The 144,179-nt window shown below is 36.9% G+C and overlaps 10 protein-coding genes across 17 annotated transcripts; 7 read left to right on the forward strand and 3 right to left on the reverse strand.

The window, feature by feature from the left end:
- The first annotated feature begins 14,230 nt into the window (after window positions 1–14,230).
- Window positions 14,231–43,722, forward strand: sgsm3 (small G protein signaling modulator 3). 2 transcript variants are annotated; one of them, XM_079388092.1, is made up of 22 exons: window positions 14,234–14,406; window positions 26,489–26,578; window positions 26,686–26,774; window positions 26,920–26,983; window positions 29,013–29,224; window positions 29,572–29,679; window positions 31,658–31,801; window positions 31,901–32,096; window positions 32,219–32,364; window positions 32,494–32,727; window positions 32,847–33,029; window positions 36,774–36,929; window positions 37,016–37,070; window positions 37,203–37,252; window positions 37,343–37,495; window positions 37,791–37,861; window positions 37,948–37,996; window positions 38,104–38,189; window positions 38,287–38,409; window positions 40,141–40,201; window positions 40,330–40,401; window positions 42,545–43,143. In XM_079388092.1, the coding sequence occupies exons 2-21, from the start codon at window positions 26,572–26,574 to the stop codon at window positions 40,399–40,401; spliced, it is 2,259 nt and encodes a 752-aa protein (XP_079244218.1). In that variant the 5' UTR covers window positions 14,234–14,406; window positions 26,489–26,571; the 3' UTR covers window positions 42,545–43,143. The 2 variants fall into 2 exon arrangements, with proteins under 2 accessions (XP_079244217.1, XP_079244218.1); XM_079388091.1 differs by lacking the exon at window positions 40,330–40,401 and having other exon boundaries at window positions 14,231–14,406; window positions 42,545–43,722.
- A 1,398-nt stretch (window positions 43,723–45,120) lies between these two features.
- gtpbp1 (GTP binding protein 1) lies at window positions 45,121–69,000 on the reverse strand. Of its 4 annotated transcripts, none has more exons than XM_079388110.1 (13): window positions 68,514–69,000; window positions 53,724–53,835; window positions 53,465–53,645; window positions 50,260–50,608; window positions 49,730–49,853; window positions 49,515–49,629; window positions 49,283–49,427; window positions 49,024–49,206; window positions 48,336–48,471; window positions 48,067–48,245; window positions 47,805–47,969; window positions 47,463–47,501; window positions 45,121–46,302 (listed from the first exon to the last, which is right to left on the reverse strand). In XM_079388110.1, exons 1-13 carry the CDS (start codon window positions 68,700–68,702, stop codon window positions 46,204–46,206), a joined length of 2,016 nt encoding a protein of 671 aa, XP_079244236.1. In that variant the 5' UTR covers window positions 68,703–69,000; the 3' UTR covers window positions 45,121–46,203. The 4 variants fall into 4 exon arrangements, with proteins under 4 accessions (XP_079244236.1, XP_079244239.1, XP_079244237.1 ...); XM_079388112.1 differs by having other exon boundaries at window positions 45,127–46,302; window positions 47,805–47,915; window positions 68,514–68,956; XM_079388113.1 differs by lacking the exon at window positions 47,463–47,501 and having other exon boundaries at window positions 47,805–47,915; window positions 68,514–68,973.
- Window positions 69,001–70,825: 1,825 nt separating this feature from the next.
- LOC306845208 (von Willebrand factor C domain-containing protein 2-like) lies at window positions 70,826–74,361 on the forward strand. Its single transcript, XM_079377868.1, has 3 exons — window positions 70,826–71,295; window positions 72,058–72,187; window positions 73,039–74,361. The coding sequence occupies exons 1-3, from the start codon at window positions 70,942–70,944 to the stop codon at window positions 73,287–73,289; spliced, it is 735 nt and encodes a 244-aa protein (XP_079233994.1). The 5' UTR covers window positions 70,826–70,941; the 3' UTR covers window positions 73,290–74,361.
- An 884-nt stretch (window positions 74,362–75,245) lies between these two features.
- On the forward strand, window positions 75,246–77,413 carry rpl23 (ribosomal protein L23). The gene is made up of 5 exons (XM_079381021.1): window positions 75,246–75,317; window positions 76,284–76,367; window positions 76,663–76,791; window positions 76,926–77,039; window positions 77,287–77,413. Exons 1-5 carry the CDS (start codon window positions 75,305–75,307, stop codon window positions 77,367–77,369), a joined length of 423 nt encoding a protein of 140 aa, XP_079237147.1. The 5' UTR covers window positions 75,246–75,304; the 3' UTR covers window positions 77,370–77,413.
- A 2,463-nt stretch (window positions 77,414–79,876) lies between these two features.
- dnaaf19 (dynein axonemal assembly factor 19) lies at window positions 79,877–82,753 on the forward strand. The gene is made up of 3 exons (XM_079378337.1): window positions 79,877–80,172; window positions 80,593–80,722; window positions 80,839–82,753. The coding sequence occupies exons 1-3, from the start codon at window positions 80,030–80,032 to the stop codon at window positions 81,259–81,261; spliced, it is 696 nt and encodes a 231-aa protein (XP_079234463.1). The 5' UTR covers window positions 79,877–80,029; the 3' UTR covers window positions 81,262–82,753.
- LOC306845483 (Ig-like V-type domain-containing protein FAM187A) lies at window positions 81,337–82,670 on the forward strand (the record flags this gene model as incomplete). The annotated part of the gene is made up of 1 exon (XM_079378325.1): window positions 81,337–82,670. One exon carries the CDS (start codon window positions 81,337–81,339, stop codon window positions 82,612–82,614), a length of 1,278 nt encoding a protein of 425 aa, XP_079234451.1. The 3' UTR covers window positions 82,615–82,670.
- A 2,785-nt stretch (window positions 82,754–85,538) lies between the features above and the next one.
- Window positions 85,539–98,799, forward strand: LOC306850334 (abl interactor 1-like). 4 transcript variants are annotated; one of them, XM_079385906.1, is made up of 11 exons: window positions 85,539–85,995; window positions 86,886–87,059; window positions 89,086–89,265; window positions 90,898–90,956; window positions 91,934–92,032; window positions 92,126–92,430; window positions 95,933–96,052; window positions 96,284–96,415; window positions 96,627–96,722; window positions 97,865–97,990; window positions 98,137–98,799. In XM_079385906.1, the coding sequence occupies exons 1-11, from the start codon at window positions 85,864–85,866 to the stop codon at window positions 98,298–98,300; spliced, it is 1,587 nt and encodes a 528-aa protein (XP_079242032.1). In that variant the 5' UTR covers window positions 85,539–85,863; the 3' UTR covers window positions 98,301–98,799. The 4 variants fall into 4 exon arrangements, with proteins under 4 accessions (XP_079242032.1, XP_079242034.1, XP_079242033.1 ...); XM_079385907.1 differs by having other exon boundaries at window positions 85,759–85,995; window positions 86,889–87,059; XM_079385908.1 differs by lacking the exons at window positions 96,284–96,415; window positions 96,627–96,722.
- A 1,638-nt stretch (window positions 98,800–100,437) lies between these two features.
- On the forward strand, window positions 100,438–103,709 carry LOC306847307 (uncharacterized protein). The gene is made up of 3 exons (XM_079381184.1): window positions 100,438–101,216; window positions 101,618–101,840; window positions 103,229–103,709. Exons 1-3 carry the CDS (start codon window positions 101,182–101,184, stop codon window positions 103,310–103,312), a joined length of 342 nt encoding a protein of 113 aa, XP_079237310.1. The 5' UTR covers window positions 100,438–101,181; the 3' UTR covers window positions 103,313–103,709.
- A 4,186-nt stretch (window positions 103,710–107,895) lies between these two features.
- LOC306858724 (MAGUK p55 subfamily member 2-like) lies at window positions 107,896–117,226 on the reverse strand (the record flags this gene model as incomplete). The annotated part of the gene is made up of 12 exons (XM_079399405.1): window positions 107,896–109,982; window positions 111,192–111,317; window positions 111,439–111,641; window positions 111,813–111,974; window positions 112,070–112,138; window positions 112,633–112,735; window positions 112,930–113,061; window positions 113,896–114,123; window positions 115,049–115,204; window positions 115,297–115,449; window positions 116,001–116,101; window positions 117,196–117,226. The coding sequence occupies 12 exons, from the start codon at window positions 117,224–117,226 to the stop codon at window positions 109,806–109,808; spliced, it is 1,641 nt and encodes a 546-aa protein (XP_079255531.1). The 3' UTR covers window positions 107,896–109,805.
- A 10,023-nt stretch (window positions 117,227–127,249) lies between these two features.
- Window positions 127,250–129,351, reverse strand: pyya (peptide YYa; the record flags this gene model as incomplete). Its single annotated transcript, XM_079386178.1, has 3 exons — window positions 127,250–127,274; window positions 127,785–127,865; window positions 129,164–129,351. 3 exons carry the CDS (start codon window positions 129,349–129,351, stop codon window positions 127,250–127,252), a joined length of 294 nt encoding a protein of 97 aa, XP_079242304.1.
- Window positions 129,352–144,179: the final 14,828 nt, after the last annotated feature.

Below are 144,179 nucleotides of genomic sequence, written 5' to 3' on the forward strand. Positions count from 1 at the left end.
GCCCTACCTGACCTATCGTAGTCTCAGTGTGCTCAGATGTGTCACTTCAAAGAGTTTCTATGACTTCCTGTGACATCTGGTCTCAGCAGTCCTCCAGTCAGCTTTACTGAGCTTTTTCTGTGAAAGTTACAATAAATAAAATATATTATTTTTGTCTATCTATAGTTCTGTCTGTACTTCTTTTAAGGTGACTTTTAGTAGGTAGTCTTGTGCCTTCATATCCTGTTTCCCTCTTGTTTAGTCTTATTGCTTTCAGCCATGTCATTGTCAATAAAATGAATGTTCTATATAGTATAAATGTGTATAGTATGAATGTAATCCGGACACACATTAGTTATGTTGTCATGTGACCTACCACAAATCCACTCCCGTCATCTCATGGCATATAGTAAACTGTCCATCAGATGCTTTCACCACTGTTTTATGTATACGGTGAATTTGGACATACTATACTGATCACATCCTGTTTTTTTGCCTATTGTGTCATTCCTTTATGGATGGTTCACAGTTATGTTCCCTATTCCTTGTTTTCTAGTTTTTAAATTATTTTGAATCTAAGATTAGTGTAAATGTTATTGTCATATTTCTAGAAAAGAACATTAATTCACATAAACAGTGAATACGAACATCAAATAAAATTATCCATAATGCTTTCATTTACCTTTGTTTGAACAATTTGGCAACATTGTATAAATTTCAGCAATGTTATCTCCCCAAATCATCTCTTCCAAAGTCTATTACCTTTTCTGAAGGTCATTAGTGTAACAGCATCATGATTAGATATCAGGTGCATAATTGGAGTCGTCTCTCTAATAACTATGAAATTCTATTAATATCTATCTTCTCAATCATAATGTCTTATATGGTGTACAGGTTTTTATTATGCTGACCCTCTTTCTCTCTTTTTTATTATTTAGTGCTGAGATTTTTACTTCAGTCTGGACAAGGCATACATAGGCCACTGTGCAGGCAAGTTTAGGAAATATTGAGAGAGATCAGATAAATATTTTAATAAACAAGTTAATCTAGCACCTTTCATTCAATTCACAAATGTGACACTGGACAACAAAAAATAAGGTTAATTTTTTTAAAATTGAGATTTATACATAATCTAAAAGCTTAATAAATAAGCTTTCCATTGAGGTATGGTTTGTTATGATAGGACAATATTTGGCTGAGATACAACTACACTGTTAGACATTTTAAAGGGTTTTTACAGTAACACTGCTGTAATTAAGATTTACAGCAGCAAACTGTATTTGATTTACAGCTGTAATTGTGCTGTTTTACAGTAAATTACTGTAAAAATCCAATTCATCGGTGTAATTCATTCGTTTTAATCATAGACTGTAAAAAAATATGGACGTAGTGTCCGTGACGTCACCCGTAGAGTTCTGAAGACCGTTTTTGAAGCCTAAAGTGGGCGTAGCCGACCGTCGCCATCTTGGCAGCGCGTCACTCCCGGATAAACGAAAATGGGCAAAGAAGCCGTACCTGGGTGGAGCTGAGGTGCCTGGTGCTGAAACCACGCCCACCTACCTCGATGTGAATCATGTCCCTGGAGTCAGTAGTGAAGTGATGACTCTCGAAATGTTCACTGCACAGACGAGAATTATTGTTAGGAGTCCAATTCTGTCGTTTCACGTTGAGCATCCACTGGTCCACTGGTCCAGCCTGAGATGTTCTTGATCACCTAGAGGAAAACTTTACACAATGAAATAGATATTTACCTCCATCACAGACTACTGTCAAGTAATATAACTTAAATTACTACCGTGTCCAAAAGTTTGTAACATTAATAAATGTATTTCAGCTTAAGAATTTGTGGCGGACATCACAGCTAGTCCTCATTCTGTTTCGTTGTACTGTCTATTGAGTAATTACAGGTTAATTTCCTACACGTATCTTTGAGGACATGTCAAAAAAATACTTCCAATATAGTCAAACGTTTCAGACGTTTTATACGTTACAGTCCATGGATTCAGCCTAACGTTACAGCTAATCACAGTCTGTTGGATCTTGGAGTGTAATAAAGTTTTAAATGCAATTATAAATAATAAATAAATTATTCGAAATAATGAATAAATGAAATTATATTAGAATTTCACTCACCGGAAAAAAATGTAGTCCAGGCTTCTTCTGGGACGATCTGTTAATACAATTAACCCCACAGCAAGTCATTATGACAGTGAAATAATCCCGACACGGCAAACACGGCAGAAATGCTAAGATTAGTGGCTGGAATTTATTTATTTTTACGATAAATTAGCTGAGGTAACGTGACGGCTAACAGACAGCAGACACACGGCTAATGACCACAGCAGCGGGAATCCACCTGTCACTCAAACGTGGACACACCCTTAATTATGCAGAACTTTAAGGACTAATCAACTAAACGGATGAGTTATAAAAAAAATTCACCCCCCTCATAGTTGTCATGAAGGGCAAAATTAGCTGTATAGACCAAAACACATTCAGACACCAGGCTGTAAACACGTTTTTTTCTGCTGTAAAAGTTGGCATTTTAACATGGCGGAGATACAGATTTGACTCACTTCTGACACCAGCCTCAAGCGGCCAGTCAACGAATTGCAGTTTAACTCACTTCCGTGTTGGTTTCAAGAGAGAGACGGGGAGGTTGCCGCTTGGTTTTAATATGGAGTTCGTTAGATTTTATAATTTTTTATATAGAACTAATTTTATTTTTACTCTACATAGGTACTACTGGCATTCAGTTAAAAGACAATAATTACAAAATATCAAATTCTTTATTTAAAACATTGCATATATAACACTTAAAAATACAGTCTTCCAATGCTGGAACAGTGCATCTTAACCATTTCTCCTGTCTTAGGGCGTTTTGCAGTGTATTCTGTTGTATCCTCTGGATTTATCCTCACAAAGAATCTTTAGGCAACAGAAACATAATGGGGAAAAAAGATAAGCAGCCAAAGAATACATAGCCATCTGAAAAACCCAGGCGCTGCTCCAAAACGTGGCCACCACCTTTGCTAACCATCTACTTTGTTAGTGACAGAAATGTGTTCCCTAAAAAAAACCTCATACAGAATACACAAACCTCTCAAAACCATAGTTGTTGTCTTACCACAAATTATCAGTCTCAGGGTGGCTGGTATGCTCATGTCTTTCTTGATGCGTCATTGCAGTTGCCTTTAAAACACAAATCTTAAATTACATTAAAAACTATAACAAACTAATTCTAAAACCAGAAAGGCAGCTAGCCATAAAACTTGTTTAACCTTATTAATATTTGTCTTTATTTTCTCAATAGGCTACTGGCCAACATTACTAACACCTTTAACTGAGCATTGCTCCTTAAAATAATTTTTAATTCAGTAACTTAATTCAATAAGCTGACAAAAGTCGTTGAAACAGATTATTACTGCCATGTTGACGGGTAAACAGATTTTTGAATCATTACAAGCGATGTAACACATCTAGTGTAGTCAGTCCCAAGCTGTTGCGGTGTTGTAGACATGGTGCAGGGCAAATCATGTCAATCCAAATGTAAGAAATTAGGAAAATAAATCAATCTCAATTGAATGGTGCCAAAGAGGCCATTACAGCAAATACAGTAGTATACAGCAATGTTTTAAAAATACAGTAAGTCTCTGTATGTAGTGTCTGACATCACAAAAAATTCCCATGATGCAAAGGGTATTACAGTTATGTACTGTAAAGGGAATTTGCAGTATTGTACTGGGTGATATACAGTAAATAACTGTAGAAATTACAGAAATGTCTAACAGTATATTTGAAAATATGAAATCTGAGGGTGCAAAAAAATCTAAATATTGACAAAAGTTGTCCAAATGAAGTCCTTAGCAATGCATATTACTAATCAAAAATTAAGTTTTGATATATTTACGGTAGGAAATTTACAAAATATCTTTTTGAAAAATCGATAATGCTGTCCCATACAATGTATTGTTGGCTATTGCTACAAATACACCTGTGCTACTTATGGCTGGTTTTGTGGTCCAGGGTCACAAATATCCCTTAAAATGTATGTCTTCAATTGATAAGAAAAAGAAGAGGGTCAGAAAAGTATCGAGAGAGGTTTAGGTTTGCGAATCAGAAATGACACAGACCAGACTCAAACCTTCTCCAGAGCACCCAGTTTCAAATCATGGAGCCATGTGTGCCAATGCTGCCACTGATCCAATATAAATATAAAATAAAATAAAAAACCCAACCGATGTGGTGATGTGGCCACAAATCAAAGCGTCATTAATACTTTAGGATAGGAATCACTCTATCAGGAAATGGTCCAGAACTAATGTTGTATAAACAATTTCAAAGATCAGAGAAATTTCGTAGTTGATCACTGCAATTTTTTTTTTATTGTGGTGAATATATCTTTTTATTGTTTTGTTATTTGTTTCAGTTTAATACTTGTATTACATGGTAATTTCATTAAAGGGATGGTTCACCCAAAAAATGAAAATTCTGTCATTAATTACTCATCCTCATGTGGTTCCAAACCTGTAAGACTTTGCTTTCATCTTCGTTCATCTTCAGAATTTGGGGGAACAAGCCCTTTAAAGACCCTAATCATTCACTGTCCTGTAACAAGTTACTTGTATTGCCATTGAATTACAGTGTGAGATCATGAAGTGCATTGGATTTTATGAAGCATTGTGCATATAAATCCTTATTGAAGGTGACAAAGTCTTAGTGGACTGTGCTGTGCGAGTGGCGCTGTAACAATGTCACATGTTCAACACTGAATAGTCTCCCTCAAGTGTTTACTGACAGATTTTTCGCTTTCTTTTTCATCCTATTAGACTACTACTGTAAGTGGATTTATCTATGCACTCAAGGTCTGTCTTTTCCCAGATAACTATAGCTACCCAGCGATCCATTCATTCAATTACTTTATATCCATATCAGTCAGTCTCTACTGAGTTGGCATGAGCCCAGCGGTAACTGCCTTGCAGCAGAGCAGCAAATGTCTATCTCTTTCCTTATTATGAAGCTATTTACAACATAATATTTCAATACCTTTCATTAACAGAAAATACTCTACCTAGAGACATTCATATATACTTCATTTGTCACTAGCTATTGATTTGCTGTTCTGACACATCCTGCTTGCTTGTTACATCACTCACTTGTCTCAAACGGGTCCTGTATTAGAATTGCGTACTAGCGATCCGGATGATATAATTCAAGTCTCTGAAGGTCTTTGCATGTCACCATTGAGGTTGATGTATCAGTGATATGATTTGATTTGAGAGTGAATAGTGCTTTAGAAAACTTGATTCAAGTTGTTTGTATATCTATGCTACCTTTTTATGTCCTCTTTGGATTTTGAAACCAACCCATGGACTTTCATTGTATGGACAGCTGAAACATTCTTCAAATATTATATTTTATGTTCCACAGAAGAGAGAAAGTCATAGGTTTGGAATGACATGAGGGTAAGTAAAAAATGACATTTCCCTTTTTTTGGTGAAATAATCCTTCAAGAGCTGCTGACTTTTAAATCATTGTCTCTTTCTTCCATGCAGCAACAGAGCTTCAGTTAACACATTATTCATGCTTTCTGGAATTTAAAACTCAAGGGTACATTTGTAAGCGCCGTGCTTCTTTCTCATTGTCAAATCTCTACCTAAGAATAACCAGTATTGTCATTCCAAGGCTGATTCATAGAGTATGAAATGGTGACATCAGCCTCTGTGTTATTTAGATAGTATGAAGGCGGCACAGACACTGAACTCTTGACCTGCTCCTTAAGGACTAGAAATCCAGCTTTGCCTGCCACGACCGAAAAAAAAATGTTATTTGAATTCTTTTCATGTCACAATCAAACAGATGGAGTAGGGACGAACATAATCTGTTGAAGGATGACGGATTAAGGCTTGTCAAAGCCTGTCATATTTCTTCATGTGATGGTCAAGTACAAAGAACACCCACAGCCTCTGGGATTTTATATACTGTGATGTAATCACCCACACTGTATACCTAGAGTGCGACCAGTGCCTAGTTCTCACATCTTTAAACACGCAAATAAACATGCACGCAAAGGCAGCAGGGGCAGATTTGTGAAGTCTGTAATGTAATGCAATCAACATGTTTCAGAGTATTAATCGCTCACTCAAGCCTTTATATGCATAGACACAAACATGGTTATTTGCATAGGTATAATAAAGGAGTTCATGGCATGAGCTGTGGGTGCTGTAGAATCTATGGCATTTTTTTCTTTCAAGCCTTTTAAATGTCTGAGCCTGACTGTCAGGGTGAATAGCAATGATTAGCATATGTGCAGAGACGTACACACAGATCACTGAGCACACCAGCGCAGCTCTTTTACTAGCATCCATGCGATCTGACCCGTGCAACAATTAGGAATATTTGAAGAGACAGCGACAGCCTCAAAATCTACAAAATGGAATACTAGCATGCTTTGTTGCTCATATAGTGACAAATACATATACTAAAATGTATTTGAAATGCAGTTATTTCATGCCAAGTGTACTACAAATACATTTACATATTTATGAACTTAATAAAAGTACCCTACAGTTGTACTTTTGTTATACTGAATTTGTATACTAAAAGTCTGCTAAATTGGAACAACTAATTTTCTGCTTGTGCGTAAGTAGTGCTGAATGTTTCTTGAGCAGCAAATTAGCATTTTAGAATGGTTTTAAAATTGATTTTAATAAGATTTCACAATATTAATTTATGTTTGATTAAATGTTTACTGGATTTTTGATTAAATAAATGCAGTCTTGGTAAGTATAAGAGACTTAGATACAGTTCAAGCTGACCACTAAAGCCACTAGGCCCGGAAGCATATACACCAGGATCACTAGCGCAGGCACACACAGCGCAGGCTTAACACCAGGGTCACTTGCCCCATCAGCATATACAGCTGAGCCCCTATAGTTTGGAAGTTACAACAATGATTCTGCACATCCCCTCACCTTAGCCTCCGGAGTAATCCAATCTTACTTGTATACAATGTTTCTGGAACAATGGATTTTCAAATATTATCGTGCAAAAAGATCAATGTACACTTTAGCCAGCGGTGGTTCTTTTTTTTTTTGTTTTCCTTCAAAAACACTTTGAAGCATGTATGGCATCTAAAGTCTGTTTCTGGTACTGTTTGCAGCACATTAGTTTGTTTGCATACTGCGTAACTGCATAACTTTAGTCATGACATTGCACAACCTTCAGAATATAATTTATTAGGCCAAAAAATATGATTGCATCAAGATTCAAATTAAAAAAAAAAAAAAAATGAAATCATGAATTATAGAATACATTTACATTTACGTTTATGCATTTAGCAGATGCTTTTATCCAAAGCGACTTACACTGCATTCAAGTTACAGTTTTAACATTTTATCAACTCTTTTTTACAGAATACAGCTTCAGCAGATTTTTGAGTTTTCTCAACTTGTTGTTTTAAGTTTATACAACAAAAAGTTGAGAATCTCCTACAAAAATAAGTTGAGAGAACTCAAAAATCTCCTCAAGCTGGTTGCCTTAAAATTCTAAGTTGGCTCAACTTTTCTTTTTTTTCTTTTTTTACAGTGTAGTTCACAGTAAGACCAGTAGGGTCAGTTTTGATTTCATGTTCCCTTTAATATACACTTGATAGAGCATAATAAAAACAAGGAGCACAATATTGAACAAATAGACCAATCATAATGCGATCATCCTATCCAATTGATACAGGTACCTTTATTCAAAAAGTCAAATGGCTAAAATGTACCATTCAAAGGTTTATCACCAAGGTTGCATTTATTTGATGAAAAATACCATAAAAACAGTAGCATTGTGAAATATAACAGTTTCAAATAACTGTTATATTTGACTATATTTTTAAATATAATTTATTTCTGTGATGTGAAGCTGAATTTTCAGCATCATTACTCCAGTCTTCAGTGCCACAAGATCCTTCAGAAATCACTCTAATATGATGGTTTACTGCTCAGGAAACATTATTTTTTATATATACTTATTATCAATGTTGAAAACAGTTGGGCTGCTTAATACTGTTGTAGAACCATGACAGGATTCGTTAGGATGATTTGATGAATATAAAGTTCAAAATAACAGCATTTATTTGAAATATAAACCTTTGACTCTCAACTCTTGAGTTCATGCATTTCTACCGTATAAAGTATCAATTTAAAAGAAAAAAAAATCTTACTGACCTGGTTTGGTTGTTATTTAGTATTTATTGTTTACTCCATATATGGAATAATGGCGCATCTAATTAAGACTGTACATCCTTAAATTAGATCTTGATGAATTAGTGGATTTTTGAAGGAAAGCACGCAATTAAAAAACAAAAACTGGGGCAGATCAATTTTCAGCTTTTACTGGTTTAATGAGACTTTACTGTTCCCGTCAAAACACTGCTTTTAAAGATGTGTTCCCAAAGAGGCTCAGGAGACTTTAATCTGGCCCTGGTACTCCATTTATTTAGTAGAGTATACTCACTGCATAATGTAGACATTAAAACACGTGTGTAGTATGGTTTGCCACTCTGAAAATACCCATAGACAAGAGAGAATCACACATGTGAGCCAATCAACGTGACAGAACCCCATGTGAGAGCCTAGCAGTGCATCTGTGAATCTGCTGAAAGACTCACACTCAGTCCAAGAGACTACAAACTCACAAGCCAGATGATGCAATATAGCAGCAAGGTTATTTTTGTAAATGAAAACGAAAACTAAGATGAAAACGATTGATGAAAAAGCAATTTTGACTGAAATAAGTAAACTGAAATAAAATAAAAATGACAAAATATTTGAAAAACTAAAACGAAACGAAACTAACAACAGTTATTGAAAAACTAGCTGAAATAAAATAGTAGCCTAATGAACAAAAATAAATAATTGTTTTCGTAATTATTACGTTCTCTCCCCTTGGTGGAAAAATATACGGAGCTGTGTGGCGGTTTAGGGAAACACCTGTAAATGGCGCATCACGCAGATAGATAGATAAATAGACAGACAGACAGACAGATAGACAGATAGACAGATAGATAGATAGATAGATAGATAGATAGATAGATAGATAGATAGATAGATAGATAGATAGATAGATAGATAGATAGATAGATAGATAGATAGATAGATAGATAGATAGATTAGAAATATTAGATGAGTTTGAATAGAGTTTGAATAGTCTTGGCTCATCTGAACATTCCGTCAATGTAAGTCTATGGGATGTTTATGATTTTTAATCTTCATTTTTATGAAAACCGTAAGTCCGATCAGTTAGAAAAGATATAGCAACTCGAGTCAGAACAGTCTGAAGATTGAGTTCAGACTGTTTGGAGAGGCTGAGTTTGGAGGCTGTAGGAGGTGTAGCATTTAGAAATTTTAGTCTCAGAAAAAGAATAATAATACGTTTAAATAGGATTTCTTTCTCAAGCCAATTTAATAATAACTTAGCTCAGGTTGACTAGTTTAGGATGCTAAAGAGTCCCAAGAAATAAATCCTCAGCCCAAAATAGAAGCTATTGACAGGCCTGTGTCTAGAGTGAACATCTGCTCACACTTCCACACATCAGTGAAACTTGCACACAAAAGTGCTTGTCTTCAAAACATATATATCCTTCAAGTACATTATAGTGACATACATATGAAATGTAATTCACAGTATGCCTGCGCACAGAATACTCAAATGTATGAATTATGAATCGACGAGTTGGCAAGTACACGCACTATACATTAAATTTGCATACTGCTAGTGTAGACATACATGAAATATGCACTCATTGAGAAATGCAACAGCGCCATCTGTTGATCAGCATGCGTAGCTACAGTACTGCAGTGCACAGGGTGGGCAAATGAGGACCAGGATTTATTGAGGATCAAAAAATCCCTCTCTTTCTCCTTCAGCCTTTTCTTCCTCTCCTCCTCTCCCTGTACGAGACCTGCTGAATCACTCCCCATAAATATTAACACCGCCGGCTGGGTCAATATCGCATGCTGATCCTGTAGCCACCTCACGTCCACATGGCCTAATACCATCGATTCAACAGGCACATGGAAGAAAGAAAAATGTGCAGAGTTTCTCTTTAAATCACCTGCCATCCATCTCTCTATAACTCTTCCACTGACGTCACAGGGACTGCAGCTGTCTCAGCCACTAGTGCATATCCCACACACTGATGAGCCAGGAGCAGTGGGGATCAGGCAGAGATAAGAGACAAAGAATTTAAGACTGACGGAGAGAATGAAAAGAGAAGGACCGAGACAGATTGAGAAAGAGTGGGGCAGAAGGATAAGCTTACAACAAAACTGTTGAAGCAACAGGGCAAATGGGGGAACATGAGAAGGATAAGACTGAAAGGGGTACAAAGGGCACACAGATGGAGAAGAGAGAGAGAGAGAGAGAGAGAGACAAGAGAGGGAGATGGATTGGGCTTTGTCCATCAAACACAGCAACAGAAAAATACCCAATTACACAGAATAAAACACAAGACTAAATAATGAATAAACTATCCATAATCCTATAGTTTCAGTCCTTGAATATGATTTGCCGAGCGGTGTTCCAAGAGAGCTTATATAACAACCAAACAGCACTGGGACTTTTCGCTTGCTAAATTCAGAACCTTGTACTACTCTTACTACCACTAGTATAAACAGTAAGAGTAGTATGCTAGGCTATGCTCCAAAGCCAGCAGCTGTTTCAGTGACAGTGTCTGCAGGTTACATAATTTCACCAGTAGGCGACAAGTGAGTGTCTTAATGAATGTATCACTGAATCATTCACTCAACCGATACATACAGAAAACACTATTTTATTAAGGAGCTAGCAAGTAAATACAAAGTCCTGTCATGAAACTTTAGATGGCACAGGCTCTAACTTAATCTGACAAAATCACATCATTCACATCAGCAGCCAATAAGGTTGCTGCTCAACATTCAAATACTCAGCTAGTTCTTGCTGTAGCAGTTGCAGTGCACTTCAGAAACCCTCCACCTTCCCCAGCTCCACCTGTATAGATCTGCTACAGGGTGATTTCATGCATGCTTATGGGCGTTATTTTATTTGTTATATGTGCAGCAGCAGTATTTCTACTATGCTCACAGCAGCATGTTGTGAATGTATAGCAGTAGCAAGTCTCGATACTTGCTCTGCTGCAGCAGCAGCGTAGCAGATCTATTCCACCAAGACCAAACACATTAACATTGTCATGTACATTACCATGCAACTCAAGAGAGTTGTCATGACAGAACTGTTTATGAGGGAATCATTGAGGCTTTGCTCTATAGTTTCCTCAAACACTACAGTACTTCATTCAGGAAAATGTTTCTGTATTTATGAATAAACCCTTAAATCATTAACCTAATTGATTTGTTCAAAAACACTGATTCATTCAGGAAGTAAACAACACTTTTGTGTGTTGCTCTGCAATGCAACAGATCATTTGGCAGAGCCAAAATAGACAAAGTAAAGATGTGGTCACATTTACCTTTGTACACGTTAAAAAAATTATAGTGTGAGGGACTATGGCATGAAAATTTACAGCACACTTTTTATAGAATCCTGATCAACATATTTGTGTGCATTGTTTGTGTGTCTGTATTATACATCATACCGATAGGCTATCAGTATAAAATCAATATCACACACGCTGTGCTGTTGGTCTGAATGTCAGCTGATAATCAAAACAACAGCACTCTTGCTTGTGTGACATTGCTTAATACAGATATTGGATTGATGTATAGTACAGACACAAACAGTGCAGACAAATGGTAAGTTGATCAGGATTCTGTGAAGTCTGCTACTGCTGCTGACTCAGGGGTCTTAGTAATACAACTGCTCTCTTGATGAATAGCTACATCTGAAAGGATTTTATCTTGGGAATACATAGAGGAACAATATACACATACAAGCATGCACATTACACTAAAATAGACTTGTTACCATGCCTACCAGTCTCTGACCTGCAACTCAGACACACTATAAACTCAAAATGAATGCTGAGAAACGTCATAGAAGTCTTTTCACACAGCACATTGTACACAAGAACACAATGTTGACCAGACAGAACAGTGTTCTAGAAGTAATAACATCTGGAAATTATATTTAATAGAACTTTAAAGAAAAAAAAATATTAGTGAACAGTAATTTTCTTAATTTTAGGGTCTGACCTTCTTCCATGTAGCCCAGTTCATCGTTTTTTTCTTTTCTATGTTGCCCTGACCATATGGCTGTCATCTTGGACTTTCAGTAAAAGCAGATTGAAGCATTGTGTAAAACTTGTCAATTATTAATAATTAATCATCGTAGAAAAACTAAGCCATGATAATTTATCTCATGAGTGAAAGTATCTAATAACAAAGTAGGATGTTGTGAGTGTTGAGCTGGCCATGTGATCCTAACATGTAGCATCTTAACAATAAATCTGTAAAATTTTACAATAAGGTTCCTTTTGTTGACTTTATTTATATATAGTTAACACAAACTAACAATGAAAAATACTTCTAAAGTATTTATTAATCTTAATGTTAATTTTAGCATTAACTAACAATAATATTATAATAGCTTTAGTAACTAATGTTAACAAAGATTAATAAATACTGTAACGAATGCAATGCATTGCTTGCTGTTAGTTTATGAATTAATGTTAAATAATGGGACCTTATTGTAAAGTGTTACCAATAAAGCTTTTATTATTTTATTTTTTATTTATGTGCATTTTTTATAAACAATAAACTAATAAGCCTAAAATACCTTTAGTAAAAAAAAACTTTAAAATTCATCCAGCACCTTGATTGATGATGGTGTTACCTGAGCTAGATTTGGCTTCACTTTCAGAAAAAAAAAAAAAAAAAAGCTCAACTTTCACCTCATCAGACTTCAATTTTCCTCCACTACTTTTCAGGTCATCACATGGCTTCTAGCAAACTCCAGGAATGACTTATGTTGGCTCATCTCATAAGTGGTTTCCTTCTAGCCACTCTCCCAAAGAGGCTGAATCTATGCAGTGCTAAACAGATTGGTTAGGCCTTTTTTTCTCTCACTTTTAAAATCTGAACGCTTTGTGGGAAAGACAGCTCATTTTCTCTAAGAAATGTAGTTAAGCAACATTGTGTGCAAAAAAAAAAAACAGTACAGATTACATTGCATGACCAGTTTCTCAGCATGTAGGCTACACCTAACTTTACTCCTAGCTTCAGTCTTTTGCTCCTATGCGCCCTATTTCTTCTGTGTTTGGTAAGCCATAAATAAAATAGGTCTTCTGTTTCCCCTCCTCAAATAATTTGCAATGTCCTGACATCATGTGGTGAAGATTGGTATTGGCTCTTTTCACATTATTTTTATTCCAGTTTAAGTGAAATGACGACCAATATTTGTAGCTTTATATATATATATATATATATATATATATAAACAATATTATTTTATTTTTAATATTACGATTTATACTTACAATTAATACTTGTATTTACTGCTTTGTAAAACGGTCCATATATTTGTTATTCAAAATATAAATAACAATATAGGCTACATCAAGTAGGATACAAACTACAAATCTTTATTTTTAGTAAAAACGTATTTTCTCGTATTTCTCTTTATGGCGTTTATAAACATTGGAACATAAAATACGCGAATATTCCTCAAAGATAAGCAACTCTGTACCAAAACTAAATGAATGTTTTATGTTTGTCAGCCCCCTGTAAGCAGATGGAAACGGTAGAACGCTTGCATGAGCAGCAAAGAATGAGCTTTAAACCTTTTAAACCTAAAAGCCTGGGAGGTAAGAGAGACCTTAGAAATGAATGAACTGATTAATCAACGCTATAAGGCTACGTCATGAAGTCTGATCACGCTGGCGGATGGATATGATGTTGTGTTGGCAGGCAGTCTGCTCTAGTTCCTGCTCTGCCTCATGATTTCTGAGCATTGAGAGGCACGCCACTGTTACAGAATTTATTTTATTGTAATGGGCCATACAGCGCGGCTAATGTGAGCAGTTTGTTGCAAAAAAAAAGAGACTCTCTTTCAATTAATAACACGTTATGCTTCACGCAAAAGCTAATATGAAGCGCAGTTAGGTGAACATATGGGGAAAATATGCAGAGATTGTCCGAATACGATTGACTTGCTTCAAAAATATATAATAGTTAAAAACTGCTAAAAATATATTTTGCTTCCAAGCGACAAAATCTGTTAGCAGGATGGGAACTATTTCTTCAGGAAATCTCTGTACGCGGAGGGATACAATCCTTCAGTTCGAAACACGAACAGGTGTATGACTCAAAACAGTCAGTCAATGCAACCGTTCACTATCATCACAAATCAAGTACACATCTCGTACTTAAACCGTTTTTGTCAAATATATGTGTAATTGTACCACGAATCACAGCTGTACAGACAGGAGATTCAACATGGCATAAGGTAAGAAGACATAAGATTTGTTGGTTCGCTAGCTCGGTGGCTAATCGTAGCTGTTAACGTTACTGATGCTTGGGTGGCTTTAACCAATAATACCTGTTAGCATCTCTGAGCGCTTTTATATGTTTTAGTGTATTGTTTATGTCAGATGTATTTTACTCAGTGACGGAATTGACTATGAAAGTGGCACACAGATTTGAATGTCCTCTCAACGGTAATTTTGAGAGTGTCGTTATATTATTGAGAGCAATATGTTCATATTTAAAGAGCTGCGTTGCCATAATTTGCCATTTAAGTGTAATAATACAGTTTACGCACCAAATAAGGAACAGACGTGGACATTTCGTCTTGTTCTGAGGTGTTTTACTCAATAGTGCATCGAAGTTTGCTTGACTGACAGCAGCAGTATTTATTTTTATTTTTGAAACGCAGTAATGTTAGTCTCGTCAGTCTAGAGATGAATGTCACGTGTTTTTATTAGGTTTGGTACCGCTCCGTTATTCTGATTCATTATTGTGAACTCATTTCAGGTGCCATATGGTAAATGACTCGCCCTGCCATTGATTATTTGCATATTTAAGGTCTCTGTCGACTGTAAATTATGAATGCTGTAATGTTCATTTTTCCTGTAAGACACAAAATATGATGTTAGACCGAATATAATGGGCTTTTCTCCATACAATGAAAGTGAATGGTAACCAAGTTTGCATTCTGCTTAGCATCTATTTTTGTGTTCCACAGAAGTCAGTCAGTCATACAGGTGATAGAATGATGAGTTAGTTTTCCCCTTTGGTAAAGATTAAAGGTGGTATTTGACATTTTAGCTTGTACACTTTTAATTATTAGAATAATAGGTCTTCATCGTGACTACTTAATTTTATTTAAATAATTAGATGTAAGCATTTATTGGCTCAAACGGCATTTGAACAGCACTGAATAGGTTTAAGTGATTTTTTTTTTTCCTGCTGTCCTAGGAATGGAGTGCAACAATTGGGTCCTCGAAATAAATTTCACGTGTATTTTGATTTTTTTTTTTTTTTCCATAGAGGTATCGATATTTTTACACTAACTTGTAAGCCTTGAAAAACAAACCTACTGCTAGATGTGAGGTTGTTAAGAGCAACGTTGAAGCCATCAGACTGCATTATTTCAACTTATTTAAATTGTTTATCAGCAGAATTCCTGGTGAAAATCTACATTGCCCATGGCTCTGCAAAAAAATCTTCACTAAAAGAGTGCAAACAGACAAGTTCAAAAGGAAATTGATTTTCAACATGACTGATTAACCTTTAAAGACAGACCTGTTGTCAGTGCTGAAGTTGTTCATTGATTTTATATACCCATCTTTTTACATTATTTTATGACAATTCTTATTTTCAAAATAATCGTGTTTCATGGCGGAATTCATGGTGAAAAACCACATTACCCATGATGCTTTAGCCCTGCTCACTCCCTTGAAGCACTGCGAAAAACTTTCAAAATACTTCAATGTATATTCGTACTTGGCAATGAATTTAAAATGCTTCTGTAGATACAACCTCAAACTTTAAATAAATAGTTTTATATTTCCTCATTGTTTTAAATTAAATTCATGTCACTCGCAATGCTTCATGGGATTGTAGTTCTTTCTTTCTTTCTTCTTTCCCTCACTGAAGCTTATAATTAGTATTGTAGCTTTGCCAGATTTTTATTTACCGTTTTTCTTCAAATAAAAGTTAGTTATGTGGTTCTCCTCGTAACTAGTTGGTTTGGTTAATAACTAAAAACGTTTTAACAAATACTTTTTAAAAATCTCTACAAGAAAAATGAATGAGAAAAATGCTTCCGGAACCAGCGCTTCTGATAAAGTGGGCGGGTACTGATGCACTCTATTAGAGTCGCAACAAGCAAATCCCGCCGACAGAACCGCTGCGAATGACGTAACAGTGACGTAACTATCTCCCCAAAATATTTGTGTGTGTGTATACAGTGGTGGCCAAATTTGTTAGAAGACTTGACATATTTAAGATATTTCAGTTGTTTTTGTTTATTTGGCCATTACAATACCCAATAAACAAACTATTGCTGGAACTACCTGCGACGAAGGAATCTGCTGGAACATTGAAAATGATAGACTGGCCCCCTCAAAGCTCAGACCTCAACCCCATTGAGCAAATTTGGGGCGAGTTGGAAAATAAATTGGACAGATTTGTACATTCAAAGGAAAGCCTTTGGCTTGAGTTGCCGAAGCCATGGGATTACATTAGTGTTGAAGTTCTCAGGAAATATATTGACACTATGCCAGAGAGATGTGCTGCTGTTATTGCTGCAAAAAATGGACATACCAAATATTAAAGTTCAAAGTGGATAAAAACAGTAACACTATCTGCATGCTTCATGGACATTATGAAATCATGTTTTGGAGGCAAAAGATTTTAAATGACAACTTTATTGACAACAGTTTAATAGCATGTTCAAATAAATAATGCAAATTTTCAAATATAGCTTTGAAAAAGTTTCATAAAAAGGTAAACCTCAGATTTCAGCCTTTAAATAAAGAAAAGGGTTAAGTTAAAATTATAATTTATTTATTAAATTATTATATATATTTCATCTGCTTCATAAATAATTCTAGATAACTTATCTGAATTGTTTAAATGTGTAGAATCCACATAAGCTTGTTTTTCATCAACTGGTCAAAATTTACAGCAGGGCATGCAAATTCGGTCCGTTTTTGGCCAGACAGAAACTGCAGACAGACTGAATGTGAATGTAAGTCTCTGTAAATCCACTCACTGACATTAGGTGGCGCTCATGGAAAAGCTGAATAACAGCTGTTTCCCGTAAACTCCTTGGACAAAGCAGTATTGCAATTAAAAACACTTCCTTTAGGTATTACATGGACCAAATATGAAAACAAAATGCCATCGAATCGTTTCTTAAGACAGTCAGAACCTTCAGAGGTACATTCATATGATTGATTTGTTCATATATTAATTTGTGTAATTCCCTCAGGACTCTCTTAAAACCTCCCAGCTTTTCCGCCCTGTTTTCACTCAAAACTAAACTACTCTGCGTGCTGTGCTCACGTGAGTCTGTTACTGAAAACTCTGCTTTATGCCGGACAGTATTTATTTATCGTGATTTGTTCCAATCGCAGTAATCAAATACGGTTTTAATAATTAAAATATGAAATGGTAATTTTATCATGATTTATCGTCAAACCGGTAACCGTTACATCCCTAATTATAGTTCTTTTTCTCATGAATGACTTGTCTTTTTGTCCAATTTTTTTAATACGTTTTTGCTTCAAATCATATTTTGTGTTGTGATTCAACTTGTAGCTGGTTGGTTTGGATCATGGCTTGTAACTCTTAAACTAAAACTTTTTTAAACTCTTTATTGGGAAAATGAATGGGAAAATACTTTCAGAACCGGCACCGCTGACGAAGTGGGCAGGCGCTGTTGTATAAGGTTTGAAAGATTGAATGTGCTTCCAATGTAATCAATAACTTTGCTCCTAAAAATTCCTATATCTGTTTAAAGTTTTGGATTCGTCTTTAAATCAGCCACTCCCTTGACGTGTGTAGTGTGGCTGTAAGGTTTGGCTCTGTTTATCTAGTGAGGTTCACACCCTCCTTAAGCACAGGGCAGGTCAGGAGATCCTGCAGAGAGCACCAGCTTATGACACCCAGTTCTTCAGATTGGCCTCTGAGTGCATTATGTGTCCAGCTGTGATGAAAAACAAAAGTACCCCAAAATGAGCACTGCCAACCTCAAAGAGAAAGCTCCCCCTGTCTTTCATCAGCCCCACCTCCATTTTTCCTTCCTCCAGCTGCTTCTAGTCACAACACACAGTGACTCATGAAGCACGCTGCCCACATCCCTCCCTCTGTTCTCCCTATCCCACTGTCGTCAGAGAGCTGCCACGTGCCTCCTCACTCTGCTCATGGCATGAATGGCCTTCGGTTGGCCTCTCTCAACCACAGTTTCACACACACCAATGTTGTTTTAGTATTGTTGAGTTGCAACTAGTTTAGAATAAGTGATTTGTTTTTCATATTATGTTGTACATTGGTTTTTATTTCAGTTAGGCGTTTTTTGTTGTTACTGTTGTTGGTATTAATGTAAAGCTGCAGTCCGTAACTTTTTTTTTTAGGCATGCACCGAATGTTCGGCAACCGAAATTATTAGGCCGAAAATAGCCAAAAAAAGCACTTTCGGTGTTCGGCCGAATAAGTAAAAAGGCAGAATAAATTTTGCCGAACAATGACGTTTTTAATGACGCGATCAAATAGTAACCCGCGTAGAGTGAGAGGCGCGCGCTTTATGCAGCAAACATGTCAGCAGTGTGGAAGCACTTTAAAGTGTCAGAGAAAGAGGCAAAAACGGCCGTTTGCATACACTGTTCTGCTGAATTGTCCAGAGGGGGTGCATCTGCAAAAACGTACAGCACTTCAAATTTAATTTATCACTTAAAATCAAGACACCCCGAACATCATGCAGAGTACGAGAAAGACACGGCGGCGGCTACGGCAACAGCAGCAGCGAAAAGGAAAGTAGCTCCTCCCAGTCCTAGGACACCCACTCCATCTGTGGCTGACTTCTTAGAAAAGTCAAAAAAGTTTGCCAATGACAGTGCCAAAGCTAAAGGTATTACTAAAAGGATAATGGAATTCATCGCATTGGATGATCAACCATTCTCTGTTGTAGAGGATGTTGGATTTCGCAGGCTTATAGACCATATTGAGCCCCGTTACACCATGCCTAGTAGACGGCATTTCTCAGACGTGTGCTTACTTGAGATGTATAACGTCGTTTCAACTCACGTCCATGAGCTCTTGGCTACAGATATTGCAGCCCTCAGCTTCACGACTGATATTTGGAGCTCGGATGTGAGCCCCACCAGTATGCTGAGTTTAACTGCGCAGTGGATCGACACAGATTTCAAGCTACAAAAGATTGTGCTTCACTCACAAGAGTTTAGAGGGTCCCATACAGCTGTAGCCATATCCAAGGCGTTCGCCAACATGTTTGACACTTGGCGTATCGACCGATCTAAAGTGCATGCGGTAGTCAGTGACAACGCAAGAAATATGGCTAAAGCCATGGAAGATAGTGATCTGAAAGGCATACGGTGTATGGCACACACAATTCAACTGGCGGTCAACGAGGGATTGTTGAGTCAGCGCAGTATAGCAGATGTGATGTGTGTAAATTGTTGGCCATTTTAAACATTCACCGCTTGCCTATGCGCGCCTACAATCTATCCAAGAACAGTTCGGAACGCCACAAAAACGTTTCCAACAAGATGTGAGCACAAGGTGGAACAGCACATATTATATGCTGGAAAGCCTTTTTGCGCAAAAGCGAGTCTTGGCTACATACATAGCAGATCATGACCTGCCCGCGACATTCACCGCATACCAGTGGGTGTTAATCGAGAACGTTCTCTCTCTTCTCGCCCCCTTTGAGCAGATAACAAAAGAGATAAGCTCATCTGATGCATCTGTGGCAGACGTCATACCTTTACTTGCAGCACTAAAGCGTCTTTTAAACAAAGAGGCTGAAACAGACCACGGAGTTAAAACAACTAAAAGTGCGCTCTTAGAAGCTGTCAGCACACGATTTAGTCAGGCGGACTCAGAACCCCTGTACTGCATCGCGACTGTGCTTGATCCACGATATAAAGATCATTACTTGGATGTGGGGAAAAAGCTGCGCACACGAGAAATGATCCAGGCCGAGTTGGAATTGGGAAAGCCGCTAGGTGATGGAGACGGTCAGGTGATGCACAGCGCAGGAGATGAAAACAGCGCAGAGAGTAAACGGGCTCGTACTACAGATGAGCCGCGCACAGTCTCGCTGTCTGACATGTTCGATGAGATCCTCCAAGAGAATAACCCATTTGCAAGACAGAGGACAAGCTCAACCGCTCAACAGTTAGATGGTTATCTCTCAGAAGTCCCCATCCCCAGGAGCAATAACCCACTCGAATTTTGGAGGACCAATCAAGGCCGCTTTCCCGACCTGGCGCAGATGGCACGCAGGTAGGCTACTTCTATGTGAAATTAATTTAAGATTTTATTTATATTTTGGATTATGGTAACACTTTATAAGTAGTTTCTATTTTTAACATTAACTAACAATGAAAAACCCTTATTAAAAGCATTTATTAATCTTAATGTTATCACATTTTTAATTTTTGAATTAAAAAGTATCAAAAGTGGTAGGCCTATTTGTTAAAATTGTTAATGTACTTATACTAACATGAACTAAATATTTTTTATTATCTTACATTAACGAAGATTAATAAATACCATAACAAATGTATTGCTCATTGTTAGTTAATGCAATAATGTTAACAAAAGGAAACATTGTAAAGTGTTACTACCTATATTTTTTATTATGTATTTTGTGAAAATTTAACTATTTTCAGAGTAGTAAAATAGTAGGCCTACACTGGGTTTCAACCATTTCATTATCTTGAAGACATTGTTCGTTTTGAAATGAGCAACTGTCAGAAAACTGCAATAAAAATTTCAACTATTCTGCAGGTACTTGTCTGCTCCATGCACAAGCACCGACAGCGAGAGACTTTTTAGTGCTGCATCTCATGTCATCGATGAGAAGAGGAACTGACTTTCATGTGAGAAAGCAGAGAAGCTACGTTTCATAAAGAAGAACCTGCCACTTTTCCTGAAGAAGTAGGCTAAGTAGGCTTATGTCTAGGACAGTTATTCATTTGTTGTGGGTTCATCCACATTTTTTGCACTATTCAATGCACATTTGTTGTTGTAGACATACAGAGTTACATTCTTTCAGCAGTCAGTTATAGGCCTAACATAGGCTATTCAAGAAGGGGGGCTTCAAAGATGGCCAAATAAAAATATTTTTTTATTTTACTAATTTATTTATTTTAAGTTATATTGTGCTTTGTTTGTATAATATCTGCTGGAATGTTAAAAAAAATGTTCAGTGTTAAATAAATATTTTGAAATTGTATTTTTGTTATTTGATTTATTTCTCTGAAAAGCAACACAAAATAGTAAAAAGCACATTTTTACTATTTAATTATTGTAATGGTGAAAAAATTGGCAAAGTAAATGGAAAAAAATGCAAAACACCGCGTTCGGTATTCGGCCTTCGGCTTTCGGCCAAGCATTTCATTATTATTCGGCTTCGGCCAAGAATTTCATTTCGGTGCATCCCTATTTTTTTTGGTTAAAAATGATCCAAATTCAATATTTGAGCAAGTACATAACCAGCCAGTGTTCAAAATTATCGCCCTACTTTAGCCCGATTCACAACAGTAAGCTTATAATAATGTCTTTTAATTTGAGTGGTACGGGTAAGTTTTGCAGGAAAATCGAGCATGGCATTGCGTCATTACATCACGTCAGTAAACAAAGAAGTTGTCCTGGCTAGTAGGCTATTGCATGTGAGGATCCTGCAGGTGGCGGATTGTTTACAGCCTTTTCTCCCAGCAGCTAGAATAATTAAATGTATCATTTTGATGGCGGATTGTAATCCAGAATAGATTGTGTTTATGAAACACGTGTGAATGAAATTAAATTATATTCCAGTTTTAAATGCCCTTCTGATAACAGAAAGCCTAGGATTACACAAGATTTGTATTTAAGACAACCAGTTTGAAGGGAGCATAGTTAATAATAATAATAATAATTAATTACATTTATATAGCGCTTTTCTAAGCGCTCTACATTGTGAGGGGTGGTGTCTCCTTATCCACCACCAGTGTGCAGCATCCACCTGGATGATGCGACGGCAGCCATAGTGCGCCAGAACGCCCACCACACACCAGCTTACTGGTGGAGAGGAGACAGAGTGATGAAGCCAATCAGTGTAAGGGGATGATTAGGAGGCCATGATGGTCAGAGACCAATGGGAAATTTGGCCAGGATGCCGAGGCCACACATCTACTCTTTTCGAAAGACATCCTGGGATTTTTAATGACCACAGAGTATTGGGTTTAACGTCTCATCCGAAAGACAGTGCTTTTTGACAGTATAGTGTCCCCGTCACTATACCGGGGCGTTAGGACCCACACAGACCGCAGGGTGAGCACCCCCTGCTGGCCTCACTAACACCTCTTCCAACAGCAACCTAGTTTTCCCAGGAGGTCTCCCATCCAGGTACTGACCAGGCTCAACCCTGCTTAGCTTCAGTGGGCAACCGGTCTTGGGCTGCAGGGTGATATGGCTGTGGTGATATGGCTTTTAGTTTGCTTTTTGGGTTAAAAGATTAGACTGTACAGTAATTGAAATCTACACGTTAATACACTATACTCCTAGTCACGCAATGCTAATGTTGTTAACAGTAGTAAATTGAGAATAAAGCATAATAATAATTTGCACTGTTTGATGTGAAATGAGCTAACCGATGAGCTAATGCTTTTTTCCTCAGTTGGTCAGAACAAACGTGGCAGACTTGTTACTTGTTCAGATGACAATGTACAGTGAAAATTCTGATTTGGGTCATGTATTCCAAGATGTAGGCTAGAATCTGTGATTACTAGGTACAGGATTCACACGGTGTGGTGACTTACAGCTACATATACACCTCAAAACATTAGATTCATCCGTGCTGGAGCCATGCCGGAGTACAGCCCACACAATGAAGATAATTCAGCTAGTAACTGAGGCAAAACTTACGGACTGCAGCTTTAACCTAACTAATAAGCTGAATAATTATTCTGCCTACTTTGACGTGATCCGGTCAACTTTCATTAGCAGCTAGCAGTCCAGACTCTATTTCCTGAGAGTATTGGGATTTGTAATCTACTGTTAGGATATTATAGGATTTCAGTGTTTCTTAGTGTCTCCGGGGAGCATTGACTCCTCTCACTCACTGATTGCTAATGTGGTGCCTTCGACTGCTCGCCTCTATCTTTTTGGTTGCTGTGGGGTCTGTTGCCATAGGGATGATGCTATCAGTGGCATTTGCAGCTTGATGAGGAGTGTCATTGTTAGTAAGTATTTGTTTATGATGGAGACTCCTACAGAGAGCCAGCAGTTGATGGATGGCAGTCTGCAGTGTTGTCATGACTGTCTTCTAATGAGGCCCAAACACACTGAAAGGTCTGTTGTGCATGGATCTGAATTCATTTGAGTTTGTAATTGGATGAAGTAGGGGTGTGCGATATGACGATTTTTGATCGTGGACGATAAAAATGTCTCCACGATCTGCTTTTTAAGAAATATCGTAGTATCGCGCTACAGCGCACATTGTCAAATACAGTTCTGGCGCCTCAGTCTCTATATACTGTACAACACGACATACAGCAGTAGAGTTACTCTGATAGGACACTGCACTTATTCGCGATCGCAAAAGTACATTATTTGCACACAAGCCTTGCTGGTTAAATGTTTAATTTGCGCGCTGGTCTGACGTGCGCTTTTTCTGAGCGGATACACCTGAAGCACGCGCACTAAAAAGCCTGTCTAACAGCGCATGATTACTCAACTAACTTATCTTTTACGCTAATACTGTCAAAACACACAAGGTTTACATACAGACTGAGTTGGTTATCTCTAAAATGAAAGTAAATAGTTAAGAGAGAAACGGATGCGTGTCTGTATATTAGATGCATGCAGGTCTTAAAGAGACGGGACACTAAACATGCTGTCGACTGTCATTAAAGGGATAGTTCACCCTAAAATTTAATTTCTGTCATTATTTACTCACTCACATGTTGTCCCAAACCTCTATTAATTTCTTGTGCTGAACCCAAAAGAAGATATTTTGAAGAATGAGGGTAACCAAACAGTTGCTGGTCCACACTGAATTTGACAGTAAGAAAGAAAAATCCTATGGAAGTCACTGAGGACCAGCAACTGTTTGGTTTTCCACCTTCTTCAAAATAGCATTTATGTTCAGCAGAAGAAAGAAACGCATTCAGGTTTAAAACAACTTTTGAGTAAATGATGGTATAAAAATAAAACATCATGACAGAATTGACAGACAGATGACAGAATATTTATTTTTGGGGGAACTATTCATTTAACGTTAACAAAACAACAAAACGCAAAGAGAAAAATCACTCACTATTCTTGACTGAAAAACTTTAATACAGTTGCTTTAGGAATCAGTCTATCTAGTTTTATTTTTATATTTGTTCATTCAATGTCATTGAATGCTCTGCTAAATACACCTATTGTACCTGAAAATAAAGCACTGTTTGTTTTATTTGTATATTATGTGTATTTGTAATGTGTATCTTTGTTCTTATTTTTTAATAAGAAAGATAAAATAATGACAAAGATTTTTTTATCTTCGCCCACTTTGGCCTAAATATCTGCCATGCATCTTTGTCTTTCTAGTTTGGCTGTAATGCTCAGACAACTTGTAAAACCAAAATAGTAAAACTAACATGACACAGAACCGTGATAAAATCGTGAATCGTGATATTTCTAAAACAAATCGTGATATGATATGATTTCAAGATTGTCAAGTCATTTTTGTCATAAATTGACAAATGTATGTTAGCCAGTTAGATAACATTATCTTGTTCTCAACCAGGGGAAAAGCTCATTTTTAGATGACTTACAATTATTTGAAATAAACTAAAACAACTAAAAATCAAGTTACCTATTCGTATTTTAATTCACCCCCTCAACCACCTTTTTTTTTTTTTTTTTTTTTTTTGAAGAAGAAGAAGAACCTGGATTCCCACAGTTTTGGAAAACTAGGATATACTAAATAATTTCATATCTCAATTATAAAATTCTATCATTTTCATTTAAAGACCTGGAAAGTCAAGTATTCTAATACAAGTATGTAACTCCATTGCCATTTGTATAAGAAATATACAGTTTCTAGTAATTCCAAGCTCCCAATATTTTATTGGGTAGAAATTGAGAGTAAAAAATGGGCCTACTTGTGAAAATCCTTATCCTTAATTCTAAATTACATTTTAAACGAACTGGAAATGAAATGGGGCCTTTGAATATTGTTGTAGGCAGAATCACAGAAAACCAAGTTTGCAGGGCATAAAAATGGATAAACAAGGATGACGTTTCTTCTTATTGCTGATCTGTTAAAGGCTAGATTTTGCACCATTCATCCAGGCCCACATAAATCAATACACAACCACAGGATGTTGGTGTCTAGCTCTTTTTACTTTACAGTGACTATAAGGCTCTGTTATTGTCCTTTATGCAAAGTAACAATACCTGGCAGAGAAACCAGTGAAATGCTGCTTCCAGGAGGTCCTGTGCTTGCATTATGCATGTCCAGATAACATCTACATTTTTCCATTGCTCTCTTTCTTACATGATGTTGAACACACACACATAGGCAGAGCAGGAAGATAAGCTCTGGTGCATTTATAGAGCAGTCCTACACTCCATTCCCAAAGAGACGTTGGCTTCCATTCAACAAGGAAGTAATTTATTTTAAACAAATGAGGAAATTGAATGGTGCATTAGCATACCCTCTAAAAGCCTCTGGCTGGTTCAGCAGTCATAAACTGTTGAGTTTCTTGAAACACTGGAGCAGAGACCAAACGATCTGTAGAAGAGCTTATAGGTGCGAATCCTGGTATCAGTTTTGCAATCCTTCCTTCTGATGTGGGTGGGTCTATAATCACATATCCCCCTCTCTCACGCATCCCTAATGGGTTTGTCATGAGTTTAGTGGAGAAACAAAGGCTGCCTTATGCAGGGTTGTAAACGTAGCTGATGTCAGTGTCATGGAGAGAGAAGTCGAGTAAGGTACTGTGTCGTCTATGGGCCCACTGGCATGATTAATTTATCCGAACATGCTGTGCTACTGAAGATTAAGCTTGCCGTCCTGTGTGTCTGCGTTGATTTGGAGAACTGGAGCATGAAGGAGGACAGTATTAAGGTGCCTGCAGCTCAAGTTCAGCTTTAAAAAGCTTTCAGACTCTTCACTTCCTCATAGCAGACTTCTTTTCTTTTTTTTTTCTTTTTTAATTGCACTAAAGTGATGTTGTTATATGATATATTCTGCCTAGTTCAGTCCTTTAAACGCCTGATTATTTCCAGAGGCTGTGAATTTCATTGATTACTTGAGTAATTACGCACTTTGTATGGCTTTGTATTGTTTTGGTCTCCTTATCTAGGGCCTGTGAACTTTGACCTGACCTGCTCCAGCCGGACTCCTCTCTTTTAGACGCTAAAGAAACCCACTTCAAACTCCAGGACCATGTCAAGTAAGCTTACTGCTGCATGAATACACAAAATAAAAATGGAAGCATAGTTGTATTTGTGTACTGTTAAACAGTTAATCCCATTTAATTTGGTTTTCTGTTCTCTTTAGCAGGTAATTATACTCCAGCCCCAGGGGGCCCTTTTTCGGCCCTCACACCCAGCATGTGGCCCCAGGACATTTTGGCAAAGTACTGTCAGGTAGTTTACTAATATATATATTTTTTCATTTTGTTCTTTGTTTATAATGTTCTAAGTGGCAGATAAATGTTATTCTATTATTGTAACATGTTCATTGTTATGGGAAGTGGTTCATTTCTCAGAGATGTTGTTCTGACTGTTGCAGAAAGACCCCAATATGGAAGCAGAACTGCAGTATGATGAATTTGGGTTCCGGATCGATAGTGAAGGTTAGTGTGGGAAGCACTCATAAAAAATTGAACAGGGCTCAACCTTAACACATATCTAGGACGACCACAGAGAAAAAAAAAAAAACACTAAAGAAATCTAAATTTGTCTTTACATTGCAATGAATTTATGCACTAGGCTGAACTTTGCATAATATATTATTTTGCATAATATATTATCTCAGGTAGTTTTTAATAATAACATGTGACATTGATCAAAAGTGACATTGAAGACATTTATATTGTTACAAAATATTTCTGTCCTGGAAAAATGTATCATGGTTTCCACAACTGATTTCAGCAGACAATAATAAGAAATGTTTCCTCATCACTAAGTCAGCATATTAAAATGATTTCAGAAGGATCATGTGACACTGAAGACTGAAGTAATGACTGCTATAGGCTCGAATATATATATATATATATATATATATTTATATTACACAGAGAGAGAGAGGATAATTATTTTAAATAATAATAATATTTCAGTATTAATGTTTTTGCTGTATTTTGATCAAATAAATCCAGCCTTGGTGAGAAAAAGAAAGTTCTTTCAGAAACCTTAAAGGGATAATTCTGTCATTAATTACTCATCCTCATGTCGTTCCAAGGATCGACAGCAAGGATTCTAACACGATCAAGGCTCAGAAACATAGCAAGGACATCTTTAAAATAATTCTTGTGACATCAGTGGTTCAACCGTAATTATACGAAGCTACCGGAATACTTTTTGTGTGCAAAGAAAACAAAAAATAATGACTTTATTCAACAATTCGTCTCCTCCACATCACCCTGTAGCAGCATTTTGGAGAGTATCATATACGTAAACAACATATGCAACGTATGTACACAGGTATGTTATTTATGCTTTGATCTGAACGTAAACAACGTATCCGCGTACATACATTGTTTACGTATGTGATACTCTCCAAAATGGCGCTACAGGGTGACGTGGAAGAGACGAATTGTTGAATAAAATCGTGATTTTTGGGTGAACTATCCCTTTTAAAAAATCAGTAGCACTTTAGTATAGGGACCAATTCTCACTGTTAACTAGTTGCTTATTAGCATAACTATTATTCACATTGGCTATTTATTAGTACTTATATAGCGCACATTCTGCATGACCATATTATAAGTTACTAACTATTAATAAGCAGCAAATTAGGAGTTTATTGAGGTGAAAGTCGTAGTTAAAGGTGGGGTATTTTTTCAGAAACTCTTTAGAAAACTGAGTCGGACTGAGTACCAAAACAAACTTGTAGCCAATTAGCAGTAATGGGCATCTCTACTCATGATACAGAGGAGAGGGCGCTCATTGCACATGATGGACATTAGCCGAGCGAGGACAGAATGATAGAGATGGCAGATAAAAAACAAGAGAGGAAAACGTCTGCGGAACAAACACTGTGTCATTTGAAATTTGCGTCAATACGTCATAAATAGAACGCATTAGCAGTTTACTGTCGGGGATTTGTGGTGTCCCATCCAGTGTAGACAGCATCACTGGTTATAATGAATTCTCACCGTGCCACTCCTGTCCGGTGTAGATACGATGTCCGGTATTATGATTAGGCAAGAAGTAGGACCCGTGTAAATTATCAGATCAGCTTTCCAGCACTGGAGTGGGCTCAAGGAGCGGGAAGGCCTGCGATCGGATGCCAAGGTTGCTTTGTTTCTTCTCGATAGGTGAGTAATATTGGTTTTGCTTTGTTTCACAGAACTAACCGTTGCCTGGGTTGCGTATGTATGTGTGGGGCGGAGCTGTAAAAATAGGGGCGAGACCCTTTTGGGGTAGGGGCGTGTTTGTTTTGGCGACTTGAAATATCAACATTGGCTACCAGAAATCACTTACCCCACCTTTAATGGTTTATTAATAGTGAGAATTGGACCCTAAAATAAAGTGTGACCAAAAATTCTTACTGATCCCAAACTCAAATGGTATTACGTTGAAGCTTTTTTTTTATAGATATTTGTTTGTCACAGGTGACTTTTGGAAAAGCAAGTGATCAGGTTTTTTTTTCTGTTTCAGACGGGGTTGAGACAAGTAAATGGCAGCGTGGTGAGGGAGCTCCTCAGAGAGAGGACCCTCAGCAAAGACTTCGCTGGCAAGCCCATCTGGAGTTCACACACAATCACACTGTAGGAGACCTGACATGGGACAAGATCTCCCCCACCCTGGCTCGCTCTGACCGCCTTCGGACCCTAGTGCTGGGGGGCATACCGCACAGCATGAGACCACAGGTTAGCACTAAGAACCTGTTTATCAATCCTCTAAATGTGCTTTTGTTTGTGTTTTTACGTCACCGCATATTAAAGGATGTCTTTGTATCGTTACACACCATCAGGCAGCTAATCTGCTGATGTAATGTTCCTATGGCAGCCATGTTAAAGCTTGAGGGATTCTTAGTGTCGCTGAAATAGGACATGATGTCTTGGTAATATCTTGTTTATGCTCTATTGCTATTTTCAGAGATTCCCATGAGAACAGCGGTGCGTTTCAAATCTCAGATCTTCTAACCGCATCTCTGCTGGATCTTTGTGTTTATCTGTCTTGTTCCTCATTGTCTCTTTCATATGCATTCCCTCAGTTGTGGATGCGTTTGTCAGGGGCCCTGCAGAAAAAGAGAACATCAGAAATTGCCTACAGGGAAATTGTCAAAAACAGCTCTAATGATGACACTACAGCAGCCAAACAGGTACATGTCATCTCTGCCACAGATATTATGTAATCAGAGATTTATTTGAAATGGAGACGTACATTTCAAATAAATGCTGTTCTGTTGAGCTTTGAGAATCCTGGAAAAAAAAAATGTAATCCAGTTTCTACAAAAAAAATTAGGCAGCACAACTGTTTTTAACATTGATAGCAATAAGAAATGTTTCTTGAACGCCAAATCAGCATATTAAAATTATGAAACAGTGACTGGCTATTGAAAATTCAGCTTTGCCATTACAGGAATAAATTACGTTTTAAAATGTATTAAGAAAGAAAATGGCGATTTTAAATTGTAATAATATTTCAAATTTTTTTCGGTTTGCCGACATATAATGCTGTTGCACTTCGGGCGTCCCGAGTCCAAATCCTGGTTTGTGGACCTTTCCCGATCCTGTCCCTCTCTCTCTCTCTTACATCACTTCCTGTCTACTCACTATACTATCATAATAAAGACAAAAATGCCAAAATAAACAAATGAATAAAAGCGTATTGAAAAATTTCTGTGAAAAGTAAAAACTTTCTTTTTTTCAGTTTGATGAATAATGAAAATGTTTCATTTTAAAAAAATACATCCTTAGGTTTACATTCAGTGTCACAAACATACGATTTGACACATCTGAGGGCTGTTTCATAAAAGATGCTAAGAAAAGCGGGGATTAAAGTCCAAAACCTGACTTGAAATAACCTAACAAATTTATCAGGACTGAAGTGGTTTCATAAACGACAATTCAAGTTCACGCAATCTGACTAATTTGATCCAGGTTCAATGAGACAGGATAATGTGACGTACACGCTTATTCTTAAATAGCCCTTAATGTCGACCATGGATCAAATCGATCCACCATGGCAAACCGCGAATATTTGTGCTGTTTAATGCATTTGATACGTTGTGTTTTCCTCAGTGCATAACTGACACGTCACATGTATATTTTTCATCTGTAAATGTTAGAAAGTCATTCAAATATCCATTTTGCTGCCAGGAGTGGGCGAGGCTTACGCGAGCGAACGAGCGCTGCTGTGCGAACACACAGACGGAGCAGAATAGAATACTAGTGCAAGAATTCTGAATAAAATATACATTCTGCTAAAATTTGTTGTTGGACATAAAAATGCACTTATGTAGGTTTAAAATTCTATGCGTCACATTTAATGATAGCAGTAACTGTAAATCAAATGTAAGCTGGCTAATACAGCCATACTAGCTCAAATGAGTTAAATGTGTGTTCCTCTTATCAGTTCAAATGTAGTCTGTAATACTTTAAAGAGCAGCTTTAGATTGTAATGTTTTAATGTTCTAATAACCATAAAAGGTACAGCTGTCATAAAATCAGAGAGAAAGGCTGCATGGCTAGAAACTTCTGATCAACTGAATGCACAAGTAGCAACTATGTTAAAATGTTTTCATATATCTTAAAGGTCATTAGCCTACATTTTGGGCACAATACATTAAATACAGTTGGTTGTAGCCTATTTTTATTTGATTATTTAAGGTGTATTTTCTGTATACTTTTATTTATGGACTAATAATAAAGTCAACTAATTGCATGTGAGAGAGTCAACGGTAATATTGATGCGTTCCTATTGGTCAGAGTTAGAGGAGCTCAGCTTAGCCTGGTTGTTAGCTGCAAAGAATAAATCTCCATAGTAACTTAATTTAGCTTAATTTAGCCTGCTTTCATGCAACTGAGTCAGGGCTAAATTCAACCAGGATAACTGGAAAATCCCAGCTTAATCCCTTATCTTTTTTTTTGTGCTTCAATAATCAATTTTGATTTATTTTAATTTGGGGATTGTTGCAGGTAGCATTGATAAGCATTTTTTTGTGATTTGTGATTACTTCATTCGGAATTTTTCTTTTCAATTGAAAGCTCGAATTCATTCATGCATACACCTCTGATTTTACTTAGCCGTCTTCCAGTATTGTTTTTATTATGCTTGTCTCTCTGTCTGTGCTGCAGATAGAAAAGGATCTTTTGCGGACCATGCCCACTAATGCGTGCTTCAACACCTTTTCGAGTGTGGGGGTCCCCAAGCTCAGGCGGGTCCTGAGAGGGCTGGCGTGGCTGTATCCAGACATCGGCTACTGTCAGGGCACTGGCATGGTGGGAAGCGACCTAATAACAGACTCTTTGTCTCTCTGTTGTCTAACATTTGGTTCATCGGGTGTCAGACTCTGAGGTGTCTGTTTGTCTTTGATACAGGTGGTGTCCTGTCTGCTGCTCTTTCTGGAGGAGGAAGACGCTCTGTGGATGATGTGTGCTCTGATAGAGGACCTGCTGCCTCCCTCATACTTCTCCTCCACGCTGTTAGGAGTTCAAACCGACCAGCGTGTGCTCCGACAGCTCATAGTGCAGTATCTGCCGAGTCTAGACCAGCTGCTACAGGAGCATGACATTGGTGAGATGCAAACAGCCTCAAAAATATCTACCGCGGGATACTTTTTTTAATCAGTTTTGCTCCAAAGAGTTATTCTCCAAAACATGTACAGTAAAAAATCATTCAAATGTTTTCCCTCTCAGAGCTTTCTTTAATCACGCTGCACTGGTTCCTCACTGCCTTTGCCAGTGTGGTGGACATCCGCATCCTGCTGCGAATCTGGGACCTGCTCTTCTACGAGGCCTCAGTGGTGCTCTTCCAGGTTACGCTGGGCATGCTGAAGATCAAGGTTGTTTAACTTTTTATTCAAAGAGTTCTATCTTTCTATTACCTAAGCCTTCATTGGTTAAACAAGGCAGTGATGAATGTTTGATTTGACAAACAGTCAATTATAATGGTTTCTTTTTGTGTTGTAAAGGAGGAAGAACTGGTATCATCTGAGAACTCTGCATCCATCTTTAATACACTCTCAGATCTACCCAGTCAATTAGAGGATGGGGCGGCAGTGCTGGGCGAGGCTGTTCGTCTGGCAGGATCTCTGTCTCAGGAAAGCCTGGATGCACACAGACACAAGCATCTTGCCTACATCCTGGCAGAGCAGGCCCAGCTCAACTCTAGCAACTCCCATTCCCTCCACACCAACCTGAACAAGGTTGAGAACATGAACAGCATCTTGGATCATTATCTGTGATGCCCACATTTTGACACACTTTATTTGCAATATACAAAATGTGAATTCAGTCTCACTTGTAGGTTTGTGTGATTGTTCAGGTGGTCCGCAGACAGAGCCTGCGTAGGAAATCCACCCTGAGCTCGCTTCTCTGGGGGGAGGACGAGGTGGAGGCACTGAAGGCCAAAAACATTAAACAGACAGAGCTGGTGGCAGCACTGAGAGAAGCCATCAGTCAGACTGCAGAGCACTTTCACTGCCTGGACCCCCGCAACTGCAGCACTGTAAGAGCCACTCGATCACATGAATCACATTTTAGAATCTGTCAGGAATAATTCAATTAGAAACAGAACTTTGCACTGAAACAGCAACACTGACTCATGTACCTGATGACTCACTGAGTTGTTTTTTGTTGAATTGCATAAATTAGGCCTATGCATCAAGAAATTAGCTGCACACTCGCATTCCCAGTAAACAGACCACCATGAGTCATGGAGAGTCTGGAGTTATTAATCAATTATAATAAAGTAGTCAGATGTCAAACCAGATATGTCATTTGATAATGCGGAATTTCTCTCTGTAGTTGCCATATTAAAATTAAGATGGAAAAAAAACTCTTGTCCAGCTTACTTTTTTCCAGTAATAATAATAATCATGATTATTGTTTGTTTAATAATAATAATAATAATAATTGTGATTATTGCAATATTTGAATAAATAATAACAACATATTTTCATTATTGGAATAATAATAGTCATTAATGTGGTTGTTGTTGTTTTTTTTTTTATTATTATTATTATTACCACCAAATTATCTGTGTAGCTTATTTTGCCATTATTATTTATTAATAACTACTATTTTATAATAACAATTTTTATTTATTTATCTTATTGTGGTTGTGTATTCTAATAATAATAAAACAATAATAATTATAGTAAATGTTTATTAATAATAATAATTACAAACATATGTTGTAAATAATTTAATAATAATAATTAGTAGTTGTAGTAGTAGAGGGCTCAAAATTAACTTTTTTACTTGATGGCACTGGTGCTCCCAACTTCAAGAAGTTAGGAGCACCAACACAAATTTAGGAGCACCCACTGAATATTAAGGAGCATCACAACTGCCCATTGAGCGGTGCTTTGTTTGTTGTACGTGCAATATATAGAGGCAAGATGAGAAGAAAATGTCATTTAAACTTTTCTCAAGACAGTCAGTTCCCCCTCACACAGTGCTTTATTTTCAGATACAATAGGTGTATTTAGCAGGAGCTAGGGATGGGTACCGAAACTCGGTATTAAATCGGTCTCGGGGCTAAATTATGAAAGACCGGAGTATCGATAAGCTCTGACGTTATCGGTACTTCTGTCGGTATTGGAGAAGTTAAGAAAACACACATACATTTATTGTTGCTCTCTCTCTCCCTCTCTCTCGCTCTCTCTCTCTCTCTCTCTCTCTCTCTCTCATATATATATATATATATATATATATATATATATATATAATATATATATATATATATATATATATATATATATATATATATATATATATATATATATATATAATATATCGCCAGCTGTTTTTATGTGCAATAATATTCAAACATTTGTCTATGATGCATTTTTGCTATGCGCAATTCAGAAGCCAGATCGCGCTCACGCGGGGAACTTCAGCACACGCAACATGAAAGTCCTGTTTAATTATGATAGAGGAGAGAACCAACTATTCAAACATCTGCTCACACTTTAGGCCTGTGGCTGTTATATTAAGCTAAGTATTTTTTTTTTTTTTCGATTTTGGCTTCCAAGGATTATAGCCGCATTTCTTAGCACAACTCCCTCATAGCGGCGCGGATTCGTTCCTCCGAACCAAAACTTAACATCTGAATCAGCTCAATCAGTGATTGTTATAAAATGCCTTTACTGTTGCTACATTGCAGGACATATTTGACAGTAAAACGTTGAAAGTACAATCTGCTGTTCCCCAGGCTGAAATGTGTGTGCGCGCGTGTGCCTGCGCGGTCGCGTGCTCCAAAACGGACAAGCAAAGTACACTTTGAGCTTCGGGCGCGTCGAAATAACACACAAAAATATGCCAAAAAATACACACAATGTGTCAAAATGGCCGGTTATGAGAGTCTTCACTTTTATGTTTTAAGTGGACGAGAACAGTTGGGAGAAAATCCGATGCGTGTCAGTATATTGTCTTAAAGTGTCAGACTGGAGCTTGAGCCATCAATGTTAATCAAAGAACAAAATGCAAAGAGAAAATCACCCACAGCTCTTAATCTGAACAACGTTATAGCTTTAATAAACATAAATCTATCAGTACATACAGTGAAAACTATGCAGTGCTCATTTACATTTGATTACTTTTGTAACTATTACTTACCTGAACATTAATATTAGTAGACCATGGAAAAATGAAAGCACTGTTTATTTCATTTCGTTTGTGTGTTTGTTTTATTGTATTTGTCAGTTTGTTTTACTTAGTTTCTTTGTTCATGTTGTTACTGTATCTTATCTTATGTATATAAAACACTAAAAATACCTGCACACTGGTGCATTTACAAATTGATGAAGTGCAGGCATTTTTAGTGTTTTATATACATAAGATAAGATACTGTAAGAATATGAACAAAGAAACAAAGTAAAACAAAAAGTACCGATAAGAATACCGTTAAAGTACCGGATCGATAAGCAGTATCGATAAGAGTAGTAATACCGTTAAAACCTTAACGATACACATCCCTAGCAGGAGCATTCAAGAAATTGAATGAACAAATATAAAAATAAAAAAGACTATATAGATTGATTCCTATTAAAGCAACTGTATTATTGCTTTATTTTTTTCAGTATGAGTTTTTTTTTCTCTTTGTGTTTTGTTGTTTTAACATTAAAGAATAAACCTTCTGACATCTGTCTGTCGATTCTGTCATAGTGTTTTATATTTATACCATCATTTACTCAGAAGTTGTTTCAAACCTGAGTGAGTTTCTTTCTTCTGCTGAACACAAATGCTATTTTGAAGAACGTGGAAAGGCAAACAGTTGCTGGTCCACAGTGACTTCCATAGTATTTTTTTCCTACTGTCAAATTCAATGTGGACCAGCAACTGTTTAGTTACCCACGTTCTTCAAAATATCTTTTTGTCTTCAGCACATGAAATAAATTAATACAGGTTTGGGACAACGTGTGAGTGAGTAAATAATGACAGAAATTAAATTTTGGGGTGAACTATCCCTTTTATGACAGTCGGCTGTATGTTTAGTTCAGTATCGTTTCAACTGTTTACTTTCATTTTAGACATAACCAACTGAGTCTATATGTAAACATTGTGTGTTTTGGCAGTATAGGCTCAAAGGATAACTTAGTTGAGTAATCAGGCGCTGTTAAACAGGCGTTTTAGTTTGCATGCTTCAGGTGTATGCGCTGAGAAAAAGTGCACGTCTGACCAGAGCGTGAATGAAACGTTTAACCGGCAAGGCTTTAAACCACACGCAAATAATGTACTTTTGTGGTTGCGAATAAGTGCAGTGTCCCGTGAGAGTAACTCTACCGCTGAGTTAACACTGACATGAATGTATGTAGTGTTGTACAATATATTGATATGGCAGCGCCAGAACTGCAGCTGATAGAATGTGTGCTGTAGCACGATACTACTATATTTCTTCAAAAGCTAATCGTGGAGACATTTTTATCCTCCATGATAAAAAATCGTCATATCGCACACCCCTAGTTCCAAGTTAGCTCCCTGTCACGTGGCACATACTGTGCAGTAATTCACGAACGTTTGGCAGGGAACTGTAGAGGTCACACCACAACCATTATTTGCACTCGCACAAATGCTCCCAAATATATATTTGGAGTCGCACAGATTACATTTAGGGTGCATATGCGACCAAAATGGTCGCAATTTCGAGACTTGTAGTAGCAATAATTTTATTTCAGCCCATAAAATATTTATATTTTTGTTAACATTTGTTTATACAGTTCTTGTCTCTCTCTCTCTCTCTCTCTAGGATTTGACTACAGACTATTCTATGGAGAGTCATCAAAGAGATCACGAGAACTTCCTGGTTGTGTCTCGGAATCGTCGGAGACGAGCCAAAGCCTTGCTGGACTTTGAGCGGCACGACGATGATGAACTGGGCTTTCGGAAGAATGACATCATCACTGTGAGCACCTGCTGTTTCTGTCATCTAAACATGTTAAATGATGCCTTGTCTTTGTTTTTTTACTGTATTTCTGTGTTTATTCTCAGATCATCTCACAGAAAGATGAGCACTGCTGGGTTGGAGAGCTGAACGGCCTGAGAGGTGAGCTGAGATGCCATTATAATAAGCATTGAACATTTCTTTGATTTTCAGAAATGGTTCTAACTACACTTATAACCTACATACAACTCATTACACCAACCAATGTTTCCCACAAACCTTTTGTCCCATTAGGCTGGTTTCCTGCTAAATTTGTGGAAGTCTTGGATGAACGAAGTAAAGAGGTAATAGCTTTGTTTTTGGATTGTGTCTGAATTCCTGTTAATAGGGGATAAGTGATTTAACTGTCTCATGTATACGTTGTTGTCGTTCAGTACTCTCTGGCTGGTGATGACACTGTAACTGCGGCAGTGAATGACTTGGTCAGAGGCACATTGTGTCCTGCTCTCAAGGCCATCTTTCAGCACGGCCTGAAGAAGCCCTCCATACTGGGAGGGCCCTGTCACCCCTGGCTCTTCATCGAGGAGGTAGGAGCAGGTTGTGTTTCCTATAGAAATTAATATACATTTAGATACATGTCATCACTTGACTTCAACTTAAAAAAAAAAAAAAACTTAGCTTTCTTTCCTTAACCTTTCCCTGTCTAGCTAGTACTTACTCTGAACAATGACTGAAACTTTATATTACAAGCACTTCCTGTGTCTATTTGCCTCTTTACAATGAATCACTTATTGTATTCCTCAATTTGTAAGTTGCTTTGGATAAAAGTGTCTGCTAAATGAATAAACAAATGTCAAGTGTGTGTGTGTGTGTTGATCACAGGCAGCCAGCAGAGAAGTGGAGAGAGACTTCAACTCTGTCTACTCCAGACTGGTGCTCTGCAAGACCTACAGGTGAGACATGTAGTTACATGAGATCTCACCTTTTCTAATTTTCAGAATAGTGCTTTGCTGATATGATAGCCGCTTCATCTCTTTAGGTTAGATGAAGATGGGAAGGTGCTCACACCTGAAGAGCTTCTTTACAGGGTGAGTTTTACAGAAGAATGAACTTGAAAAATGTTTTATCAGCGATTAGGCTGGTTGAGCACTGGTTTTACGTTTGTACACCGAGCGCTCTCCGTCTGTCATCTTAGGCAGTGCAGTCTGTCAACATGAGTCACGACTCTGCACACGTTCAGATGGACGTCAAGTTTCGCTCGCTCATCTGTGTGGGCTTAAAGTAAGTCAACCAGCTGTTAAACCATCTTTGTTTTGTTTTCTTTTCCCATAATGCAAGTGTGCAGCATTACTCTCTTCATCTGCGTGTGTTGTGTTAGTGAGCAGGTGCTGCACCTGTGGCTGGAGGTGTTGTGTTCCAGTATGAGTGCCGTGGAGAAATGGTACCATCCCTGGTCCTTCCTGCGCAGTCCTGGCTGGGTTCAGATAAAGTGTGAACTCAGGTAAGACTGAGCCTCTGTTGATGGGCTGAAACTGAGCTCATAATTTGTTCAAAAAGAAGTGGAAACTGCAACAGAATTATACAGTTTAAATAAAGACATTTTCTAATTTGTTAATGGGTCATTCCCTGTAAAATCAACCAAAATTTCCCAGCTCAAATTTTTTTTATTTTGTCAATATTGTTCTCAAGAAAGATAAACATATATAGTGATGAAAGCCAAAATATTAAATATCATTGATCTGTATTTATCGTACTATTTACTTTTATAAAGGAGGGGTCAAAATTACAATTTTCATCTGAGATTCAGAGACAAATTACAGTTGGGTAAAAATGAAAAAAAGATGACAGCATCATTGTTATTTTTACACAGAGATTGGTAGCTCTATTAGTGAAATCCGATGGGTTTAGCAGTCTTTGTTGCATTACATGCCAGTGGTGACCATACGAAAATGGGGAAATTAATATATTAAATTAATATTTTCTCCAAAGTTGGCTTGCCTGTAACTCAAGAAGTGTTAAAGATATCTTAATGCCCTTTTAGATATTGGGTCTCAACAAAGTGTCCTTTTGGTGTTTTCATTTTTAAGGCCCTGTATGATTCAGTTCCAGAGATATTGGAAATTCAATATGGCTCCAGAAGTAAACTGTGGTCAAATGGTCAAAAACCAAACGTGGGTCACTTTGCATAAATATGATACTACTTTTCTTTTAAAGAGGAATGTCTGAAGAACAAATAATGTTGAAACTACAAATTGTTTCCTTCTTTCAAAACAACTGCATTGAACATGCCTGTCTTGAGTGCCATAAATATTATTTTTCCGAAGTTTGCGTGCCCGTAACTCAAGAAATATTTAAGTATGATATTTGATTCTGGTTTCTAAATTCTAAGAAAATTTTATTTTTAAGCCCTGTATTTAATCCCGGGCATATTATCATCTCAGTGCAGCTCCATGTCCAAATTGTTGAAACCTACCCATTTTCAATGGTAGAAAACCAAATGTGATTTTGTGTTTATCTAGTCATCACAGTTGGCACTGCAAATATTCAAATAATAACAGTAACCCAGGGTTTAGGAATGTACAGTGTATCATTTTGACCCCTTCTACAAAATAGTGAATGTATTTCTTTCACCAGAAAAATTTTATCAAAATCAAAAATTTGAACCAAGGACCTCTGGTCTAGTCCAGACTAGTCACAGAAATAAAGTTGCAAAATTCATATATTCTGTTGATCTACATTTTTATTTTATTATTGTTAAAAGAATACAAACATTATATGTTCTCATAAGCCATAGTGATAATTTTTGGAGCAAATTTCTTCACAAATTGGTCTAAATGATTTCTTCAGTTTAATCAATTTTTACCAGTGCTCCATTTCAATCACCTGAATAAAAGATCAATTCAATAATTTGTAATGTTTTTGAAAGAAATCTCTTACCAAGGCTGCATTTATTTGATGAAAAATACAGTAAAACCTTACGATTGTGAAATATTACAATTTAAAATGACCTCTCTGTTTTAATATATTTCAAAAATCATGTAAACATTACATGCTCTCATAAGCCATAGAGATTGCTTTATTTTTTTTGCAGATTCAGTCCACAGATTGATCTGACTGATTCATTACTAAATGATCTGAATTAATTGGTCAATCCTGTATGTTGAAATGACATAGGTTTATTTGGTTTATTTGGAGTGTATTACTGACATGGGTTTGTATGTGCTACTTTCAGAGTTCTCTCAAAGTTTGCCTTCAGTCTCTCCCAAGACTGTGAGCTGCCTACCAAAAAAGAGGTGAGAGACTGGCACTTCCTCCTCACATTCACTCGGTGTCTCAAATGTCCTCCCACACACATATACACACACACACACACACACACACACAGGCTAACATGCGTCTGCGTGGTTGTCTCCCATTCCAGAAGTCTCCTGTTCTCAAATCAGAAGTGGTGGATGTCTTGGTGCAACATCACCTCTTTAGTTGGGACCTCTAGGTAATGCTGGCAACTAGTTACTAGCCTGCTGCTTGATAATTAGCTGTGGAAGCAGTCAGTGGTGGTAGTTGTAGTGCTTGGTGTGTCCCACTCTCCTGTTCACTGCTGTTTACATAGTGGCTTCACATAATATGAACTAAACCTTTAAAAACCAGTTCAGCAGCTTTTGTGCAGGATGCTAATGAAACTCTAAAGCAAATACTGCTCTCCATTACGTTTAGTTCAGACAGATGCTTGTATCCCAGTGTGCTTGGAAAGATAAAGGCCTGCTCACACCAAGTCCAATGTAACTAAATGGCAAAAACTAATTTTGCTCCAGAACTATTCACAATTTAACTAATACGGTTTGTTTGTTTGTTTTTCAGATTGCTTAATCACTTTTTTTTACAAGTGCTCCATTTGAATCATCTGAATAAAATAATCAAATTAGTTTTTTAAAGAAGTCTTTTAGCAAGGTTGCATTTATTTGATTAAGATGCAGTAAAATCTATTGTTAAGGATTATTAAAATGTTTTGGATTATTAAAATTAAAACGGCTGATTTTTCAGCATTGTTACTCCAGTCTTCAGTGTCACATGATTCTTCAGAAAACACTCTATGATGATGATTTGATGCTCAGGAAACAATTATTGTTATTATCAGTGCTGTGCTGTTGTTGTGCTGCTTAATAAATATATGTTTCTTTGTTTTTTTTTTTACGCCAATTAATCGTTTGATAAGGTTTGACCCCAACTTCTTGCCGGTGTTGCGGTTTTCCCGGACAATTGGGCTATTTTGAAAATACAGTCGGGGGAAAAATTACAGAGCCGTGGTGGGTTTGTTTTTTTGGGGGTTTTTTGGCTACTCTTATAATGTACCGTGGCTGCCCAAAGTATATACACATGTGATCGCAAAAGGAAGTTATTACAAACACTCGGTGGTGGTTTAAAGTGAGTTCTGAGTAAAAGTGCACTATTAATCTCATAAATTCTTATGTAGCATGATGCTAATGTTAGCTCTAATGCACCTGCAGAACCGGTCCAATTATTCATAATGCATTTTATCATAATACTTCATGTAAGGTGGCAAAAAAAAAAATGTTTTGTTGAAATTATTTAGAAATATTTTTGATAATAGTTGGGTAAATGTATACTGGGATTGAAGCGATGTGTGGCTTGGTAAACGTTTTATTGCCAGTATAAAGTGTGTATATGTATGTGTGTGTGTGTGTGTGTGTGTGTGTGTATATATCTTTTTTTTTTTTATATATATATATATACATACATACATACTCATTTTATTTTTTTCAGGATTCTTTGAATAGAAACTTAAGAACAACATTTATTTTTTATTATCTTTTGTTACTTTTGATCAGTTTAATGCGTCCTTGCACAAAGTATTTGTTTCTTTTAAAAAATCTTTCTGACTACAAACTTTTGAATGGTAGTGTTAGACCTAAATATTATAATATGTTGATAAACTCATTGGAAGATGCCACTCTCAATTTTTTTTTTTTTTTTTGTTTATTTATTGGCACCTTAACATTTGAAAAGTCCTTTTGGGATAGGAATTTATAGTTTAATTCAAAATCTTGTCATGCATAAATTCAAACTTTGTGTGAAAAGGTTTTAGGGGTGAATATTCTGGGTGCCTGACAGACTTCCTGTGATAAGTTGCGGTCACATTCAGAGTGGGAATTGCCAGGTGTTGAACAAAATAAAATTGCGATTATGAATTATACATCCTCTCTTCAGTCTGGATTTAGACTTGATGCTGATGGAAGTCATCACTGTTGTCTGGAAGTAGCACTGGGAGGCATTACTTGGTGTTGGGACTCCTCAGTGAGTCCACATTCACCTGAAACATGAGACCATTAGCGCTAATGTTAGCTTGTAGAGGAATTTCCGCCCTGACCTTTAGGTGTGTTGTCAGTGCACTGTGCTTCTAATGTCCCGTGACCTTCTTGTCTTGAGCTCTCGAGCACTGATAGAGTGCCATGTTTAATTACAGCAGGATTGTCGTGAAAATCAGCAGGAATGCTGAGCACAGTCATTTGTTTTTAATTAGTTCAACCATTCGAGGCAACGGAGCATTGTTTAATCAGCGCAGTGCAAATGTGAAGACACATGATCTAATTGTTCACTTTACCCCACTCTTTTTCCAGGAGAAGGAGCAGAGGCCTCTGAAGGAGGGAGTTCAGGACATGTTGGTGAAACATCACCTCTTCAGCTGGGATATTGATGGCTAAACCATCGCACACTTCCTGTGAGCTGCAAACACACAGACCAAATCACTCTCCATCTGCAGAAAAACAGGGATCACACATGAAATTCATGTTCATTTGTTGTACAGCTTTGTCACATGGCTGAAATGTGTGTCTTGGCACAATAGTTTCACTTTTTGTGACTCTCGTAAGAGTCTGTCTGTACAAAGGAGTTCTTTGCCAAGATTTCACACAGAATCAGACTAAGGACTGCCTGCAAACACTTCCTCTCTTCCAAAGCTAAATAAATGTTGCACCATTTGTGACACGACTAGAGTGGTCATGATTGAATGTAGGATTTGCACCCTTTTGTCCATTTACTCTTAAGTAGTCTTGACTGCCAGTGATCTCTGGATAGTGGGAAAGATGTGAGTCCAGCTCTTATGCTCCTGAAGGATTGTCTTGAACTAATTCAGTGTCTGAATGATCACGTTTGTGTATATCAGACATGTGCAATCAGAGATTAAACGCATCTTCAGAGGACTTTCCAAATATAGCTGAATAATTAAAAAAATATATATATATATCCTGTGGGTACCACCCCACATCCGTAACATCCCATTGCATCCACAGCAAACTAATGATGGCAGGTGACAGGAAACTCATTCACTACAGTCAGGTCTCTTTCTGTCATGTGTAGCTCAGACTGTAGCATTAAAACACTTGATTGAATCTGCCTCAACACGAAGGACATCACTGATTCAGTGTTGTTGGTGTGGCAATGAATCAGCTTTGTGTTATATATTTTGCTATTTCTGATAAACCATGTAAAGTATAAAGAGAGAACTAGTATTTGGCAATATTTTTTTGCTGCATTACAGTCTACATGGAGTCATGATGGGCCGCTCTGAATGAGTGGCGCAGAAGAGCTTTGTGTGTCTTCTCTGTAAGAGCCTGCAGTGCCAGTTAGATGCTAGAGTAAATGAAAGAAAAAGGGTCCATTTTATAGTTCTTGTAATTGGTAGACATGGTTGTTTTGAACCAAAAACTAGTCTGTAATGGTTGAGCATAACTTGCGGGGCTTTAGATCATATCCACGATCACTGATAATGTGTACGTAAATAAAAATCTATATCTGTAAGAATTTGTGTGCTTTTGTCTTTTGTGTGTGACTTGACTTCTATAATATGACAGTTAACAGAGAAGAAATGAGGAAACATTCCCACAAGTGGCACTAGGCTATATTGTGAAAAATATGTATTGAAGTCACAATAAAACAGAAGACCGATCTTCTGTATTGTGACATACAGTACATTCAAGTCAAACTTATATTTGGAAAAATACCAAAAACGATCAAAGGCATCTTTTAAAAAGTATTCAAAGCCTTTATTCAACTGGCTATTTCATCATTAAAAAATTAATCATGTTCATGATCAATGTGTTTCAGACATAAATGCCTTCCTGCTACCTACAAACTCAAGAAAAAAGTTTAACTAGACGCCTGCATGTATGAACTGACAAAAATGATTATTGTCAATAAAAACCATTCCTGGCCTACAATAAAGAAAGACACTACTAGATGGCACAACCTTGAAAAGGGATTATTTATATATATTAAAAAAAAATGTTGGGCATAGGCTTGGTTCTACCCACTGTGGTTGGCTGAATGGGTTAAGGTTAGAAGGGATACATGTGGCGCTACTGGGCATGCGCACATCAATACAGCGTAATTTTTGTCACACTACAAGTACTTTTTTTTTTATTCTTGTAAGGGGTAGGTTTAGGGTTGGAGTAGGTGTAAACGTTAATAAAACACAATCTAATAGGTAGAAAATTATTAAAATAATTTCATTGTTCATTTCCTGTCGGAGCTGTATCCCTTCTAGTCACAACCGTCTGAATGATAGCATGCAGTCTATTGGAAGAAAGGACTGATTTTAAAGGGATAGTTCTGTCATTTACTCACCTTCAGGTTATTCCAGTTTAAGTTTCTTTTTTCTATTGAACACAAAAGACGATATTTAAAAATATATATATGGGTAATCAAACAGTTCTCAGTCACTCACAGTACGAAAAAAAATACTATGGAAGTCAATGGGGTCCCCAGCGTTTTTTTCAAAATATATTTTGTGTTCAAATGAAGAAATACACATATAGGGTTGAAACAACTTGAGTAAATGATTACAGGATTTTCATTTTTGGGTGGACTATTCCTTTAGCAGACTGCTTTTCAAACCCTGGCTATGGCCATTCTCATGAGAAAAAAGACTGAAGGACTGAGATACAGTTTTTAAATGAAACGAAGTATTCACAGTAACATTCATAAAACTGATTTTATAAAATAGGGTGAATTTTCAGTTCATGTCAACTAAACTAAACGATTCATTGTCTCGGAATGTAAATTTAAAATGCTAGACATCAGTCATGATATACAACAGAGGTCCCTGCTCCAGCTTTAATTCAACAATGGGGTATTTGGTCTAACAAAGGTTGAAGACCCCTGGACTAGATAGCCAAACAAGAAATCACACACTGCTGATATTGTGAACACCAGTTTATTTGAATATTGGTAGAGGAAATTGAGTTTCACAGGTAAACGCAGAGAATGGTCCGGGTATCATAATACTAAAGCTTAATAAACAGTAAAACCATCAGAAAGAAATTACAGCAAGTGTTCTGAAGGCCTATTGATCAAAGCTGGAAAAAAAGATTACAACTTTTTTTTTTTTTTTCTTAAGAACACCTGGCACCGGTTTGTACGATTTCCCGATCATGAACTATTATACACATTTTATAACCTTAAGATCTACATACTGTTCTTCGCCCCTTACTCTGTGTATATTTCACTGGGTAGTCTGAAGTATCTTATTTGATAATTGAGTATGTTCCCTGAACCTGAGCCAAATCTGTCAGGCCTGAAAACACTCAAGTGTTTTGCTCAGCTTGACCAAGGATTTGAGGAAGTGTAAATAAACTGTAATATGAGGTAATTAGCAATGAGTGCGATTAGATTTCAAAGCGTGTTTAATTGCCAATTCGCATTTCACACTAAACTAGCTGCCAGCAAACTCTGCAGTCAGTGTCTTCAGACCCCAATTAATTCAGGTCATAACACCCACCGAAAACATCTGGAATCCATCCAGTTCTCATCGTTATGGTCCACAATAACAATGCTAATTCAAATTAAACAATTGTGACAAGTCTTGTTAATATTCCCTTAAAAACAGTTAGCTACATAATGAACAGTTCAGCCTCCAGAGCTTTACATCATTTCCAATGGGATTATTCTAAAAATGTGATAAGAATGACAGTCATAGAGCAAGTACATGATGTCATGTTCAGCAAGAAGGAACAGACTTCAAACCTGAAGTCCTCCTTAATTTGACATTTACAGCCAAAACAGAACCACTATGCAGTATGTGTCCTATAGTCTCAAAATCTACGGTATATACAGTCTACGAACACACGCACGTCTTATAATAAATTAAAATTCACAAAACAATGTGCATGTTGGTTCTGTGAACTCTTAAGCCTGGTCATCAAAGTGGTCTGGTCCGTGTGGGCAGGTGAAAGGCGAGAGTAAAACATGGAGGGTGAACTGGACTCTTGAAAGGGGGAGTTTAGCAGCCCCCGACCGCACCAGCGAGGGTCACTGTGGAGTTGCTTTGAGGTTTGCCTTTGTGCCGCTGACCTCCTCGTCTTCTGCCTCCAGACTTTGGCTTCAAGAAGTAAGGAGAAAGGAAGTTATAAGATGATTGTTGACTTCGAAAACTTTACACTTGATCCTGCTATGGCAACATCTACCACTTCTACTGCAGCAGTATAAAATACATAATACTATAAATATATAATAAGCAGCAAGAGATAATTACACTAAGTGCATGTAGTTTACAGGAGTTAATACCGTTAATGAAACCTAAAACCATGAACTGAAATTAAATAAATAAATATATATATATATTTTATTACAGCTAGTTGGTAAGGCAACATTTCTCTTTTTCATTTCAGTTTAAATTGAAGTACTAAAAAGAACTAAAAAGTTAAAAACTATAGTACTAACTACTTTTTTTAAAAATCATAAAAAAAAATTAATGTAAAAAACTGAAGATAAAAAGTAAAATTCAAAAAAAAAAAAAAAAAAAAAAAAAAAAAAAAAAAACTTTCATACTAAAGTAATGGTAGTTCTTTATTAATAAATATTTATTTGATTGTTGATTGACAAAGATTTGTTTTTCAAATATAACCATGCATTTAAATTTATGCAGCTATAAAAAAAAAAAAAAAAAAAAAAAATTACAAAGATTTGAATTTTGTTCATTTGAATTCTAGATGGATCAATTTAAAATAATTTAAATGTTTCAACTTTTGAGATGGTATTCAGAAATTGATTCAAAATTATGTCAGCCAAATTTCTCTTAAATTTAAAAATATAACTTCACCTCAAAAAAAAAAAAAAAAAAAAAAAAAGTAAAAAAAAAATATTGCAATTATTTTTGTAATGCAAATCTTTAAAATACCACACACAAACTTTAATATGTCACATGCAGAATTCAAAAACTAAAAAATATATATATATTTTGGTAAATATCTAAAATTAAAATCCAAATATTCATCCATGTCACCATCAACCAAACAGATCACTGTAACATTGCCCAAGAGAATTAGAACCATCACACAAAATACTACAGTGTTCATTATCTTGTGTACTGAGACAACTCCCAAAGCCTCACTCATTTCCATGCCACAGTATAATTTGGGTAAAAGATGCATCATGCATTGTGCTTTCAGGATGTTGAGACTCTATAAACAGCACAGGTCCTGTGAGGGGGTAATTAGCAGTCTTGGGAATGAGTGAGTCACTTGCGGTCCCTTGTTTTACCTTGTTCTCTTTGTTTTGAGGATCTTCCTCCATTTCTGTCTGAAGCAGTAAGAAGTGTGAAACAAAAAGGTAAACGAAAGCAAAAAGAGCAATTTATGAGAAATAAAGAGGGATGAAATGAAAGCACAACAGAAGAGCACGATGTAGGTGAAGCAAAGTAAATATTTCATGTGAGAATCGAAAGGAAGATTAAAACGTGGATTTAAGGGAAAAAAGTGATAGAAAGCTATTAGACCAGACAGATCTGACAAAACACAGCAGGAAGACAAATTGCCAATACTCATAAATCTGAACATAACACATCTTATATTTAGTATTCTTCCCCTCGTCTGTTGTTATTACCTGTTGTGGTAGATTTTGCTGAGCGGCTGGCGATCCTGTGCTAGCGCTCTCCTCATTGGACGGGGCCACTCCATCCTCTCTTCTAGCCGGGGCTTTCTTTGTTGACTGCATCTTGATTTGTGGAGGTTTAGAGTTTGATGGTTGGTTATTAGTTGACAGAAGCAACTACAAGTCAAAAGAATAAAAACGATCAACTGCTAGCTGGAAAATACTGAAACACTTGCATGCATTCAGTTGTAAGCTACACCCCCATAAAGCTGACCTTCGTGATGGTGCCCACAGCTTTAGTTCTTCCCTCTCTGAACACGAGCCTCTGGTCTATGTGCAGGTACTCTGGAGTTTTAATGAAGCGAAAGTGTACGGTAGCTTTGTCTCCTGTGCGTAAGCAGTCGCTGGTCATAGAGAGGATTGTGGCGGTTTGCCTGATGCTACCGCAGTGCACTGTGGGAAGGAAGAGACAAGTGAGAGAAATGGTTCGAAACAAATCTCACATATTTGCATTTAAGAGCGTGCAAGTGCATGTTATCTCACCCATTGCTTGATATCTAGGCGAGATGGTCGTCGGGTGATGTAAAACTAGTATCTCAGCCTCAAACTCCCAGTATGCCTGCGGGTTTAATCGTGGTGACACCATGACCATGCCCTTCCTTATTGAGGAGCGCTTGATCTGAAGGAGAGAGAAATGAGGAGGAATGTTGTAATGAACAGTAAAAATGTTTCCCACAGACTTGCACTCTATTTGTGGCGGCATATATATGCAAATTCATTATCTGCCAGCAGGAGGCGCATTTAGAAATAGAGGTTTCCCCAGTAGTGGCTGTACACAAAGCAGCGCTCCGCTCACAAACGCTGCTTTATCAGACATTACATGCAAGATTAAATAAAAATGACATCTAAAATTTTCTGAAGACAGTCAGAAATACAGCGATATAAAAACACCCGCACCGGGTTTCGATTTTGAAACTTGCAGTGCTCATGTTTATTCAACAAAGTCAAAGCCTTTTGGAAAATCCATTTGTGACTGTCAGTTTTGATATTGTGGCAGGCCACCACAAATAAATAAATTTATGGGAAACAAGATATGAGATCCTATTGAATTGAGGTGCTGTCAAACGATTATTTGCATACAGAAGTTTTTATTTGCATAATATATATGCATGTTCAGTGTGTGTATAATATAAAAAAAAATTCCATTTAGTTTAGAACCCACACCACATACCTTTTTCAGCGCAAAAGAGGCCGTCTGTCCACCACGGACCTCTTTCACAGGCATCCTCTTGCGGTGAATGGATTTGACAGTGATGGGGAGGAAAGCTCCCAAAGGGTCTGGTCCAAGAAGTAAAATGTCATTGAGTCGAATCAGCCCTCGTAACGTGGTCCCAGACACTACTGTTCCTACACCCTGGCCAAAAAAAAATTGGACTGTTGACAGAGGGGACACATATAAATACGTAAACTGAGACAGAGAGCGTGCTTACCGGTACTGAATAGGTGTCGTCTATCTGGAACTCGGCAGGCTCGTGGTCTTTGAATGAGCTTCTGGAGGAGAGCAGGTTCAGGAACATCTTCAGCAGGTCCATGTTTTCTCCTGTGACGTTAGAGATCTGGAAGATGGGACATATTCTACAAAACAAACAAATATACGTGAGTCTGGAGAATAATTGGGTTAAAAGTCAGCGATAAACAAAAACGTGTATTGTGGGGCATCACCTCTCAGAACTGAAATTGGATGCTGTGACAATGACATCATCTTTGTTCTGGACTAGGACAGGGATCTTTCTGCATCCTGGAGACTTTAATATCTTCTGCAGGAGCTTCAAGGTCTCTGAAAAGACAGTGTTACATATTAGTGTTCATTAGTATGGAGGTACCTACAGCTTTCCATAGTTTACAGTCAATGAAGCAATGGTGTTATTATGGTTCACCTTGAAGAATATTAGCTGGACACATGTCAATCTTGGTAACCACCACAAAGACAGGAACATTGAGAGCCAATGCCAAACCCAGGTGCTCTTTGGTCATGCCAACAATTCCTGCATTACTTCCAATCTGTGCAAGACAGAGAAATGGAGTACATTTAAAGATTTCAACCATCATTAGAGCACTCTGTTCCACTTTGGCAGCACTTTTGTCTCTCATAAATGTGCTCCCAACATGAAGTTAGGTCCACAATTATGCCACATTTTATCCCAAATTCACATGTGAAGGAAATGTCTATATAAATGTATTTTAATCAGAACTAAAAATGTTTTGTTTTTAAAGGTAATGAAACAAATTAAAATGGACTGTTTTAACCAGGATTTGTTGTGCTTGTTAGAGTATTTATAGTCATTTCTCATGTGGCTCATTCATACTCGTATTTGATTAGGATGCTGCCATTGAAGGAGACAAAGCTGCCTATGAAGTATCAAGGCAGCTCACTAGATTTTGAAACTGAACTTTTCCCCTTCCTTACCATCAGCATGCAGAAATCAGGCAGATGGCCGGTCATTCCAAACACAGTAGTCTTCAAATACTTCTCATGGCCAGCAAGGTCAATAAAGGTAATGACTTTAGAAGACTTCTCGCAGATCTTGGTCCAATCTAGGCTGCCTCCGTGACTGTCAGGTTTGTTGACTACCTGGCCTTCTTGATCAAATCCCAGGATGTCATTGCCCACGCTGCTGGTGCGGCCACTCTCCATTTCATGCTTGTGCCTGAAGAGCTTCTGTCGTGCAAAGCCACGTCCATTATCCAGCTCTCCATGAGTCAGCACACCCAGCAGAGTGCTCTTACCGGCGTCCACATTCCCCACTACAGCCACCCTGAGGAAAACACCATCATGACTTTGAGTTAGTAATGCAAAATGGCTATAGTCAAAAAGGTAAAAGATTCTTAGAACTTGGAAGACATATTAAAGATGCCCCTTTAATATAATAGAGCATGAATCATCGATATGCTACACTACTGTTCAAAAGTTTGGGGTTGCTAAGTTTTTAACATGTTTTTGAAAGACGTGTCTTATAGGGTTGTGACACTGAGGAAATTTTCCCACCAGTTAATCATTGTGTGACAACACCAGTAATACCGGTATCACTGGGGCCGTGTGTTCGTTGGAGTTTTCCCTCTTTTCCTCCCTTTCCTTCGCTTTTAAATATCTTATAAATCCCTCTGCGCATTTTACATTCACTTTCAAATTAGCCGCAATTTCGCATTAAATGCTTGGACAACAACAAAACAGTACAATGACAAACTCACCATGAATGAAACAGAACTTTTAACAACAAAACAAATAAAAAAAAAAAAAAAAAAAAATGATTTCCAAACAGGCGCTTTAGAATTTCGTTTTGAAACCAAATCTTCTTCCATCATCTTGTCTGCCTCTCCTCGCTTATTGTCAGTCAGCTTGACTCACTTTCTTCATGTGATAAATGAAATCCTGCTGCTGATCGGTGATGTGACTGTCGTTTGCCATGCTGCATTGAGCGGCCACGTTCAGTTTTTAACTGTAGTGTCTGTTCTCTGCGGCGGCACGTAAGAGACGTAACCTGTGATGCGGCTTAACACCAGTAACACCATCAACTCAGTCTATCACAGAAAGCCTAGTCTTTTATGATCAACAAGGCTGCGTTTATTTGATCAAAACAATTATTTACAACTTATTTGAATATATCTTTAAATTTAATTTATTATTGTCATGGCAAAGCAGTCATTACTCCAGTCTTCAGTGTCACAATCCTTCAGAAATCATTCGAATATGCTGATTTGCTGCTCAAGAATCATTTCTTATTATCATCAATGCTGAAAACACTTATGCTGCTTAAAGGTCCCATGACATGCTGTTTTTTGGATGCTTTTATATAGGCCTAAGTGGTCCCTAGTACTGTATCTGGAGTCTCGTTCCCGAAATTCAGCCTTGGTGCAGAATTTCAGCCACTATGAGCCAGTCCCACAATGATCTTTCCTTAGGACGCGCCATTTCTGTGTCTGTAGCTTTAAATGCTAATGAGGAGGAGAGAGGCGGGGCAAGGTGGAGGGTGGGTGTGTGGCCTGCAGCTTGCGGCCACGGTACCATGCGCTAATGTTGACAGTGGATGTATCGCAATGGCTCGTAGACACGCAGTCCTTCAAGCTTTTCAGTTTGACCCAGAATCTGATGCGGATGGAGAAGCACCGGATGAAGAAGTTGCAACTCAGCGGCTACAGCAGGACGTCTCCGAATGGTTAGTTTAAAATATTGTGTCTGGATCCGGTCAGTGTTTCCCACACATAGACTTTACCTGGGCGGGCCGCAACAATATCCTCCGCCCGCTGCCATTAGCTCCCGCGTCTCACACACCCACGAGCGCGACTTTAGAACAATATTTAGAAACTTTCAGACCCTTTAGGCAGCCTTTTTCCCATAACGGGTACATACTAACAAACCTAGCGACTTTTAAAAAAAAATAAATAAATAAAAAAAACAAAAAAAAACAACCTTAGCTATGATTCAGTTGGAAGATGTCTCCAGTACTGCCCCGCGAGCGTGAGGTCTGACTCTCCCGGCGCAGTGTCGCCTCTCGGCGTCTGTTCTGAGCAGCAAGCGGCAGAGAAGCAGCGCTTTCAGTTTGCCTTAAAGCAGCAGACTCATCAATAAATCATTTACAAAACAGCGTTTACAAGCACTTGTCGCTTACTGACAGTTTGAACTTTTAAATATGAACATAATTTGTCTGTTAATATGCGCAGTTTATTACTCAGACGCAAAACAGTAATATAGCCAAAACCACTGCATATAGTCGCTTTTTAGTGTAAGTTAGATGTATATTGATTTTATCAGACGATGTTGCGATAATATATCAGGATTTAAGGAGTAAAGTGAGAATGATTCAGGGTTAACATGTATTTATGGGTCGTGTTTACTATTTATACTTGTTTTATGTATGAGAACAGAAAATATGTAAATGTGAACAGCTTTATTGGGCATTCAGTTGTATTACAGTATGTGACAGTTCATAGAGTAGAACAGATCAGAAGTGCCAAAAAACAATGCTTTGCTCGTTTGCAAGCCGTGATGTCTCTTACTCTCCTCGCACGGTCATAGCTCATTTTCTCATGGACGGGCAAAGCAGAGAAAGGGGAGGTAAGGTTTCCCCGTATGACGACATAAAGGGAAGATTCCAGATCGGGCCATCTGAGCTTTCATTTTCTCAAAGGCGAAGCAGGATACTCAGGGCTCGGTTTACACCTATCGCCATTTCTAGCCACTGGGGGACCATAGACAGGCTAAGGGAACTAATATTAATGTTAAAAAACCTCAAAGTGAAATTTTCAACCTTTAATATTGTGAAAACTGTGATAAAATTCCTTAATGAATAGAAAGTTCAAAAGAACTACATTTATTTGAAATGGAAATCTTCAGTAACATTATAAATGTGTTTGCGGTCCCGTTATATCAATTTAATGTCTCCTTCCTAAATACAAGTTATCATTAATTTTTGAAAGGTTGTGTATATTCTTGTTCTTTTGGATTAACTTTTCTTGATCTTTTGCATTGTCAGCATTCATTGTATGGAAAATAGAAGCCTGGACATTCGCCTAAACACCTCATTTTATGTTCCACAAAAAAAAGAAAAAGTATATGATGTTTGACCAAGTGTGTATTTTGGTTAAACTGAACTGTCACTTTTCTCATCACTCACCTAACCTCCAGGAAGTCAGCTTCTCCCACTCGACGGCGAATAAGGCAATCTCTGACCTGGCCACCAGCTTCGGCACGCTCTCTCAACAGGATGAGGTCTGCCTCGATCTGCTCACACATGGACCTTACTGTGGCCACAGACGCCTGCATATCACTCTCATTCAAACCATAGTCTCCTCCATCTGAAAGAGTGTGAGAGACAAGCAGGTGGGTATTCTTAAAAAATAAAAAGAGTCAAGTCTCTCATCTCAGTTTCTCACCTGAGCCCACCCCCAAAACATAGATGGTCTCCCCACAGCCCTCGTCCATTCTCTCACGCAGCTGCCGTAGTAGTGAGTCATACTGTTCCCCATTGGGACTGACCAGGGCTAGCTATGATACACAACAGAAAAGAATCTTATTAAACACAGAACGACTGTGGAACAACATTCCATCTGTTTGTTTTATTACAGTCATAAATGCAGTACAAAGGCTCAGTCTAACTCAACACCAGTGTAAATAGAACAAAGTCATCAATGGACTTGAATAACAGAGCTGCCTGGCTTTACTGCGCGTTTCATCAGTTGTTATGAGGAGTAATGTTACACAAGCCAAAGTAACGAAGATTCATGCAAAACATAGTACTCAGCTCCAGCCATACAAAAACAGATCCTCCCCTCAGTCTGAAACTGTCTGATGAATGATAAGGCAGCAGCTGCCACAGCAGAAAACATGAAGAGTTATCTGCCCTGGTTCCCACATTCATCAAAGTTGAGCACTGGTGGATATGTAGACCTAAACTAGTTTATGAATAGCTGACGTGTCAAACTGGGTCGTGTGGCGACATGCTATACATCTTCTAAAACTATTTAAGACAACATTTTTCTAATTCTTGTTTATATATAATGCATGTACTTATAGTACCTCATAATAACTGAAAGACTACATGGAATATTTGTAATTATGTACTATTAGGAAGTAGGTACTAGTACTTATTTCCTAGCTATTAGTAACCATGCCAATAATTATTAATACACACAAACGCATACAAAGATATTATATGGTAATATTTTTCATCTCACTAATCATTTATCATGCATCATGATTAGAGTTCAGAAGAGATTGTGACAGAGTTCAATTAAAAATCTAAAACAAGGAAAACTGTAATATATACTTCTAACTATTTTAATAGCTGCTAGTAACTAAGAAATAAGCACCAGAACTAATAAATAGTAATTATTAAAACTGGAACAGGTGCCAAAAACAATCAAATTCATACTATTTTTAATAAATGGTGGATGTGTGAAATACAGAACCTAAATTTGTTGTTCAAAATCTATAATTACATACACTGAAAAAAAAAAAGAGATTCATTGAATTTACTCGTTTTTTTTAAGGTAAGTGAAGTGAAGGTAAGTGAAGTGAAGTGAAAATTCGTGTTCTGCCCGAGACTCAAACCCACAATCTTTGGATTACGAGTCCGACTCTCTAACCATTAGGCCACGACTTCCCCAAGGACGTTCCCTGACCGGTAAGTGGTTGCAATCCATTTATTTTAGCTACACACGACTAACCTTCAACAAAATTTGTTTATTTAAATGTAGCTAAAATAAATTGACTGCAACCACTTACCTTAAATTTACCGCGGTCAAGCCAGCCTCCACTTTCAAAAACACGGTCATTCTAGCCGCCACGTTATTTTGTGGTGCGCGCATATACTAGGCGTTGCGGTAATACCGAGTAAAACTCAGATCAGAGGAAAAGCATATCTCCTTGTTTCCACACACCACTCCAAATATCATATTCTATAACTCTAAAAAGGAAACTCCCTGTTTCCACAGACCAGTTTCAATTCAGATCAATAGTCCACTACCCCAGGGGGGCACTCAACCAGTTTCAAGACGATCTGATTTTGCATTACAAAATAAAAGCCCTCCAAAAACTCATATGACCAATTTTGTCTTTGATTTTAGATGGCTCTAAAAAGGAAACTCCCTGTTTCCACAGACCAGTTTCAATTCAGATTAATAGCCCACTACCCCAGGGTATCACTCAACCAGTTTCAAAAAGATCTGATGTTGCATTACATAATAAGAGCCCTCCAAAAACTCATATTCTACCTGTTCTGCCTGTGATTTTGGATAACTCTAAAAAGGAAACTCCCTGTTTCCACAGACCAGTTTCAATTCAGATTAATAGTCCACTACCCCAGGGTGGCACTCAACCAATTTCAAGACGATCTGATGTTGCATTACATAATAAGAGCCCTCCAAAACTCATATTCTACCTGTTCTGCCTGTGATTTTGGATAACTCTAAAAAGGAAACTCCCTGTTTCCACAGACCAGTTCCAATTCAGATTAATAGTCCACTACCCCAGGGTGGCACTCAACCAGTTTCAAGACGATCTGATGTTGCATTACATAATAAGAGCCCTCCAAAACTCATATTCTACCTGTTCTTCCTGTGATTTTGGATAACTCTAAAAAGGAAACTCCCTGTTTGCACAGACCAGTTCCAATTCAGATTAATAGTCCACTACCCCAGGGTGGCACTCAACCAGTTTCAAGACGATCTGATGTTGTATTACATAATAAGAGCCCTCCAAAACTCATATTCTACCTGTTCTGCCTGTGATTTTGGATAACTCTAAAAAGGAAACTCCCTGTTTGCACAGACCAGTTCCAATTCAGATTAATAGTTCACTACCCCAGGATGGCACTCAACCAGTTTCAAGACGATCTGATGTTGTATTACATAATAAGAGCCCTCCAAAACTCATATTCTACCTGTTCTGCCTGTGATTTTGGATAACTCTAAAAAGGAAACTCCCTGTTTCCACAGACCAGTTTCAATTCAGATAAATAGTCCACTACCCCAGGGTGGCACTCAACCAGTTTCAAGACGATCTGATGTTGCATTACATAATAAGAGCCCTCCAAAACTCATATTCTACCTGTTCTGCCTGTGATTTTGTATAACTCTAAAAAGGAAACTCCCTGTTTCCACAGACCAGTTCCAATTCAGATTAATAGTCCACTACCCCAGGATGGCACTCAACCAGTTTCAAGACGATCTGATGTTGCATTACATAATAAGAGCCCTCAAAAAACTCATATTCTACCTGTTCTGCCTGTGATTTTGGATAACTCTAAAAAGGAAACTCCCTGTTTCCACAGACCAGTTTTAATTCAGATGAATAGTCCACTACCCCAGGGTGGCACTCAACCAGTTTCAAGACGATCTGATCTTGCATTACTAAATAAAAGCCCTCCAAAATCTCATATATGACCAATTTTGTCTTCGATTTTAGATGGCTCTAAAAAGGAAATTCCCTGTTTACACAGACCAGTTTCAATTCAGATTAATAGTCCACTACCCCAGGATGGCACTCAACCAGTTTCAAGACGATCTGATGTTGCATTACATAATAAGAGCCCTCCAAAAACTCATATTCTACCTGTTCTGCCTGTGATTTTGGATAACTCTAAAAAGGAAACTCCCTGTTTCCACAGACCAGTTCCAATTCAGATTAATAGTCCACTACCCCAGGATGGCACTCAACCAGTTTCAAGACGATCTGATGTTGCATTACATAATAAGAGCCCTCAAAAAACTCATATTCTACCTGTTCTGCCTGTGATTTTGGATAACTCTAAAAAGGAAACTCCCTGTTTCCACAGACCAGTTTTAATTCAGATTAATAGTCCACTACCCCAGGGTGGCACTCAACCAGTTTCAAGACGATCTGATCTTGCATTACTAAATAAAAGCCCTCCAAAATCTCATATATGACCAATTTTGTCTTCGATTTTAGATGGCTCTAAAAAGGAAATTCCCTGTTTACACAGACCAGTTTCAATTCAGATTAATAGTCCACTACCCCAGGGTGGCACTCAACCAATTTCAAGACGATCTGATGTTGCATTACATAATAAGAGCCCTCCAAAAACTCATATTCTACCTGTTCTGCCTATGATTTTGGATAACTCTGAAAAGGAAACTCCCTGTTTCCACAGACCAGTTCCAATTCAGATTAATTGTCCACTACCCCAGGATGGCACTCAACCAGTTTCAAGACGATCTGATGTTGCATTACATAATAAGAGCCCTCCAAAAACTCATATTCTACCTGTTCTGCCTGTGATTTTGTATAACTCTAAAAAGGAAACTCCCTGTTTCCACAAACCAGTTTCAATTCAGATAAATAGTCCACTACCCCAGGGTGGCACTCAACCAGTTTCAAGACGATCTGATCTTGCATTACAAAATAAAAGCCCTCCAAAAACTCATATATGACCAATCTTGTCTTTGATTTTAGATGGCTCTAAAAAGGAAATTCCCTGTTTCCACAGACCAGTTTCAATTCAGATTAATAGTCCACTACCCCAGGATGGCACTCAACCAGTTTCAAGACGATCTGATGTTGTATTACAAAATAAAAGCCCTCCAAAAACTCCTATATGACCAATTTTGTCTTTGATTTTGGATAACTCTATAAAGGAAACTCCCTGTTTCCACACACTAGTTTCAATTCAGATTAATAGTCCACTACCCCAGGGTATCACTCAACCAGTTTCAAAACGATCTGATGTTGCATTACAAAACAAAAGCCCTCCAAAACTCATATTCTACCTGTTCTGCCTGTGATTTTGGATAACTCTGAAAAGGAAACTCCCTGTTTCCACAGACCAGTTTCAATTCAGATTAATAGTCCACTACCCCAGGGTGGCACTCAACCAGTTTCAAGACGATCTGATGTTGCATTACAAAATAAAAGCCCTCGAAAAACTCATATATGACCAATCTTGTCTTTGATTTTAGATGGCTCTAAAAAGGAAACTCCCTGTTTCCACAGACCAGTTTCAATTCAGGTTAATAGTCCACTACCCCAGGGTGGTAGTCAACCAGTTTCAAGATGATCTGATGTTGCATTACATAATAAGAGCCCTACAAAAACTCATATTCTACCTGTTCAATACTTGGTCGGGGCTCCTTCAGCATCAGTGAGGTGTGGCATGGAAGTGATCAGTCTGTTCCTGCTGAGGCACTATTGAACCTTCAGCTCAGATTGACAGTTTCTCATCTTTCTCTTGAAAATATCCCGTAGATTCCATATGGGTTTCAGGTCAGGCATGTTGGCTGGCCAATCAAGCACAGTAATATCATGGTCAGCAAAGCATGTTTAATTTTTTAAACATTATGAAATATTACTAGAAATATATTTTTGATCTAGTTATTATTTAGATTATACGTTGCAAACTTTATCTGCATTGTTCCTAATGTAAGTTACTCCCACAATTAATCACATACAGTGACTACCTAAAAATAAGAAAGCCAGGCGATGAAAAAGGGGACTGGGTGGACATTGAATGGACAGGTGGAGTCCTGACCCATCCAATACAGCAAGATAGCTGTAGCTGTGGGGTAATTGTCGTCATGTTATTGCTCATACTTGTATCATGTCATTTAAATCCATGTCTTCTAACTCTTTTTAACTGACTTGTACAGCCCTAAATGAGTAAATAATTATTATTTTGTTAATGTAGTTGTGGTTAATGCATTGGTACTGCTGCCCTATGCATGAGTCTGGTACAGATATAGATGGTAGTATGATGATAAATGTCTGTTTGTTTAGATGGCAAGAGCAGTGATGAAGACCTTTCCAGCTGTTCCAGAAATAAGTTTTGGTACAGCGAAAAAAGAAATGGCAAATGAGCGGAGAACAATGGCTCTGCAGATACTTAAAGCATCAGGTTTGTAAGGAAAGTGTTTGTGTGTAGTGTGTAGTAATACGAACCAAAAAATATATACCAAATTTAATATTGGTAACAGTTTAGTTTTGGGATAAATTCTCCCTACTAACTAGTTGTTTATAGCATACATATTACTAGCATATAGCTGTTTATTATTACTTATAGAGCACACGGTAATGTTTATTATGCATATGATCCATTAATCCTACACCATACCTAAAATTAACAACTATTAGAAAAAGTGATGAAGACGTCGAAGGTCTTGATGAAAAAAATAATTTTATTACAGCGTAGCAGTGACAAAGTACAAATAACAGCGTAGTCTAAATGAACCCCGAACATCCTATATTAAAACATTGTAAACTGTATTACGTTCATCTTCCTGCTCAACATGTAAATTAAGTTTACTTTTAAATGTAAATTGCGGATAACAATGCAAGTTATAGCCTTCTGTTCCCTCAACTTTGGTAGACTTTCAAGTTTGGATGATAAGCTTAAACAGAATCCCTATCAGTTGTTTCATGTACCATTTTTGGTCAGCAGATGGTTCTTGATGGCCTACTGTTGCTCCCACGCTATAAGTGAAGAATTATCACTCCGGAGATACTATTTACATATTATTTGGATCGGGAATAACTATCTCTAGGATAATTAAGCTCTTTGTAGGTGTTACGATGCTGTGCGGAACAAAGAGCGCACGACGAGCATAGACAATAGTCCTTCTTTTAATCAGGATTCCAGGAGCAGATACAAACAGGGGAGTGCACACACATCAATAATAGCAACAATAACCGACGGTCAGACTAACAAACACAGGAACTTATAAAGGGGCAGATAATTGGGGAGGACAGGTGAACACAATGACTAATCAAACTGAACTAGGTCAAAGGGGAAAACAGAAAACCCGACACGGAACAGTCACAGGGGAAAACAGAAAACCCGACATGTAACAGTAGGGACAGGAGAATAGTTTAATATAAAATTTGGAGTGGAAGCTGGGTTGAGGCAGACTATAATGTCTTACATCTATTAATAGTGAGAATTGTTTCACAAACTACAATGTGACTGAAATAACTTACTGATAAAGTAATAATTCATCCGAGCAGTGGCATTCTTCAGCAGTGTTTTTCTCAATGATTGCCATGCAACAGTGGTGCAGTATTACTGATGTAACCTGTAAGTGTGAGATCTGCAAAAACATAAAAGTAACAACCACACAGAAACACAGAGTGGTGTTTCAATGAAGAAGGGGATGCTTATGGACTGATTGAAGTCTTAAAAGTGTTACCCACATTGTACCACATGCATTGTCTTAAGGTCTAATTTAAATGCTGCTTTTAGTCACTACTTAAATATATAGATGTTTGCTGTTAATTGTTTGTTATAAAAAACAAAAAAAGGAATCAATGTCATTTTGGCTGTATTCTGAAATTATTGTAAGTTTGTTAAGTGAAAGTCGAAGTGGGAGTTTCCCCAACATAGCATTTAACAATATACAGCCTCTCTTGGTGTTATTAATTTATTGATATGTATGCTTATATTTTAGTGTTCAATTAAGCCACTAACTGTGCCATGTGCTCCATGGCAAAGCCAATTGGACCTGGGCCTCCTCTGACAAAATGGGTAAGGTTTTTGACTTAGTAACATCAGTAGTAGTGTTGAAAGCTGATTTGAAGATCAAAGCCATAAGTAACTAATAAACTGTGATGCGCAGTGTAAGAATTACAGAAACTCAGACACTTTGAACTCCTGAGATGGACAACACACACACACAGTGCATTAACATACAGACATCTGTCTCCACATCCCACTGAGAGAGAATACAAGAAAATGCCTCTCTCACATATGCATCAGTTCCTTTTCATCCCCTTCCTTCCCCCATCCTTCACTCACTCAGCTCACTCAGAATGATCAATAGAAGAATGTAATATTCTACATTAATGCAAGTGTTATTTACAGTCATGTTTGGTATCATTTGAATTGTCTCAGGGCGACTGGTACAATGGTCTCATTCTTGTAAGAAGTAAACTAAAAGGGAATACAGATCCTGAGAGTTCAGAGATATTTTGCATACTATAGAGGGTGGGTCAGTTCCCAGTGGTTTTCATGCAAATTACCTTCTGTCCCAAAAAGGTGCTAACTCGGCTTGATCAAAGCAAATCCAAATTGTTAGTTCCTGTCTCCAGTTTGGGGGATGTTTATTCTGGTCTGAAGTACTTAAGGAAATTTGGCAAAAGGATCAGGGCGATTCTGTAACCAGAAAGCCCGTAGTGTGGGTCTCAATGCTCACACTATGTATTTCTATAAAGTCAGGTATGCATCCTTTACTCGTAGAATTATCTTTGAGAATTCGATGTTTTGTATTGATATGATTTGATCTCTTTGAATTGCTGTGGAATTGACATAATACATACAATATTTACCTGACTGATAATAAATTGTTACATTTGACCTTATTCTGTTTTACTCTGTAATTATTGACTCTAGTAGATTACGTTGCATCCTTGTTAAAGACATGAGCAACCGAATGAACGAGTAAATATGAAGTCAAGAGTTAACTAGAATAATCAAATATCAGAATAATAAATTAGAAATGGACAAACAATCAATTTGTATTTCAAGTTAAATACGAGGTCAAGCTAAAATGGAGTCAGATTAAATGATAAAATGGAGTCAGATTAGAGTTTAATTTAAATTGAAGAACTTTGCACACTGGAAAGACCGAACACGCAGGAACCCTTCATCCACCACCGGAAACCTTCTTTGGGCCGGATGGGTGGAGCCTTACAGCAGTATTTATCACCACTCTGAAATTTTCACCTTCTCATTTTCCAGATCCAGTGTGAGAGCTGTGATGTGTGGTTCCATGAAGAATAAGCATGGCAGAAGAAGACCTGGAACAGGCCAGGGCAGCCGAGTGGAACTGCAGCTTGTGCTGTTAAATCCCTTTTTGAAGAAAAGCTTAAAAAATAATGTGCCTTTGTTATGTTTATTTATTTATTTAACATATAATCTGTAAATCAATCTGAAAATAATCTGTAAACAATAATTTCATTAAACATTTTTTCAATGTAAAAAACATCAAACTCTACCGAAATTGTGTATGTTAAAATCTGTGGCGATGTACTGTCAATCATAAGTGACACTGGCCTGTGGAAACGGAGTTTCCTTTTAAAGCTATCTAAATCTATAAACTAAACAGGTAATATATGAGCTTTTTATTTTGTCATTCAACATCAGATAGTCCTGAAATTGTGTGAGTAACACTCTTAAGAGTTGTACTGTCCACCTGAAATGAAAGTGGTCTGTAAAAACAAGAAGTCCACTTTTTAAACCAATCTGAACGAATAGTCAAAACAACATATATGTGAGTTTTAGAGGGCTTTTATTTTAAAATTGTACATCAGATAGTCCTGACATCAGCAACAGTCTGAGGTGCTGTACTGTCAATCTGAAGTGAAATTGTTATGTGAAAAGCTGAGTTTCCTTTTTATACCAATCTGAATTGATATTCAAAATATTTTATTAGTTTTTATTTTGAAATTTTGCAGCAAACAGTCCTGCCATTGTGTGTGTGGCAGTCAAATCACATACATGTACTATCAATATGAAGTAAAAGTGGTCACTGGAAACGCTGAAAAGCCAATTTGAATAGATAGCTTAAGCTGCATATATGTGAGTTTCTGTATTGCTTTTATTTAGAAATTATACAATAGACAATCCTGACATTCTGGGTGTGACACTCTGATGATGTAGGCTGTCCATCTAAAGTGAAAGTGGTCTGTCTAAACTAGGCATGTGACTTTTCAAATTTTCATGTTACGATAATTGCTAAATCTTTTACCACATTATAGGGTATTATCACAATAGTTATATTTAGTAGCAAAAAACTGTTACATAACTATTTTCTGATAGCAAAAAACCCTGAACATTTAAATACAATAAAGCAATACACAAATGTATAAAGTAAAAAATATTAAAGTGCAAAAGAATTATAAAGAACAATAGGTAACACTTTACAATATGGTCTTATTAGTTAACTTGAGTTATTGCATTAACATTAATAATGAGCAACAGATACATTTGTTACAGAAATTATTATTCTTTGTTTAAATTCAGAACATTTCATAGTACTATCAGCTTTATTAAAGGTGTTAAATGATATCTATATGGTAACTGACCAGGGTGATAGAATTGTATCAGTGCTTTTAGATCTTACTGCTGCATTTGATATGATCGATCATAATATTGTCATTGCCCGACTCAATTCCTATGTGGGCTTGACAGGAACTGTTTAAGGTTGGTTTAGTTCCTATTTAAAAGACTGGAGGATCTCAGTTCGACTACACACATGTCATCAGCTGCTAACCTCCCTGAGTCCCTTGGGGGGTCCCACAGGGATCAATACGTGCTCCAACACTTTTCTCTCTGTATATGCTCGCTATGGGCTCCATCTTTTGGAAGCACTGTGTCTCATTTCACTGTTACACTGATGCTACCCAGATTTATTTGCCACTTAAACGCTCTGATAACAACAACTTTGATACTTTGTTGGCTTGTATGAAGGATGTCAAAATCTGGATGTCATCAAATTTTCTCAACCTTCATGAAAAGAAAACAGAAATTATCATTCTGTGGTCTCCCTAGTAGCATTGCATTAAAATATCTCAGTAATCAATCTGTTACATCCCAAGCCAAAACCCTTGTTAAAAACTTTGGTGTTTTGCTTGACAGTAAGTTGAAATTTGATATTCATTGTCTCCTTCATCTCCATCTTCTGTCTAAAATCAAGCCTTACTTCTCATTTCAAGACTTTGAAAGAGTAATTCATGTTTTTATATCATCACGTTTAGATTTCTGTAATTCACTGTATTGTGTAATTGAGTCTCCAGTTGATCCAAAATACTTCAGCAATACTCTTAATGGGCCTACGTAAATTCACCCATATCACCCCTGTCCTAGCTTAGAACTGCTCCTAATTTACAGGTTTTTAAATCTCTACTCATTACGCATTACTTGTGCATTGCTTTCAACGTCGCTTTATGTTTCATGTCTGTTTTCGACTTGATGGCAATTATCGACTCTATTTCTTATATTTTGTAATATATATATATATATATATATATATATATATATATATATATATATATATATATATATATATATATATATATATATATATATATATATATATATATATATATATACACTGTATATATATAACTTTAATTAATATATAATATTATATATAATTTTTTTTTTCCCCATTTAACTAATTTCACAAAGCATGTTTTTTCATTGTGCATTCCAATTAATCTCAAACAAACTACAGTTGGGTTATTTTGATTAGGCAAAAAATTATATAACTAATAAATACAGCTAACTGCCACAATCAAACTTGATAACATAATAAAAAAAAAGTATCAAATGAATTTAATCCAAAAATATGAATAATTTGTAAGAACTAATTTTCACAGTATTTTTAAGTGCCTACGATAACAATATTGTGAATGTTCCTTCTTGTTATATATTACGTTAGTGAATACTGGCACATGTTGAGTGGAAACAGGGAGTTTACTATTTAATCTGAATTGTCAGACAAAAACGTTTTTGGAAGGATTACGGGTACAATCCATCTGATATGAAAGTGGTCTGTGGAAACAGGGAGTTTAATTTCTGTTGCAACCTGAACCAATAGACAAAACAGCATATTTTGATATGAAATGACATATCAGTTAAAACTGTTGGAGTCCACCCTGGGGTGGTGGACTATTAATCTGAATTAAAACTGGTCTGTGGAAACAGGGAGTTTCCTTTTTAGAGTTATCCAAAATCACAGGCAGAACAGGTAGAATATGAGTTTTGGAGGGCTCTTATTATGTAATGCAACATCAGATCGTCTTGAAATTGGTTGAGTGCCACCCTGGGGTAGTGGACTATTAATCTGAATTGGAACTGGTCTGTGGAAACAGGGAGTTTCCTTTTTAGAGTTATCCAAAATCACAGGCAGAACAGGTAGAATATGAGTTTTAGAGGGCTCTTATTATGTAATGCAACATCAGATCGTCTTGAAACTGGTTGAGTACCACCCTGGGGTAGTGGACTATTAATCTGAATTGAAACTGGTTTGTGGAAACAGGGAGTTTCCTTTTTAGAGTTATACAAAATCACAGGCAGAACAGGTAGAATATGAGTTTTGGAGGGCTCTTATTATGTAATGCAACATCAGATCGTCTTGAAATTGGTTGAGTGCCACCCTGGGGTAGTGGACTATTAATCTGAATTGAAACTGGTCTGTGGAAACAGGGAGTTTCCTTTTTAGAGTTATCCAAAATCACAGGCAGAACAGGTAGAATATGAGTTTTTTGAGGGCTCTTATTATGTAATGCAACATCAGATCTTCTTGAAACTGGTTGAGTGCCACCCTGGGGTAGTGGATTATTAATCTGAATTGAAACTGGTTTGTGGAAACAGGGAGTTTCCTTTTTAGAGCCATCTAAAATCAAAGACAAAATTGATCATATATGAGTTTTTGGAGGGCTCTTATTATGTAATGCAACATCAGATCGTCTTGAAACTGGTTGAGTGCCACCCTGGGGTAGTGGACTATTAATCTGAATTGAAACTGGTTTGTGGAAACAGGGAGTTTCCTTTTTAGAGTTATACAAAATCACAGGCAGAACAGGTAGAATATGAGTTTTTGGAGGGCTCTTATTATGTAATGCAACATCAGCTCGTCTTGAAACTGGTTGAGTGCCACCCTGGGGTAGTGGAGTATTGATCTGAATTGAAACTGGTCTGTGGAAACAGGGAGTTTCCTTTTTAGAGTTATCCAAAATCACAGGCAGAACAGGTAGAATATGAGTTTTGGAGGGCTCTTATTATGTAATACAACATCAGATCGTCTTGAAACTGGTTGAGTGCCATCCTGGGGTAGTGGACTATTAATCTGAATTGGAACTGGTCTGTGGAAACAGGGAGTTTCCTTTTTAGAGTTATCCAAAATCACAGGCAGAACAGGTAGAATATGAGTTTTAGAGGGCTCTTATTATGTAATGCAACATCAGATCGTCTTGAAACTGGTTGAGTGCCACCCTGGGGTAGTGGACTATTGATCAGAATTGAAACTGGTCTGTGGAAACAGGGAGTTTCCTTTTCAGAGTTATCCAAAATCATAGGCAGAACAGGTAGAATATGAGTTTTTTGAGGGCTCTTATTATGTAATGCAACATCAGATCTTCTTGAAACTGGTTGAGTGCCACCCTGGGGTAGTGGATTATTAATCTGAATTGAAACTGGTTTGTGGAAACAGGGAGTTTCCTTTTTAGAGCCATCTAAAATCAAAGACAAAATTGGTAATATATGAGTTTTTGGATGGGCTTTTATTTTGTAATGCAACATCAGATCGTCTTGAAACTGGTTGAGTACCACCCTGGGGTAGTGGACTATTAATCTGAATTGAAACTGGTTTGTGGAAACAGGAAGTTTCCTTTTTAGAGCCATCTAAAATCAAAGACAAAATTGATCATATATGAGTTTTTGGAGGGCTCTTATTATGTAATGCAACATCAGATCGTCTTGAAACTGGTTGAGTGCCACCCTGGGGTAGTGGACTATTAATCTGAATTGAAACTGGTTTGTGGAAACAGGGAGTTTCCTTTTTAGAGTTATCCAAAATCACAGGCAGAACAGGTAGAATATGAGTTTTAGAGGGCTCTTATTATGTAATGCAACATCAGATCGTCTTGAAACTGGTTGAGTGCCACCCTGGGGTAGTGGACTATTGATCAGAATTGAAACTGGTCTGTGGAAACAGGGAGTTTCCTTTTCAGAGTTATCCAAAATCATAGGCAGAACAGGTAGAATATGAGTTTTTGGAGGGCTCTTATTATGTAATGCAACATCAGATCGTCTTGAAATTGGTTGAGTGCCACCCTGGGGTAGTGGGCTATTAATCTGAATTGAAACTGGTCTGTGGAAACAGGGAGTTTCCTTTTTAGAGCCATCTAATTCAAAGACAAAATTGGTCATATGAGTTTTTAGAGGGCTTTTATTTTGTAATGCAAAATCAGATCGTCTTGAAACTGGTTGAGTGATACCCTGGGGTAGTGGACTATTGATCTGAATTGAAACTGGTCTGTGGAAACAGGGAGTTTCCTTTTTAGAGTTATAGAATATGATATTTGGAGTGGTGTGTGGAAACAAGGAGATATGCTTTTCCTCTGATCTGAGTTTTACTCGGTATTACCGCAACGCCTAGTATATGCGCGCAGCACAAAATAACGTGGCGGCTAGAATGACCGTGTTTTTGAAAGTGGAGGCTGGCTTGACCGCGGTTTAAATTTAGTAGCATTTTTTTCAGTGTAGTAGTTACTTGTATATAATAAATAGCAACCAATGATACTGAAATGAAGGCTAGTTCCTCACTTGTAAAAGAACCATTAAGACAGATACTAGCTTATTATTATGCTCACAGTGTTCAATATTCAGAGGTAATCTTGCCAGGTTGATTATTTTAGTAACAAAGCGATACTATTATAATTATTATTTGTATTTTCTCAATTGTTTGTCATTTTATTGTACGTTTTTGTCATTTGTATTAGTCTTAAATAATGTCTATTTATTTACCTTCGGCTTTAGATATTTTAGTACATCAAGTTAAACCAAATTATAAAAGAGAGATTATGCCTTGGCAACTAGTTTAAATATATATGATATTTTATTTCAGTTCACTTATTTCAAGGAAGAAAAATGTTGTCCATTGTTTACATGGTGTTAAAACTTTGGGACCATAAACAACAACAAAAAAAAGTTATCACTTTATAAAATGGACTTCCTCATTCTCTGCTCTATTTATCTCCTCCGTGTCTTCCTCCTTCTAAAGGGAAATCCCTCTGTGTTGCTCTGATATTTCATCAGGTATTGTGTTGTAAGGTTGTCATTCCTTCACAACTGAAAACTGTCCGTATTTCATTCATTGGAACGAATGCAGATTTGCAGTATATAATCTGCTTGCTTTGCAGCTAAACCCCCACACAGATGGATAAATCAGAAAGCCATATTTTAATACTGCACTACGACAGGTGCATATGATACAGACGATAAGACATTTGTTAAAAATATCGCTAAAGATAGCCGTGTTAGCTTAGGTTAGGTTTACAGATGCAAACACTCAATCTCAAAAAGAAAAGAAAATCAAGTAACATGATTAAAACTGCCAGTTCAAAATTCCAACGTGAAGTCACTTTACTAATAATATATATTTTTGTAAACGCATTAATTTACTACGACCAGGCTGACTCTGTTTGAGGCCTACCTTGCTGGAGAAGTCAATGCCGAGATCCACGGCCTCGCCGTTGAACATCTCCCCGTCCTCGAAGCACTCCGCCCCGTCATCCTCGCCGCATCCCCGCGCTGGAGCAAACATGCTAGCGGGGACTACAGACTCTGGTAACCCTATGGCTCCGGGATTAAAAACCGGATCTGTCGTCGTTGCTGATGCCATCTCTGGGGCAGCGGTTTTTAAAATCAAGCTAAAACAACTTTAAAACGATGCGGATTTTGGGGGGACAAGCTGATTCAGCACAAACACATTCAGACTGTAACGCCGCTCGCCACTAGACTAACCTGCCTCGTCGAGATAAACAAGTATCGCTACATATTACTGCTATCACAATAACATGCTAAACTGATAATAGAGCACACCAAAGTCTGACAATCTGTCAACGTGCACGTTTAAATGTGAAGTTTAAAAAATGTTAAGAAAATGAGTCCTCATGAATTATTGATCAGCGGTCCTGGCCAATCATCTTCTCCAGAATTATAATCACGTGTGTTATTATCCAATGAAAGTTCGTGGGCGGTGCATGTCACTACTAATAAAATATAATTACAATGCAAATGATGCAACATTTAGTTGTAAAGTCGCAAGGTTTGTTTTGGTACATACTTAGGTTGACAGAACAAAATTAAAAATAATAATAAACAATTAATTGAAAAAATAAATGTCAGACTAATAAATAAAGGATATGCTATTTACATAGACATTTTAGTTGACCGGCGTCTTCATCACACAGTTGTGTAGTAACTCTGAATCCACGTGCTAGAACAAAACCTGTAACGAGAATATTATTCATAAAAGAGTCACCAGATTGTCTTGCTTGTGTATCTAATTGAACTAAATTACTAAACGTGTCAATAATCTGAGTGATGTGAAGTCAGGCTAACACGTCATGTGTTGTTTCACCCCTTTCAGATGGTATTTTAATCTGATATAATAATGTAAGTGTTGTGCTGCATAAAGTTTAAGTATTGTATTTGTGATAAAATACTGGCTGGATCATTGAAATCACTTTAAGTTTCTGGACCTCAACGTGTTAAATGACTGGATCTTGGTTGATTTGGCTGCATTGTAGGGCAGACATGTGACACAAGTCAATGGAACAAAAGCAAAAATGTAAAATCAATTCTTGAGCCTGAATTTAAAGTCAAGGAAGAGTAGTAACTGGACTGTAATTGAGAGGGTTCAGCTGAACCCCTTTAACCTAAGATATGTAGCATATCTGAAGTACTCCCTACTTAATATTTCAAAAATGTTACATCATATTCACATGGTTCTCTTATATCAATTAGTGGTCACATGACATGCAGATATAAACTTAATAAGTGTTTTTAGTTTAATACGTTGTTTATTGTAATTTTGTAAATATAATTTCATTAGCTTTTCATCAACAAACCCCCCACAGCAGATGTAGGAAGTCCAGTTTGAATCTGGAAGGGGGAAAAAAAAAAGGTAGTAGTAGTACTTTAGTAGTTATCCAGGTCTCAGTGAGCCAAGAAGCAAAGTGACACACTTTAGCAGAGGCAGAATTTAAGGGCTGGTGAGGTGCTCTATTGGACGTGGTCCTCCAAAAAACAAAAAGCAAGCAACCCAACCAGAATATCATGTCTGACACAGAGTAAAAAGTGCTCTGTTAGCATAGTTGTTAGCCATTAGAGTGCAACTTTTTTATGGAGCCCTGGCTGAATTTATAATTCTTTTCCCTACAATCCAAGCAAGAAATGTTTGTTAGTTCTTAAACAAACAAAAAAAATATGAATTTTAGAAGTCAATAGCTCTCATAATCAATGTAAGGTACAGATTGCTTTGTTACTGTTTGGTTCCAAGTCTGGGACAGTTTGTTTATTTCACATGTCTTAAAAGACAACGCATGCCAACGTTACATGAAATGTACAAATAACGAGATTGAATTCTTCAACTGTGGTGCATTTCAGTCATTTGACCAGCAGATGGCGAAAAATGAATAAAAGTAGTGTAATTTGATCACGAAAAAAATCTTCACTGTAGACTTGAACGTAACACCACCGTTTCTGTGAAGCTCTTCACGTGAGATACATGTACCCCAGGCCAGGTGTGCATCCATGCACCACTTCCATATTCCATATTTTAAGGGAAAATTCTTTAGGAATAGTTTTGAAAACGTTATAAACATTATTAAATATTTGTAATTATTCTAAAGGTGTAGGCTAACACAAGCACGTGCTATTCCTAATGTAAAAAGTATGTAAAGAAAAAGTTTTCTTATTGAAGCCATACACAGTTGCCTGCATAAGATTGTTTGCTCAGTGTTGATGGTGACCATCAGAGGAGGGTCATTTTCTCTTGTGTATGTCATTGGGCATATGTTTATGCACTGCCCCACGCGCATGATGATAATCCAGACCACAACATACTACCGGTAAGGATGCGATCTCTCGCCCTTTGCATCTCGTTTGCACTCCAGTGCTTCGTTCTCCAAAGCGCATCAGAGTATTCTTCAAAATCCGAGCTGGAATACGAATTCGGCGACTATCGCGGCAAGTTCTGTATCGACGATCAAGGTTTTGTTTATAGCATCGGAGAGGTTTATTATCCGAGCTCCACAGCGTGTCCCTGCACCTGCACAGAGGATGGACCCGTGTGTGTCAGACCCAAGTGCCCGCGTATCCACCCGAGATGCACTCGCATCGCATACAAGTCCTGCTGCCCCGTGTGTGAAGCTGTCAGTAAAGTTTGTGTGTACGGGGGCAAAACTTACAGAATGCTGGAGGAATTTAGGGTGAGTCAATACATTTATAAAATATATTGCACTATATTGCTCTGCATGGACATTCTTATGATGAGTATAATGTTTCGTTTTGATTTGTTTTTCATTAACGTTCTTAGGTTTATTAAAACAATGCAGAAATTGCAATAGCCTATGTATTGATGACCTTTTGCATTGTTTGGTTTTGTTTTATCACAACACTGCATGCTCACTTTATAGGGAATGAAACATTTCAAATTGGAACATCATAAAAAATTGCATGATAATTATCTAATATCTTTTTTTTAAGTCTAGTCAATGAACTAATGTTTGTAGGATAAAAACTTACATTTGTCAGACATTTTTATATTCAAAACAAACAAAACATATAGAGTATGGAACAAAACAGGCTACACTCTCAGAAAAAAATGCTACAAAGCAGTCACTGGTGCAATAAGTTACAAAAAATCTAAAAGCTACATCTTCTTTACCCCTAAATTGTTTATGTTAGTACTGTAAAAGTACATATTAGTACCTTTTAAAGTATACTGCTCCAGTAAATGTTTTGTACCCAGTAAAAGTTTTTTTTCTGAGTGTACACAACTGATTTTTTTTTTTTTAAGTATAAAGAAATTATTTTAGATTAATGCATTCAGAGCCGTTGGTCTAAGTTTGGTTGCAATCACCTGTTTCTGTTATCTGATCATATGTGAGATTTCCTTGCATCAATCACAATGTCCTCAGTGAATTTAAATGGTATAATCCAGGGTGATTGTTTATTCCTGTTTTAAACAGTTGTCACCCTGTGAGCGCTGCCGGTGTGAAGTCAACAGAGAAGTTTACTGCACCATATCCGGCTGCCCTGCTTTACATTGTGTGAATCCTGTATACGAGCCCAACCATTGCTGTCCTGTGTGCAAAAATGGTGAGAGTTTTTACACATGCAACACTTCATGTCTATGTCTGTTCCGTCCAATGCCATTAACACTATAACAAACACTGCATCTGCATCACATGCATCTGTCAAGACCTGTTTGTGTTCTGAGAGTCCTGTAAGGTTGTGTTTTGAGGATCAATAATGAAGTTTCATTGATGATGTGTGGAGCCCTCACCTCTCGTTTTTGATTGATTTCTTCTTGATTACTGCAGTCATGGTGATGTCATGGAAAAATAATGATGCAATGGAATTGTTCGATGGATTGCTTACTACCATGCAATATATAAATAGGAACTAGTTCACGGCATGCTGGGATGGCACAGGCACCATGGGGCATTGGGCCATCCCTGACAACAGAAGGCATGAGGTGGACAGATTGTGTGTGATAGTTTGAGTATGTAATGTTTATATAGAATCTGGTAAGTATGTGTACAGATTTCAAAACAAAAGATGCTTTATATACGAAATACGTAATGCATTTGTGTGTATATGCTCTGCAATTTCTATATGAGATCAATCATTCAATAGACAATATTGGTTAAAGGGATAGTTCACCCAACAATGAAAATTCTGTCATAATTTAGTCACCCTCATGTTGTTCCAAACCTGCATGACTTTAATAATTCTGGAGAATACAATAGAAAATATTTCTTTTGGACTCCACTGACTTGTCTTATTTTGGGTTCCACTGAACATATAAAAGTCATACAGGTTTGGAATGACATTAGGGTGAGTAAATGATGACAGAATTTTCATTTTTGGGTGAACTATTCCTATAAGAGAAGTTCTAATTCTAACCAAATCCTGAGCTTCATGCTCTTCATGTCTCTTTTTCATAGGGCCAAACTGCTTTGCTGGAAATCGCGTGATCTCGGCTGGAGAACGTGTTGAGATTGATGAGCAGACGGTGTGTTTCTGCACCTACCGGGACGGAACGTGGCAGATGCACCCTCACGCTACCTGTGAGGAGCGCCAACGAGCAGATAATGAAGCCACTGACTCCGACGACACATCTAAACTGATAGAGGAGCAGAACACGGAGAAAGAGAAAGAGAGAGTGTTCTTGCCCAGGCTGGAAGCCATCCCATGAAGCGAAGTGTGCCTGGCACCGGCTCTCCTGACAGGCAGGAGGGGATGCAGAGCACCATGCAGGTGTCTGTGCCCAGGGTAAACACAACCTGCGCTGGGATAACTGCCAATGCTGACCTCTTTAGCCAACTTCACCACCCCCTGCCATCCTGGCCCAGATCGCAACCCACTGACAAGCAGCATGCACTAATAAAATGTTCCATTATTATACATGGTACACTTGTTGTTCAGAAATTAGGGGTCAGTAAGTTTTAAAATAAATACGTTTATGCAGCAAGGTCACATTAAATTGATCCAAAGTGGTATTAAATACATTGACAATGTTACAAAAAAAAATTCCATTTCAAATAAATGCTGTCCTTTTGAACTTTTTATTCATCTAGGAATCCTGAAAATGTATCAGGGTTTCTTGAGCACCAAATCAACACATTAGAATGATTTCTGAAGTCACACTGAAGACTGGAGTAACGGCTGCTGAAAATTCAGCTTTGCTATTACAGGAATAAATTACATTTTAAAATAGACAGCGGTTATTTTAAACTGCAATAATATTTCACAATATGACTGTATTTGTGATCAAATAAATGCAGCCTTGGTGAGACTTACTTAAAACATTTTTTAAATCTTACCGACTCCAAACTTTTGAATGGTAGTGTAAATATGTGTATATTACTGTATATCATGTTGTCTACTTCTTACTAAGAAGCAGTTATGCAGCGTTACATTTAAATATAGAGCATTGTATTTAAAAAATGATTTCCCATTTTTCCATCTCTTTTTTGTTGCATGTTGTGTTTATGGGCGCATTACATACTTTTGAAGTCTTGAATATTGTTTGATGTTTAAATGATTTTTTCCATGTCCAATATGATGCAATGTTCAATGTTCATTCCAAACTGATACATTTACAATATATCATATTGTATAGATATAACCAGTTAAATGATGTTCTCCTTAAAGAAGATTAACATTCTTGTTTAGATAGGAAGTGGAGCATGCAATAAGAAACATATTTTCAAAGGGCTGGTCAAATGGAAACATATAATTGAAGTATTAAAATCATCTCAGGTTTGAGTATTTTCTCCTTGTCTCATTATTTAAAAATCTGAATCATTGCATATTTTATGCTCTGCTGATTTTAACGATTTCAATGAACACTTCAGCACAGATCATTGACTAAATGCATGTAAATATAATGGCAACACTGTCTTTATGAATTACGAACATGAAAAAAACTGTTACTGTGAGTCAAGATTCTAAACCATTAATTTCAATCAAAAATATTTAACGTATAGCTAAAATATAGTGGGGTTTCATCATAATTTAATTTCATTTTTTCTAGTTGAATAAACTTAGTATTTGGTCTAATGCGAGCTACACTTGAGCCTCATGAACTCCACAAGTTTCAAAACCCGATGATCATTTTCAGTGTGTCAGACGTGCAATGTATTTGCTTTATTTGGATATATTTGGAACTATTATTAGTTTTATTATTATTATTATCAACAATATCAGAAAGAAACAGATAAACATTAGAACAAGAACATATGGGGGATACAGTAAAATTAAAAGGTAATTAAATAAGTAAAAATGTATGTATATATATATATATATATATATATATATATATATATATATATATATATATATATATGTGTATATATATATATATATATATATATATATATATATATATATATATATATATATATATATATATATATATATGTGTATATGTATATATATATATATATATATATATATATATATATATATATATAACTTTTAGCCACTATTAATAGAATTATAAATATAGGCTACCGTGTTTATAATTCTATTATTAGTGACTAAAAGTCACAACGAAAATGCATTAGCTAGATATACATACGGCTCCCTAGGTGGCGATGTAGGGATGATGGCGTTGAAGCGCGCGCCGGATGCTGTGAGAGCTGTGTCACGCGCACGAATATATCCCAGCATTCCTTTCTGTCTCTTCCTCTTTCCCTTTCGGCGACAATGTCTAAGAGAGGTAAGAAACACATGTGAAAATCCATAATCATCCTTAAATTGAGACCCGCTGAAGCCCCCTAAAGGAGTAAATGGGTTTAATTGATCACAGGGAACTTATATTTTCGATATATTGACGCCGGTTGTAAAGTGTATCTTAGATAAAACTAGTTTAGTACATTTGCAGTTAGCGGAAGGAGCCATGTTTGCTAAGTACGCAGACTCGGTCTCGTGGAGCCAGTAGCGTGATATTTAAACACTTGAGACACACTTTGCTGTGCAAAAGCGAGTTTTGAAACACGGTTTCACGTTAACTTTGATGTGAAATAAGCAGTGTGACTTTTGAAAGAGCTAGAGAGCGGTGGACTGACAACATGCAGCGGAGCAGGTAACGTTAGACACGGCTGTCGAGGCGCACATTGACTTATTTGAGATTGTCTGCGATTATAGACCGGGCAAACACTGCTGGGTTAATAGATCCTGAAGTATTATTGTCCTCAAATAATGTAATAACTGTAGAGTGGAGTCAGTCAGGTAGCAAATGTCAGTTCACAACCGTATCGATAGCAATTAAGTTAGACATAGCTCGCTCTAAAATGAACACGTTGTTATAAACCTGTAACACTTTATTTATTTTTATGGAAAACAATTGCTTTATGCAGAATGACAAACTTAGCCACCATTCAGCTTAGTTGGATTTTTTTTGATGGCTGTGAAAGCGAATAGTGACTGATGCCTCTATCACTGCAAAGAATATTGCACCAGATATTTCCTTCATGAGATGAAAATACTTTTAAAGAAACTGACTTGAGGCTTTGCAGTGTTACTGGCAAAACGGCTGTTTGCATGAGTACATGTAGACAACTACATTTTGGCAATTATATATGAATGAAGACTCTTAGTGGCTAGCTAAGCAAAAGTGACTGGCATCCTCTGGTTGTTTTATCCTACTGTTGTAAACTCTCAATGTGTCTATCCTCTTGTTTAGGACGTGGTGGGTCATCGGGAGCCAAGTTCCGTATTTCACTGGGTCTCCCAGTGGGAGCGGTCATCAACTGCGCTGACAACACAGGTATGAGATCTGCCAGCATTTGTTCTTGTTATCCTTCTTAAAGCACTTGCTTTGTCTGCTCTGTGGCTGGGTGAGTCGTCAATGAAGGAATAGTAAATCCCATTGCTTTTGGGTGAGATGGCAGTCGCCATGTGCTGTTAAATCTCAATCCGTGATGGAACAAATGTTAGCTTGTTTTTGATGGCTCAGCTGAGTGTTAGCAGACCTGTATGTCTAACTAACTTTAAGCATAGAAATATTATAGAATATGCTAATGAGTTGACCTCCACTGATCTGTGGCTTTTCTCTCGCTTAGGTGCCAAGAACCTGTACATCATATCCGTCAAAGGCATCAAGGGTCGTCTGAACAGGCTCCCCGCTGCTGGTGTGGGCGACATGGTCATGGCCACAGTGAAGAAAGGCAAGCCAGAGCTCAGGAAAAAGGGTGAGTGTTTGCTGAAGCTGATTTATCACATTTCTGGAGCCTGAGCTTTATGCTGGTTTTGAATGCAAATAACAGGATTTGGCTTAGATGTTTTTGAGTAGTGCTGCTTATACAACTTTCCCCTTTTAATCTAGTGCATCCTGCGGTGGTGATACGACAGCGGAAGTCGTATCGGCGAAAAGATGGCGTCTTTCTATACTTTGAAGACAATGCAGGGGTCATAGTGAATAACAAAGGAGAAATGAAAGGTGAGTTATGAATATAAGATCTTGTTTTGTACCCTTCTTAAAGCACTTGCTTTGTCTGCTCTGTGGCTGGGTGAGTCGTCAATGAAGGAATAGTAAATCCCATTGCTGTTGGGTGAGATGGCAGTCGCCATGTGCTGTTAAATCTCAATCCGTGATGGAACATGTTCTTCTTGAGACCGGTCATTTTTAACTATGTTCTGGGTTTTGCTCAGGTGCAGTGCTAAATTGTTTTTGTTGTCTTTTGTAGGCTCAGCTATCACAGGACCCGTAGCCAAGGAATGCGCAGACCTGTGGCCCAGGATTGCTTCCAATGCTGGTAGCATCGCCTGAGTACAAATGTGGCTTGTCGTTTTCAATAAAATCCTCAAAGTTTACATGTGTCACTGTCTGTTGATTCCAGGGAGTTTGGTCTTGACGCTGTAAAGTTAAACCTGCAATATTTTGAATTTGTGTAAACATTTTATGATATTGATTATAACATGATCATAGATATTTAATGCAAAAAAAAGCTTTACAGACTGCGCATATTAAGTTTGTTTTTTTTGCTTCAGTACATGTGGTAAATCCATTTGTGTGATAAATATTGTCTTGAGTACTGACATTTTTGGCAAATGAGTTTATGAAAACTAAATTTCAGTAATGCGTTAACTTGAGAACATGAATGAAATGTTAGTCCTTAAGAAAATTATAATTACAGTTCTTAACAGATAATAAAATATTGTCTTATAGTTACCATGAAATTAATATTTCATCTTAATAGACTCCCTGGTTTAAAAACAAATATGTGCATTTAAGAATTTGATCGGTAAACTCTAGAGCATTGGTCTCAAACTCACTTCCTGGAGGGCCACAGTTTAGCTCCAACCCTAATCAAACACAGCTAATCAAGCTCTTTATTATTAGAGAATTCACGGTGAGAATCATGTTCTTTGACTTTTCCAGTGCTTTCAACATTATTCAACCAACATTACTTGCGGATAAAATGGAGGGAATGCAAGTGGATGCTGCAATGATCTCCTGGGTCACTGATTACCTCACAGGCAGACCACAGTTCGTGAGGCTGGGGAACTGTGTCACAGGAGGTGGTTAGCTACACAGGTGCTCCCCAAGGAACTGTCCTGTCTCCCTTTCTTTTCACCCTTTACACAGCTGGTTTCCAGTACAACACGGCATTGTCACCTGCAAAAGTTTTCTGATGACTGCTGTGGTTGGGTGTGTTAGGGATGGGCAGGATTTGGAGTACAGGGCACTCATCAACAGCTTTGTGGAGTGGTGTGGAACTAATCACCTACAGCTAAATGTTACAAAAACAAAAGAACTGGCAATTGACTTCAGGAGAAAAAAGACACAACTCACCCCTGTCAGTATAAGTGGCGGTAATGTGGAGATTGTGGACTCCTACAAATACCTGGGGGTCTACATTGACAATAAGCTTAACTGGACTAAAAACATGGAGGCAATATACAGGAAGGGACAAAGTCAACTTTATTTTCTGCGGCGACTTAAGTCCTTCAATGTATGTAGTAAAATGCTTAATATATTTTATCAGTCTGTGGTTGCTAGTAATTTGTTTTATGCTGTGGTGTGCTGGGGTACTGGTATGAAAGGGGGTGATGCTCAACGGCTGAATAAACTCATTAAAAAAGCTAGTTCTGTCATTGGACAGGATCTGGTTCCTCTGGAGGTGGTTGCGGAGAAGAGAATGATGCATAAATTGCTAGCCATCATGGAAAACACCACCCACCCTCTAAATGAATTGCTTCTGACATTGCGTAGTAATTTTAGTTGGAGACTGATTTTGCCTCGGTGCAATACTGAACGGCATAGAAGGTCTTTTGTACCCACTGCGGTTAGACTGTATAATACATCTCACAGGGCAAAGGCACCTTTCACCTTCTAGTGACTTAGATAGTTAAACTTATCCCAGTACAAAACTGAGGGGAATTACCTGATTACATATTGTGTATATTTTGTATAGTGTTTTTTATTATTTATTTTTATCTGTTGTATTTATTGTGTGTTGTATGGTGTATGTTTTGGCTGCTTATGCAAATCAATTTCCCTGTGGGGATTATTAAAGTACCTATCATCATCATTATCATCATCATTACTAGAAGCTTCCAAGCTGGTGTGATTTGGAGCTAAACTCTGCAGAGCTGTGGCCTTCCAGGAATTGAGTTTGAGACCACTGCCCTAGATGATTATGCATAAATCATCTAAATAAATCCAGAATATACTAAATATATTGTTCAACTGTTTTTGAGATGTTGCTAAATACAATCCGAGCTGCACGTCTATATGGTGATAATTCAGTCTTTTTAAAGTAAACTACAAAGTACTTTTGTACTTTTTTGTTCTCTCTCTCTCTCTCTCTCTCTCTCAATTCAATTCAATATTGCTTTATTGGCATGACTGTAAATACAATATTGCCAAAGCTTGAAATATATATAGAGAAATATAATAACAATGAAAATATCAAAATAATAGAATAAAAACATTATAACAATATAAACTTAAATAAACCGTGTAAAAAAATAAGAACTTGTGTGAACATTTCATACCACAGTGTTTTACATATAAACACACACAGGCTGAGGGTCACTGTGGTGGACAGTAGGGAAACATACTGAGGTCAGACATAATACACACATTACACACATTATGTATTATCTCTCTCTCTCTCTCTATTTATATATATATATTTATATATGTGTGTGTGTGTTTGTTTTTGTAATGCTATACAGTATGTCCTGCAAAATAAATACATATATAATATGTTTTAAATAAGCTGCGCTATCTGCGAGCCCCAAAGCGTGAATAGGTTGCTTGGTTGTTATGGAGACCAGTTTGTTATGGAGGCTTGAGCTAGCAAGTTAACCTTAGCTGTTGGTATTCAGTTGCTGAATTTCTGTCTTTTGAGGTAAATAACATTATCAGTTCTCCTCATAAAAGTAAATTGTGTGACTTTTCACGTAACAGTAAGAGCAGGTATGGAGAAATCTGATATGATAAATTTCAGTTCTCTTGAAAAAGAGCTACAAGCGGCGCTGGAAGCGGACAGGAAATATCAGAGGGAAAATGATGCCAAATTTCGTGCTTTAAACCAAAATGTCGCTAGCTATGAAGAATTCAGGTACGTTTTTAATTTATTGTACTGTATAATTTACATTTAATAGCTGTTAAACCGTAGCTCTCCATTTTACCGAGTAACTTAGCAACTCCATGTGTCTATATTAAACTAAAGCTAAAATCACACAAAATGATAACGTTACTTGAAATAAAATGAACGTTAACTGAAAAAATGCCAATGCAGAATTTATCATTATTATTATTATTAACCAAAACTAAAATAATCATTAATTTAAAAAAACTATATAAGTTAGACATTCACAAAATATTAATAATTTGACTAAAAACAACAAATGTACTAAAATTATAATGAAAACAGAAAATATCAACATTCAAAATATTAATAAAAAATATTTTTTGTATCTCAGTAATACTAAAATAAAACTGGTGCCTCTTGTAACCGTTTTATATGTTATGATTTTAGGGACATAGTACTTGCATCTCACTTAAAGCCCCTTGACAGAAAGGACATCTCCAGTGCACCTCGAAAACAGCCATGGAATCCTATTGCTTTTGGCTCAAAGCATGAAAGTGCTTTATCTGAGGAGGTCCAGGTGAGACATTTTATGATACAAATCATCTATATGTTGTCCCAATGCTAGATCTCTCAATACGTAATCTCACCTGAGAATGAAGTGTAAAACTAACTAAATTCTGAATTTACTTTCAGCCAAAGTTATCTGAGATCCAGCCAAGAAGTGCATCAGAATTCATCCGTGACTGGCGCAGGTTTGCAGGAAGCTCATTGGAAAAGTACAGACTCCTCGTGAGTCTGGGAGGCAGGGCTCTGCAGGAAATCTTCAGAACGGAGGTTGGCCTTGGTCTTCTCGGCGAGTTCCTTCTGATTCTGTCACAGTGTCTTAAGTCAGGGGATGAGGAAATAGTGATCGGAGTGCTGGACGGACTTTCCAGAACTGGCCGTTTTGGCCTTAACCTGTCTCTTCTTAGTCAGGCAGAACAAAAAGCCTGTGAGGAGCTTTTCCACAAGCTACAAATTGCAGCAGGTGATTCTTCTGACACTTCAGTGGTTTGTGAGGCCAGTCTTACAGCAAAACTGAAAGCATTAATGGAAAAATATGGCATTCAAAAATAGTTCATATTGAAATTCCATTGTACCTTAAACAGTTTTTATTGTATTATTTTTTTGTTTTTTTGTGCTGTCAGAAATATGTTAAGAAAAGTGCTGGCCATTTGTTTTTGGGCCATTTGCCCATTGTTAGTTTCAGCCTACGAGGCTCCTGAAGATAAGGAGGACATCTTTGCCAGCAGGGCTTGTCCTGCATTTCTTGTCTTTGACTCTGCTGCCTTCCTAGCTGATATGACCATTGAACTTCCTTGTCACTGTAAACCAGAGGAGACTCATTCAGTGGTATGGTACTATCAAAAACAAGTTGGCTCCATGAACACCAAAGTCCTCACAGACTTCGAGGGCACTACGGTGGTGGAATCATCCAAAGTTGGCAGAGGGTCCGATCTGCGTAGTCGCTTTTCCATCCGTTTATTTAGTCTTCTCATCTTCAGGGTGCAGAAGGCTGACTCAGGGCACTATATTTGTGGCACGTCCTCTGGTGAATTCTTCTATGGCTACGATGTTGATGTCCAGGAGGTCCGTCAAGTTTTATTTCCCTGGAACGTCAAACAGAGGACTCAAGTACAAGAAGCAGAGCCCATCAGCATAAAAACTGAAAAGTTTCAGGTGTTCACCAGGTACGGGCCGTGGTCTAAATGTGACCGCTGTGACGTCCGGGGGGAGAAGATGCGTGTAGGACTTTGTTACATCAAAAGCATTTACCTCCATGTACGTTATCAGCGTGAATCGGACACAGAGGCTCCCTGTGGTTCCTCAGCCGTTCCTCAACAGTTTGGCCTTTCAGGTAGTAGTTATGGAGCTGAGCTTGAGGTGAGGAACTGTCACACCCCCTGTCCTCCAAAACCTACGACATCTCCAGAGAGACAAGCTCTGATGAAGTTCCTTGAGTTTGACGATCGATCTTCTTCAGGTGTCACCATCCACTATCAAAACCACCCCACAGACTCTGATCTGGTCTTGACCTGTCCTGGCGCCAAACCGCAGTACGCTGTGGCCTGGGATAAAGGTCCAGCACCGCTTTACCGTTCTCAGTATATGGAGGGACTTAATAAGACGTCTCGTGTCTTCATTGACACCGGTCACCACCTACACTTCAGACCCGTGCGGCTGGAAGACAAAGGCTCCTATTTCTGTTGGCTCCAAGGAGAGCTGGCTGCAGAGATCAGATTGGGGGTGTATTTGCGATTGGGACGTTTGCGTCAAATCTCGGACCCAGAGTCTGTCTATGCGCTACAAGTTATACTTGCTTGCTACGCTGGCATTTCTGCTATGTTTCTCCTCACTGTGACAGTCAGATTTATTTGGCAGATAAGCAAGGAAGAAACATCTGTAGACATTAACTTGAATTTGCTGTAGTTATACTGATGCACATTTAATGTGAAGTGCAAGGTGAAATTTAATAAATATGCTGGTTGATGAATTTTCTGAATTTAAATGTTTTTGTTTTTTAACAGACTGAGAGTGACGATGGTAATAAATCTATGTATTTTTCTTTTATTGTGAAAACATTTAAATAATCTAGGGCTGCTACTAACGACAATTTTTATTTCGATTAATCTATCGACTAATTTATCGATTAATCTAAACGATTAATTTCCCGCAGAAAATGTACAATTTTACTTAATAATATTTTATTAAACCAAATGCAGAACAAATTTCTATGAAATGTCCTTTTTTAAAGCAAAAGTAAAGTGCAAAAGAGTGCAAGAAGCAAGTGTCCATCTCAGTCCAAATCACTGAAATCAAAGTTCAGTATTATAGTGTAAGAATAACAACATATCCACATGTTCTAGTCTAATAATAATAAAATGATAATCAAAAAACACGTTTTAAAGGAGCATTTACAAGAAATATTATTTACCAGAATTTATTAAGGTGAAAAATGTAAATGTGCAGTATTTCTGAAAGTTTCTGACTTTTTAAATATAAAATCAATTAATTGGAGATGTTTTTTATTATTAAAATGTTATGGAACAATTCAAATGGAATCTAGAAAATAATGGAAAACAGAATGTGGTACAGATACAACTGTAAAACACAATTAATTAGAACAAATAAAAATTTAATCTAACAATTAAAACAGAGTATAGAAAAATGTAAATGGAAAAACTGAATTTGAAAATAAAACGGATTTCATAGGGCCCTATAATTATAATAAATCGTTTTGTGGTAATAAACAGATGTAAGTGAACAATAGCTTTTAAAATGACTTAAAATACACATATAATAGCAATTATGCAATAATAATTGGTTCAAATAAAGTATCAAAAGCAAGAAATCATATGGTTTTATTGAACAAAACTGTTAAAATACATAAATGTATTATAAAGAATAGAGCTACTGTACATGATACATTACAACAAAGGCCTGCAGGAGGCGGCGACGGCCTGATGATTATTTTTACCCATTACTGTGCCATCTAATCCTTGTATAATATTGACCAAGCACCATTTAATTCAAACGTACAAACTTAATCTTTAATATTTATCCATTTCTTTTTTTTTTTGAGCTTTTATTTTGAAATCACGATGCATTCTCCTGTGTTTGTGTAGATTTATAAATGATTTACCTCACAAATCTGATGAAATGGCGCGCGTTGCGTTCCCAGATGAACGTTATAATAAACACAAACTCACAACAACATACAGAGATGTAGTTTGAGTCGCTCCACATGTAAATGATAACAGTTTCTGTGGAGTTACTGTGAACTGAGCGGCTGTGAGACGCACGTGCTTAACCTACACGCATATAAATAATTAAAGCGCTTATACTGTGTGAACTGCATCGCATATAATTATTTAATTAAATCATAGCGCATTTATTGCTTGAATTTCCTGATAAAGTTGACAGAATTTGAAATCTGAGACTTTGTTTCATATCAAAAGTAACAACGCGATTTATTGGAGTGAAGGTGCACTCTCTGTACTGTTCATTCATCAACTGAAAACAGAATCGATTGGGATTTAATAATAGATATTGGTTCATAAAAATTAAAATTTAAAATTGAGAAATATTTTTGGCCTCCTCTGCCACTGTCGTGTCTGACATGAAAAATGACGTTCATCTTTTCTCATCATAAATAAATCCATAAACCTATATGCTCCTCCTGAATGGTCAATATTAAAAATGAAAATGAGAACAAAAATAGAAGCAATTAAATGTGTCATTATAACGAAAATATGAAAATTAAAATGACGGGTACCTATAATAGATTATGACGGAATTTTTACGACCCTGTCCGTCAAAATGACGGAAAATGTTAAAGTCTAACGCAACCTCTGATATGTGACCCTGGACCACAAAACCAGTCATAAGTGTCAATTTTTCGAAATTGAGATTTATACATCATCTGAAAGCTGAATAAATAAGTTTTCCATTGATGTATGGTTTAGGATAGGACATATTTGCCTGAGATACAACTATCTGAAAATCTGGAATCTGAGGGTGCAAAAAAATCTAAATACTGAGAAAATGGCCTTTAAAGTTTTCAAATTGAGTTCTTAGCAATGCATATTACTAATCAAAAATGAAGTTTTAATATATTTACAGTAGGAAATTTACAAAATTGCTTCATGGAACATGATCTTTACTTAATGTCCTAATGATTTTTGGCATAAAAGAAAAATAGATCATTTTGACCCATGTATTTTTGGCTATTGCTACAAGTATACCCCAGCGACTTAAGACTGGTTTTGTGGTCCAGGGTCACACACACACACATGTATATATATATATGTGTGTGTGTGTGTGTGTGTGTGTGTGTGTGTGTGCGTGTGCGTGTGTGCGCATGTGTAAATAGTTTCAACAACAATGCTCTCTTAATTTTAATCTGTGAACACTCATCACTCATAGTTTCTGTAAAATGCTGTATAATCGATAATAGCTTATTGTAATTTTTTTAACCAGTGAATTTATGTGAAATTTCCATTCAGAGGATTAATATAAATATTTTTATATATAAAATATTTTTACAAAATATTTTATAGAGCTTGGCATAAGTTTTTTTTTAAGATTAAAAGTTTATTATTATTATTATTATTACTCTTTATTAATTTACATTACTTTTTCAAATCTATAAGTCACACTTACTTTTAAAATCTAATTTATTCAGGTTTTACAAGACTGGGGGAATCCTGGTTCTTCAAAGAAAAAAGGCGTTGTAATTAAAATAATAAACATTTCGATCTTTAGTTGTTTTAGCTCATTTTATTGTGAGCTTTTCCATCGCTGTTCAAATATTTCACATTTACACAAACTTGGTCACAATCGAAACAATCGCTAGAGGGCGTGATTTCACCGCTGAGGGGGACCACATGTTTTTGAAACAGCTACTATCAATATAATTATTTTATGTTTCTAGAACTAGTCTCTCCGGCTGCTAATTTATTGCAGGTTTAAATATAAATGGCTGGACGTTCTCGTTTCCGCGTGCTCGCAGAGCCCTTGTGCAGATATGTTCTTGCAGCATCAAAGCAGAACTAGTGTGTGCTGACAGAGGAAGGCAGTGGCGGATGGGGTCGGATTCTGACTGACAGATATCAGTAGGCTGCTGTCGCACGGAGGTTTCCGGAGTTGTTCCTGAACGGTCTGTCATTCCGTCGCGCAATGAAGGATCAAAACTACTCCGAAGAAGTTACAAAAATACTGGAGGAGGCCCCCTCCGCTCGCAAAGCACTTTTAGACAACTACGACAATTTATACAAAGTAGCGGAGTACTGCGAGAGCAACTACCTGCAGGTAAGACACTCGCACGCTCGAGCAGCTTCACATCCCACACAGATTCATTCTGACACCGGTAGAGAAACGATGAGACGTGTTATTTACAAAGCAACACTTTAATTATTTTACAGCATACTTGAGTGATACGTCTGTGCATTGGACACAGAATGCGTTTTTGCATATCCACTGCACTGCTTTTCTATTATTTTTCCATGTAAACGCGCTAGACAGATGTGTTGGCCCGTTGCGCTCGCGTTTATCGCAGCGTCTCTCTCAAGACATTGCGTCCTAAAAACGTGACACTGAATGTAAATGATATACAGATTGGCGTATCTGTTCTCCTCAGTAGTGTTTGGAGTCCCTCAGTAGCTACACTCTTATTGACCACTTTGTAAAACTACAGATTAAAACGGTTTGATCTCCTGCTCACACTCATGTTGCTATTTATTAGACTGGTGTTCAATGTAAATGTGCTGCTGTACAGCATTCAACAAGTGAGAAGATGAAGCAAGCCTATCTTTCTTAGAGTAGAGACAGTATCTGACTCGAACCTTGTGTGCGGTCAAGGATTTTTTCACATTACGTTTGCTCCCCACAAAGACAGCAAAACCAGCAAAACGACAGAAATTGCTTAGTAAATATATGAAATGATGAAAATGTAACAATGCTAAAAGTTTTGCGTTGAAGAGTAGGCTTTAGCCAGTTAATAATACCATTGGCACAGCATAAAAACAATAGAAGTAAATGGAAAGAAGAACAACAAATGAAAATGACTGTACTTGTGTACACAAAAAAGTTTGTTCCTTTTTCTTTAATTGCTTCAGGATGTTAAGTTCACGCATTACATGCAAAACCATGACAGCTATTCTACATTAAGATGAAGTTGGTTTAATTAACGGATGTTTCAGCAGGCTGGAAATGACACCATCAAAGCCCTGGAGGAGACCAAGGCCTTCACTACTCAGTCCTTGGCTAGTGTGGCCTATCAGATCAGCTCTATGGCCACCAATGTGCTCAAGCTTCTGGATGCACAGACCCTGCAGCTCCGCAAGATAGAGTCCTCTGTCAACCAGATCGGACAGGTATCAGGCCCATTCCTCTTTGTCTTTTAGGGAGACTGGAATATGCATTCAGACTGTAACTCATTTTTATCAGTGTAAAGTAGTTCAGTACAATCACGCTGACTCTGAAACTTTGCCGGCTCCACAATGTCGTCTTTCATTTCTTGAAAAATGGAAGTTGTCCTTCAGATACACTGAATTTAGCTGTTTTTTCATGTGCTGGTTCCTTGTTTCCCTTAATAATAAATACTGGTACAATTCATTTAAATTGTGCCATACGTCATACGTCACAATGACAGCTGGCTTTATAGAAATAAAAATTGACTTCAACATTTTCATTTATTCCACCATAAATTAAAATGTATTATTAAATATAATAAAAATATTGAAAATTTAAATACAAATGTTCTTTTTTTGGCAAATACTTGGTTTCTGAAAATTAAAAAAAAAAAAAAAAAAAAAACTGTGTTGTAGCCTATGATAACACTTAAAAACTATATTTGCAGCATTTATATAAATTTCTTTTCATTTTCCATTTTTATTCTATTTTTTAATTTTAGTTTCAAAGTACAATTCTGCATCTTAGGTATATAAGACTATATAATAGATATATAAGTGAAGGTCATAAGACTTCTAAATTATTATGATGACCATCAGTTTTGTGAGACATTTTACGTGAGCATGCATCTGAAGGGTTTCTAAAAAGACTCAATTATTCCTGCTTGCTAAAAACTTGTAAAAAAAAAAAATAGCTTGACTTAAAAATTACTCCTGGTCTCTTGGTAAAAGCTTTCCTATTGTCAAGTGGTTAAGGACAGAGTACTGCTGTAGAAATGTCCCAAAGCTCAGTGTAGGTAGTCACTGTTTGGGGCCCCTGTCACCCGGGTGATAAGACTTTGTGCCACCACGGCCCCCTCCTTCCCCCTCGATTCCTTTGGCTCCTCTCACTGCGGCTGGGACTCCAGCACAGCATTCCAGCGTGCTCCGTGCCCAGCCTGCCTAACCAGGTCACCTGAGGCAGGGCTAAAGCGGGGGTAAGCCAGATCCCAGACTTGGAATGAAAGGGCTACTGTTCCCTCGCTCAGAAACAAAGTTTGAACCCTGATTGATGTTCTCCATTGTCTGCCCTGTGCCCAGGATGAGCTGTAACAAGCAGGCCTAGAATAATGGCAGTCCTTCTCACCCTGTTTCAGGGCTCACAGAGGAAGGCCAGATTTGTGTTTTAGGAAGTATCTATGTCTTAGCAAGGCCGATCAACATCAGTTCCTCCTACATGACAAACTAAACTTTTACAAAGGGAGTTGAGTAGACCGGAACAGCAAAAATGGCTATGAGCTTTATTTTGTGGTGGGTGTAAATACTGGATTATGCTCAAGGTTATGTAAAAGCATGCTCTCTTGTATTTAAAAAGCATATTTTTAATATTACACTCCAGTAGATCGTTTTTTTTGGTATTATTTATATACCATTATAGTATTTATTAATATTTTGAATAAGCATTTATTTCTATTTATTTATTTTTAACTATTTATTAAATTAACTATTTATTTTTTGTTTTAAAACTCAAAGTTTTAAGGTTTTCATCTAATATTTCTATTTTAATATTTGTAATGATTTATAGTTTTAGTTAACAGCAGGTGTGCCATTGTTGAATTGTGAATACATTGTAATACATGGTTAGTAAAATAAATGTAAAAATATTACATTTAATATTAGCTAATAAATTAATCAATATGAATGTGAATACATAGCATTTTAAATATTTTATGTGTTATCTGCAACAATAATTTATCAGTCTATGCCTGGAACGTCTGCTGTGTTTGCTGAAATATAATTGTACACCTTTCCTCAACAGCTCCATAGTATAATAAAACAATATATATTTTACCGCAGAATGCTACAAAGCTCAGAATCAGATTTTCCAGAGAACCATTTAATGAGTGATGACAGTGTGGCCTGTAGATTGGGAATATTTATTCATTTTTCAAAAACTGTTTTAGAGATTTCTAGGAGTAATTTTTCCCCCAATATCTGTACTTGTATACAGACAGTGGACATGCACAGGGAGAAGGTGGCCCGCAGAGAGATCGGCGCTTTCACGGTTGCCAAGAGGGTTCCACGCAGTCATAAGGTTGTCCCCCCAGCAAAAAATAAAGAAGCCAAGATCAAGTACTCCCGCACACCCATCTCTTTCTCTAGCCTGGACTCAGTCGGCCATGGCGTGAAGGTGAGCACACATATAATTTCATGAAGTGGGTACAGAGCATAGTTTGCCCTTCCAATTGTGCTGCCAAAGATATGCACTGGGGTGCTAGAATGCTACACTGAGTTATTTATCATGAGTGCTTTCCCCATTCAATATATACATAATGTTTTCTTTAGATTTAGCATCTGAGGAAAACACATTCAAATGCAATGGCAAATACATTACCTGGAATGAAGAAAAGACAGTGTTTTTGTATTATCCAAACATTCAGTACAACTATATCAGATTTATTTGCCATTGTTTCCACAGAAATTGCATGCTTGTTGCTTTCTGTACTGATTTTAACACCTTAAATATGCAAATAAGAATGTTAACCCAGGGTTTACAGTTGTACAGTGTGAAATCTCAAAACCTGACTACCCAGGATTATTTAGTTGCTAAGGGTAAAGTACAAACAAAATGGAATAATATACACCAAGATCACCCAATGTTTACTATGACTCTGGATTAACAAATAACATTTAGAAATTTTAAGAACATTTTAGCTGTTTCATCGTGTAACGTTTAATTTCTTCCCATCACAAAAAGGCAAATTGGTGAAAGTACCATTCGATGTTAGTTTAGCTTTTGTTAGTTTTGTCACAACTTGTGACCACATCCTGTTATACAGCAGTTTGTCTGACATCAATTAACAGTACACACACACTCAGAACAACGGCACATTCAGGTCACTCTTCTTTCCTACATCCTCTACACTTCTTTTCCCTCAAACACACACACACACACACACAGTTGGCTGGCTACCAGCCACTAAGCAGCGTGGGAAAAGCAGCTAGTCATTAATTGGTGTTACCCATGCTAAGCTAGCTCATTTATACCCTGCTAGGTCCCTATAGAAGTGAGCAGACAAACAAACACAAAGCTTCAAGAAATTCACAGGAATGCACTTGTCAGTCTTGTAGATACATCGGCACAAAGCCACAGAAGATTGTTTAGGCACACATTTATATCAAGTCTATCACGTAGCTCACACACACACACACACACACACACACGAAGACTTAACACATTGCATGTACACGTAAACACAAACACACGTTTTTACATGTTACAGTTTTTACTGTATTTTGACCAAATAAATGCAGGCTTGATAAGCATGAAAGACTTCTTGCAGAAACTTTAGAAAAAAAATGGTAATATTTATTCACTTCATGTTTGACTGTAAAGCTGAAGTGTGTGATTTCATTAAAAAGAAATACAAAAATAAAGATGAAAATGTTTTCAAGCAGGTTTCCCTGAACACTACGCACTGGTCAGTCAAACAGACTCAACTCTATTGGTGGAGCCAGTGTTGCTGTGTAGATTTGATCAAACAAACAGCAATGTATTGATAGCATCACTAAGCCACAGTGTTTACACTTTTTGGGGTTAGCCAGTAAATATAGTTTATATTCCTGGAGTAAATGTGCAGTTATTTTGTTTTCAATATATTCTGCGTTCTCAGGAAAACACAGGAAACATGTGAGGTTGGCTAATGCTAATAGAACGAGTCAGGGTGGTCAGTCTTTAGTTTGTCTGTGGATTGTTTTTGTTTGGATATTATAATTTAGTTCCATTCAAAAAATGACTAATCTGCAGATTTGTTGTTTTCAGGATTCTGGTCAGCCGCAGCTAAAAACAGCTACCATGACGCGGAGCGGCAGCACACTGAGGTACGTCCAGTTCTGTTCACACAAGACGAGTGTTATTTTAGTATTATTATAGTATATACTATAATTGTTTATAGTGTTCATTAATATTTTAAATTACCGTTTATTTTTACATTTTCACTTTTTCACTTTTCATTTTCGTTGTAGTCATTTTGCTAGGTGCATTTGTCATATTTACTTTTTACGAATATTTTCATTTAGCTTTCATTTTCAGTTTTAGTCATTTTAATACTTATTTTGAGTTAGTTGCGAAGGCAGCATTTCTCATTTTGAATGTTTTCTTTAAGTCCTTTAAGTTATAATATTCTAATATAAGTTTTAAGTTCTAATATTTTTATTTCAGATAATGAAAATGATTCTTAATACTTTAATCAACAATAAAACAACATTTCTGTTTTAATATGTGCTATATAGGGAGTCTGTGACCACTGAGAAGTGTCTGAATATTTTTTCAGCATCTTGCGCCATGAGTGCTGTGATGCTGTGTACTTTTAAAAACATTATCTGAGACATTTGTACGTTTTCATTGTTATGCAGTATCACCTGTTTTTGATCACAAGTATGCATCCTGTGTTTATTCATCACCTGCCACCTACATGACCACAGCCACCCTATGAGTAACTACAATCGTAGACATCACATCTCTTTTTATTCTGGATTAGATCCTCCACCAAAAATGTGTCTGTTATTAACTAAAAAAAATAGACATCTGATGTATTACTTCTATTAGCCTCACATCTCTCAGGCTTCTGTTCCTCTTCCTTCTCAGTTAGAGGGCCTTTCTCCAGGAAGTGATTTTAGTTTTGTTTTACCCACTTCCCCTCTTTGCACTGCCTGAAAACAACACGGTTTGCATTGCGGTAACTTCAGTTTCTCTGAACGAGCACTTGAGTCATGCACGTGTCTTTTTAGAGCAATAAAATGCCTAATATGAACTCTGACAACTCAATGTGTGTGTCTGTGTTTGTATGTTAATTAAGTCGAGGCAGCCGTCCACCTCCTGAGCCTGTCCAGTGTCCTGTTGCGCCCACTCTCTCTCATGGAGCATCCCTCACCTCACTCAATGACAAGTCTATTGCGTAAGAGCACATAAAGCGTTATATAATTTCTGATTAGAATTCTAACATCAGATTTATATCACTTATCATAACTGGATGTCTCTATCGTTGCAGTTCGAGTTTTGGTAAAGCCGTGCCGCCTCCTGTAGTGCCCAGCTGGCCCAACGGCCCTGAGGTTGACATCATCAACACGCTGCTGGATGAAGGGCCTCCTCCACCACCCCCACTGATGGAGACAGATAGCAAACAGGATCATGGGCTGGAGACCGGTCCTCCCCCACCTCCACCTCCACCACCTCCTCCCCTCGACTGTACCAACATTCCCCCGCCCCCTCCTATGCCCACCTCAGTGAATACACCTGATCCCAGCAGCCTCATGACCATACCACCTCCTCCACCAGCTCCACCACTTGAAACAGGTTAGTCTGTGCTGCTTGACAGATTTCAGCATTCACGGCAGGTAATTTAAAGGAGGTTATGAGGCTACACCATATGACAACTAGATGAATGACGTGACGCCTAAAGTTTCTGTCCGATTGCATTTTTTCAGTTAAAAAGTGGTTTAAATGCATAAAAAAGGTGCCATATATATATGAAGGACCTCTCCCATGTATGAATTCACTTTAACTTTTCAAAAAACATTAGTTATTTATCATTTTTCTGTTATTCAAAGTGTCAAAATATCATGTGGTGCGACCGACTGGCCATAACTTTTTTTTTGTAAACATCTTTGAAATTACCCTAAATTTATTCAGATTAATTTTCTGCACTATTTGGCATGATTTCCAAAGTGTTTTGTAATCATGTATAAAACTGCAAAGCATTTATATTTATATTTCCATCATAATATACAAACAAGCTTTGTCCGACGATTTCCATTTTATGAAATATCATGTGGTCCGACCATCAAGAAACTACCATTTTAGGACTTTTATGTTGAAATCCATTCAAAGATAGGACTTTGCATCATATAACAAGTTGCTAAGGACTCATAGAACATCAAGTAGGTTTGTAAGTCTCTTTCATATTTGGAAAAAATAACTTTTTTAATGGCTGATATGTAGTTACCACATTTGGATATCATGTGGTATGACCTCAAAAAAACAATGAATATTAAGTTATTTCTGCAAGTATTTATTTTCATTATAAACTTAATAGTGACCTTTTTTGGGAAGCTAGCTTGTTTTGTTCCACTGCAGAGTGTTTTCCATTGTAGATATATGTCCCAGATTGGCAGTTTTTGTGTTTTTATATTCAATTTATGGTTTATATACATAAAATACTTTATTTTAGTATAATTTGGAATAGATTTTTATGCAATTTAGGTAATTTCAGATGGTTTATGTTTAATATTTGTACAATGAGAAAAAAATTCAACAAAAAAAAATTCAGAGCATGTAATTTTAGTTTGGTAATTATGCATTTATTATTTATTTATTAATTACTATTTTAATCTATTCTACCAGATTATACTACCAAGCAAAGTCAAATAAATGCTTACCCTAGGCAGCACTCTCTAAATTGACCCTTCACAAAGACCCACCCCCCTTAGTTAATGTTGCTACGTCCGACAAACCATGGCATTTTTATGCCACACATCATGTTCTCACGCATTGAATACATCACGGAGCAAAGAGGTCACTGACAATGCGCCGACATACAAGACAGAGCTGGTTACTTTTGGTATGAAACAAAGTCTCAGTGTACAAACTTTGTCATTTTTTTAAAGAAATTAAAACAACAAATACTGTTTTGTCGTGTGTCGTGACAGATCACTGTAGCATCTCATGAACCGATCATCTCTTCATCTTTACTAGTTACACCAAAAAATAAACATGAATGAACATCAGAAGGTATCTTGTTTCAACCGTGAAAAAATGTCAAAACACACAATTTTTCAAGTTCAGGTCCACCGACGTTAATCTACTCTCCTGTCTGGTTTGTTTGTCAGACAAAAATGACGGATTCGGTGTTATAATATGTCCGCTCGCCTGTTAATCAAACTTCAAGCGAAGGGTCAATTGAGCAGCCAATATTGGGCAAAGTACAGAAATAACCGGGGGTTAAAGAAATGCCTGCAGTTAATGCCACGTGCTGCACATTTCACATACTGTATGTCTCTTTAAATAGATTTTTAATGATATAAGGTCTTTTGGAGCGACCACTTGTCATATGGTGTGACCAATAATAGCAATAACTGTAATAAATTAAAAATAAAATAACACATTTCTGTGGTTGAAATATAAATCACTGCTTGTGAATTGTATTTTTAAAATATTTTTATCAGTTTTATGCAATTTACAGGAAAAATAAGTCTGTTAACTACATTTAAGAAGGCAACTCTGAAATTATAGAACAAAAATAAGAGGTCATTATTTACAAAAACTCAAATTAAATGCAAATACTTTGTTTCTAAATACTTTAGTTACTGAGAACATTTTAAAACAATATTAAGCATGTTAAGGAATTTATTTAATTTTAATATAAATCATGGTCGCACCACATTATATTTTTTTCATACTACGGCCAATTCATCTAGATGAAAAAAAACACTAAAATCACTTAATTAAAAATTTTAATATGAATTTATATTATTAATATTATTGTTTTTTGTATTTTAAAATCCTTATACGTCAATGACCCATATACATATTTAAAATAAGTCTCTTCTCATCAAGGCTGGATTTATGTTGTTTTTATTTGGTCAGAAAGAATAAAACAGTAATAGTATTACAATTTAAAAATCACGTGTTGTATTTTAATGCATTTTTAAATGTAATTCATTCCTGTGATGGTAAAGCTGAATTTCCAGCAGTCATTACTGTCTTCAGTGTAACACGATCCTTTAGAAATCATTCTCATGTGCTAATTTGCTGCTCAAGAAACATTTCTTATTATAAGGAATGTTGAAAACAGTAGTGCTGCTTAATATTTTTGTAGAAACCATGCTACATATTTTTCCAGGATTCCTTGATAAATATAAAAATAGAAGCATTTATTTGATATAGAAATATTTTGTAACATTATACAGTGGTGTGAAAAAGTGTTGGCCCCCTTCCTGATTTTTTATTTTTTTGCATGTTTGTCACACTTTAATGTTTCAGATCATCAAACTAATTTAAATATTAATCAAAGATAGCACAAGTAAATACAACATGCAGTTTTTGAATGAAGTTTTTTATTATGAAGGGAAAACAAAATCCAAACCCACATGGCCCTGTGTGAAAAAGTGCTTGCCCCCTAAACCTAATAACTGGTTGGGCCACCCTTAGCAGCAACAACTGCAATCAAGCGTTTGCGATAACTAGCAATGAGTCTGTTACAGCGCTGTGGAGGAATTTTGGCCCACTCATCTTGGCAGAATTGTTGTAATTCAGCCACATTGGAGGGTTTTCTAGCATGAACCGCCTTTTTAAGGTCATGCCACAGCATCTCAATAGGATTCTGGTCAGGACTTTGACTAGGCCACTCCAAAGTCTTCATTTTGTTTTTCTTCAGCCATTCAGAGGTGGATTTGCTGGTGTGTTTTAGATCATTGTCCTGCTGCAGAACCCAAGTTCTCTTCAGCTTGAGGTCACGAACAGATGGCCGGACATTGTCCTTCAGGATTTTTTGGTAGACAGCTGAATTCATGGTACCATTTATCACAGCAAGTCTTCCAGGTCCTGAAGCAGCAAAACAGTCCCAGACCATCACACTACCACCACCATATTTTACTGTTGCTATGATGTTCTTTTTCTGAAATGCTGTGTTACTTTTACGCCAGATGTAATGGGACACACACCTTCCAAAAAGTTAAATTTTGTTACATTTTTGTACTCTGTAGTGAAGTCAAAGAGAAAAAGAATCCAATGACAGTAGTTCAAAATAGAAGATTATTCTATAGTGTAATAAAATTGAATAGAGAATTTTTGTGTCTAGTGGCTGAGGAGAATGGATTTCCTCTACCAGAAGCTCCCACTGACATGCTTCCTCCACCAGCCCCTGATGGCCTTGATCTTCCAACCCCACCGCCTCTGCCGTGTGATGAGAACTTTGAAGGTACCAAAGTATCAAAACAAAAGCACATGTTTGTCTAAAGGTGGTATTTTGTTTTCTATGATGCATTATATCTTGTTTCCGAATGCTCAGTTTGTATGATTGCATGTTTGCTTTGTCTTACAGGCAGCTTATCTATGCTTTTTATCTTTGTGTTGCTGTGATTTATTTCTGTGAGCTGTTATACTCTATGCTCTTATTTTCACACTTGTCTCTCTCTCTCCTCTCACTCAGCTCCGCGCTCTCGCCGCTCACGGGTGCGACGTCATCCTCCTAGCTCTCGCTCGCTGTCTCTCAGGGTCCGCATGGGCCCCAGCGCTCGCTCGCTGTACACGCGCTCGCTTTTTCTACCTTCTGCTCAATCACGTAAGGCCCCACTCCTTCCTGAGACCCGATTCGTTAAAGCCACCCCTCAGATTTCATTGATAGTTTCTCATTTTGTTACCAAATATATTGACACATACCAAAAATAGATTCTTATTTAGCCATGCATACCATCCAAAGACCATTTAGTTCATTTTTATTGTTCAACCCTTAAAAAAATCTCACATTTGTTCCCTTGATAAACACCTGTCAGTCATGATACCCCCACCCCCTCCATACCCACCTCCTCTGGCTCCGCCGGTTTCGTTCAGCCCATTGTGCAGGATCCCTGCCCGCCTGGAGCACCTGGGTAAGTGAGGCCTCTCTCTGCATTGCTGTCTGACGCTCTTCTCTTCCTTTATATCTGCCACTTCCACAGTCTGCTCTTCAGCAAGCCAAAACAGCACATAATATGACCACATGTCCACCCTGCACACAATAGGACACTCGATCTACATCCTCAGCCAAGTTAGATCTCTCTGTTAAAAACTCAATGAGTTGAGTGCTTTTAAAGGGATAATTCAACCAAAAATGAACAGTCTAATAACTTGTACTCAAACCTGTACTCAACTCAACTTTTAAGACTGGAATACACTACATGACTTTTAAAATCTGAACAGATTACACTTACACAACATACACTTACTGACTTGAACAGTCACAAAGGACTGTTCTAAAATTGGCTGAAAATGTTAAACATGTTTGATATTCTTAGTCTTAAGCTAAAAAACCAGAGTCTGTGACTATCATACACATACACAATTTTCTATTAAATCTGTCAACTCAAATCTGCAGACTAGCTCTTACTTTCGGCAATTAGTGTCGATTTATCCTGAGTGTAAATCAGGGAAAATGGGGCAAAAGTCATTTAGTGTATTCTAGCCTTTAGCTGCAAAAAGGACAAAGAAAAACCAAAAAGGCATCATAGAACAAAATCCATGCAACTTATGCATTACAACATTGTTGTCAAAGTAAAACTATTACCAAAATTGACATGCTGGTGCCCAACCAACTGTACATAACTTCAGAAAAAAAAAAAAAGTCAAAGAAAAAAGTGCAATTTCAACCAGCTTCAAGGACTTCATCAGACATACTAAACTATTAAATACTGTTTTACTTTTCTTTTTTTTTTTATCTTACCGACCCCAGTAGTGTAACACACTGCACACGGTGCATAGCTGTTTAATGTTGAGTGTGGACAGACTGATTAGGACTTGAGCTGCATCTGAAATTGTCTGACATCATTTTATTTGATAAAATTAGAGACGCATTGTTGTTAGTTGTATTGTTTGACGTCCATATGTTTCAGATGGAAAAAAATATTTTCACAATTTTGTTTGATGTGGCTTGTTGAATGGAAATCATCCACTTCTCCTTCAAACACACTTCTGATCACAAACGTGGATTTGCACTTTGTCAGTTTGTTAACTTTGTGTGTCGATGCACATTTAGACCTTGAGATTCCAGCACCGCCCCCATCACCACCACTAGACGGTTTTGACAACTTTGAAGAGTTGCCCCCTCTACCTCCCCCCATTGATTACGACATAACTGCACCAGTCGACTATTTGGAGAAAGGTAGGCTCATTTATATCATTCAGGTAAAGAGTTGGCATTGTGAAAATTACTGTTTTGATCGTTCTGTAATAACACATTCAGAACATGAGATATTAAAAACATCTTCATGTACTGATTTTGCCATTGTAATTCTTTTTCCTACGAAGTGGTGGCGCTATATAACTACGACACAGGCAAGCCAGGTGACCTGGTGTTTCAGGAGGGCGAAATCATCTACCTCACCAGCAGGAATGAGGATGGTTGGTGTGAGGGCTTTCTCGGTGGAGTAAAGGGATATTTTCCTGGCAACTATGTGGAGTCCACCGCTTAACTGGCCATAAGAAGACAGAATGTCAGTGAATGAATTATTGAGACCGAAGGCACCTTGTATTTCTATTTCTAAAGTAAATCAGTGAAATCAGGTGTATGATTGAAAATGCGGAAATGTTTTTATACTATGTTGACCTTTTCAAATATTTTAAATGTAATTAACATGCTGACTGATTCCAGCAGAGATGAGTTTGTATTTGAAAGTTTAATTTGGTATTAAATAATGATGATCATAATTGATCTCTCAGGACTTTTAAGTTATAATTGTAATGCACAACATATTAAGAAACTTCTTTTGTACATTTAGATGTATTTGATAAGTTAAGTTCACAAAAGTCGTAGTAAATAGTGGCTGTTTCGTGGTTAATTCTGTAAACATATTTTCATGGTTTGTTTGAATAGACTAATGTGCAAAGTAAATAATGAAGTAATATATAATAATAGATATGTGTAATATATTATAATGCAGTTTCCTAATTAAAAACCTTTATTACTCATGATCAATTTCATTTAATTGGTAACATTTTCTTGATTCCCTTGCAAATACAGTATTTTCCCACATTTTATGCTCTATTTAGTGAATTAAATGTTAATGTTTACCTCATTGGCCCAATTCAGTCACAATTTCAATGTTTTATGATACCAAGTTAGCATTTACAGTCCATAGAATCAATAAACTGTTATTGTACGGTAATGTCTGGGAATGAAGTTGCATTTTTTTTAATGGCATTGCTAACCATCCACTCTCTTTGCACCTTATTTATAAAATAAAGTGTAATGATATTAATAAAAACATTATTCTTCCGCCAAACAATGTAGTTCCTCAGAACCAGTTGTGGTTCCAACAAAGTGGTTGCCGAGCAACACACAAATGTAAACAAAGTTGTGTGTTTGTAGAGTAATTTACAACAGCTTTGAACTTGGCTCATCCAATCAGAATCAAGGACCGGAACTATCCGTTTTATAAATTCATAATATTCAATGGCAGGTTTAATTGATCACTAGATTAGGAGTTCATTCATGGGGAACTGGCTCATCAGCTCTATTCTTAAACTTAAATGTGTTTTTGCAAATTTGTTACTAATTTACTCCTAAAATAGTGCATATTAGTACCTTGAAAGTGCATATTACTACTTAGTGTACATATCAGTACCTAAATCATTTAGTAACTTTTATAAGGCTACTGCCCCAGTGATAACTTTTATACCTTTTTTCTGAGAGCGTGTAATAACTGAAATTAATGAAGTGCTGCAAAACCAAAATGTCCATACAGAAACACGTTTAATATAGGTACTGTGTCTTTAAACACCAGACAGTCACCATAAAAGTGTTCAAACCTCACTCTCAGCACTTTAAACAATCCCTCAGAGCAGTGCATTCAACATCTACTTTATTGCCGTAATCACCTGTGTTCTTTGAGGTAAGACTTCTATTTGTTTTTCAGAGTTGTGCTTGACAGTTTGCTGGGTTTAAGAAATTATTTAACTATCTACATCAAATGTGTGTGAAGTTCACCTGTCCTAGTAGAATCTCACTGACGTGTGACTGGGCTTGTATAAACATACGAATCTGTAGGCTTTTTAATAATGTTAAAAGCATAGTTTTTCGACAGCTTAAACTTTTCTAGATTAGCAAGAGTATCTTTTGTTTTGTGATTCTGTGATTCCTTTGTTGGATGGAAAAGACAGGTGAGGTCTAAAACACACTGCTGGCAGTAAGTGAATATAGGAGAAATCCACATGGCAGCTGTTGTTTTACGGTGTCAGTAGAAGTGTTTCTTCATGGGTCTTGAAATAACATATAGGCCTACAGCAAGGCATTCACAAAACTTTACAGGGCCTGAGACAAGATTTTTAGCCCACTTGGGCCCAATAAGTTAGCTGTCCCATATAGATGACCTTGATGGCCCTTAGCAACAGCCGTGACTCCCGTGACTTCTAGTAAATGACAAATTATGAATGGAAAACCTTGTTCTTTACTTGTTCTTTGGCCAGAGGAGAACTGGCCCCGGTTTCTCCCAAGGTTTTTTTTCTCCATTCTGTCACAGAGGGAGTTTTGGTTCCTTGCCACTGTCGCCTCTGGCTTGCTCAGTTGGGGACACTTAATTTCTAGCGATTATCGTCAATTTGATTTCACATATACTATTATAAATAAACTGAGCTAGACTATGACATCTCTGAATTCAATAATGAAATGCCTTTAACTGAAAATTGAGTGTTTAATCATATGATTATACATTACTGACACTCTATCCTCCAATTTGATACTGTTAAGTGCTTTGACACAATTTATATTGTTAATACTGTTAAAAGCGCTATATAAATAAAGGTGACTTGACTTGACTTCAGAAAATGTATTTGACCTCCAAAGAGTTGAAAAAAATATTTTGCTTTATAACTGTGGTTTGTAATCATTCATCTGTCCTCTATACAGAATTGGGAAATTTCCGGTTAGCAAGACGCCACACGTCACTGTCTTGACTCGTTAGGTTACAAAAGTTTATTATGGTGGTTAAATACAGTTAAATATTCACACGTTGATTTTCAAAGGTCTATGAATTGCAGAATTCTTTATTTAAATGACATACAAGCCTTGTGGAATTCCATATTTCTAAAGAGAAATTAATAAAATGAGGGGGGTTGTGTTTGTTTTTGCCTTAAGATGCATTTCAACAAAGTACTATCCATTATAAATCTGCCTCTTAAATGTTTTAGGTATTAAATACTATTATATTTGATGATTATATCAAGCTCTTGCCTGTCCAGTCCACAATGAATTCAATATTGTATGTCATTTAATGATTATAAACAAATTACCACCACCAAATATAATTATTTATTTCCTAACAGAGTTGCTTCTGAATTGTGCATTTCTTCATTGCCATGGAGAGGAGTGATAATCTTCTTTCAGTATTTAAGTATGTATACCTACTTGTGTGTGTGTGTGTGTGTGTGTGCGCGCACAATAACGTACATTTAGTATACTATATATTGTGTGTTATATTAACCTCACATTAAATTACAATTTACAATTTATTAAAAGCTGATTTAAATTGCATTTTTCTATTGTGCATTAGCTTTTTTGGACATTTGAAGATCATAAAATGTAAAAGAAAAAAAAATTGCTTTTATTCTTTTATGTATCTGTAGATTATTTCCACATTCCGGAAATTAGAAAATGTCCATTCATCTTCTATCTTTTCTTTATCTATAGGATATATGAATGGTTTATGTTCTTTATCATCACTAACAACTCCAAATCACATGAGCACACATGCTCATGCTGTATCTTAACACAGCTCATTTGTTTTTGTTTCAGGATCTTCGTACCTATCTTAACCTTTGGTTTTTTGGCAATCTGCTGTACTGGCTTCTGGAAAATATTCCAGCGGATTCGTAAGGAGCGTGTGCAGGCTCAGGTTCGAGCCGTGGATCAACCGTCTGTCTACGTCATTCCAATCTCTCTGTCTGAAGATGAGCTGCACAGACCACCGCGCTACAGCACTGTACAGTTCTACGAGCCGCCTCCTGCTTATCACGAGGTAACCCTGAACATATTGTGTATATCATAGAATATGGTATTTGGTATTTCCAACTCAAATAATCTAGGAAACTAAGGTTTACACAAAAATCAATAATCTTTACTCGCCAAGTTGTTCCAAACCTGTATGAGTTTCGTTCTTCCACTAAACACAAAATAAGATATTTTGACGATCATAGAATTTTTTTTCATACTATAAAAGTCAGACATATATATATATATATATATATATATATATATATATCTATATATATATATATATAGATATATATATACAGCGGGTAAAATAAGTATTGAACACGTCACCATTTTTCTCAGTAAATATATTTCTAAAGGTACTGTTGACATGAAATTTTTACCAGATTTTGATAACAAGCCGTGTAATCCAGACATACAAACAAAACAAAACAAATAAATTCAGAAATTAAGTTATGCGTAATGACACAGGGAAAAGTAATGAGCACATGGAGAAAGGGAGGTGCAAAAAGCATGGAAAGTCAATCAGTAATTAGAAAGCAATCCTGCCCCTTGTCAGTGGAAATTAATATTAGCTGGTTCAGTCCCAACACCTACAGTACCAGGATGATGAAGATGAAACGAGGTGGACATTTCAGCAAGACAATGATCCCAAACACAGCCAAGGAAACTCTCAATTGGTTTCAGAGAAAGAAATTAAAGCTGCTAGAATGTCCCAGCCAATCACCTGACTTGAACAGAAAATCAATGGAAAGAATTAAAGATCATAGAAGAGGCCCATGGAACCTTCAAGTTTTGAAGACTGTTTGTGTGGAAGAATGGGCCAAAATCACACCTGAGCAATGCATGCGACTCATTTCTCCATACAGGAGGCATCTCGAAGCTGTCATTACCAACAAAAGCTTCAGTACGAAGTATTAAATACATTTCAGTAAGCGTGTTCAATACTTTTTCATTGTGTCATTCCATTTTATTACACATAACTTAATTTCTGAACTTATTTGTTTTGTTTTGTTTGTATGGATGGATTATTGGTTTGTTACTGACGTCTGGTGAAATTTTCATGTCAACAGCACCTTATTAGAAAAATACTTATAACAGCACCTTACCCTAGAAAATTATTTATTTTACCCGCTGTATATGTAAAGTTTTATTTGTCGTGGTACCAAAAGTAGTTTTTCTACTTACTTTCTACTTTATTAAATTGTAATTTATTCAATTTATAATGTATATGGACTCAGTGATTTCACAGCTTTAAAGTGTACTCAGCATTTTAAAATGTATAATGTTTAAAAAAATAAATAAACATCAAGCACCGCAGTATATTAAGTTTAAGTTTTAAAATATCTTGTCCTGAAATGTTTAAATGAGCTTTTTGACTTCACTGTTAATGATAATACACTGCTTTTGCAGATGAATCTGAAGCCTGAGGCTTGTCCTGTGGAACCCCCTCCTGCATATTCAGAATCCGTCTCTCCTTCACCCTCACATTCATGATCATAAGCACATCTCAAGCACTTGGACTGGTTAAAGGAAAAATAAGATGCAACGTCATATTCTCATGACTTTTCCAAGGACTACTACTCATGCTACCTATGCAAAGGTTTAAATGGTGAGAAAGAAAATGTCACCGTTATAATAATCTGTGACTCTGTTGGGATTTTGAACATGTCCAACAGGGCCACAAAGAAAGACTGTTTTGCACAATGAGCAGCAGAACTTGGTTAAAGGTTTAAAAGTTTTGTTTTGTGAATATTTATCAATTTTGTATAATAATTAAAGCTATAGCTAAACATTTTTTGTTAACATTGTGTTCTTTTATAATAAATGTTGTAAATGGTTGACCTGTTGTAAATTGTACAGCTGAAACTGTATGATTAAAATAATGTTGCATAAACATTGGCTCTTAATAATATCCTCAATGTATACCTGAGAATATGTTAATGTTATCGAGAGATAAGAAACAATGTGTAGTATGAACCATCTTTCTTACTGTCACTCTTCATAGTCAACATGCCTCCTGAGCTGCACCCTCAGGAACCAAAGTCCAGCACTGTACAGCAGAGGAGGAGAAGCTCCGCCTCCTGCATTACAACTGCCACTGTCTTCACGGTCCTTCACAGACAGAAGCAGATGCATTTATTAGAACTCATAAAATATGAACCATATACAGTGCCCTCCAAACGTATTGGGCCACTAAAGGCAAAATTGCTCTGTTGGCTGTGGAGTCAAGGCATTTACAAATATGATTAAAAGATGAATATGAGACAACACTACAGAATGTCACATTTTATTATTGGGTGATTCAATGCATAGATGTTTTACCAGCTAAGAAGTTCAGCACTTTTAGAGTTTCATCCCTCTATCTGATGTGAGCATAAGTATTGGAACAGTTGCCTCACAGGTCTTTCTAAGTGATCGGCTGTGTCCTGTTGCATTAATTCTTCAGATATTAAAAACAGGGAATGTGTTGTTTATATCCATTACTTCTGTATTCTGAATCTTGCATTCGATGATGACACACACAAACCAGGATGACGATGAGGGAGCTGACTTTGAGAGAAAAGCAAGCAATTTGGATGCTAAAAGAGGAAGTCAATTAGAGCTCTAGCAAAAACAAAGGGCATGAGTATGGAAACCACCAGCAACCAACAACTACCTGATCGGCTGAGAAAACAACAGTAGTTGATGACAGACAAATCATAAAAGCTGTGAAAATTAACCCTAAAAGACGTGTCTGTAAAATCACCAACAACTTCCAGAAAGCTGGGGTGATGCTCTGACAATCTACTGTCCTCAGGAGACTTTGACACAGAATTACAGATGCTACACAGCTAGATGCAAACCTCTGACCAGCACCAAAAATAGAAAGGCAAGATTAGAGTTTGCAAAAAAGCACAAAGATGAGCCAGAAGAGTTTTGGAACTGTGTTTATGGGCCGATGAGACAAAGATGAACCTTTATCTAAGTGATGGGAAAGCAAAAATGTGGAGAAAAAAAGGGAACCGCAATGATCCCAAGCATACAGCCTCATCTGTAAAGCATGGTGGAGGTGATGTCATGGCATGGGCATGCATGGCTGCCTCTGGAACAGGCCCTCTCAACTTTACTGATGACTTAATGTATGGTGACAGTAGCAGAATGAATTTGGAAGGGTACAAAACCATCTTGCCTACCAATATTCAAGAAAATGCCACCAGATTCTTTGGGAAGTGCTTCACATTGCATCAGGACAATGACCCAAAACACCCTGCCAGTTCAGTCAAGGAATTTATAAAGGCAAAGAAATGGAAAGTCTTAGATTTCCCAAGTCAATCTCCAGATTTAAATCCAATTGAACATGAATTTCACCAGCTGGAGAGGAGAGTAAAGGCAGAAACTCCCCAAAACAAGCAACAATTGGAATTGGCTGCATTAAAGGCTGGGAAAAGTATTTCAAAGGATGAGACCAAGAGTCTGGTGATGTCTACGGGTCACAGACTCACTGCTGTGATTGTGTGCAAGGGATCTAAAACTAAATAATAGCTTTTAATCTTTTATATCTGCCTTATGTTCAACTGTCCCAATATTTATGCTCACATTGACGAGTGGGATAAACTCTAAAAGTGCTGTTCTTTTTATTTGGTAAAGCATAGATGTGTTGAAATGGCTAATAATAAAATGTGACATTCTGTAGTTTTGTCTCATATTTATCTTTTAATTATATTTGTAAATGTCTTGACTCCACAGCCAACAGAGCAATTTTGCCTTTACTGTTCCAATACTTATGGAGGGCACTGTAGTTAAAACATCACCTTTGGAAAATTCACAGCTTTGGCTATTTATGAAGGTGCATTGACTGTTTACATGAGCTACTTATAATTTAGAAACAATATCTTATGACTTTAGAAAATACAAGATTATGATAATCAAAACTGCATAATTTCAGTTTGTGGCATGTTTTATATTATCTGCAAATTCAAGAGGCTTGAGAGTTCTAGATTAGAAAAAGCTTTTACTGTGTCTGTGTTGTAACTGCAATGGAATTATGGTTGCAATGAAATGTTTACCGGTACAAAGGTCTACATTAGGATTGTACCTGTGCATCACGTCTTACGTAGACTATTATCGTTGTACATCACGTCTTAAGTCAGTGGGAAAAAAAAACATAAAACACACCCATGTCATCATATCATCACATATTCTCAGAAATTACCCCAATGATCTGCCTTCATCCACTATATGACCAATAGAAACATAAAAAGATAGCTATTTCCTGTTTGCTTGTAGTTTACTGGATAAAATATGTTTTAGATGAGAATTGAATAAAGTATTGAATATATAAATGGAAGACTGTGGGTCCAGTGAGGTAACATCACGCATGGCCTCTCATTGTTTTCTCAGAGCTACTTGGGTCAATAAAAGTAAATGACTGAACATACTGTATCTGAAGTACAAGGCCAACTTGACCTGCTGCAGAGAAGGACTTGCTTTCAGGCTATAAATGATCTTCTCTTAATGAATAGTTTGGCCATTTTAAACATTTCTGCTTTCATACCGTATCTACATTTCTACAGGTTATCTAAGAAGTTGCCTCTTTTACTGGAATACATCCTGTTTTCACCTCCACACGTGTGGGAAGATAAATCAGGTTAGTGAGGGGAGTGGCAATAAGGAGTTATATACACATGTATTTTGCATAAGTGAGTTCAAGGAAGAAGCTTTTTTTAGTAGACTATACAGGTTAAAGGCTTAGTTCACCCAAAAATGAAAATGCTGTCATCAGTTACGCACTCTCATTTCATGCCAAACCTGTCCTGTCCAAACTGTTGACATAAAATTAGAAGCACACAGTTCCGTAGAATATCATTATATGCTTTAACATTAAGATCTGTACTCATAGAAATGACTAAAGTAGTCAAACATGTTCATTAGAAGGGGGTGACCCAATACTTTTGGCAATATAGTGTATCATCGTGTTGCTCCACCACACTCTCGATTGGCACACAGCCTCTGAAGTGATGCATTTGTGGGACAAACTCTGCCCTCTGCTGATGAAACCGGTTAAATAGTCTGCTCAGAATAAAGTACGTCGTGACTGTGAACAAGCAATTCTGAGCTGACCTGTATTTAAGATGATAAATCAGTTCATATCTTTGTTTCCCTTTCGCAGACAGAAAAACACAATATATCATAAGACAATATGAGTTAATTTCACGTTTACTTTTAAATATATTTCTGAAATTTCATATTCAAAAATCTTAAAAATTACATATTTATATGGATGCTACTTTAATTACATTTATATTTAACAAAATGATCAACCAGTGACAGAAGTTAAAGCCAGTGTGTTCAAAACTACGGGCACTTGCAACACAAATGCCACAGGGCCATGCTAACTGAAGACAAAACAACATACGGACCACAAAACCAGTCTTAAAGTGTCATTTTTTCAAAATTGATATTTATACATCATCTGAAAGCTGAATTAATAAGCTTTCCATTGATGTATGGTTTGTTAGGATCGGACAATATTTGGCTGAGATGCAACTATTTGAAAATCTGGAATCTGAGGGTGCAAAAAAAATCAAAATATTGAGAAAATCGCCTTTAAAGTTTTCAAATGAAGTTCTTAGCAATGCATATTACTAATCAAAAATGAAGCTTTGATATATTAACGATAAGAAATTTACAAAATATCTTCATGGAACATGATCTTTACTTAATATCCTAATGATTTTTGGCATAAAACAAAAATGGATAATTCTGACCCATACAATGTATTTTTGGCTATTTCTACAAATATACCCCAGCGATTTAAGACTGGTTTTGTGGTCCAGGGTCACATATAGTCCTTGAATAGGTCAAAAGATTGTAAACAAATGAATGCCTCTGTAATTTGCAGAGATATTTATCCCATTCGTTGAGAATGAAGACTAGTTCATGTCTGTGTGGAATCAGTGTCAATCTGGACAGTAAAGTTCATTCAATAGCAATACAGATATTAAAGCTAAAAGGTGTATAACATGCTGTCTGTATTTTTTTCTGACGTTGGTTGTTAAATTAATTCAATTAATGATTCATTTATTAACACATTATTTCCCCAAACATTTTATTTCAGAAATCAGGCAATTTACAGTTTGTTCTTCTAATCATTCATTGATTTTGCACATGAAACATGACTACTATACAGTATCTGCCTCTAGCTTATTTCATTATCTGATATGTAGAAAATGTAATATCAATATCAACACACATATAAATGATAAAAAAACAAATAAATAAACAATAGCTGCCAATATTCAAGCCAAATATCATTGGCATGAATGATAATCAGCGAATATAAATTAGCACTTGAAGAACGATCATTTGTAATAAAAAAGTAAAGAGGGTTTGTCTGTAAGAAAAAGAGATATTTCCATCCAGTAAGCATTAAACAGCATTAGAATAAATTGCTGCGAATAAGAGCAGATACACAGATACATGCAGTCACAACATTTTACACCGACGCGTGTTCATAGATATTTATATAAAGGTCTTAATGTCATGCTCTAGCACTGTTCTTCCCTTCAGTTCACAGGTTCTTGTCCAGTTAAAGTGTAACAATGAGGTTTGGTCCTTTTTCAACTAAATAAATACAAATGTATATTGTTTCTAACATATCTAAATATGTAAATACAATGTTTGATATGGTAATCTGTGAAAAGAACCATCTGAAATCAATTATATGCTGCATTCAGTGAACTTCTGCACAGTTTATTGTGTGCAAATATTATCTGCCCGCTGTTTCTGTTTCTCAGTGTGCTTTTAGTCTGTATATGATCACATTCCCACATATCCCGGCACTAAATTCAGAAAAATATAATGCTGTAATGTGGATGTACATGAAAAAAGCTGTACAAAAGTCATGTTCCTGACACAACAAAGCAGGAGCTGAGCAATATAGAGCCTTATAATAAAAATATAATTCAGGGATGAAACACTGTCCAATCATCTACCACCTATGCTAACAGAATTTATGTAGGCCTGTACTAAACTGTGGATTTTAAATCAAAATTATTTTTAAACAATGTAACTTGTTAAATTAACTTGAGAAGCAAATCTGCATAAGATTTGTTTTTAGAGAATACATACCATCATTCAAAAGTTTGGGATCGATTTAGATTTTTTTTTTTGAAGTTTCTTATACATAAGGCTGCATTTATCTGATAGCAAAACAGTAGCAGTTGTGTAATATTATTACAATATTAAAGCTGAAATTTCAGCAGCCATTATTCCAGTCTTCAGTGTCACACGATCCTTCAAAAATCATTGTATTATGCCACTCAAGAAAGTTATCTTATCAATTTAGAAAGTTCAAAAGTACAGCTTTTATTTTAATAGAAATCTTTTGTAACATGTCTTTAATGTCACTTTTAATCAATTATTCAAGTATTAATTTCTTGAAATATTACTGACCCCAAACTTTTGAACAGTAGTTTGATCATTTTGTTTCTTTGTTTTAACCCAATAAATCTAACAACCTTTTGAAAAGGTTACATTTAAACAAAAAAACAACAAAAAACTATTTATCATTATAAATTCAAGATATATTCTGCAAAATATAGTCTTGTCTTACACTTTTGTTTCTAAAATAAAATGATCTTTTTCTTTGAGAGACTACTATTTTTAACTTAATTGTTAAAGGATGTACATATATTTTGTGTAAAACATAAAAAAATTATCTAAAATAAAAAAAAAACATCTGAACTGAAACTTGAATGTTTACTGTAAACAAAAAGATGAGACTGTAGCTAAATTCTGGCACAAGAGTTAGCTATAAGCTTGGTTCTGAGGTTTGTATCAGTATGTCTGTATTTGTAAAGTATAGATGGTGATTTCACACACTCACACACACACTCATATAAGCTCTCTGATCAGTGTACACCCTTGGCACGAGGTTGATGATTTAAACCAGTTCACACTGGTATAAAGTGTCACATGAATCCTCCACTAGTTGCTGTACTCAGCTCTAAAACACCCACCCAATCGGAACCCACTGCTGAGCTCCCCTTAACTTCTCTAAGGAGGATGTGATGTTCCTGTACGCTTGTTCCAAATCGTCGTTTACTATGGTGAGGTCAAAGTAGTGTCCGTACACTCTCTGAATCTTGGCGCTCTCATCCACTGTCCTCTTCAGCTCTGCGTCCTGTTGAGAAGAGACAGACGAAGATTTTTAGGATGGGCAAAACTAGATTTTCAAAATAACCATGCTTAGTATACAGCTACTAAGTTGGACTTAAAGGGATAGTTCACCCAAAAATGAAAATTAGCCCATGATTTACTCACCCTCAAGTCATCCTAGGTGTTTATGACTTTCTTCTTTCTGATGAATACAATCAGAGTTATATAAAAAAATGTCCTGGCTCTTCCAAGCTTTATAATGGCAGTGAATGGGTGTTGAAATTTTGAAGTCCAATAAAGTCCGTCCATCCATCATAAAAAGTGCTCCACATACTGTAGCTTTGGGAGGTTAAAAGCCTTCTGAAGCAAAGCGATGCATTTGTGTAATAAAAATATCCGTATTTACAACGCTTTATTTTAGGATGTCCTTGTTACTAATTATATTTAATGCATTAATTATACATTTAAGTGCTAAGTAATATTAATTAACTACATGTACTTACTATATGGTTAGGGTTAGGATTAGGTTTAAGGATATTTGCATGTAATTATGAATAATTTATTGTTGTTATAATAGTAAGAACATGTAACGTGTAACAAGGACACCTTAAAATAAAGTGATACCTTACAACTTTATAAACCGTAATCTCTAGCCCGTGGGATGTAGGTGTAGCGTAAGCTCCAGTGAGAAGATGCTAGTCTTGCGAGAAGTTTTGTTTACAGCAAAGGAAAACCAGTCTCCTCTGGGCTTATATTGAAATCCTCTCACATTTATCTTTACAAATCCTAATTTATGTACTTCTAATTCATGACCTTGTTTTTTTTTGCTGTCTCCGCTGTGCTTCCATGTTTGTCTCTTCTCACCGGAGTTTACGCTACGCCTACGTCACTCGCTGGACACCCCTCTCTCATGAATGTGCGTACAACAGTTAGTGGAAGCTAGAGATTATGGTTTATAAAGTTTTAAATATGGATATTTTTGTTACACAAATACATCGCTTTGCCGCTTTATTAACTCCCGGAGCTGCGTGGAATACTTTTTATGATGGATGGATGCGCTTTATTGGACTTTAAAATCTCAACACCTAAAGCTTTGAAGAGCCAGGGCGTTTTTAAATATAACTCTGATTGTATTTGTCTGAAAGAAGAAAATCATATACATCTAGGATGGCTTGAGGGTGAGTAAATCATGCAGTAATTTTCATTTTTGGGTGAACTATCCCTTTAAACTTACTGTTCGGCATTTGGTCACTCCTGCCTCTATTCCAGATCTGTTCATGGCCTTCAGAACCTCAAACTCTGGGGCTTTGATGAACACAACATACGGCAAAAACTCTGATGTCCTGAGGACTTTTAGGGCCTATGGCAAAAAAAAAAATTCAGAATCAAAAAGTGGTTTTCATGAAATACTATGAAACAGCATCATGTGCTTATGAAATCTCATAGATGCTGATCTTGTCCTCAGTTTGAGAGTCCCTTACCTGTGGGTTGACGTCCAGGATACAGATGCGTCCAGCCTCCACTACTTCATGGATGGAGTCAATCTTGGTGCCGTAGAGGTTACCGTCATATTCACCATGTTCAAGATAGTGGCCAGCTTTAATATCAGCTTCCATCTTACTCCGGGATGTGAAGGCATACATCATGTTCTCTCTGTCTGCTGATTTGGGCTTCCTAGAGGTGTCTATGGACAGTTACGATGAATCATTCATTTCTGTTTTTTAACAGATTAGCACTACATTTTGGTTGTGTCCAAAAATCTCTCACACTAAAGGGAAGAAATATTTGCATCAGGAATGAGTCTGAACCCCCACACTAATGAAAACTGTGCCTAATTCACCCAGAGACGACTCACAGGGGACGGTGGTGCCGTAGTGCTGAGGGTCTGACACTAGCAACTTATTCTTCAGACTTCGTCGGCCCACTCCAGGTGCACCAATCAGAACCAGCGTCTTCCTGCAAAAAGGTGGGACTTTTGCCACCTCCTCATAGATCAGTAGCTCATGTCTGTCAAATTCTGACAGGGATTAAAAAAGAAAGAATAAAAGATTGGAAAACAGAAAAGACATGCCGTTTCAAAAGACATGCATTTGAGTAAAAAGAAAAACAAACCTGCATTTTTTGTAGTTAGATACATCATTTTCTTCTTCTTCTTGCCAACCGTTCCAGTGCAGAGATTGGCTGTAATACACAATGATATTATTTATACACAAATATTTACTGCATTACTGAATCTTTAACAAGGTTTGCACCTTAATTGTTTGCATTAGGCATCATAAAAGTTCATATTAAATCCACCAGGGGGCAGTATGCCCAAATCAACCATAGATGGGGTTAAAAAACAATAAAAAAATATAAAAAGTAATAACACTTTAATTCAGCAAGGAATGCATCAAAATCAAAACTGATGGTAAAAACATCTACTATGTTAATAAAAACAATACTTCAAATTAATGCAGTTCTTTTAAACTTTCTGTTCAAAGAACCCTGAAATAAATATTAAGCAGCACAACTGTTTTCTTTTTTCTTTTTTTACAGTAAATCATCATATTAGAATGATTTCTGAAGGATCCTGTGGCACTGAAGACTGGAGCAATGATGCAGATGCAAATTATATTTGAAAATATATTAAAAATAGGCATTTTTAAATTGTATATTATTATTACTATAAGTACCTGCTGGTGAAAGCTCAACATCTTTCTTCACAAAGGCTTTCCTCTTCTCCTCCAGAAGTTGACTGGGAATCAGGCCAGCACTGCCTCCCTCTACATGACGTGCCTGTGGAGACATCATGCACAAACAAATCACTGAGCATATTTTTAGTTTGTTTGTTATAATTTCACTATAGGCTGATCAACTTTTATAGAGAGATCTTACATTTGAACTAAAAACCAGACATGACTTTAAAAGGTAAATGAACACATGGTTTTCAGCACAAAGAGACTGTAGTGCTTCTAAGTTGACCGACCGACCTGCCACCAGTTCACATCTTCCTGGTTAACAATCTGCAGAATGTCTCCACTGGAGAACTGTAGTCCCGCCTCCTTGCAAGGGATGAGGTTGTCATTGGCAGGGTCATAATCACAATGGCACTTCACAAAAACCTGTAGAGACAAGGATAAGTGTGATCATGATTAAAATATAGTTCACATTAAAGTTACTGATGTGTCTGTTACTGATGAAAAATGACATGACAGAAACAGCACAGCTCTATAAAACTGAAAGAATTTACATATGTATATAACCTGTAATATTTGTAGTAATAAAAATGTAATGAAGAAAAAAGAAGAATTAGAGAGAATCAATTAATTATGAATAATATGTAATCAGGTAACCTATTTAAAAAAAACGGAGCATTTTAAAATTTAAGATCTTCATTTTTGTAATCTGATTATGCAATCCAGACTACATACAGTCAGTTAGTACCAACACTGACTATTTCCAATAATTCAAAATCGGAAAAAGATTTAAAACATTAAGAAATTAGGTCAGTTTTCAAAGAATTTATTCTAAGGCATTTAATATAAATTGATATAACAGTCCATCTGAAAGTTACAATTGTTTCACCCCATCAAAGAATTATATAAATGTCGTCTGAAATAATAAAATGCTAATAGTGCTAAATGCTAAAATGCTGAGACGGTCTACAACATGCTTCTACATTTAAAAGTCAAAATCCTGTCTGCTCTCACAGTGAACACATCTGGCTTTAACAGAGAGTGAGACTGCTGCGCTCACTCCTTACTCTGGTATCCATGACAACCACGAAAGAGCAGCAGAGAAAAACAAGAGGAAAGTAGGTAGCAGTGATGTGCATATGTGGAGCCACCAGCATTTCAAAGCCACTGGTGGCCTGAGAGACCAGGTGTACACGGGGTCACTGATGCCCTATGCATGCAAGTACACTGAACATATCCCGTTGTGTATTTACATGGTACCTGTCTGGGGGGATGTGGCTCCTGGTAGCTGGGAAGGATTTTGAGCACCACACTGCCGCTGGCCTCCTGCAGCATCTCCTGCAGCACACGAGGGTCGTCACCCACATCTCGTCCTTTCACCTCTTTGATGATGTCACCCACGTGAAGCAGACCCTGCTGGTCGATCATCCCCCCGTGGAGAATGCGGGCGATCACCAGCTCTCCGTTCTCGATACGGAACGTCACACCCTGACAAAACAACAGGACAAGTCAGAAACTAGTAGTCAATACACTCTAATAATATAAAATATGAACATAACCATACATTTGAATTAAAAATGCTCTGCTCTGAAAAATAATATTAGAATTAAAATAAAATGATATAATAATTTAATATAATATTACAAATATATGGAAATATAATATATTATATAATTATAATTAAATCATTTATTGTTATAAAATATATAATTAGAAACAGAAACCTTGTAAAATTTATATTAATCTCATATTTTAAAGCAGAGCATAACCATACATATTGGATAATGCTATCATTATGGTTTGCTCTAAAATATAATATTGGTATTACAATTTAATATTATAAAATTACATACTATTAACTATCATAATTTAATATAACATTACTATTATACGATACAATATATAAGTATATAATTTAATCAATATATAAAGTATATTCACTTACAATTTTGTACAATTTCATACTTTAGAGAGCAGCATAATTATAAAATGTATATTCTCTGCAGAAATGTATATGACTTATTGGTTACACTTTATTTTAAGGTGCCCTTGTTACAGTGTAATTATACATTTAAGGACTGAGTAATATTAATTATCTACGTGTACTTACTATATGGTTAGGGTTAGGATGAGGGTCTGGTTTAGGGTTACTTCTATGTAATTCTGCATAATGTATTGTTATTATAATATTAAGTAGATGTAACGTGTAACTAGGACACGTTAAAATAAAGTGTTACCTTTTTTTTTGCTTTTTTTTCCATTTCTATGACTTTTCCAGGTATGGAAAAAATACACAAGTTTTGTTACTGTGGGAACCAATATCAAGGAAAAGCTATGAGAGATCTTGAGTATGAGAGATTAGCAAAGCTCAAAGTCTGATCTGCACACAGAAACACTGTGAATGCAATCTTACCAAATGCTCTCCAGCCGCTTTGCGGATGCCCACCATGCGGATGGCATCAGCTGGCACCGGTACACTGTTGATGGGCGGCTCCATGAAAGCACAGGGGCTCGAAGGCGGAGTCTCACACGTCTGAGAGGCCACAGAGTCATGCGTCTCCAACAGAGACTGATCATCAAAAGCACAGTGCATCAGTCACTAATCAGACTGTCTATTATTCCCATTTGATTTGAACGGTTTGGTGGTCTGCAGCTGTGTACCTGGAAGTGCGGCTGGTTGAGTATGCGTGACAGCTCTGCGGCGGTGTTGCTGCGGTGTGTGAAGGGGCTCAGCTCTCTCAGGATGTCCTGCACCAGCTCCACATTATTGTCCCTCACGGCCTCCAGTCGTGTCTCCTCCAGACTCTCTGCGCTCTGGAGGATCAGTCAGGTTTTAGGAGCTATATTCATCATCAGTTATTGGTTTGTCATGAGAGAATGCCTATATTGCTACTGTTGCTTTTGATAACCTCGACAAGATGATTTCTTATTTTATTCATATTCAGAATGAAAATGGTTATTTCAGCAGTCATTACTCCAGTCTTTAGTGTCACATGATCCTTCAGAAATCATTCTGATATGTTGATTTGGTGCTCAAGAGACATTTCTTATTATTGATGCTGAAAACTGTTAATAGGTAACTGATACTAGTACCATTCAATAGTTTGTAGCAAGAAAGATTACAAAAAAAAAAAAAAAATTTGAATTGTTCTTTTGAACTTTCGATTCTTTAAAGAATCCAGAGAAAATGTATCACAGTTTCCACAAATTCAGCATCAAAATTTCAGCATTTATAATAATAAGATCCATTATTAATAATTGAATAATTTAAATTTGAGGAATTTTGCAGAAATAAATAACATTTGAAAACATTTTCAAATAGAAAAATGTTAGTAACTGTGGTGTGTCTGGGGCTGAAAACTGACCACTGGGCTCTCCATGATGCCCTTGAGGAAGATGAGGTCCAGGTCATTGGCAGGGGTGGAGCTGGTGCTGTCACTCAGTGTGTCCAGCACCTGCTGCACTGCTGGGGGGGGAGAGAACTGATTATACAGCTGCTTATGTGACACTGTGCTCATTGATCAAACCCACAATCACACAATCTGTTTTATACTTGCATCTTACCATATGGACAATATTAGGTCTTTTATTAAATGTACAGCTCAAATGGATATGAAATATGAACCACATCTTTGTGAAGCCTCCTCGAGCTATGTCTTTAACTACTGAAATATGACTGGGCGTGTAAACGATAAGATGTAGATGGCTTAAACTGCAAGATTTCCTTTTAGGGTAGATCACTGCACCTTAATATATCAGAATAACACAGTATTTATTAGCAGACACTGCAGAGCACAAAAATGTCAAGTGGATCTCCAGGGAATGAGATCACTGAAGCTGGGTATCCCTGTGTGTACCAGCCATCTGTGGCACAAGGGTGTCCATGTTTATAAGTACAGCGCCAGAAAAATCCTCACAGCAAACAGCCAAATTACCTTTAGTGACCATTTCTGTGATTCATCTGTTGTGATCTGCACCTTTTTGGCTCGACTTCAAATTCATAGAATGAAACAAATTTGTTGTGGCTACTGTTTACGCCACAGGCACAAAGCAACACTAATTTGCTGAAATTATGCTAAGCCATCTGCATTAGGGTCCAAAGACATGCACAGAAAAAATATATAAACTTTTTTTTGTTTGACTAAACATCACATTAAAGCACTTTTGGTCACCATGCATTCATCCTTTATTTGGCAAAAAGTGCAAAAAATATTTAAATGAAGGGCATTTAGGATGGACTAACTATAACATTAAATTGAGAAGGACAAAGAAGGACAAATCTTTGTCATTAAAAATGTTTAAAGCATCATTTTCACCACCGTTATTTCATCACAGAATGCAGCTGAAATGTGATGGGAATGACACTAGTGGAAATGTACACAGAAAAAGTGAGAAAAGTGAAAGGAATTTCTTTGGATGCCAGTATGTTCACCGTTAGACATTGTTATTGGATACATTAAATAAACATTCAACAGTGAGAATGTAAAAAAATGTGTTTTATAAGTTTCTTTTGTAAAGTTCCACAGGGCCAAAAACACTCTTATTTATGATGATAATTACCGTGCTCTGTGCCGGTGGCTGCCACAGGCATGATGTCTGAAATCTGCAACCAAAGCATCAGAGAGAGAGATTTAACATTAATATTTGACATCAGCATTAGGAATAGAGGGTAGAGTAAGTATAAGCAAAAGAAAGATGGGAAATGAAAAGAAATGTAAAAGAGTGGGGGCATTTACTAGTAAGCTGCGGCTGCTATGACAATATATACAATAAAATGAGATATGCAGTCTTTGTGTGCGTGTGTGTGTGTGTGTGTGTGTGTGTTAAGAGGTGGGAGGGAGAGAATGAATGGTTTTTAGGGGGTTGCTTAGATTCTGCCCTGTCCTCCAAATGAAAGCATGACAGGGAGCAAGTGCATAAAGACACGAGTCACAGGAGGAGGAGGAGGAGAGGGGAGATGGAGGGTGGAAGTGACAGAAGTGCTGAGAATAAGACTGAAAGATTTTTATTATACGTATTCATTATAGAGTTTCTGCAATACTTGATTCGGTTTGGTCAATCGCTCCATCCTACTGTCAAATGATCCTGTATAAATGACTGCTATGCTGTCCCAGGCAATAGATTTATCCATTACTCCACAGTCTCTTTCTTCCAATAAAATCATTTCTAACAACTGATTCATGTTATTAGGCATGGTAATGTTCTGTCTACTGGTCATTATTATGAAGTAACTGCTACATGGTCCTGATTAGCTGCCTTACTGACCACTGACTGTACATTACGCCATATAACAGACTGATGGACGGACGGACGGACGGACAGATAGATAGATAGATAGATAGATAGATAGATAGATAGATAGATAGATAGATAGATAGATAGATAGATAGATAGATAGATAGATAGATCTGTATTTAACAATCTCTAAATAAAAAGAGGTGCTAAAGTCTGATTTTGTGGTGGCTGTGCTTTAAAATTAAATCGTTATAATCTTACTTCAAGGGATGAAGGATTTTGAAAGTAATCAGTGTTGAGTACTACTGTAAGGTTAACCCTGTCTGCTTTAAATGCATGAAAATGATTAACAGTTGAAAACATTCGTTAGAAATTTTGAAAAGTATTCAAAAAGTAATCAAATGTAATCAGTTACATTATTTTAATAAAGTAATCGAAATAGTTACACTATAGATAGATAGACAGACAGACAGATAGATTCAAATTCAATATGATGCATAATCCGTAAAGTTTTCATTCCCATAATTCCTGCTCTAAAACTGTGTAAACCTTGTCCCAGAAAGAAGTAATCCTTCAAAGACCTGAAGGATCAGAGGAGGTTAAGACCTGGCACACCTTCTCTCTCTCTCTCATTTGTCACACACACACACACACACACACAAACAAATGGCTAATACAACTAATAGGCAAACAATTGTTTTCTCTGGACATCTGTTGTGATTTTGCGACACTTTCTCACGAACTGGAGCTGCGCTGTCAATCACATTACAAAACAGGATGTATTATGTAATGTATGTACTGATACAGCCCACAGTGGGCATATAAATTAGCCGTGTTTATGCTAGAGACGACTATACTGCCTTCATTACTTCAGCTCAAAGAGGGATCTTCCCATGGGAGCATTAACAACACACCATTTTGCTAACATTATGAGGCTTTCAATACAAATAATGGGAGCAAAGTATTCTCAAAAATCCTATGCAACCATGAACCATTTTCACATACCCTGTATGACGGAGGTGGTTGCTATAGTGATCCTTTTTCTCCCACATGTTACGTAGGTTATGACTTATGAGCTGAGTGACTAGTAGCCTGCTTCCCTAAAGGGGAAAGTAGATGCCTTACATTCCAGCTGCCCGGAATTCAAGCGGAAGCCCAGGAAGCTGGAACGTCTTACTTAAAAATCTGGACTATTTGATTGCTGTTATAAAGTTATTAGACAGATATGTCACTCAAAAATGATCAGTTACTCACCCTCATATCGTTCCAAACCTGTATGACTTACTTTTTGTTTTTTTTTATATATATTTTGAGAAATGTCCATATATTGTTAGCCAACAGGCACCAAAACTGTTACCAACATTTTTCAAAATATCTTCTTTGTGTCTCTCAAAACAAAGAAAGTCATATGAGGGTGAGTTATATAACTATCCTATTAAACATGAGCCAGAACAGTCCTGAAATCACGTAAGAAGGTTTAGATGGTCTTCATTTTAAAAGCCTGTGCTCAATATATTTAGAGGTAAAAGGTTAAACGTTCAAATAAGCCTACTTTTGAGGTAATTGGCTTTTTGAAAAAAAAAAATAATAATTTTTTTTATTGCAATTCACCTTCACTTTAGCTTGTTTTATAGTGTAGCTTTCTAATAACTATGAATATTGTCATCTGTAGTAGAACAAATTACGTATAAGTTGCTTTGGATAAAAGTATCTACTAAATGCATAAATGTAAATTCCTGGAAAGACTTTGACTGATGACTTATTCTATTCATATAAATACTATGATTTTGCTGGGCCTTCAAATAATATCACATTTAATCAAAGGAAAAAACATGGGAGCTTTGGTGATGTGGATTTATGATGCTAGTGTGAAGCTGTTGTTTATGTAGCTGAGATCAGTCCCAGTGGGACGGAGAGGTCAGACTTCACACACTCTGGCAGTGGATATATAGCACACGACAGTGTTCAGAGTGATGCTGCTATACTGGGATGAAGTGTCAGCTCAGTTCAGGCAAACACAGACACTCATTTAAATGGAGTCAAATGTTTCACCTAGCTCATTTCCAGCAACTCCTTTCCTGCAGGTCTTTATTAATGGGTGTTGGCTGTGCTTTCTTTGGATATATAGGTGTTGTGAACACCTCAAGCGCCTCTGATATTTTGTTGTTCCACTATTTATTCCACCAGCTTTAATCACAGACCCCCTCAGGGCTCCATCGTCTATGCTTTTATTAACCCACACAAAACAAACTGTTTTATTGTTAACCTACAGGCACAATGACAGGACATAAATTGCTTCTCTGGTCAAGGTGTTTGATTAAAACTTTAAATATTGAACATCACAGCACAATATTAGCATATTAATATTAGCAATGTTTCCAAAGAAACAAAGTAAAGTAAATTATAGTATTACAAATTAAAATAAAATGAGCCCCAAAAAGTATTTGAACTAGAGATGTTCCGATAACATTTTTCCCTTCCCGATACCGATTCCGATACCTAGGCTCAGGGTATCGGCCGATACCGAGTTCTGATCCGATACCTGGGTATGTATCTGGTTATACAGCTGTATGTACTACTAGCCCTGTATGAATTGATAAGTTATTTTATGGTGTGCTTCACCATATATAGATAGACAGACAGACAGATAGATAGTCTGGCGAATAAACAAAAAATATAATACATAATGTTTGGAAATTGGGACATCTTTTTAAATATCTAAAAGCACACTCTTAACATCAGTCAGTCAAGCATTATAAATATATTATGATAATCAAGTATTATTTAATGATAGAATTAGAATTAAAACTTGGTAACCATGTACGAATGCATATTAGTAATTTTAACTGAACTTAGGACTGGTGGTGGTGCTTTTTAAGTCATTCAGTGTTTCTGTAAAAATGGGGAAAAAACTATCAATAATACTGATAAGATAATAATCATACTATGAATTCAACTAAGAACAATATAAAACGCACTAAGGATTAACGAGCTGCTGGGTTCATGAATATTAATCATATTGTCTGCATTGGCTCGAACTGATTTGCTGAAATCAGAACAGGGACGATAATAGATGAGCGCCAGCCAATGAGATTGTCGTTTGAGCATTAGCTCCGCCTACTACCGGAGAACCCGGCGGTTAAACTGAATCATTCCAAAGGAACTCAGTTATTTTGACAGGAAAATACAACAGAGAATATCGTTTACATACCGTGCAGAATTGACGCGCTACATGTAAGACTCTCTCTCTCTCGTGAGGAAAGAAGCAAAGCGACGGCGAGTCGTGCGTCTCTAGAGCTTACTGTGCGTCAAATACAGGTGCGCTGCGCATTCATTCAGATGATCTGAAAAATAGATCGCTTGACGGAGAGTGAAGCTCTGAAGCTCTCAATGAGACTGTTCCTGAGTGACAGTATATCTGTACTAAACTTATACATAACCTCCAACTCACACACTGGCGAGTAAAATCTGATTATTTATATTAGACATCATTTAGTAGCACAGGGTGAAGATTTAGTCGCATATGCGACTTATTTACTGGCAATGTGCTAGCGCGTTTGTATTTCTTCTTCGCTGCTCTAAATAGTGGTTGCTTCTGGCAACACAGCACAACTTCATGTTAATTAATAATAATTTGTCAAAATATCATTATTTTATTATATTAGCCTATATGGCATTTATAAATTATTAAAAATTATTATTTCATATTGGTGTCATATTCAACCCATTCTTTCTCGCACTTTCTCTTACTGTCAAGTTCATTCAACTGCCCAAAACACTCTCAGACTGGATCTAGCTGAAGGGTTTTCTAATTCTTGATCTCAGTTGGCTTTGAAAGCTGTCAGCCAAACATGAGAGATGCGCAAGCTCACATTCCAATCTCATTACCAACAGACTTGCTCCAGTGCTTTTTGGCCAAAAAAAATGCAAACTCAGCATATGAGTGAGATCCCCAGGGCGAAAGCGTGAGGGGGTCTTCTTCCAGCCCTTTACAAAAGGGAGGGTTGGTGAATTTATCATGGCTTGGCAACTCCTGAGCCCCCCACCAACTTCCATTACCATTCTTCCTGCAGACCCCGCAGAGCGCCTGCGCTAATGACACCCTGGTCTGGCCCAGCCCACATCACAAGCAGCCATACTCTCCATCTGCTCCCTCGAGCCAGAAGAAGGCATGGCCCATCTGTCTCCAACACACACAAATAGGCCTGCGTCCCTTTTAAGGAACCATAACGAGAAACTGAGACTATGCCAGATTATTCTTCGCTTTTAATTACCTGGTTTTGACAGCAAATAAATATTCATGTACTAACGCTTTAATCTGCTACTGTAATGGTATCAAGAATGTGTTTTTAGTGCACTCACAAAACACACAACAAAAGCACCACCAGCTGTCAACTGTCGGTTGATTATTTATGTTTATATATATATTTGTATTTGTTTTTTTATGAGCGCACTAGACAACCCACTAGACAACACCATAGTTATAAAGGTGATTTTGGGCAAAGCAAGTCCTGTCCCAGAGCTGCTATAATAAATATCAAACCTCTTGCAATCTGATTTAATCATACGCTAGATTTAATTATATCGCATGGAATTGATCTTACCGATATAGATATCGTACCTCAAAGTGATGATGTTACTGATAATTTCCTTGTATCGTGCGTGCTGCGTATTACTGATATTAGTTATATGGCTCCGCGTTATCGTCCGAGCAGAACTATTGTTCCAGCCACCAAAGACAGATTCACAAATAACCTGCCTGATTTATCTCAACTGCTCTGTGTACCCATAAATACACATGAACTAGACGAAATGACTAGCAACATGGGCACTATCTTCTCGAATACATTAGAAGCTGTTGCCCCCCTCAAATTGAAAAAGGTTAGAGAAAAATGTACTGCGCCATGGTACAACAGTTATACCCATTCTCTCAAGAAAGAAACTCGTAATCTTGAGCGCAAATGGAGAAAAACTAACTTGGAAGTTTTTAGAATTGCGTGGAAAAACAGTATGTCCAGATATAGACAGGCTCTAAACGCTGCCAGGGCAGAGCATATCCGCAAACTCCTAACCAAAACAACCCAAGGTTCTTATTTAGCACAGTGGCTAGACTAACAAATAAACAGACACCACCCGATCTAAATATTCCCTCATAATTTAATAGTAATAACTTTATGAATTTCTTTACTGATAAAATAGATAACATCAGAAATACAATAACAAATGTATATTCTACTATATTCTACTCTAAAGTCAAAAATCTGGGTGTTATATTAGACAGCAACTTGTCCTTTGAAAATCATATTTCCCATGTTACAAAAACAGCATTCTTCCATCTTAGAAACATTGCCAAGCTTCAAAACATGCTACCTGTTTCTGATGCAGAAAAGCTAGTTCATGCATTCATGACCTCTAGACTGGACTATTGTAATGCACTGCTAGCTGGTTGTCCTGCATCTTCAATAAACAAGCTACAGATAGTCCAAAATGCAGCGGCTAGAGTTCTTACCGGGTCAAGAAAATATGATCATATTACCCCAATTTTACAGTCTCTGCACTGGCTACCTATTAAGTTCCGTATCATTTACAAAATATTATTACTTGCCTATAAGGCCCTAAATGCTACAATCTAACCCGCTCCCTAAGGTCGCAAAACTCTGGACTTTTGGTAGTACCTAGGATAGCAAAGTCCACTAAAGGAGGTAGAGCTTTTTCACATTTGGCTCCCAAACTCTGGAATAGCCTTCCTGATAACGTTCAGGGTTCAGACACACTCTCTCTGTTTAACTCTAGAATAAAGACGCATCTCTTTTGCCAAGCATTCACATAATGCATCTTATAATCTTGTACTGCAGTTACAGTTGAAACCAGATATTCACATACACTTCAGAAAAAAAACACAAAAACTTTTTTTTCTTTACTGTCAAACATTAAATCAGAGTAAACTTTTTCTGTTTTAGATCAATAAATATTAACATATTTTCTGCATTTGTTAAATGTCAGAATCGAGCGAGGGAGAATTTTTATGTATTTTTTTATCACTTTCATCAAAGTCAGAAGTATACATACACTAAGTTTATTGTGTCTTTAAACAAAAAGAAAACTCCAGATGATTCCATTCTGAGCTTAAGAAGCTTCTGATAGGTTAATTGATTCAATTTGAGTTAATTGGTGGCACACCTGTGGATGCATATAAAGGCACACCTCAAACACAGAGCCTCTTTCTTTGACATCATGGGAAAATCAAGAGAAATCAACCAAGACATCAGGAAAAGAATTGTGGACCTCCACAAGTGTGGCTCATCCTTAGGTGCAATTTCCAGATGCCTGAAGGTCCCACGTTCATCCGTTCAGACAATAATATGCAAGTATAAAAAACATGGGAATGTACAACCATCATACCGCTCAGGAAGGAGACGGATTCTGAGTCTCAGAGAGGAACGTTTTTTTGTGCGAAATGTGCGAATCAACCCCAGGACAACAGCAAAAGACCTTGTGAAGATGTTGGCTGAAACTGGTAAGACAGTGTCCTTATCCACAGTAAAACGAGTCCTGTACCACCATGAGCTGAAAGGTTACTCTGGGAGGAGAAAGCCATTACTTCAAAACCACCATAAAAAAGCTAGACTACAGTTTGCAACTGCACATGGGGACAAAAGTCTTAATTTCTGGAGACATGTCCTGTGGTCTGACGAAACAAAACTTGAACTGTTCGGCCATAATGATAAACGGTATATTTGGAGGAAAAAGGGCGAAGCTTTGAAGCCTCAGAACACCATCCCAACTGTGAAGTATGGGGGTGGTAGTATAATATTGTGGGGCTGCTTTGCTGCAGAAGGGACTGGTGCACTTCACAAAATAGATGGCATCATGAGAAAAGGAGAATTTTGTGGATATATTGAAGCAACATCTGAAGACATCAGCCAGGAAGTTAAAGCTTGGGCGCAAATGGGTCTTCCAAATGGATAATGACCCCAAGCATACCTCCAAATTAGTTACAAAGTGGCTTAAGGACAACAAAGTCAAGGTATTGGAGTGGCCATCACAAAGCCCTGATCTCAATCCCATAGAAAATTTGTGGGCGGCACTGAAAAGGCGAGTGCGAGCAAGAAGGCCTACAAACCTAACCCAGTTACACCAGTTCTGTCAAGAGGAGTGGGCCAAAATTCCAGCAAACTATTGTAGAAAGCTTGTGGAAGGATACCCAAAACGTTTGGCCCAAGTGAAACCGTTTCGGGGCAATTCTACCAAATACTAAGGAAGTGTATGTATACTTCTGACTTTGATGAAAGTGATAAAAATATATAAAATTCTCCCTCGCTCGATTCTGACATTTAACAAATGCAAAAAATGTTAATATTTATTGATATAAAACAGAAAAGGTTTACTCTGATTTAATGTTTGACAGTAAAGAGAACTTTTTTTTCTGAAGTGTATATAAATATCTGGTTTCAACTGTATATCTGATAAAATGTACATTTATTATTATTCTTTAGCTTGGGTTGAACAAATAATTTTTGCTTCGATGGAACAGCAGCTACGCTAATTATGTCTCTATTTGTTTCTCTGTTTCTAGGAATTACAGAAGCTTCAGTCTGGATGCAACCCTTAAATTATCTGAGACGACCGAACACCTGAGATAACGCCAAACCCTCAGAGGACCTCAGAGGATGCCAAAGCTCAGACAACATACAGAATTACCAAATTTTGCCATAAGTTAAATATATTAAGGTTCTGCAATATATAAATATATTGTGGAAACCTAATTTCCTGTAGAGCTGCTTTGCAACGATTTGTATCGTAAAAAGCGCTATACAAATGAACTTGAACTTACTGTTTTATACCTTTGTTACATTCCAAATATATTATAGCTTAATTCATATGGAAAAAAGTACAGTGTATACTTCTACATTTTGATCACTGGTTCTCTTGCCGTTAGGAATGAATAACTGTAAACTTTAGTCTTAATATTATAATGAATTTGCTGATGATAGTGATAAATATCAGAAGTTCAATCATTTCACTCACCACCAACAACAATATGGACGGAAGCGATACAAATATAATTTCACACAAAATTAGCATTCTCATCTGAAATGAAGTATGATGGATGAATGAAAGAAAATCATGCTGATGAAGAACAGCAATAACCTCCAGACTAATTAAACAACGGATGAATTCGGAAATCATTTTGCTTAATTCCTAATCCATAACAACAAGACAACAACACTATACTATATCACAGAAGATGGAACGATTGTATGGTTCGCATTCCTGAATGGAACACGCGTTTCGGGATGCGTCAACACACAAAAATACATAACACCGGAAATATGTGAATCGTAAAAAGAGATAACCTTTCCCGTATCGTAGACGCTTCGTATCGTTGTTTTGATTATGTGAGAGCTGTCTGAACCGCTACAAAGCATCAAATCAAGAGTCTAGCCATTGCGTAGACGTAAAGGGGCAACGCTCAAATGTCTCAGTAGGTGGGACCCACCAGTCAGTGTTTGGTTATAGGGCCGTGTCAACAATAGAATGTTCTCGATAACCCTCTTTAAATGTTCTTCGCTAATTTACATAACAGTGCCAATCAGTTCAGTAACATGCAGTAGCAGGTTCAACAGCGAAAATTAGTTTTTTTAACGTGTTATATAAATATATAAAGAGACCCTCACAGCATTAAAGAAATATTAGCCAATAATATAATGACCCTAAGTCTTATGTGTTAACTGTTATTTGTATAATTATGCTGTTAAAAATTTAATGAACAGTTGCTGTTTGTAGAATGAGACGTTAGCTCTGACTTGTGGTCAAAGAAATTAATAAAATTAAAGTATTAAGTACATGTTATGCTATTGCCGTGTGGGATCTAACAGAGCTCTATTTTATATTGCAGTAGGGACATCTGCTGGTCATTTAGAAATAACTTTATATATAAAAAAAACTAAGTATTGAAAATGTACTATGATCAAACTTTTATTATTATTATTTTAAAACGACTTGCTCTTTTTCTTTATGGCATATGGTACATCTTGTTAAAAAAACACCAGAGCATAATAAATATCCAGATTCATCCAATAAACTTTTAATCACATAGAATAATTTACATGGTACAAACAAAAACTCATAATTTCTGTATGACACAATGAAGTATACACATATACATTATCATTGTTAGTTCCTCTTATGATATATTATGTACAGTTGTTAACGAGATTTGTTCTGTGCACATGAAAGAAAAAGAGAGGATGTATTTAATAAAGAGGTGGATGAGGTTGTCTGATGGTGACTGGTTCTCATATAGTTGTCTGGAGGTTTTCTGTGGGAGGCACAGGTGGGCTTAGCTCAGGACAGGTGACACGGGGGTCTCTGAACTTCACCACATATAAGAGTCATCGTATCTGAAAGAGATAAATGTAATTAATATGCATTCAACATTCAGTTTTATTCTGACATTAATAAGGCATAACGGTATGTTTCACTGATACTATGTCACCTTCAGTCTTTTCATTAATGCTTCAATTTCTGTCAGTGATTTACAGTTTTCAATTAGTAAGCACAGTGCGATTTCTTCCTTTTTGAGGCCTAATTAGGGCTGTTAAATGTCAAGGCCTTTCAAATATTCAGTGTGCGTCATGTTCCCTAACCCACTCCCTTCCTGAAGGATAGAGAAAAAATAAGCCAGGGATCCCATCTGTCCCCTGATTCCTCAACAGGTGTGAAAAAAAAAAAAAAATGGAGGAACAATTGTTCCTCCTTCTTATTAACACACAACCCAGTGTGTTCCTCGAGGATTTAAAAAAAACTGCATTTACCCCAAGTACCATTTAAATCAGGAAACTTATTTTGTCCATCTTACTGTTGCATGACAACTCTATTAGCATTTAACTATAAAACTGAAAGACTCCCACCTTGATCTCTGTTTGTGCTCTGTGTCATCTCCGAACAGCAACTCAGCCATCACATCCTCTGAAGTGGACCTTTTTCCATACCTGTATGTAAGAAATATGACAATTTATTCCCTCATTACTTCATTCCAGCCGTGTAGCTTAGCTGGGAACATTTTGGTACTAAAATAATGATTTCAAATTGCTCACACAGTGAGCTCATTGTGGTGTGTGAAAGTGTCGGGAAGTGAAAAGAACTAGTCAGCCCACTTTATCTGTCAGACACCAATCACTGATACAAATACAAACTGTCTTTTCACCCCAGACGTTATGAATCTAATTTAGCAGTTAAATGTTCTTTGACCGCTTGACAGCTGAATGTGCTTGAGACACGTCACCGAGAAGACTCTGACATTGATCACACAGATGAAAGGTACAAAGCCTCTATATCTTCAGACAAAACATGACTGTCAGTTCTAGAGAACATTTAGTGGAATTGGAGAAGAAAGTTTTATTATGGAGCTGAGACAATAATACTTGACTAGTTCTTTTCTCTCAGAACGGCATCTTCAAGATGAATAGGCCTACACTGAAAACAAGCTAAGGGCAACGGTTTGACACTCGAAAAAACAAAGCAATTTCATGCTCAGATTCCTCCTCGGTAGATCCCTACGAGCAATATCAATGAGTCTGAGACCAAACTAATGTTAAAGCTATTTCTGAAAGATGAGCTCTACGGAATCTCACCTGCTCCCCATTATGGATGTCAGCAATATTTTGTGAAGAAGCCAGGCTTCATTTAATGCAGTCACGACTGTGAAGCACACATAACTACTTGAACCATCGCATGTCTGTTGGTTTCTCTTAGAAATTCATCATAGATTTTCATTTAAACCTCTTACAGGCAAGACTTAAGATTATTTGATGGACTAGCAAGGCACTGGAAAAATATGAGGCTGAAATTAGGTCCTCTCTTGGAATAAACTGGAATTAAAGTATATTGTGGGGAGATAAATTATTTACTGTAATTTGTTTATTGGAATGTGTCACTCAGTCCTAAATGTCAAAGGCCTGTTAGAAGACTATAAATATGTAAATAAATGTAGTCCTCTGCAAAGCAGGGCTGAGAAAAACATCAATCTATGACAGATGTGCAGCCTATTCAGTCTCCAAGGCTTCTCCGAGGTGCATCTGTTTGGGATTTATCACTCGAAGAGCCTTTGGCCACTGAAAAATGGACCATAATGCAATTTCACAATCCTACTGCAGAACTTGGTCATTTTTTTCTGATATAATAATGGGAGGTGATGCAATGACACCAACGGGAGATCATTATTATCATGGTCACCTTGTCCATAAGAACATTTGAAGCGAACATGCATAGTTACAGGTGCCTTTCTCACCGTTGTCTCGTGATGAGGTTGATGTAGTGTCTCAGCGCGGTGTAATATTTGGCGAGTTCCTCCGGAGCAGCGTCATCTCCGGGATTCTCTGGTTTAGGAGGATAGGCGTCCACAAATGTCCCGAGACACAGGAGCACGCAGAAGAGGAGAGTAGCGATGACGGTCCAGGGTTTCAGCATGACAGCCATCTGAGAAATAAAACTCGCGTTTTTTATTCCATGAACAAATGAACATGTAGATTTATTGTGGTTACTTTAAAAGAGGCTGCTTTTATAAGACGTCTGAATAGATCGGGAAAGTGCGAGCGCAACAACACGTGGAAAAGTGTAGTAGTTGTGTAATAGTTTTGAGCTGTGCATATTGCAGTCAACACGACGGCAAAAACGTCATTTTAAACAATCATAAAAAACATCTCTTTGAAATTCGGAATGACTTGACAGAACTATTATTCAAATCAATCGAAAATCAGACACAAAACACATGCATTAAGAAACGAATCACATTAGTTTGTGTATACTTAAAAGCATATGATGAAAACTTCTTTGTGAAATGGAATAGTTGTATAAATGGAATGATTATATAGCCTAAATAAATTTATAAACGACTATTTAGTTTCCATGTTAATCTAGACTATCAAACATTGTTTTCCTAGCAGCTAATTAAAAGTAGTACGAACTTAGTTAATCGTTGAGCGTCAAAGTGATTGCTGTCCATGGTGCTGAATGTGATTGTACTAATAAAAATGACACACTGAAAACATCTTTTGTATCCGACATAAAAAAAAACTTAACAGGAATCAATGATGCCTAGAATTTATACTTAAAGCCAAATTTAGCATCTTTCAAATGTTAAACGCAACTTTTGATTTGGCACCTCCACATGCAGAATGATAACCACAAGACAAACTTACTTTAAGCGCAGTCGAAAAGAGTTCAGGTACAGTTATTTCTCTGGACTGGAACCTTGAAGTTTCTTGTTCCAATGTTCTTTTTCGCGTCTCCTGAGTCTTTGCGAGGTTTTTCAGAAACAAGAAGTTGCCCACTCACGGATCTGTTCTGTCCTGCCCGCACCTCAAGCTCTTTATATACGGAGCTGCTCCTTGCGTAAACACGAGACGGGCGGTGGAAATGACAGGAGCTCTGCCCCCAGCACCACTTCCAGCGTCAATCATAAACACATTCGTAATACGACTCACGAGACAGTTTCATGAAGATTGCTGTTGTTCAGCTTCAGATCAATTACCTGAATCTCAGACGTAATTTAAAATCAATATCAATAACATTCTTAAAGCTTATTTATGTACATGATTTCCCCATGGAAGTTGCTTATTATCAATACCCCATTCTTCATAGATAGCAACAAGTGTATGTCAAGTAGAATTTTCATCATGTTCAGTTTCTGATGAAAGGAATTAAGTTCGAGTAATTACATCAAAAACAGTAGATGATGCTCCATGCAAGATTACATTGATTGCAGTGGCCACTCAAAACTCAGACATGACTAATCGAGCAATCAAATGTAATTCTTGCATCCCATCTCAGAACTACTTGACCATTTATCAAGTTTATAAACTCAGATTATAGCCTAGGATGGTCTCTCTCTCTTTCTGAAGTTACCTTTGTATAACTGTTAAACCTGTTGTTCCTTAAGATATTAAAGTTATTGTGGGAATTATACAATGACTTTAAGGGAATAGCCTATTTAAAAGGAATTTTGGCGTATTTAAAGTCTGCTAAATTTTTCAAATGGCAGCCTAAAAGAAATACGCGAGGTGCAATCCTCTCATGAAACGCTGTTTGTCATTGGCATTATATTAGCTAAACATTTTGACGTTTAAAACAAAATATTAATGTTTTATAGTTATAGAATAAAGTGACACACATTGACAGTAGTAGGCTATTTGCCATGATAGACTAGATAGACTATTATGACCTAAACGGATCGCGATGGAAAGCTCTTGCGCGACACACTGTTGTAATGGTTATCAATCATATTTGAAGGCAAGTGGAAATACGACCTCTGGCTAACTTCTAATCTTTTATCATTACACAAAGGTTTGAAAATCCTGTTTAAACGTGTTTGTATGAAAAAGTTTGTATTACAAAAGCCTATTTTGTAATATTCACTCCAAAACTCCACTTAGTCATCCAGTTCAAAAAGATACAAGATTCGGGGGAAGCCTGGATAAATTAAAACTGACTTTGAAAAATGTAAATGAAACATGATCTTGCAGAATAGCATGCTCATTTTGCACAGGTAGGCCTATCACTTTGCATGATATTTGCATTCATCTGCGTCTTAAATTCCACGCAGATAAAGAAAATACAAGTAAAATGTATCCGTGTCAATATCGTTTGGAACAGGAAATGAAGAATCTGTCATTTTACAGAAGATACAGTGACGTATTTGGATAAGGTCTAAATGAAATCAGTAAGAGGATATAGGTAAAAAGAAATGAAAGAGTTGCTTTGGCTCCTGGGTCTGTAATAATGCATCTGATTTCTGTGCGTTTTCAGAATCCCTTGGGGCATAAATAATAAAACTTGTTCCCAACAGATCGATTATGTTGCAGGCAGTTAATACTCAAACGGAAAGCTTTGTGATAATTTAATTATGACTTGATATTTCACTCATTCTGTCTGTGTGGTTTAGTTACATGAGAAAAGAATAATAAAAAAAGAATGATTAATAAAATAAGAATCAAACGATTTTTTAAATGACTTTAGGAGATGCAGAACAACAGCAATTAATGACTGAAATTATATGGCTGTGGGTATTACTGTGTTGTCTAAAACTGATTATAAAATGCACATATGAAATTGCAATCAGTAACATGATCTTGGGTTTTACACTTTTTAGCCAATTTAATATTATTATTTCTGATTAACTGAGTCTGTTTGTTACTCTAGCTTGTATAAACTAATTGGTGCAGTTATAAAACCAATTGCATTAAGCATTAAAAGTGCATTAGGTACCAATGAATTCTTGCTTTAAACAGAAATAGTAGTAAGATAGTAAAGTTTAATAGTTAGTGATGGTGAATATATTTTAGTAGTGCTCCATACAACAGTCACCTAAATCAACAATATGAAAAAAACAAACAAACAACCCCTAATTGCATGCTATAAATTTTAACATGTGAAACGTGCTTGTGAAACAGCCTGTTCAAAGTCTGATTGTAGTTTTTCTCCATATCCATTTATTCTATGCAATAAAACTAATATCATCATCTTTATTGTTCAGGAGTATTAAAAAGGTCAACTAATATGTGACTCAGTGTCACAACAGGCAGTGATGACTTCTTTCAGTTCTTTCAAGTTGTTGTTGGCTCATGTGCGCTACGTCATGATATTGGATTTAGTCTTGGGGCGGCTGACGTGGGTTGCCCTCACAGGGAGGCCCCCACCCCATGCATCCGAATCGTCCTATCACAGCGCAGGAGACGTCAATGGGGCTTCTTCATGCTAACTGCTCTTCCTCAGCTAGGTGATGCTGGTCATAAGCTCCACATCAATCGTGGTTTGGAGGCTTTTTCAACCCTCTCGAGGTGCGATCTAGTCATTCGAACTGATAAACCAACTCCAAGACCCCCCCCCAAAACTCACACTGACTCAAGACGAGTCACCCACACAAAAGCCTGAGTCTACACTGACTAGCAAAAGTTGTCATGAGGACAAGTTCTTGTTTAGAGACAAATATGTGTTAGTTTAGTCTTTGCTTTTTTTTTTAAGTAATAGTATTTTATGATCGAATGTACACAATTAGTCAAAAGCAAGTGTTTCAACACCTTGAGCTGCGGTGCTCCTGTGAACAGTACAATTCAAGTCTAGTTTATGACATTTCCAGATCATCTTCCCCATTATTTCCTATGTTCACTATGTTTGCTTCTAGAATTAAAATGTAACAAAATAAATTTATGCATTTTGTGACTTAATAAAGTTTTCAGAGATGTAATTAACAAGTGTGGTCATATGTCCCCGCATTACCTTTAAAAATTCTGAATTAGTATCTTAACAGTGTAGCATTTAAAAATGTCACATACATTTTAATGAATGTAAGTGACATTATTACATTTGCAAGTGCAAGTGACAATCAAATTGCTAACCTATTTCTTGCCTTGTGAGGAGAAAAATGTCATCCTTCAACATTTAAACCTTGTAGTTGTTATTCAAAAGATACTGCCAAACCTGCAATATCAAGCAATCTGACTGAAACTTGCAGGTACAAATTGCATTCAATAGCATTCGCATGTTGCGATGCCAGGATGTCACATATCCCATCTGGCTCTCAATTAGTTATACAGTACATACTGTATGTAAAAGCTATATGTCAGTAACTGATTAAAAGCTATGAAAGTTGGTTTGATAGGCAGATAGGGCAATGCAATTTATTCACTTCATTATTCAACCTTTTTTTTTCAGAATTAGATTTTTTTAATCACTTTTTATAAATGGCTAAATATGCATGAATGAAAAACATCACAAGCTGCATTAATTAATGCTATTGAATTAAATTAGACAATAAAATCTTAGAAACAAACTTGTAAACCAGTGTTTCCTCTGGTTGGGGTTGATGACACTCCAATAAGGTAGAAAAACTTATTTTGGCAGATCTTCCTCTATATAAAAAAACTGTGCTTCATTTAATTTAGTCATGTTAACATCACTGACTCAAAGCATATACATTAGGTTGCACATTTAAAGAGCTCTTAAAGAGCTTTTTACAGTGTGAGTAGCTTTGAAAAGAACTGAATAACATTTTGGAAAATTCTTGGAAAAGCCTATTTGGAAAGATACACACACACAAGCACGTCATAAATTCCTTTGACATGGTAATATAAGTTTAAAGCTAACCAGCTGAAAGACAGACTTAGATAAACCCACGGCTCATCCGTCCGAAAGAAAAATCACTCTGCACTTGATGTATGATGTATTTTCCATTGTATGAGACTGGAAATATTATAACAGCATTAAAGGAGGAGGAAATATAACAGCATTAGTAATATACCTCACTATAGATTAGCATGTTTCGACAACAGCACATGACTCATAGATGGCAGATATGACCATGTATTGTTAAATAAATCCTTTCTTCAGCAAGCTAATTTGCCAAATACAACAAAACTGTGCGCCGTGACATCCAATGTATTACTGCATCATCTGGCTTTAGCATCAAGCTGTGGCTTATACAACTTCCTGGGCATTAACACAGATCATTACAACTTGAAAAAGCGTGATTTCCCTCCCTGACAAAGAGACTCATCAGTTTATGATCCAAAAGCAATCAGCGCTCGGACTGAATGCCACATACAAATACCATTGTGTGTTAAACTGTCAAAAGTGTTACAGAAAGGGCTACGGTGACTCAGTCTGTGCCTGTTGGAATACTGACTGTTTATTTCACTGTCCGCCTCTCAGGTTTGTGTCACATAATCGACTAGCCTTTTATTAGCACAACAAAAACTATGACAAACTGCCTACTCGCCATCTCCACAAATCCCAAATGTCCTTTTGATTTATTGAGGAATTGTCAGTAAGATTCAAACACCTAAACGGTAGGGATAAGAACCCTCTCAGGTTACACGCTTAAAAAGGTTTCCAGAAAGAACCTTTAACATTCACACACTCTTAAAAATAAAAGTTCTTTATGGCATCAAAGGTTCCATGAAGAGCCTTTAACATCCATGGAACCTTTTAATTGCACAAAAGGTTTTTTCATTTCTCAACAGCCTATTGATTGTAATACATGTATGTGAACCATTGATTCTGATTCACATGAACTCATTACTACTTGCTTACTAATAATATTTTAAAATGATATAGAATCTTTCGAAATCATTCAGCTGAACACACTTAAAATGGAGGTAGTATTTTATGTTACAAAACAATAAAAGATTGATATGCAGCAGTTGAGCCTCTTCGAAGGGGAAAAGGAGAAGAACTTAGAAAAAGCTCATTTTCTGTGCTGGATCGAGCCGTCACACCTGCAGTTGAGGGAGTAGGAGAACATGTGTAGGGGTTAGCAGGCTCTGCGTCATAACACACCCTGCAGATGCACACTGTCAGTCACGCAGCCTTCTGTCTTGGCAACTGCGGCTTTCCAGCAAAGATCTCAGGTGAACAAAAACTGCATAAACATCTGGTTTGAAGAAAAGGATAGTCAGTTCTAATCTAATCTGTCGAAATGGCGGTACAAAAAGAGGTTAAGACAAAAATGCAAATACCGAGGCCTCTGGTGTCTTCAAATAGCCTGTGAACTGTGTCACTTTTACAGGAAATGGAAGTGTTTGCTTTTCCTGCATTGCTTTCTGCTCTAGTCCTCGTTCAGCTCTTTGACTCATATTAGTCATAATAGGAGCCAGTTTGAATCTGTGAAGTCTCTTATTCTCATTCTTTGCAAGAAATCTGATCAAATTTGTCATGTGGCAGGAAGTGGAGGGAGAAGTGGCATCGTCAGTAGTAAAATATTTCGGATAAATCCTTATGTGTCAATGGCATTGACGTTTTATCAGCTGTTTGCATAAAAGGTTTGCAAAAAGTCTGAAATGTTTTGTAATTCACTCATTTCCAGTGGTTTCTCACACCGCAATAGTAATATGGTACTTAAAAGAGAAAAAAATGTAAAAGAGTGACAGATGAGGATGGATATTTACTTGTTTACATAAAATGTACATGTCTTCTATCATTTGTCAATGACGAAGCAGCTCTTTATTGCACATGCAGTTTGGAAATGACTCTGTGCTGCAGGTAAAGGTAACTTACTTCCATTTATATCCAAAAAAGTAGCCTCTTTTAAAAAAAAAGTGTATCAAAATATGGGTGTACTTTTTTTAACTGGGGGGGGGGGGGGGGGGGTTCCCGGTACTGATGAAAGTCTAGAAACCCCTCTGGGCAACAGCAATGAGTTTTTGTTGTTAAATGCTTGTGCTTTACTGCAAAAGTGTGTTTCTATGAGAACAATTACCTGGCAGCAGACCACTGGTGAAATCTAAGCAATGGCAGGATGAGTGAACAGTCAATCCAGGCGCCGATGGCAGAACATGTTATGAACAGGAAGTAAGACCTCAATAACACTGACTGACCCTATATGAACAGCGATTCATCATCATTCACCTGCAGCCCAAGTAACTCAAACTATATGATAATATGAACTGGCTCTGTAGATTCAAAGCAGAAGATGTCCATATGATTTGTTTTGATTTGTGGCACAGTTTTCCTCAGGCTTGCTTTATTGCGTTAGGTTGGAAATTGTACCGCAAAGGTATTGTATTGTATTGCTGCTCTTGCGGCCAACTGAAAAATGTTGGCAACACTGACCAACGAGTCATAGGAATCAACATAATCAAATGCAGTTCAGTGAACTGAAGGATGTAAGGACACTGATGGCTTCTGAACTCTCTGTTGAGGTGACCACGACTGAGGTAACTTTTTATTTCAGCCCTCTGGTGCGGCGGCTGTAGCATTATATCTCGATTGGAGAAGTTGATCGAAACTGACAGCTCCATGTGAAGCCCTGAAGGCCTCATGCAACCTTAACACCTGTGGCCTGTTCAATAGCACACTCATGAGTTCATAAGCATCCCCCAGCCTCAAAGAACCATCCCTGCAAACAGTGCACTGAACCATGAACTCAAGTTCAGCCCTTCACACACTGGCCACTACGACACTACTGAGATTGTATGTGTGTCAATGAGTTCCAGAATATCTAAATATAGCTTCATGGGGGAAAAAAACTGAAAAACACATCAAGTGCACAAATAAATCAAATGCTGTGACATGCTGGAGTTATATAGTGACCCATAAAATATTTGGACACATAAGCCACAGTTAACTTCCAAGTATGAAATAATGCATATTGTATAAAATAAAACATTCTGTGGCCAGCATTAGTGGAACCTGTTAATATAATGTGATGAATGAGGATAGGCATCGTGAAAAGTTCTGCTTCTTTCATTCCTTACCAATTATTCTAGCACTTTTAAGCAACAAATATTTGAAACAAAAATGCTATTTTTGTTGCCAAAAGATGACATAATTAAAAAAAAAAATGTTTTCGCTATAAATTAAATCTAATAATTGACCTTAAATGGATAGTTCTCCCAAAAATAAAATTTCTGTCATCATTTACTCACCCTCAAGTTATTCCAAACCTGTGTGAGTTTCTTTTTTCTGTTGAACTCAATATTTTTTGTGTTCAATACTTTTTTTCAGGATTCTTTGATGAATAGACATTTCAAAAGAGCAGCATTTATTTGAAACTTGAATATTTTGGAACATTATAAATAATTTTACTGTGACCTTTGGTCAATTTGATCAGTGTCTAATAAATCTATTTAATTTAATTCCTAAATAAGTACATTAAAAAAGCCAATCATTAAAGTCATTCGTTCAGGAACCTGACTCCAAATACTTTTCTGAGCTCCCTGGGAGACATAACACAAAATGGATCCATAAATAAACGTAAAAATAAAATACTATCAAAAACTACAATAAGTATTCCCAATTCTCCACTTTAACTCTGTTTATTATAAACTCTATCCATCTGACCAGAACAGCAGATCAAAATGAGTGCATGTGGAGCTTTAAGAGGCGGCCTTTTTTGATGGCATATGAAACTAATGATGCATAAAGAGCTCCCTGTGAACACACGTGTAAGTGCAATGTATACAAGAAACAACCGCTCAAAATCAAAATCAGCCAGGCATCATCTGTTAGATCGTTGCTAAAGCGGTATTATTGTTAAGGTCACTGCAGAAGCAGGAATTATTGGGAATATAATGAGAGGATGACAAAAAAGGGCAGAAAAGCTGAACCCATTTCATAAAGTGGGGTTAGATTAAATAACCTTAATCCAAATGCTTTTATAACGCAATCATCTTTTCTGCATCTCTGTTTGCCGTCACAGCAGCAGCAAATCTTACATCAACAGCAAATCACGACTCATTGTTCGTTGTTGTAGAGTGCAGTTGATACATGCCAGGCAAAAAGGTTAACACAGAAGATTGACAGTGATCTTTACCGCATATGGGAATAAAATAAATATCTGTTATGTCTTATTTTTCCAATCTGTTATCTTTGATGAGGAGGAGAAGATAAGCATATGGAAATGTTTGTGAAGCCATGTGTTCTGAAGATACAAATGTTATAAAAAAAAATATATGAATCAAGATTAACTTTGAATATAAAGCTGGCTGAGAGCACAAATGAAATCGAGGAGTCTTAATATCATGCGTAATTAAGAAACATCTGTTGAGCACAACTATTCACAAAAGTACATCAAGAAAATAAACAACATTAACTTTTTTTTTATTTGATTTGTTTCCTGTCCTTGTTATATGGGATTATTAGTTAATTCTTGTCCAGCCGTGTTTGTTTAATTATCTATGATTATCCCGTGTATTTATAGTCCTGTCTGTTCAGTATGATTTGGTCTGGTCTACTCTTTACTCCTCGGTGTTCCTGTCTGTGTCTTGCCCTGCCTTGATGTCTTCAGTAAAGACTGTTATTTTGAGTTACATCCTCGTCTGCGTGTTCCTCGTTCCTCCCTGCTGTGTGCGCCGTGACAGTACTTTGGAAAATGCCTGGTGGGAAGAGAAAGATTCCTGTGTCACATGAATAGGTGAAAGGCATATGCCAACCCAAAATAGGCCGATATCATATTGTGAATCATTTACAGTTATAATTATGAGAGATAGTTATCACAAAATATTATTTGAAATACAAGTCTTTGTGTAGAGTCCATAGAGACTGCACTGAAATCAGCTTCTTGTCACAATAAATTGGCAAAACACAAGAGAAGACTCAAACCATCGCTAGATTTGATGGATGATGAGCTTGCAGGCCTACCACACAGCTGCTGTGTCTGTCCATGGAAGAAAACATATGGCTTGAGTCTACTGCCAAGATATGAAAGCTTGGTCCTATACCCAACAGAAAAAAACAGACATAAGAACACTTAGACACTCATTCTCGCACAAATGTAAGTGCTTGATTTTGTACTTTTATAAAAATCTAATAAGCAACACGAGTCCCTTGCTGTCTATGAAATGTCTTCCTAGTGTGACTGAATTCAGAGCACCACAGCATATGTAGAAGGCAGAAACCGTATCCAAGCCTTGACTTGACAGATCGAACCGCAGAACTTGGTTTCACAGTCAAATAGTGTTTATCAAGGAGAAAAGACTCGGGTGAGACCTATGAGACTTGTTTGTAATAGACTTTGTTACCATTACAGAGATACAGAATTGAGGCATTTGCCACAGCAAGACCAAATATTAAACTCTCTTGATACCAGACTGTCAATTTTTATTGCCTTGTTTGTTGTTCAGGTGAGAGGGAATTATACGGTTTCCGTATTAGAGGCCATTTTGAAAGGATTCAACCTGGTCTGCCAATAAATCGTTAACTATTGACCTCGGCCAACATTTCAGACAAGCAGATTAAGACTCCTAAAAACAGTAGATGCAGACCGAGGTAAGATGTTGTTCAAGATTTGGTTATCTAATGATTGGTTTATGGGAGATTTCCTAAATTAAGGCCACTTTTGATGCCTTGGTTGTGTTTCATCTATGTTAAAACAACAGATCTGATCTGATATATACCAAGAATATCATGTTAATCAAGTAAAGTTTACTGCATGATGGTGGTAACATTGGTAGTTGTGTAGGACTTAATACAACAAGTGACAGTTTGCTGACTTCTGGTGTCTTATATAACAATCTCAATTAGTCTTATATAAAGTAATTAATTTGCAAAATTGCCCTCAAATTAAAATCGCAGTATAAAAATTTAATTAAAAAATTGTCCTTATATATATACACTCACCGGCCACTTTATTAGGTACATCTGTTCAATTGCTTGGTAACACAAATTGCTAATCAGCCAATCACATGGCAAAAACTCAGTACATGTAGGCATCTAGATGTGGTGAAGACGACTTGCTGAAGTTCAAACCGAGGATCAGAATGGGGAAGAAAGAGGATTTAAGTGACTTTGATCGTGGAATGGTTGTTGGTGCCAGATGGGCTGGTCTGAGTATTTGCTGATCTACTGGGATTTTCACACACAACCATCTCTAGGGTTTACAGAGAATGGTCTGAAAAAAAGAAAATATCCAGTAATATTCTAAATGGGCTACAGCAGCAGAATCCCACACCGGGTGCCGCTCCTGTCAGCTAAGAACAGGAAATGGAGGCTACAATTCCCACAGGCTCACCAAAATTGGACAATAGAAGATTGGAAAAACGTTGCCTGGTCTGATGAGTAGGGATGGTAGGGTCAGAATTTGGCGTAAAGAACATGAAAGCATGGATCCATCCTGCCTTGTCTCAACGGTTCAGGCTGGTGGTGGTGGTGTAATGGTGTGGGGGATATTTTCTTGGCACACTTTGGGCCCCTTAGTACCAATTGAACATCGTTTAAACGCCACAGCCTACCTGAGTATTGTTGCTGACCATGTCCATCCCTTTATGACTACAGTTACCCATCTTCTGAGGCTACTTCCAGCAGGATAATGCACCATGTCACAAAGCTCAAATCATCTCAGACTGGTTTCTTGAACAGGACAATGAGTTGTCTTTACTCAAATGGCCTCCACAGTCACCAGATCTCAATCCAATAAAGCACCTTTGGGATGTGGTGGAACGGGAGATTCGCATCATGGATGTGCAGCCGACAAATTTGCAGCAACTGCGTGATGCTATCATGTCAATATGGACCAAAATCTCTGAGGAATGTTTCCAACACCTTGTTGAATCTATGCCACGAAGAATTAAGGCAGTTCTGAAGGCAAAAGGGGGTCCAACCCGGTACTAGTAAGGTGTACCTAATAAAGTGGCCGGTGAGTGTATGTGTGTATATATATATATATATATATATATATATATATATATATATATATAATGCTCATAAATTTACATGCCCCTTGCAGAATATGCAAAATGCAAATCATTTTAACAAAATAAGAGGGATCACGAAAATTGCATGTTATTGTTTATTTAATACTGTCCTGAATTAGCTGTTTTGCATAACAGATAATTATATATTCTCCACAAGACAAAATAACTGAATTTATAAAAAAATTCCCTGTTCAAAAGTTTACATACCCTTGAATCTTAATACTGTGTGTCGTTTCTTGGATGATCCACGACTGTCTTTCTGTTTTGTGATAGTTGTGATAGTTGTTCATGAGTCCCTTGTTGGTCCCAAGCAGTTCAACTGCCTGCTGTTCTTCAGAAAAATCCTCCAGCTCCTGCACATTCTTTGGTTTTCCAACATTTTCTGCATATTTGAACCCTTTCCAACAGTGACTGTATGATTTTGAGATCCATCATTTCACATAGAGGACAATTGGTGGACTCATACATGACTATTACAAAAGGTGAAAACATTTACTGATGCTCAAGACGGCAACACAATGTATTAAGAGCTGGGGGGTGTAAACTTTTTGAATTGGATGATCAACGTAAATTGTACTTATAAATTGTACTAAATTGTAAATTGTGACACACTAGAGCAAAAGTGTTGTACTGTACATATAAACACTAAATAAACTGATATTATTTTTCTTAAAGGTCTTTGTATGGTTGAAGTATCCTCACAAGTCTGAAATACATGGTAAACAGTTTTACAAACAAACATTGCATTACGTGCAATTTCACGGTAATAATATTAGAATTATATTTTATTTAAATTATTTTGTTTCTTATTTTTGCTATTAGTAATGCTTATTAGGGTGTTTGTGTTACATTATTCTATTTAGTTTGTGTGTGTGTCCGTGTGTGTGTCCGTGTGTGTGACCGTGTGTGTGTCCGTGTGTGTGTCCGTGTGTGTGTCCGTGTGTGTGACCGTGTGTGTGTCCGTGTGTGTGTCCGTTTGTGTGACCGTGTGTGTGTCCGTGTGTGTGACCGTGTGTGTGACCGTGTGTGTGACCGTGTGTGTGACCGTGTGTGTGACCGTGACCCTGTGCACTCGAGTAGTGGCCATATTGGATAGCCACTTACGATGAACTCTGATTCATTATGTGGCTTTCTGTACCACCACCTGTATTATTATGGTAGTTACCTGTACATTTTATAATAACAAGCAGATTTACATACTAAATTTATTGTAAATTTAACAGAATATTTTTACAATAATGTCCAACATACCAAAGCCAATTGACTACGAGAGTATATTTATCTCTTCTTATTCAATACATGTCATGAGGGGGTTAATGTAATAATGAAATGGCCTTTGGCATCTTTAGAGAATGATTGCACATAGTTTACTCAAACTATTAAACTGTGTTAGAATGCTTCTGTACAGACAATTTTGATGCACGTTATAGTAGATGTAATTTACACAAAACATGAAATCCTTCTTTAAATTACAATTCTCTTCAATATATTCTCACTAGGCTGTTTAATAGTAAAATAACACTGCTGTAGTCTAATGTCAATAGCAGTTTTTGCTCTTTTTTGATATATTGATACAATTGTGCCAGTATTCCCCAAAGGAGGGAGTAAATGATGACACCTGCAACAACAACTTACATTTAACTTCTATTGAGCCAAAACTATCCTGCCTCCGGCATAAACAGGCCTGCAGCAACATTTTAATTACAGCTATTTATCTTGGCAAGATGACAAGGCCAGGCCTTAAGTTAGACGAAACACATTACTTTGTGTAAGCCAACTAAAAAAATCATTATTCAGTCCAGGGATATTATTTTGATCTACTACACGATGCTTTAAAAGCGACACAGACGTACATAGAGGAAAATATTTTCTTCAACCGCAAAGAACAGACGTAACAGCTTGCCATTTAAAGAACTAGATGCTTTTGACATTCACAGTGAAAGTGCGATGTTGCAACCATGGTTATCTAGTCACGAACCATCTACCGCCTGCCTCAAATTCCATGTGATCTAACGTTATTGCTGAGTTAATTTTTTCTGTCCTCTCAATGTTTTTGTTCCATTAGAACAGATGCTGACAGAAATGTGAGGCGAATAGATAAAACTGGGCTGCTGTGGTTTTGTGTTGTTTAGAGCTGTTGTTGTAGTTCTCAGGAGCTCTCATCCAGATTAAAGTTTGAAGTTTTGGTCCTTTGAATCTCGGTCCTTAAGGGATAGAGGTTCTTTTCTCTCTGAAAGCCTTTTTGTGTCTTCAACATGTTTTCTGTGAATTAATTTAGTCTTTTAAAGGGTTTAGTGCCTAGAAAGAGGATAGAGTTATATTTGGGACGCAGTAGTAATCAGAGCAAGTATCTTTATTTAAAAAAATGATCTTTAAGCAATAAGATTGCCCTTTTTGAGGCCTGATGAAGTAGGACTGTAATGGTCTTTCTCCCTCTTAACCTCTAGAAGGACAGACTTCCTATTATCTATTTTTCTCTTGTTCTTCTTAGATTAGGTGGTGTTGTTTGATTGCCCTATTTGGGGGCTTCTGAGTATACGTATGTCTTTTGTTGAGGAGTGTTTTCCAGGGCTCTTGATTGTTCTCAACACTGCCGAGAAACGTCAATTAAGTAAACTAGTAAATGCAATAAATAATGGACAAAACTCACATCAACATTTACAAGGTAAACTGCGGAGTGTTGATCTCCAGTGAGGAGATCAATGCCATTTTCAATGCCATTTCTTTTCTTTCTTTCTTTCTTTTTTTCCCCAAATTGATTATGTTCTTGAAAATGTAGAGATTTGATTATAAAAGCTCACAGTAAATGCAGAAGACCAGGGCTAGTAGTCAACTTTTGAGTCAAATGTCTAATAACAAATGCTTGTTTTCTCTAGTTGGTTTCAAATACCTAGTTCGTTTTTTGGAATTCATTCATCAAAATAAAAATTACAATATTTATTTATTATCTTGCGATTGATTATACAGTATATACACTTGTAGCAAATCAGCTCAAAAGGGAAATGTATGTAAATAACTACAATTAATTATGATTAATTACAATTATTTATATCAGCTGCAAGGAGTAACAGTAGCAGAGTAGTTCCCTCTAGTGAAACCAACACGGAAGTGATTAAAACT

Source organism: Barbus barbus (genome assembly GCF_936440315.1).
Source record: "Barbus barbus genome assembly, chromosome: 3".
Lineage (NCBI taxonomy): Eukaryota > Metazoa > Chordata > Actinopteri > Cypriniformes > Cyprinidae > Barbus > Barbus barbus.

Excerpts from the sequence above, each read along its gene's own strand:
- sgsm3 (XM_079388091.1), top strand. Across the intron at positions 26,775-26,919 it reads TTTTGGCAAAGTACTGTCAG|AAAGACCCCAATATGGAAGC; the intron begins GTAGTTTACTAA and ends TGACTGTTGCAG. Across the intron at positions 37,253-37,342 it reads TGGATGAACGAAGTAAAGAG|TACTCTCTGGCTGGTGATGA; the intron begins GTAATAGCTTTG and ends GTTGTCGTTCAG.
- gtpbp1 (XM_079388110.1), bottom strand. The coding sequence starts at position 68,702 with ATGGCATCAGCAACGACGACAGATCCGGTTTTTAATCCCGGAGCCATA. Across the intron at positions 50,609-53,464 it reads GCTGACTTCCTGGAGGTTAG|GGTGGCTGTAGTGGGGAATG; the intron begins GTGAGTGATGAG and ends TGTTTTCCTCAG. Across the intron at positions 49,207-49,282 it reads ACGACACCTATTCAGTACCG|GGTGTAGGAACAGTAGTGTC; the intron begins GTAAGCACGCTC and ends TTTTTTGGCCAG.
- LOC306845208 (XM_079377868.1), top strand. The coding sequence starts at position 70,942 with ATGCGATCTCTCGCCCTTTGCATCTCGTTTGCACTCCAGTGCTTCGTT. Across the intron at positions 71,296-72,057 it reads GAATGCTGGAGGAATTTAGG|TTGTCACCCTGTGAGCGCTG; the intron begins GTGAGTCAATAC and ends TGTTTTAAACAG. Across the intron at positions 72,188-73,038 it reads CTGTCCTGTGTGCAAAAATG|GGCCAAACTGCTTTGCTGGA; the intron begins GTGAGAGTTTTT and ends TCTTTTTCATAG.
- rpl23 (XM_079381021.1), top strand. Across the intron at positions 76,792-76,925 it reads GCCAGAGCTCAGGAAAAAGG|TGCATCCTGCGGTGGTGATA; the intron begins GTGAGTGTTTGC and ends CTTTTAATCTAG. Across the intron at positions 77,040-77,286 it reads TAACAAAGGAGAAATGAAAG|GCTCAGCTATCACAGGACCC; the intron begins GTGAGTTATGAA and ends TGTCTTTTGTAG.
- dnaaf19 (XM_079378337.1), top strand. The coding sequence starts at position 80,030 with ATGGAGAAATCTGATATGATAAATTTCAGTTCTCTTGAAAAAGAGCTA. Across the intron at positions 80,173-80,592 it reads GCTAGCTATGAAGAATTCAG|GGACATAGTACTTGCATCTC; the intron begins GTACGTTTTTAA and ends TTATGATTTTAG. Across the intron at positions 80,723-80,838 it reads CTTTATCTGAGGAGGTCCAG|CCAAAGTTATCTGAGATCCA; the intron begins GTGAGACATTTT and ends ATTTACTTTCAG.
- LOC306850334 (XM_079385906.1), top strand. The coding sequence starts at position 85,864 with ATGAAGGATCAAAACTACTCCGAAGAAGTTACAAAAATACTGGAGGAG. Across the intron at positions 96,416-96,626 it reads TCTACCTTCTGCTCAATCAC|TCATGATACCCCCACCCCCT; the intron begins GTAAGGCCCCAC and ends AACACCTGTCAG. Across the intron at positions 96,723-97,864 it reads TGCCCGCCTGGAGCACCTGG|ACCTTGAGATTCCAGCACCG; the intron begins GTAAGTGAGGCC and ends ATGCACATTTAG.
- LOC306847307 (XM_079381184.1), top strand. The coding sequence starts at position 101,182 with ATGGAGAGGAGTGATAATCTTCTTTCAGTATTTAA. Across the intron at positions 101,217-101,617 it reads AATCTTCTTTCAGTATTTAA|GATCTTCGTACCTATCTTAA; the intron begins GTATGTATACCT and ends TTTTTGTTTCAG. Across the intron at positions 101,841-103,228 it reads CGCCTCCTGCTTATCACGAG|ATGAATCTGAAGCCTGAGGC; the intron begins GTAACCCTGAAC and ends CTGCTTTTGCAG.